Below are 144179 nucleotides of genomic sequence, written 5' to 3' on the forward strand. Positions count from 1 at the left end.
AGCATCCCTTATGTTAGAGTCCCCAGAATTCTCCCTTACATCAGAGTCTGCAGAGTCCCCCCTTAGAGTGAAAGGGAACTCTGTGAGTTCAGATATAAAAGGGGGACTCCGTGGACTCTGACGTAAAGGGGGACTCTTGTTATTAACTTCATATGATTAGAAATATTATTTAATACCAAAATATATCTATAGTTTATACTATAATAAAAATTGGTGTGCACCGATCAAGTGTTTGGGTTTGAGGTGAAGAAAAGGTGACAACCCTAATTGTGATCATGGGAGGAATCGGGCCGCAGCACCTCAGAAATCAGCCAGAAGAGGCGAGACAATGTTATGTGAGCAGCACAGACCTCTCCAATCCCGGGGCGGGAGATCACACTGACAGCACAAAGCTTACACTATATACCTCTATACTGCTCAGTCCCAAACATCCAGACTGCAAAACTACATCAGATGCCTGTTTTTACCGCCCCCCGCCCAACTCACCATCTGAAAGGTCTCTTTCATGAGTAGTTCTTCCCGTTATTACCAGTTCATAATTACAGACCTTCCCAGCTGCTTGCTCTGGGGGGCACCTGAGCAGGGCTCCATCCCAAGTTATTGCTCGGTGTGCCCAGTCACAGAGTGCAGCTCAGCCCCCCCCCCTCCTCTCATTATCTCAGATTGACAGTATACAGAGCCAATGAATGAGAAGAGACCCGGGAGAGCCACTGACCTCCTGCACATTACTGGCTCAGGTAAGTATAAGGAGGGGGCTGCTGCACCCAGGTGCTTTTTCTTTTTACAACCACTTTAACCGCTTCAGCCCCGAAAGATTTTACCCCCCCTCCTGACCAGAGAACTTTTTGCAATTCAGCACTGCGTCGCTTTAACTGACCATTATGCAGTTGGGTGACGTAGCATCCAAAAATAAATAAATAAATAAATGCCCCCCCCCCCCACCACAAATAGAGCTTTCTTTTGGAGGTATTTAATCGCCTCTTCATTTTTTCTTTTTTGCGTTATAAACAAAAAAAGCGACAATTTTGAAAACAAAAAATAAAACAAAGCAATGTTTTTTTTACTTTTTGCTATAATAAATATCCCCCAAAGATATATAAAAAATATTTTTTCCCCAGTTTAGGCCGACACGTATTCTACATATTTTTGTAGAAAAAAAAAAATCAATAAGTGTATATTGATTGGTTTACGCAAAAGGTAAAGCGTCTACAAAATAGGGATAGTTATGGCATATTTATTATTTTATTATTTTTACTAGTAATGCCGGCGACTTGCAACTTTTACCGGGACGGCAACATGGCGGACACGTCGGACAATTTTGACACATTTTTTGGGACTATTGGCATTTATACAGCGATCAATGCTATAAATATGCATCAATTACTGTAAACATGTCACTGGCAGGGAAGGGGTTAACACTAGGGGGCGATCAAGGGGTTAATGCGTCCTCTACTACATGTTCTAACTGAAGGGGGGGAGGGGACTGTGTAGGGGAGATGACAGATGGCTCTTCATACTCTGTGTGAACAGATGATCTGTCTCTTCTCCCCTCAGATAAGAAACACACAGATCGCTGTTCTCCGGGTGATGGCATCGGTTCCATGGACGAGCACGCGCGCCCCTAGTGGCTGAATATGGAAGCAACGTAACATGACGGCGATTCGCAGAGCCGCGTTTCCGCAGTACAACCGCGGCGGCTGGTCGGCAAGCCGTTAACTACTTTCCACCGGCGCTATAGAAAGACTGTTACAGCGCGGCCTTCCGGTGGTGGGAGGGAGACCACAGATGTCCTCCCGTGATGGTGCCACTCACGTGCCCCCTGCGGCGCGCTCTCCAATCATCGAGTTCTTCCCACTCAGCTGATCACAGAACAGGGTAAAGAGCCAATCGCTGCGGCACTTTATCACATGATCAGCTCTCAGCCAACAGCTGATCACAGAAGTAAACAGAAGCCGATTATCTGCTTTTTTATTCTCACAATCAGCGGAAGGAGAAAATAAAGCAGCCAGTAACCAGCTTCTGTTACAGGGACATCGGTCCCAATATGTGCCCATCAGTGCCGCTAGTCTGTGCCCCCTACCCGTGCCTCATCAGTGTCACCTACCAGTGCCACTAAAGTGTGCCCCCTACCCGTGCCTCATCAGTGTCACCTACCAGTGCCACTAAAGTGTGCCCCCTACCCGTGCCTCATCAGTGTCACCTACCAGTGCCACTAAAGTGTGCCCCCTACCCGTGCCTCATCAGTGTCACCTACCAGTGCCGCTAGTCTGTGCCCCCTACCCGTGCCTCATCAGTGTCACCTACCAGTGCCACTAAAGTGTGCCCCCTACCCGTGCCTCATCAGTGTCACCTACCAGTGCCACTAAAGTGTGCCCCCCTACCCGTGCCTCATCAGTGTCACCTACCAGTGCCACTAAAGTATGCCCCCTACCCGTGCCTCATCAGTGTCACCTACCAGTGTCACTAAAGTGTGCCCCCTACCCGTGCCTCATCAGTGTCACCTACCAGTGTCACTAAAGTGTGCCCCCTACCCGTGCCTCATCAGTGTCACCTACCAGTGCCACTAAAGTGTGCCCCCTACCCGTGCCTCATCAGTGTCACCTACCAGTGCCACTAAAGTGTGCCCCCTACCCGTGCCTCATCAGTGTCACCTACCAGTGTCACTAAAGTGTGCCCCCTACCCGTGCCTCATCATTGTCACCTACCAGTGCCACTAAAGTGTAACCCCCTACCCGTGCCTCATCAGTGTCACCTACCAGTGCCACTAAAGTGTGCCCCCTACCAACATCCCATCCCCTAACATCCCATCAATACTCCTCCAGACTACACCCCTCCTCCTCCGAGAAATACACCCCACCTCATCAAAGAGCACCGACACCTGAAGAGCGACAGAGAACCTCCCATCAATACTCCTCATTACACCCCTCCCCCTCCGAGAAATACACCCCCACCTCATCGAAGAGCACCGACACATGAAGAGCGACAGAGAACCTCCCATCAATACTCCTCATCACCTCACCTTACACCCCTCCCCCTCACCTGACACCCCTCCCTCTCACACTGCCCCTCCCCCTCTGTATAGCTGAGTAGAGTTGGGGTCCCTCCTGGGATGATGGGGGATGGTAGTAGAGCTCAGCCTATGATTGGTCCTCTGTGTGTGTTGGGGGAGGGGGACCCTCTATAGTGGACACTCCCCCTCCCCCTCGATACTTCGGGGTCTCACCTGGCGAGAGATGATCATGACTACCAGACACTGTGCGTTTCAATCCCTGCCCCGCCCCTTCCGCTACCGGCCCCACCTTCCTTGCTGGTCACTTGTCCCGCCGCTGATTGGACGCCTCCATATTAGTAAACAGAGAGGAGGAATGAGGGGTGGGGCTGTGTCTCTTATCTCCTCCCCCTGCAGTGTACGGTTACCACGGAGATGAGTGCGAGGAGGGTGGAGCCTGTGTGATAGGGGAGGAGCTGAGAGACAAAGGGTGGAGAGTGAAGATTTCATACAAGAGAATCGGGCGGACTGACCGCTGCAGCGCTGGCTCCGGTGTTCCGTCAGATTCCGCGACCCCTTAGAATTAGTAACGGAAGTGACGATCCGTCGCCGCCATCTTGCTACACCCCGCACTCCTCCACTGTGAGGATAGACCGAGAAGGGGGGGGGAGGCGGACATCTTGTTACACCCGCTGGAGTTTTGCATTTTACACTTTTTATAAAACACAAAATCGGAGGTTATATGGTGAAATCCCACGGACTGAACTCAGAGTTTTCTGTCACATTAGCAAACGTGTGAGGTGGGCAGGTTTGCCGCGGCTTTTAAAATGTAACATCCAAACATTCCGATTTCTAAATACTCTATTTATGCATCAAACTCCGGTGGGTGTAACAAGATGTCCGCCTTCTCAGTGTATGCTTACTATAGAGGAGTGCGGGGTATAGTAAGATGGCTGCGACTGAACGTCACTTCCGTTATCAATTGTGATTGGTTAGTAGAGCGCGGTACGGATCTTCACACGGCGGGCGGCCCCGGGGAGCAGCGTGAGGCTCATCACCCCTCCCCCCCTCATGGAGAAATAATTGGTGTGTAATAATGATAAAATAAAAGAAATGAAAAGATTTGATGTGCGGAGAGGATTTCTAAGGCTCCATTCACAATGTTATCATAAGAATAGAGATCTTTATTTCAGCCATGGGACTGTAAGGGTTAAATCTCATTCACAATAACATGTTCTTCCAGGAGCCGTATATCCCTATTACATCCGTATACTGGCTCCTTTAAGAAAAATCGTCAGTTAATTTTTCAAAAAAAAAAAGTCACATGACTGCACTGTGATTTCATTGGCTGAGCCAAAGTCACTGTGATTGGCTGAGCCAAAGTCACTGTGATTGGCTGAGCCAAAGTCACTGTGATTGGCTGAGCCAAAGTCACTGTGATTGGCTGAGCCAAAGTCACTGTGATTGGCTGAGCCAAAGTCGCTGTGATTTCATTGGCTGAGTCCCCCTATATATTCAGACGCTGGGGCAGAATTCATCAGAAGTTGACTGTCCACTGACAAGTGAGGTTGGCTTTTATCTCTCCTGAGAGATACCTTGTGATATTATTGGATTTGATTTCGGTCAATTCAATTTCATTGCAATATTTGTTGTCATACATTTAAAGCGAGTTTCTTTATTCTTAATAATGAACCGATTTAAATGTAATCAGATTGTTTCTCTGAAAAACATCAAAGAGAAACCCAGCAAAGGAAGGGCCATGGTAGGAGGTGTCAGTGACCAGCCTGCAGATACCCCAACCAAAAAGCCCTCCAAGCTGAAGAGGACCCGAGCGTTTGTGCGCGGCTGTTTCAGAGCCGTCGTTCGATGTTTCGGTTCCGGCTGTAAAGCCAATAGACATCACCGGGATACAGACACTGAGATTGGTAAGTGTTTTTATTCAAAGATTTTTTTTTTTTTTATAAATTTTTTTTTTTTTTTTTCCAAAAAAAATTTTTTTTTCACTTTTTTTTTTCAAAGTATATTATTTTTTTCAATTTTTTTTTTTTTCAAAAAAAAATTTTTTTTCACTTTTTTTTTTTTTTCAAAAAAATGTTTTGGGGTCACATTCCCATAGGTACATAAGGTTTTTTTTCATATTTTTTAAATCAAGTCCTTTTTTATGACATTTTTTAGTTACAATCAACACAAGACATACACCAGGGCTCCACAAACCCCAGGCGCCAGGTCACCAATGCCACCAGAAATCACAACCTGACGCCTAAGCTGCCACCAGCCCACTCACTATCACTATTAACAATGACTGCCCCCCTCCCCCCTCCTCCACACTCTGCGGCTGCGCACTGTGTGTGACACTGACAAGCAAAGGAGAGATTTCAGCTTGATGTCTGTGTGGGAGGGAACCGGCCGGGGTGGGCGGGACCCGGCAGCTATCAAACACCAGCCAATGGAATCTGGGCGGGCCGCTACGTGTATGTGGCCGCGCCTCTTTTCTTAAGCAGCCCAATCGTTGGCCGGTGTTTGATAGCTGCTGAGTCCCGCCCACCCGGCCGGGACCCTCCCACCCCGAGCGGGGCCCGCCCACCTCGACTCAAGCTCAAATCTGACATATCCGCTGTTGTGTCATATTTTGCTCCCCATCATAGAACGCTCCGGAAGGGACGTTGCGGCCGGAAATTTTGCACTGCGCATGCGCGATGTGTTCCAAATGCTTGCACCATGCGTTCCAGAGGATTTCCGACAATGTAGTTCAGTGAAAGCGTCAGATAATGTCACGGGAGTGAGGGGAGGTAATCGTGACATTAACTTTAGACAGAGCGGAGAGCGGCGGAGAGAGAGCGGGTAACTGTGGCTCAGGGAGGGGATTACCTCCCCTCACTTCTCTGACATTATCTGACGGTTTCACTGGTCTGCATTGTCGCAAATCATTTGGAACGCATGGCGCAAGTGTTTGGAACGCATGGCGCATGCGCAGTGCTAAATTTCTGGCCGCAGCGCCACTTCCGGAACATTCTATGATGGGGATCAAAATATGACACTACACCGCCTCTCTGTTACTTGTCAGTTTCACACCCCGGCCGGGTCCCGCCCATTCCGACATTAAAGCGGGAGTCCGCCGTTTTTTTTTTAAAAGCCAGCAGCTACAAATACTGCAGCTGCTGACTTTTAAAATAAGGACACTTACGCGCCCGCGATGTCGGCACCCGAAGCCGATCTCTCGATCGTCTCTCGGGTGCTGCCGCCGCCATCTTGGGTATGGGAATCGGGAAGTGGAGCCTTTCGGCTTCATTTCTCGGTTCCCTACTGCGCATGCGCGAGTCGCGCTGTGCAATAAGGATGGTCCCCGCTGTCTCTGGGATCCGTGTGTTTCCCAGCAGGCAGCGGGGGACCTTCGGAAAGGGGTGTAGCTTCTGCAGGATCTACGCTGGAAGTGGGTGCAGATACCTGTACTGTACACGTACCTGCACCCCCTCCCCCCTGAATGGTGCCAATTGTGGCGCCGGAGGGGGGGAGGGTTCCAATGAGCGGAAGGTCCACTTTAAGGTGGAGCTCCGCTTTAAGCTCAATTCTGACAGCTCCTCTGTTACATTTCAGTAATAGAGAGCTCAGTGTAAAACCTGCCAGCGCCAACCAGTGGCATCTGCCAGTGCCACCGCCAATCAGTGCCAACCAGTGCCACCGCCAATCAGTGCCACCTGCCACCACGAACCAGTGCCACCGCCAATCAATACCACCTGCAACCACCAACCAGTGCCACTGCCAATCAGTACCACCTACCAGTTCCAAACCAGTGTCACCTGCCAATGCCATCTGGCAGTTCCACGTGCCTGCAGTGCCACCTGCCACTACCAATCAGTGCCACTGCCAATCAGTGCCAACTAGTGCCACCGCCAACCAGTGCCACCTGCCAACACCAACCAGTGCCACCATCAATCAGTGCCATCTGCCAGTGACAACTAGTGCCACCGCCAACCAGGGCCACCTGCCATCACCAACCAGGGCCACCTGCCACTTCCAAACCAGTGTCACCTGCCAATCAGTGCCACCGCCAGTACCACCTGCCAGTTCCAAACCAGTGTCACCTGCCAATGCCAACCAGTGTCACCTGCCGGTGCCATCTGGCAGTTCCACGTACCTGCCAGTGCCAGCCAGTTCCATCTCTTGCCAGCCTTACTCTCTTTCTGGTCAGCCCATAACCCTGATGTAACAGCGTTTCAATGGAGTTATTGACTGGGTGCTCCATTGTGAGTTAGGGATAGGGGGTGAAAATGAGTGGCCTTACCCCGGGAGCTGACAATCCATACCACTCTAAAAAAACAAAAACTGGCTCCTAAATTCAAAGCAAATTTGTCAACCCCTGACATACACACAACCCATGTACTTATTGTACAATCCTAATAAACACACATTTATAAGCAAAATTAAAAGTGGTTGTAAACCCACAAAAAGCAAAACAAAGGTGCCAATTGGTTCAGTGCCCCCCAGTGCCCCCCCCATGGGCAGTGCAGACAATGCCACCCCCCATGGGAAGTGCGGACAATGCCGCTCCCCCATGGGCAGTGCGGACAATGCCGCCCCCCCACGGGCAGTGCGGACAATGCCGCCCCCCCACGGGCAGTGCGGACAATGCCGCCCCCCCACGGGCAGTGCGGACAATGCTGCCCCCCATGACCATCCCACATGGGACCTAGATCCCTCCCCCGCTGTCTCTTTGATGGTCTCATTGTGATTGCACCTCTGTAGTCATGTATGTCAATCTTTTGTTTTCATCCCCAACAATCCACGTCTGCACACTACTGGGAGGTCCATACACAGGCAGATGGGCGGTTATAGATCTCTTATTGGCACCGTCTCCCCGGGATTTTGTACTTGTTGAAAACCAGAAGATTACTTAGCAGTGCCCCAAAGAAAACATGAAATAGTCCCTCCTGTTCCCTACTGAATGGACAAAGAATAACGGATTGTATGAACTGCCTTAGGGCTCATTTAAACATGTTGTGCCCTCTGAACAGCAATCCACATTCAGGTCGCTCTTCAGAGGGCATTTGACAGGAGGCAAGAAGGTGTTATATTGCCTCCTCACCACCTGTTTAACCCCCTGACATCCGCGCTGTGGGCAAATGACGGGCACAGAGCGGATGTGAATTCCCGGGAGGCCGTCATATGACATCCCCCTGTGCACGCTCCCTGCGGAGGGCGCCGTGATCACAGAGTCACTGAGACTCGGAAGACCACCGATCCGAGTACGGGGCCGATCCCCACCCCTTACCATGTGATCAGTTATCAGCCAATGACGGCTCATCACATGATGTAAACAAAAGCTCAGTGATCGTTTTTTTTCTCCTCTGCTGACAGGAGAAGAACAAAGCCGATCACCGGCTCATCTTAAAGGGACATCGACCCTGAAAAGGAAGAGGCGATTATGCCTCATTTATAGAGTAACAGTGCCCACCAGTGCCACCTATTGATGCCCACCAGTGCCACCTATCAATGCCCACCAGTGCCACCTATCAATGCCCACCAGTGCCACCTATCAATGCCCACCAGTGCCACCTATCGATGCCCACCAGTGCCACCTATCAATGCCCACCAGTGCCACCTATCGATGCCCACCAGTGCCACCTATCGATGCCCACCAGTGGCGCTAATCATTGACACCTATAAATGCTGCCTATCAGTGTAACTGATCAGTGCCCATCACTGCCACCCATCGGTGCCCATCAGTGCCACCTCATCAGCGTACATCAATGACAGACAAAAATTACCCGTTATAACATTTAACAAAAATGTAAAAAAATATGGTTTTAATTCGGTCTTTTTATATTTAAAAAGATAAAAACCGCTGAGGAGATGAAATACCACCAAAGGAAATCTCTATTTGGGGGAACAAATGATACAAATGTCATTTGGGTACAGTGTTGTATGACCGTGTAATTGTCACTCAAAGTGCGACAGCGCTGAAAGCTGAGGATTGGTGTGGATAGGAGGGGGAGGGGGGTTTAAGTGGCCGGTAAGCAAGGGGTTAAACATGACAGCATTTTCTACACATATGAGATGGCTGTGTGCTGTGCAGGTTTTATGCCCCTTACACTGTTAGGAAAATGTTGTCACCCCCTCATTTCTTCACAGAGCACACCACCTCCTTTTCCTCTGCTGGCTGAATGTGATGTGGGGGGGGCGCAGGCTCAGGCCCTGGCTCTTATAGGTGGTAGAGGGCCCAGTCATGTAAGTTGATTTCTAGCAGCGGTCCTGGGTGTGGGCGAATGGCCCTGAATACAGACAGTGCATGTCATATTAGGAGAAGTGGCTGCGTGCGTGCAGCTGTGCGTTCTACTCATTGTCAATGGACTGCCTGCATGCAGCACCTGGAAGATACAGATGTTGTAGAAACGTCCCGTTCATGTTATATGGGCCTCATCACCCTTGTAAACAAGGCCAGACAGACGGACAAAACCAACACAAACAAAACCGCACTAATTCATTATCCATCAGCATTTTAATATGCACTATGCCTTTACCCCAAGTGCTGTCATTAGAAGTGTCTGCGCTCCTAAAGCCGGCCATAGACACTTCCAATCTCACCCGGCTAAGCAAGGACCAGCCAAGATTCTAACCATGTATGGGCAGGCTGATTACGGGCTGGGTACTACCAGCCCCTCTGACTTTTCATGCCATTATTGCCAGCCAGTGGGTCGGGATGAGTGGCAGGCAACCAGCATTTTTATACAAAGTACAACATTAGTCCTCCTTGTGTCCCTGTCCTGTAGAGTTTATTCATGGTCTCTGGCACCAGCGTTTTCATCTCTTCTCTCCATAATTTGATGTTCTACAAAGAAAAATATATGAAATGTAGGTGAAGGTGCTAAATCTAATTCCTCTCTTTTTTTATTGTAGGTGTACGCGGTATTGACTGCACACCACAGTGCAACCCGGACGTGTCCACTCCACCGGAGTGCGACCAGGACGTGTCCACTCCACCGGAGTGCGACCAGGACCTGTCCACTCCACCGGAGTGCGACCAGGACGTGTCCACTCCACCGGAGTGCGACCAGGACCTGGCCACTCCACCGGAGTGCGACCAGGACGTGTCCACTCCACCGGAGTGCGACCAGGACGTGTCCACTCCACCGGAGTGCGACCAGGACCTGGCCACTCCACCGGAGTGCGACCAGGACGTGTCCACTCCACCGGAGTGCGACCAGGACCTGTCCACTCCACCGGAGTGCGACCAGGACCTGGCCACTCCACTGGAGTGCGACCAGGACGTGTCCGCTCCACCGGAGTGCGCCCCGGACGTGGCCGCTCCACCGGAGTGCGCCCCGGACGTGGCCGCTCCACCGGAGTGCGCCCCGGACGTGGCCGCTCCACCGGAGTGCGCCCCGGACGTGGCCGCTCCACCGGAGTGCGCCCCGGACGTGGCCGCTCCACCTGAGTGCGCCCCGGACGTGGCCGCTCCACCTGAGTGCGCCCCGGACGTGGCCGCTCCACCAGAGTGCGCCCCGGACGTGGCCGCTCCACCAGAGTGCGCCCATGACGTGGCCGCTCCACCAGAGTGCGCCCAAGACGTGGCCGCTCCACCAGAGTGCGCCCAAGACGTGGCCGCTCCACCAGAGTGCGCCCAAGACGTGGCCGCTCCACCAGAGTGCGCCCAAGACGTGGCCGCTCCACCAGAGTGCGCCCAAGACGTGGCCGCTCCACCAGAGTGCGCCCAAGACGTGGCCGCTCCACCAGAGTGCGCCCAAGACGTGGCCGCTCCACCAGAGTGCGACCAATTCGTGTCCACTCCACCAGAGTGCGACCCAGACGTGTCCACTCCACCAGACTTTGACCTACATGTGTCCACTCCACCAGAGTGCGACATTCACATGAAAAATCCACCAGCATGTGACGTTCACACAGAGAATCCACCAAAATGCCAGGGGAACGTCTCCAGTGAACATGGGAGCAATCTTACAAGACAGGATAGGCACATACTAGTGGTAGGGGATTCAATTATTGGAAGGATACAGAAGGCAATCTGTCACCAATCCCCTTATCGCAAAACAGTATGTTGTTTACCGGGCGCCCGGGTTCGGAACATTGTAGATTGCATGGACGGATTATTGAATGGGGCTGGGAGGAACCCCGCTGTCATGATACATATTGGTACGAACGACAAAGTTATAGGAAGATGGGGCGCCTTAAAAAATGATTTCAGGGACTTAGCGGCTATATTGAAGAAAAGGAGAGCCAAGGCAGTATTTTCAGAAATATTGCCTGAACCTCGAGCCACACCAGAGAGGCAGCAGGAGCTTAGAGATCTTAACTACTGGCTGAGAAACTATTGCAGGAAGGAGGGCTTTGGCTTCATGACGAACTGGGTTGACTTTACATTCGGTCACCGTTTTTATAGCAGTGATGGATTGCATTTAAATGGAAGGGGTGCAGCGTTTTTGGGAGTGAAGATGACCAAAGCGCTGGAAGAAATTTTAATCTAGGAGATGAGGATGACTTGCTAGTGAACATGACAGAGAAGATCTTCAAGTCAAGCCATCATCACCGGAGTTCACTACGTCATCACTCTCTTGAAAGATTCTCATCAGCACCTATCTTCAAGAGAGCACCAGGTACGGCTGTACCAACACAGATTTCTACAATGGTGGCGGCTGCCACTCCAGTAACCGGAAGGTCTTCCCATCAGCCCTCTATTTCCCTTTCTGCAGCTTCTGAATCCCCAACTATCAATGTGGCTGGACAAACAAGTCAATTTGCTATTCCCAGAAGAAGACTCAACCAAAAGCTTGAGGAACCCTCCTAGGGACCAGGTACGGCTGTACCAACACAGGTCCCTACACTGGTGGCGGCTGCCTCGTCACCACCAACCGAGGGGCAATGACATTAACAGAGGGCCTCCTCATCACCATCCAAGAAGCAATGACATCAGAGAGCCCCGTCATCAACATTTGAGGGCTGAGCCTCATTGCCATCATCCGAGGGTAGTGAAAAACAGAGAGCCTGATGCCCACCATCCAAGGGCAGAGCTTGGTCCCCACCATCCAAGGGCAGAGCCTCCTCGCTACTATGAGAGGGCAGAGCCTCGTTACCACAATCCGAGGGTATTTGACCTCAAAAGAGAGTTGCCTGCTGTGAGACGGTAACACAAGCAGTACTGAGTGAGATAATTGTGGCACACCGGCAATGATCTCCCTACACCATACATAGAACCATACATAGAATGTATACATAGGGCCATACATACCACCATACTCAGCATGCCCACCTAGTACCAAACATACCACTATACATACCACCATCAGGGCCACCAATAAGGTGGTACCACTGGTTCTCCTGTAGGGGCTGGGCACAGAAAACATGAGGAATCGTTGCGGCGGGCGGATGCACTGATCAGTGGGGGAGGCACTGATCTGTGCGGATGCTCAATGCATATATTCTGAATGATCCCCAAATATGATTGTAAACAAGCATGCAAGTGTGTTTTATTGCATACATACCTGCGTATATAGCACCATGCATACCATCATACACAGCATGTCTACATACCACCACCAGGGCCACCAATAAGGGGGTACCACCAGTCCTCCTGTAGGGGGCTGGGCACAGAAAACATAAGGAATCGGTGCGGCGGGCGGAGGCACTGATCAGTGTGGGGGCGCTGATCTGTGCGGATGCTCAATGCATATATTCTGAATGAGCCCCAAAGATGATTGTGAACAAGCAGGTAGGTGTGTTTTATTGCATACATACCTGCAATACATATGTTCTGTATGGTTCTATGTATGGTTTTTTTCTCTATATGAGATGAACTGGGCACCCTAGACTGGTGATTCAGGGACAATCCGATCGCCTTAGGGGGTCAGGAAGGAATTTTTCCCCCCCTTGGAGCCCATCTGGCCGGGGGGGTTTTCGCCTTCCTCTGAATCATCTTAAGGTTTAGGCTTAGTGTAAAAAGGCCCTGCCTTTGAGGAGTCCTAGGACAACCGTCACTGATCTCCGATGTTCTCCGAAGCCCGACAATCATTTCCATCTATAGATTTATCTCCAATAAAGATTGGTCGTACCTTAATTGTCTTTGTATGTGTTTTTTTTTCTTCTTTTTTCTAAGAAATATAATGAGGAATGGCAGCAGGGTGAGGAATCTTGCCCCATACTTCACCACTAGGGATGAGCTTCGATTTCAAGAGGAAGATCGAACATTATGGTCCGTTGGTGCCAAATTAGAGCGGCGTGTCACCGCCCATAATGCACTGCGTCATAGCAGTGTATTGCTGGCTGATGATTGGCCAAGCATGCACGATGACCCGCATGCTTTGGCCAATCACAGCACCGTCAGCGAAGAGAGCCATAATTGGTCACAGGCCAATTTTTGATGCAATACTTTGCAGCAGGGCTCATTCCTGCGCCCCAACTAGAGGATCTGTAAGGGGTTGCAGTGTTGTGGCACCAGTGCCTAAGGCCCAATTTTTCTGCCCCTGTTCAACAGAGGCATGTAATTACAATTCTTGATCTAATATTTCACAGCAGGGCCCGTTCCTGCGCCCACCCAGAGTAACTGTGAGGGATTACAGTGTTGTGGCAACACCAACACCTAAGGCCCACATTTTTGCGTTTATATTTTGAGTATATAGGGCAGGCCCCGACTTTCAAACATCCAACTTACAAACAACTCCTACTTTCAAACAGAAGGAGACAACAGGAAGTGAGAGGAAATCTACCCCTAGGAAGGGAAATTCTCTCCTGTAAGGCCACGTACACACGCGGGGACTGTTCGCTCAACTTTGTCCGTCAAACAGTTTCAGCAAACAGTCCGCTCAAAATTAGCATGGACGGACTTGCCCACACACGACGAACGAACAGTTTGCTGAAACCGTGCGCGATGACATGAACGGCACGTACGACGGGACGGAAAATACAACGTCCTATACACTGCATTACAACTTTCAGCGTGTAAATCCTTTCTGAGCATGCGCGGAACTTAGTTTGACGAACAAGCCTACACACGAGGGGACTGTTCGCTGAAACCAAGTTTCAGCGGACAGTTTTTTGGAAATTCCGAAAAACCTTGTTCAGCAAACTGTTCGCTGAAACTGTCCGCTGAAAGCCCACACACGGGCGGACTGTCCGCCGAAACACTGTTCAGCGGACAAAGTTGGGCGAACAGTCCCCGCGTGTGTACGCGGCCTAAGAGTTCCTTGTTTCACAAAAAACCCCAAATTTTAACAATCCAATTGTCATTGGGACAGAAAGTGAGGTGAAATCTTCTGAACAGGTGCGCACAGACAGCAAAACAAATTATACAGGGGTGATAACCCTTCCCTATGTTTTACAAAAAGCTTAAAAATAGATTTTTTGGCTGGAGCTACACTTTAAAAATGTACCAGTTAAAAATTACAAACAGATTCTACTTAAAGCGGGAGTCCACCGGGACTCCGCGTTTTTTTTTTTTTTTTTTAAAGCCAGCAGCTACAAATACTGCAGCTGCTGACTTTTAAAATAGTGACACTTACCTGTCCCGCGCGCCCGCGATGTCGGCACCCGAAGCCGATCTCTAGATCGTCTGTAAGGTGCTGCCGCCACCATCTTGGGTATGGGAATCAGGAAATGGAGCCTTTCGGCTTCATTTCCCGGTTCCCTACTGCGCATGCGCGAATCGTGCTGCGCAATAAGGGCGGTCCCCGCTGCCTGTGGGATCTGTGTGTTTCCCAGCAGGCAGTGGGGCACTTGCGGAAAGGGGCGGGCACTTGCGGAAAGGGGCGTAATCTACGCCCCTTTCCGCAGAGAGCTATCCCGGAAGTGGGTGCAGAACACCTGTACTGTACAGGTATCTGCACCCCCCTCCCCCCTGAAAGGTGCCAATTGTGGCGCCGGGGGGGAGGGTTCCGATGAGCGGAGGTCCACTTTAGGGTGGACCTCCGCTTTAATAACAAACCTACACAGTCCCTGTCTTGTTTGGACCGCCTGTATACTGCTGTTCTGAGTATATAGGGCCTGGGGGCCTCAGGCCTTTCCTTTTTATAATTTGGGTGTGCGGTTCTCCTTAATGTCCATACAAGACCCAAAGGGGCTGGTAATGGGCTTGGGGGCGGGGCACCCATGCCTTTGTTCTCAATGATTTTCATCCATATTGCCGGGACCAGACATTACATTAAAGCCGCAAACAGTTTTAAATGACTTTTATTCCTTTAGAAATGTCATTTTGTGCAGGGACAGTTCTAAACACGGGAAACACAGGCCACTTTACAGGCATACTACAGACACCCCCCAGGCATGATATTTAAAGGAATGTTTCACTTTTATTTTTTCACTTTAAGCATCATTAAAATCACTGCTCCTGAAAAAAACAGCAGTTTTTAAAAATTTTGCATTAATACATGTACCCTGGGGCAGGACCCGGGTCCTCAAACCCTTTTTTAGGACAATAACTTGCATATTAGCCTTTAAAATTCACACTTTTGATTTCTCACGTTCGAGTCCCATAGACTGTAACGGGGTTTGAAAGTTTGCGCAAACTATCGGTCCGTTTGCAAGTTCTGGTGCAAACAGAACCGGGGGGTGTTTGGCTCATCCCTATTCACCACCCTTCAGCCATGGAATAGCGATAGGAAACACCCCAAGTCTAGACTCTGTAAATGAGTCATATTATGACAGCAGGTATAATGTTTGCAGGTACAGGCTGTATATATATATATACATGGAGTGTAGTCTGGGGCCTGATTGTCAGGGCTGGTCAGCCCTTCCTTCTCTGAGCTGGCCGCTCAGCTGTCAGATAATTGGCAGCTCTCATCTTTCTCCACAGTTTACCAGCTGTTGTGGATGTGCTCGTCAGTCCCGCCTACTTAACCACTTGCCGCCCGCCCTATAGCAAATGGACGGCGGCAAAGTGGTTTCATAATCCTGACCGGACGTCATATGACGTGATCAGGATTATGAGCCGCTGCGCGCCCCCGGGGGCGCGCATCGTGGCGATCGTTGTTGCGGGGTGTCAGTCTGACACCCAGCAACTACGATCTCGGTAAAGAGTCTCCGTCGGAGACTCTTTACCACGTGATCAGCCGTGTCCAATCACGGCTGATCACAGTGTAAATGGGAAGAGCCGGTGATCTGCTTTTCCTCACTCGCGTCTGTCAGACGCGAGTAGAGGAGAGCCGATCGGCTGCTCCTCTGACGGGGGGGGGGGGTCTGTGCTGATCGATTATCAGCACAGCCCCCCCGAGGATGCCCACACTGGACCACCAGGGACGCCACCAGACCACCAGGGATGCCAAGGACAAGGTATGCCACCCTAGACCACCAGGGATTCTAGTCAGTGCCACAATGGATGCCAATCAGTGCCCATAATGGATGCCAATCAGTGCCCACAATGGGCATCACTGATTGGCATGCATTATTGATTGGCACTGATTGGCATCCATTAGTGCAATATGCTATAATACAATGCCGCCTATCAGTTCCCATCTGTGCCGCCTATCAGTGCTTACCCATGCCCACCTGTGCCGCCTACCCATGCCCACCTGTGCCAATCCATGCCAATTTGTGCCACCTATCAGTGCCCATCCGTGTCGCCCATCAGTGCCACCCATCAGTGCCGCCTATCAGTGCCACATATCGGTGTCCATCAATGCCACCTCATCAGTGCCACTTCATTGGTGCCACCTCATCGGTGCCCATCAGTGCCGCCTTATCATTGCCCATCAGTGTAACCCCATCAGTGCCCATCAGTGAAGGAGAAAACGTACTTATTTGCAAAGTTTTGAAACTGAAACAAAAAAAAACATTATTTTTTTTAAAAAAATTCGGTATTTTTTTATTTGTTTAGCAAAAAATAAAAACCGTAGAGGTGATCATATACCACCAAAAGAAAGCTCTATTTGTGGGAAAAAAATGATACAAATTTCATTTGGGTACAGTGTAGCATGACCGCGCAATTGTCATTCAAAGTGCGACAGCGCTGAAAGCTCAAAATTGGGCAGGAAGGTGTTTAAGTGCCCCCCGGTATTGAAGTGGTTAAAGATCTGCAGGTCTCTTCATTCCTGCCTTCGCCTTGGTCATATCACAAGAAACCATCTCCTGCATTCCTGTTTAACCACTTAACAACCGGCCCATAGCCAAATGACGGCTACAGGGTGGTTGTTTAACTCTGGGAGGCCGTCATATGACGTCCTCCCAGAATTCCGCTCTCGCGTGCGACCCCTAGGGCGCACACCAGAGCTTCCGCGACCGCCGGGTCTGCATCACGGTAAACGGCCACTCATCGCAGCCATTTACCACGTGATCGCTCCGTCAAATGACGGAGTGATCACTTGTAAACAAACCGGCGTCATGTTATGACGCCGGTTCCTCCCTCCCCTCTCTGTACTGATCGGTACAGCGGAGGGGGAAGAGATCGGTGTCAGCAGCACTATGGGCTGCATCTGCAGTGCCCACATCGCTGCTCACCGAAATTTAACCCCTCAATTCCCTGCCATTACTCTGCAATACCAGTGCATACTCTGCAGTACCAGCCAATACTCTGCAGTACCAGCCAATACTCTGCAGTACCAGCCAATACTCTGCAGTACCAGCCAATACTCTGCAACACCCGCCAATACTCTGCAACACCCGCCAATACTCTGCAACACCCGCCAATACTCTGCAACACCCGCTAATACTCTGCAACACCCGCTAATACTCTGCACTACAATTCCAGCCAATACCCTGCCATAAATTGCCATACCCGGAGATGCCCAGCCATACTCGGAGATACCCTGCAATACCCAGCCATAGACATCCCCCCCTCCCGCCGCCCTCCGGTGCTTCTACCGACTCGCCAATACGATCAAAGCCAGAATCTTTTTTTTTTCAGGCTTCCCAGCTTAGAGGTGAGATGCGGGGTCTTATTGACCCCATATCTCACTGTAAAGAGGACCTGTCATGCCATATTCCTATTACAAGGGATGTTTACATTACTTGTAATAGGAGTAAAAGTGATCAAAAATGTCAAACTAAAATAAATAAAGTAAAATGAACAATAAATTATTTTTTTTTTTTTTAAAGTGCCCCTGTCCCCATGTGCTCACATGCAGAAGCGAACGCATACGTAAGTCCCGCCCACATATGAAAACGGTATTCAAACCACACATGCGAGGTATCGCTGCGAACGTAGAGCGAGAGCAATAATTCTAGCCCTAGACCTCCTCTGTAACTCAAAATATATAACTAGAAAAAAAAATTAAAGCGTCGCCTATGGGGATTTTTAAGTAGCGACGTTTGGCGCCATTCCACAAGCGTGTGCAATTTTGAAGAGTGACATGTTAGGTATCTATTTACTCAGCGTAACTTCATCTTTCACATTATGCAAAAATTGGGCTAACTTTACTGTGTTTTTTTTTTAAGCACAAAACTGTTTTATTTCCAAAAAAAAGCATTCGAAAAATTGCTGCGCAAATACCGTGCGAGATAAAAAGTTGCAACGACCACCATTGTATTCTCCAGGGTGTTTGCTAAAAAAACATATATATAATGTTTTGGGATTCTATGTAATTTTCTAGCAAATAAATTATGATTTTTACATGTAGGAGAGAAATGTCAGAATTGTCCTGGGTGCTCCAGAACACCTGATGGCGCTCCCTGCATGTTGGGCCTCTGTATGTGGCCACACTGTGTAAAAGTCTCACACATGTGGTATCGCCGTACTCAGGAGTAATAGCAGAATGTGTTTTGGGGTGTAATTTGTGGTATGCATATGCTGTGTGTGAGAAATAAAAAAAAGTAAAAAAAATCTTGATTTTGCAAAGAATTGTGGGAAAAAAATGACAACTTCAAAAAACTCACCATGCCTCTTACTAAATACCTTGGAATGTCTTCTTTCCAAAAAGGGGTCATTTGGGGGGTATTTGTACTTTTCTGGCATGTTGGGGTCTCAAGAATTGAAATAGGCCGTCAGTACTTCAGGTGTGATCAATTTTCAGATATTGGCACAACAGCTTGTGGACTCTATAACTTTCACAGAGACCAAATAATATCCACCAATTTGTACTTATTTTTACCAAAGATATGTAGTGGTATAAATTGTGGCCAAAATTTATGAAGAAAAAATTACTAATCTGCTAAATTTTATAACAGAAACAAAGAAAAATTCATTTTTTTACAGAATTTTCTGTATTTTTTCTTTTATAGCACAAAAAATAAAAAAACGAGCGGTGATTAAATACCACCAGAAGAAAGCTCTATTTGTGTGAAAAAAGGACAAAAATTTCATATAGGTCCAGTGTTGCATGACTGAGTAATTGTCATTCAAAATGTGAGAGCACCGAAAGCTGAAAATTGGTCTGGTTATTAAGGGTGTTTAAGTGCCCGGTGGTCAAGTGGTTAAAGTCAGGCTTTGCTGACATCCCTTCTGGCTCCTTATCCTGCTTGCTGTCCCTCTACTTGTATCCCTGACTTCTGGCCTGAATGACTACCCAATCCGGTTACTGGACTCTGGCCTGGCTGACTACCCAATCCGGTTACTGGACTCTGGCCTGGCTGACTACCCAATCCGGTTACTGGACTCTGGCCTGGCTGACTACCCAATCCGGTTACTGGACTCTGGCCTGGCTGACTACCCAATCCGGTTACTGGACTCTGGCCTGGCTGACTACCCAATCCGGTTACTGGACTCTGGCCTGGCTGACTACCCAATCCGGTTACTGGACTCTGGCCTGGCTGACTACCCAATCCGGTTACTGGACTCTGGCCTGGCTGACTACCCAATCCGTTTACTGGACTCTGGCCTGGCTGACTACCCAATTCGGTTACTGGACTCTGGCCTGGCTGACTACCCAATCCGGTTACTGGACTCTGGCCTGGCTGACTACCCAATCCGGTTACTGGACTCTGGCCTGGCTGACTACCCAATCCGGTTACTGGACTCTGGCCTGGCTGACTACCCAATCCGGTTACTGGACTCTGGCCTGGCTGACTACCCAATCCGGTTACTGGACTCTGGCCTGGCTGACTACCCAATCCGGTTACTGGACTCTGGCTTGGCTGACTACCCAATCCGGTTACTGGACTCTGGCCTGGCTGACTACCCAATCCGGTTCAAAAATGCTAAACTAGAGCTAAAAGTGGGACTTTATATGAGGGGATATAAGCTATATATATATATATATATATATATATATATATATATATATATATATTGTGGCAGCACGCAGGTAAAATCACCTGGTTGTATTCAGGATGGGAAATATGTGTGTCCTAGATTCAAGCTTTATGCAGACTTTTACAATTAGAGGGGAAGAGTTAATGAGCCCAGCTGTAGTAAGTGGGCTCATTAAGGCCTCTACAAAAAACCCCAGCATGCTTAGGGAGATGCTCCATCCTGGAACCAGTTTTGTGTGTATAGACTGGGGAGTCTGAGATCTGTTCTGTGCGGTGAGTTAACGCCTGTGTGGCAAACCCCTACAATAGAGACAGGGACTGGGGCAGCACAAGGCTGCACCCAGTTGTTAGACAGGGAGTCTACGTGTGTAGTTAGAGGTCAAGCTGACCAGGATTTATTTTCTTGTTTTATTTTGTTTGGCTGTTATATGTATCACTGCATGTAGCCTAAATAAACCGCATCTTTTGTTTTTTTGCACCTACAGCGCTGTCTGCTGTGCCTGACTTTGTGTTGTGAACCCATCCAGGGGGTCACACACACCCGCTACCGAGCGAACCCCCTCACAGTTGGTGGAGAATTTTGGCAGTTTTTTTTTTTTTGTTGTTAAGGCCAGCATGGAGGAGATACTGAGACAGCTGGCTCTAGCAAATGCAAACCAGCAGCAAACAAATGCGGCTTTACAAAAGAGCCTTGCAGCCCAACAACAAGCCCAGCAGCAGGCAAATGCAAATCAGCAGCAGAATTTTCAACAGCAAATAGAGACATTGATACAGCAACGTCCGCAGACCAATGAAGCAAGTGGGTACAATAATACCGCAATCCTTGGTGTGAGCCGTTTACTGACAAAAATGACGGGAGAGGATGATCCGGAGGTGTTTTTGACCACATTTGAAAGGACTGCTGAAAGGGAAAAGTGGCCTAAGGAGCAATGGGCTGGACTGGTGGCCCCTCTGTTAACTGGGGAATCGCAGAAAGCTTATTATGACCTAGAGCCTGACCAAGCAAAAGACTATGTGGTGAAAATAGATGGCGAGTTAGTGAACCCAGATAAGACTTGCCCTTATCCTTACTTCACTATGGAAAGGGACCTGCTATATCGAGTGACTCAAAGGGCAGAAGAAACTATTGAGCAACTTGTAGTGCCCAAACCTTACAGGAAGTTGGTGTTAGAATTGGCCCATGGGCACATTCTGGGAGGTCATCTGGGGAATGAGAAAACCAGAGAGAGGGTACTGCAGAGATTCTATTGGCCTGGGGTCATGAAGGAAATAGAAAAGTATTGTTCCTCCTGCCCTGTGTGTCAGAAGTCGGCACCTATGCCACATTTCCGTAACCCGCTGGTACCTCTTCCTATCACTGAGGTCCCCTTTGAGAGGATAGCAATGGATTTGGTAGGTCCGATAATGAAGTCCGCTAGGGGGCATCAGTACATTTTGGTTATATTGGACTATGCCACCCGTTATCCGGAAGCAATTCCTCTCCGAAATACCTCGGCCAAAACCATAGCCAAAGAGCTATCTCTTGTTTTTAGCCGCGTGGGTATTTGTAAGGAACTGCTTACGGACCAAGGTACACCCTTTATGTCCCGGGTAATGAAAGAACTATGCAAGTTGTACAAAGTGACACAATTGCGTACATCTGTGTATCACCCCCAAACAGATGGGTTGGTTGAAAGATTCAACAAAACCCTAAAACAAATGTTAAAGAAGGTGGTGGATAGAGATGGAAAGAATTGGGACTGTCTAATACCCTATCTGATGTTTGCCATTAGGGAGGTACCCCAATCCTCTACGGGTTTCTCACCCTTCGAGTTGCTCTATGGGAGACACCCAAGAGGGCTGCTGGATATCGCCAAGGAAACTTGGGAAAATGAGAGTTCTCCTCACAGGAGTGTGATTGAGCATGTCGCCCTGATGCAGGATAGAATCGCACAGGTAATGCCAATTGTAAAGGAACATTTGACCCAAGCGCAGTTAGCACAGCAGAGAGTGTACAACCGTGGGGCCAAGACCCGTACTTTTTCCCCGGGGGATAGGGTCTTGGTGCTAGTCCCTACGGTTGAAAGCAAATTTCTGGCCAAATGGCAAGGTCCATACAAAGTAATTGAAAAAATTAGTGAGGTGAACTACAGGGTTAGACAGCCAGGAAGGCGAAAGCCGGAGCAGATCTATCACGTCAATCTGCTGAAAGCCTGGAGGGATAGGGAATCCCTAGTCGCAGAGACTTGGTCACAAGCCCAGCCTGATTGCTTAGTTCCTGAGGATGGAATAGCAGTCACCTTATCGAAACCCCAACAACAGGAGGTTAAAGAGTTTGTACTTTGTAACAAAGAGATTTTCTCTTAGCTGCCAGGACAAACATCTGGCGTAGAGCATGACATTATCACCCCGCCAGGAGAAAGGGTAAAACTAAAACCTTATAGAATACCAGAGGCCCGACGGGAGGCAATACATGGGGAGGTTCAAAGGATGCTGGAATTGGGTGTGATAGAGGAGTCCCAGAGTGACTGGTCCAGTCCTATCGTACTAGTGCCCAAACCTGATAGGAGCTGGCGGTTTTGTTTCGACAATTGAATAAAGTTACAAAATTTGACACCTACCCCATGCCACGTATAGATGAGTTGATTGACCGGCTGGGAACAGCCCGATATATGACAACTCTTGATCTCACCAAAGGGTATTGGCAAATTCCCCTGGCCGAGTCGGCCAAGGAGAAAACTGCGTTTGTAACCCCAGATGGGGCATTCCAATATAAGAGAATGCCGTTTGGGTTACAGAATGCACCGGCAACATTCCAGCGGAAAATGGATAAGATTCTGAGGCCCCATCAGAAATATGCTGCAGCTTACCTGGATGATGTGATTATCCATAGCACAGACTGGGTCTCACATTTGCCAAAAGTACAAGCAGTCCTAGACTCTATCCGGGAAGCTGGGTTTACGGCCAATCCAAAGAAGTGTACCATTGGACAGGAGGAGGCCAAATATCTTGGGTACACTATTGGGAGGGGGGTGATAAAACCCCAAGTCAATAAAGTCGAGGCCATACAGAGTTGGCCACGTCCCAACAGCAAGAAACAGGTACGAGCCTTTCTGGGAATCGCTGGCTATTATCGACGATTCATTCCCCATTTTACTTCTCAGGCTGTGCCCCTCACCAACCTGACAAAAGGGAAAGAGTCGGTCATGGTTAAATGGTCCCCAGAGGCTGAAGAAGCATTTCAGTCCTTAAAAACAGCCTTATGTAGCCAGCCAGTGTTGTACTCACCAGACTTCTCTAAGGACTTTGTGGTACAAACTGATGCATCAGACGTTGGGTTAGGAGCAGTGTTATCCCAGGTCTGGAACGGGGAAGAGCACCCAGTCATTTACCTCAGCAGGAAGTTGAAGTCCCATGAGGTAAATTACTCCACGATTGAGAAGGAATGTTTAGCAGTGAAGTGGGCTCTAGATTCCCTTCGGTACTATCTGCTAGGTAGGCACTTTGACCTGGTGACTGATCACGCTCCTTTAAAGTGGATGGCTCAGAACAAGGAGACCAATAGAAGGGTAAATAGGTGGTTCCTGGTCCTACAGGAATTTAACTTTACAGTTAAGCATCGCCCTGGTGTTAAAATGGGGAATGTGGATGCTTTGTCTCGGATACATGCGTGTCTGGCTGCTTGTGTTACAACCCCAAGGTTGAAACAAGAGGGGGGGGTATGTGGCAGCACGCAGGTAAAATCACCTGGTTGTATTCAGGATGGGAAATATGTGTGTCCTAGATTCAAGCTTTATGCAGACTTTTACAATTAGAGGGGAAGAGTTAATGAGCCCAGCTGTAGTAAGTGGGCTCATTAAGACCTCTACAAAAAACCCCAGCATGCTTAGGGAGATGCTCCATCCTGGAACCAGTTTTGTGTGTATAGACTGGGGAGTCTGAGATCTGTTCTGTGCGGTGAGTTAACGCCTGTGTGGCAAACCCCTACAATAGAGACAGGGACTGGGGCAGCACAAGGCTGCACCCAGTTGTTAGACAGGGAGTCTACGTGTGTAGTTAGAGGTCAAGCTGACCAGGATTTATTTTCTTGTTTTATTTTGTTTGGCTGTTATATGTATCACTGCATGTAGCCTAAATAAACCGCATCTTTTGTTTTTTTGCACCTACAGCGCTGTCTGCTGTGCCTGACTTTGTGTTGTGAACCCATCCAGGGGGTCACACACACCCGCTACCGAGCGAACCCCCTCACAATATATATATATATATATATATATATATATATATATATATATATATATATATATATATATATACACACACACACATATACATACATACATACACCTCCATCCCTGATATTTTGGAAAAAAATAAAAATAAATAAGTGGTACTTTATATGAAGCACATCACTAGACCGAATGAGCCAATCAATATACACATTGTTTATTGTCAAAAGTCATACACATGTATATCACCATAAATAGTAAATTGATTTAACAATAAAATGATGGATCTCAATTGATAAATATAAACATAATATAGTATTACATGATTAGTTCAATATAGAAACATTGTAAAAAAAAAAATCCATAAATGTCAATAAATAAAATCTAAAAACATTTCATGATAATATACAATTAATTCAATATAGTATACACATATAGTAATAGACTTTTAGTATGTAGACCGAGGTATAACTAGTAGTGACATTTGAAACATTAACAATAATGGTAGATTGGTTCATTAAGGTAGGATATAGTCCAGATATGTATACATAAATACTGTGACAACGCATCATAAAAAAGCTCTACGCGTTTCGTGGTTACAATACCACTCATCAGGAGCAGATGCAGGATTTTTGGGGTATCTATAATGAAATAAAATTACCAAGTGAATATAATAATCCAGAATATACCGATATAGAAGGGAGAGGGGAGCCACACAAGTCCCAAGCAATCTCACCTATCTGTAGTATATAGGTACAAATGTTGATGATGGCGTCAGAAGGTAAAAAACATTTTAGATTTTAGAGAAACGTTTCTCCCGGGAGCTGAGAAGGAAAACCCTAAGACACGGCCATAGCACCACTGATCAATGATAGACGTAGAAAGGAAGTGAATAGTTTCCAGCCATGGTGTGTGTACTTAATGGTGAGCATAATTCATCTTATAATTGGTTCCCACACATATCTGTAGGGATCAAGATAGTAAAAAAATTAATAATAAAAAAAAAAAAATGTAATAAAAATAAAAACGAATTCCACAGCTGAAAATTAGAAGAGACTTCCCATAGTAAAAAACGTGCAAAGAGACAGTAAACAGCCAAGTAATAAAGGAAAAATGTTCAGGTGTAATTTAGGTAAAACAAGAATGTTAAATGATAGTAAAAGATAAAACAATGTGTAATGTCACCAAGATACCTTAACAGGCACATAACATTTTTTTGCAAAGCGTGCAGTGGTGACTTGTAGAGAAGGTCAGCTAGTGTGTCAGCATTGAGACCAATGTGGTTTAAATAGTAACCGTGTAAGAAGGACATCCCTCAACGTCACGCGGCGTAATGACGGGGAGGCGGCGTCATCGCCCAGGCAACAATGTGTACCCGGCGTTTGGCGCCTAAACACCCCACGTGTGCAACGCCGATGGACAACCATGCCGGTTAATTACATTTTTTTTTTATTATTATTAATTTTTTTACTATCTTGATCCCTACAGATATGTGTGGGAACCAATTATAAGATGAATTATGCTCACCATTAAGTACACACACCATGGCTGGAAACTATTCACTTCCTTTCTACGTCTCTCATTGATCAGTGGTGCTAAAGCCTGATGAAGGAGCATGCATGCTCCGAAGCGCCGCTTTACCCAGCCCGTCTCCTGAGGACACCGACTCCTTGAACATCGGACCAAAGGCACCACAGCTACCAGCACTACCCTGACTGCTCTGACCATTCCGAGGAAATACATGGAATAGACCAAAACACCAACCATCGGTCAAAAAGTCAGATGCCTGTAACCTTGCCTTACAGCCCTGCGAGTCGCCCCCATGGACATACGGATGAAACATTACATCCCTGATGTGTCTGTACACCACTAATTTAATGTCAGTGTTTTTTAACCATTTTTAATAAATTTGAGCAACTTTATTGCTGCACTTAGAGGGCGCCGTCTCTCTATTCCTAGGCTCTGACTATGCTTACTCTATTTACCTTTTTATTTTTATTAATAAGCAAGTGTGATTTTACTGTACTTCTGTCTCGGTCTGGTTCATGGTTTCTGACACCGATCAGCTGCCTGGTCTGGCCTTTTTATATACCGACATCCTATATCAACCTTTATCGACCCTTTTACACCAGGGGAACCCTTGAAATCATTTTCATAGGAGTCAGTGGGAAGGGTGACTCCTTACATATATGATCATTGGAAAGAATGTCCTTCCTACACTGGTGGTCAGTGGAAAGAATGTCCTTCCTACACTGGTGGTCAGTGCAAAGAATGTCCTTCCTACACTGGTGGTCAGTGGAAAGAATGTCCTTCCTACACTGGTGGTCAGTGGAAAGAATGTCCTTCCTACACTGGTGGTCAGTGGAAAGAATGTCCTTCCTACACTGGTGGTCAGTGGAAAGAAAGTCCTTCCTACACTGGTGGTCAGTGGAAAGAATGTCCTTCCTACACTGGTGGTCAGTGGAAAGAAAGTCCTTCCTACACTGGTGGTCAGTGGAAAGAAAGTCCTTCCTACACTGGTGGTCAGTGGAAAGTCCTTCCTACACTGGTGGTCAGTGGAAAGAAAGTCCTTCCTACACTGGTGGTCAGTGGAAAGAAAGTCCTTCCTACACTGGTGGTCAGTGGAAAGAAAGTCCTTCCTACACTGGTGGTCAGTGGAAAGAAAGTCCTTCCTACACTGGTGGTCAGTGGAAAGTCCTTCCTACACTGGTGGTCAGTGGAAAGAAAGTCCTTCCTACACTGGTGGTCAGTGGAAAGAATGTCCTTCCTACACTGGTGGTCAGTGGAAAGAAAGTCCTTCCTACACTGGTGGTCAGTGGAAAGAATGTCCTTCCTACACTGGTGGTCAGTGGAAAGAAAGTCCTTCCTACACTGGTGGTCAGTGGAAAGAAAGTCCTTCCTACACTGGTGGTCAGTGGAAAGTCCTTCCTACACTGGTGGTCAGTGGAAAGAAAGTCCTTCCTACACTGGTGGTCAGTGGAAAGAAAGTCCTTCCTACACTGGTGGTCAGTGGAAAGAAAGTCCTTCCTACACTGGTGGTCAGTGGAAAGAAAGTCCTTCCTACACTGGTGGTCAGTGGAAAGAAAGTCCTTCCTACACTGGTGGTCAGTGGAAAGTCCTTCCTACACTGGTGGTCAGTGGAAAGAAAGTCCTTCCTACACTGGTGGTCAGTGGAAAGAATGTCCTTCCTACACTGGTGGTCAGTGGAAAGTCCTTCCTACACTGGTGGTCAGTGGAAAGAAAGTCCTTCGTACACTGGTGGTCAGTGGAAAGAAAGTCCTTCCTACACTGGTGGTCAGTGGAAAGAAAGTCCTTCCTACACTGGTGGTCAGTGGAAAGAATGTCCTTCCTACACTGGTGGTCAGTGGAAAGAATGTCCTTCCTACACTGGTGGTCAGTGGAAAGTCCTTCCTACACTGGTGGTCAGTGGAAAGAATGTCCTTCCTACACTGGTGGTCAGTGCAAAGTCCTTCCTACACTGGTGGTCAGTGGAAAGAAAGTCCTTCCTACACTGGTGGTCAGTGGAAAGAAAGTCCTTCCTACACTGGTGGTCAGTGGAAAGTCCTTCGTACACTGGTGGTCAGTGGAAAGAATGTCCTTCCTGCACTGGTGGTCAGTGGAAAGAAAGTCCTTCCTACACTGGTGGTCAGTGGAAAGAATGTCCTTCCTACACTGGTGGTCAGTGTAAAGTCCTTCCTACACTGGTGGTCAGTGGAAAGAAAGTCCTTCCTACACTGGTGGTCAGTGGAAAGAATGTCCTTCCTACACTGGTGGTCAGAATGCCACATTTACAGACCACCTTAAAGATCGTTGGCGTCATGCTGATGGCCGTGTGAAGTGGCACTGGACCCAAAACTATGCAAACACTATCAGATGGGAGGTCAACCAACCACAGCTCAAGAAAGTCCAGGCAACCTCTGGAGCAACCCTAGCTGAGAATAGCTGCTGTATATATTGTATATAGAACAATCAGGCCAAACATGTGTGATGTTAGTACATGAAAAGAGAAAGTTACATTTGTGAAAGACGTTCTACTAATTTGATGTTAGTACAGCAGTGAACAGATGGTGGGGGTGGCACCAAATCCAAAGATGACATCAATGTGAAATGATACCGAAAGCAGAAACCATTTCAAGGGGAAGGACAGACAACCCGCTCTCTGGATTTGGTGCCCTCACCTTCTTCCTCTGACGGGAAATTCTGAGAATTAAAAAGGGAAATGAGTACACAGTGTTCCCAATAAATAAGAACGGTGTACCCCGACTCTACAAACACCCACCAATGGGATGATGTCAGTGAAGGCAGAGGAGGCTCTCTAATTAGGGACAAAAGGCGTTTGCCTAAGGCCTCGCGCTCCCAGGGGCCTCGCGGCCGCCTCATTTGCCTGATTTGTGCGTGGGAGGATGGGAGGGAATGTCCCCGGTCAGTGTCCCCAAGCTGGCAGGGTGAGCGGACCTCCCACCTCCGTACACTCCACACCCCTCTCATGTACATACCTCTCACCTCCGTACACTCCGCACCTCTCTCATGTACATACCTCCCACCTCCATAAACTCCACACCCCTCTCATGTACATACCTCCCACCTCCATAAACTCCACACCCCTCTCATGTACATACCTCCCACCTCCATACACTCCACACCCCTCTCATGTACATACCTCCCACCTCCATAAACTCCACACCCCTCTCATGTACATACCTCCCACCTCCATACACTCCACACCCCTCATGTACATACCTCCCACCTCCATACACTCCACACCCCTCTCATGTACATACCTCCCACCTCCATACACTCCACACCCCTCATGTACATACCTCCCACCGCCATACACTCCACACCCCTCATGTACATACCTCCCACCTCCATACACTCCACACCCCTCATGTACATACCTCCCACCTCCATACACTCCACACCCCTCTCATGTACATACCTCCCACCTCCATACACTCCACACCCCTCATGTACATACCTCCCACCTCCATACACTCCACACACCACTCATGTACATACCTCCCACCTCCATACACTCCACACCCCTCATGTACATACCTCCCACCTCCATACACTCCACACACCACTCATGTACATACCTCCCACCTCCATACACTCCACACCCCTCATGTACATACCTCCCACCTCCATACACTCCACACCCCTCATGTACATACCTCCCACCTCCATACACTTCACACCCCTCATGTACATACCTCCCATCTCCATACACTCCGCACCCCTCATGTACATACCTCCCACCTCCATACACTCCACACCCCTCATGTACATACCTCCCACCTCCATACACTCCACACCCCTCATGTACATACCTCCCACCTCCATACACTCCGCACCCCTCATGTACATATCTCCCACCTCCATACACTCCACACCCCTCTCATGTACATACCTCCCACCTCCATACACTCCACACCCCTCATGTACATACCTCCCACCTCCATACACTCCACACCCCTCATGTACATACCTCCCACCTCCATACACTCCGCACCTCTCATATACATACCTCCCATCTCCATACACTCCACACCCCTCATGTACATACCTCCCACCTCCGTACACTCCACACCCCTCATGTACATACCTCCTACCTCCATACACTCCGCACCCATCTCATGTACATACCTCCCACCTCCATACACTCCACACCCCTCATGTACATACCTCCCACCTCCGTACACTCCACACCCCTCATGTACATACCTCCTACCTCCATACACTCCACACCCCTCTCATGTACATACCTCCCACCTCCATACACTCCACACCCCTCATGTACATACCTCCCACCTCCATACACTCCACACCCCTCATGTACATACCTCCCACCTCCATACACTCCGCACCTCTCATATACATACCTCCCATCTCCATACACTCCACACCCCTCATGTACATACCTCCCACCTCCGTACACTCCACACCCCTCATGTACATACCTCCTACCTCCATACACTCCGCACCCATCTCATGTACATACCTCCCACCTCCATACACTCCGCAACTCTCATGTACATACCTCCCACCTCCATACACTCCACACCCCTCATGTACATACCTCCCATCTCCATACACTCCACACCCCTCTCATGTACATACCTCCCACCTCCATAAACTCCACACCCCTCTCATGTACATACCTCCCACCCCCATACACTCCGCACCCCTCATGTACATACCTCCCATCTCCATACACTCCACAACCCTCATGTACATACCTCCCACCTCCATACACTCCGCACCCCTCATGTACATACCTCCCATCTCCATACACTCCACAACCCTCATGTACATACCTCCCACCTCCGTACACTCCACACCCCTCATGTACATACCTCCCACCTCCATACACTCCGCACCCCTCATGTACATACCTCCCATCTCCATACACTCCACAACCCTCATGTACATACCTCCCACCTCCGTACACTCCACAACCCTCATGTACATACCTCCCACCTCCATACACTCCGCACCCCTCATGTACATACCTCCCATCTCCATACACTCCACAACCCTCATGTACATACCTCCCACCTCCGTACACTCCACACCCCTCATGTACATATCTCCCACCTCCATACACTCCACACCCCTCATGTACATACCTCCCACCTCCATACACTCCGCACCCCTCATGTACATACCTCCCATCTCCATACACTCCACAACCCTCATGTACATACCTCCCACCTCCGTACACTCCACACCCCTCATGTACATACCTCCCACCTCCATACACTCCGCACCCCTCATGTACATACCTTCCATCTCCATACACTCCACACCCCTCATGTACATACCTCCCACCTCCATACACTCCGCACCCCTCATATACATACCTCCCACCTCCATACACTCCACACCCCTCATGTACATACCTTCCACCTCCATACACCCCACACCCCTCATGTACATACCTTCCACCTCCATACACTCCACACCCCTCATGTACATACCTCCCACCTCCATACACTCCACACCCCTCTCATGTACATACCTCCCATCTCCATACACTCCACACCCCTCATGTACATACCTTCCACCTCCATACACTCCACACCCCTCATGTACATACCTCCCACCTCCGTACACTCCACACCCCTCATGTACATACCTCCCACCTCCATACACTCCACACCCCTCATGTACATACCTCCCACCTCCATACACTCCACACCCCTCATGTACATACCTCCCACCTCCATACACTCCACACCCCTCATGTACATACCTCCCATCTCCATACACTCCACACCCCTCATGTACATACCTCCCACCTCCATACACTCCACACCCCTCATGTACATACCTCCCACCTCCATACACTCCGCACCCCTCATGTACATACCTCCCACCTCCATACACTCCACACCCCTCATGTACATACCTCCCACCTCCATACACTCCACACCCCTCATGTACATACCTCCCACCTCCATACACTCCACACCTCTCATGTACATACCTCCCACCTCCATACACTCCACACCTCTCATGTACATACCTCCCACCTCCATACACTCCGCACCCCTCATGTACATACCTCCGACCTCCATACACTCCACACCCCTCTCATGTACATACCTCCCACCTCCATACACTCCACACCCCTCTCATGTACATACCTCCCACCTCCATACACTCCACACCCCTCTCATGTACATACCTCCCACCTCCATACACTCCACACCCCTCATGTACATACCTCCCACCTCCATACACTCCACACACCACTCATGTACATACCTCCCACCTCCATACACTCCACACCCCTCTCATGTACATACCTCCCACCTCCATACACTCCACACCCCTCTCATGTACATACCTCCCACCTCCATACACTCCACACCCCTCTCATGTACATACCTCCCACCTCCATACACTCCACACCCCTCTCATGTACATACCTTCCACCTCCATACACTCCACACCCCTCATGTACATACCTCCCACCTCCATACACTTCACACCCCTCATGTACATACCTCCCATCTCCATACACTCCGCACCCCTCATGTACATACCTCCCACCTCCATACACTCCGCACCCCTCATGTACATACCTCCCACCTCCATACACTCCACACCCCTCATGTACATACCTCCCACCTCCATACACTCCGCACCCCTCATGTACATACCTCCCATCTCCATACACTCCACACCCCTCATGTACATACCTCCCACCCCCATACACGGGGGGGGCGGAGAGATCATACGGGGGGAGGGAGGAGAGAATAATTAGATGGGGGGGGTCGTACCTGTGTGAGGATTGGTTGGTTCCAGGTCAGTGTTACTCTCATCCTCAGACTCCTCCTGTTTGGTGTAGTTGTGGGTGGAGCTCTGGGCTGGCTCCGCCCTCCTCCGGGACATTTCTGGAGATCTATAAAAGAAGTGGAAAGATGAAGGGCGTGTTCCCCGATCACCCCTCCCCCACTCATGTGATTGATGCAAATGTCATCCTGAGAGCCCCGCCCACAATATTTCTGTATGACCCCTTTCATTTATAAGCCCCCCCCCCCAAGATAAGATAGGAAGGATGGGAGGAGTATGATCGCCCATGATCATAATACAGGAGATGATCAGAGACTGCAGACACAGTACAGCAGATGATCAGAGACTGCAGACATGGTACAGGAGATTATCAGAGACTGCAGACATGGTACAGGAGATGATCAGAGACTGCAGACATAATACAGGAGACGATCAGAGACTGCAGACATGATACGGGAGATGATCAGAGACTGCAGACACAGTACGGGAGATGATCAGAGACTGCAGACACAGTACAGGAGATGATCAGAGACTGCAGACATGGTACAGGAGATGATCAGAGACTGCAGACATGGTACAGGAGATGATCAGAGACTGCAGACATGGTACAGGAGATGATCAGAGACTGCAGACATAATACAGGAGACGATCAGAGACTGCAGACATGATACGGGAGATGATCAGAGACTGCAGACACAGTACGGGAGATGATCAGAGACTGCAGACACAGTACAGGAGATGATCAGAGACTGCAGACATGGTACAGGAGATGATCAGAGACTGCAGACATGGTACAGGAGATGATCAGAGACTGCAGACATGGTACAGGAGATGATCAGAGACTGCAGACATAGTACAGGAGATGATCAGAGACTGCAGACATGATACGGGAGATGATCAGAGACTGCAGACATAGTACAGGAGATGATCAGAGACTGCAGACATGATACGGGAGATGATCAGAGACTGCAGACATAGTACAGGAGATGATCAGAGACTGCAGACATGATACGGGAGATGATCAGAGACTGCAGACATAGTACAGGAGATGATCAGAGACTGCAGACATAGTACAGGAGATGATCAGAGACTGCAGACATAGTACAGGAGATGATCAGAGACTGCAGACATAGTACAGGAGATGATCAGAGACTGCAGACATAGTACAGGAGATGATCAGAGACTGCAGACATGGTACAGGAGATGATCAGAGACTGCAGACATAGTACAGGAGATGATCAGAGACTGCAGACATAGTACAGGAGATGATCAGAGACTGCAGACATAATACAGGAGATGGTCAGAGACTGCAGACATAGTACAGGAGATGGTCAGAGACTGCAGACATAGTACAGGAGATGATCAGAGACTGCAGACATGGTACAGGAGATGATCAGAGACTGCAGACACGGTACAGGAGATGATCAGAGACTGCAGACACGGTACAGGAGATGATCAGAGACTGCAGACATAGTACAGGAGATGATCAGAGACTGCGGACATGGTACAGGAGATGATCAGAGACTGCAGACATAGTACAGGAGATGATCAGAGACTGCGGACATGGTACAGGAGATGATCAGAGACTGCAGACATAGTACAGGAGATGATCAGAGACTGCAGACATAGTACAGGAGATGATCAGAGACTGCAGACATAGTACAGGAGATGATCAGAGACTGCAGACATAGTACAGGAGATGATCAGAGACTGCAGACATAGTACAGGAGATGATCAGAGACTGCAGACATGGTACAGGAGATGATCAGAGACTGCAGACACGGTACAGGAGATGATCAGAGACTGCAGACATAGTACAGGAGATGATCAGAGACTGCGGACATGGTACAGGAGATGATCAGAGACTGCAGACATAGTACAGGAGATGATCAGAGACTGCAGACATAGTACAGGAGATGATCAGAGACTGCAGACATAGTACAGGAGATGATCAGAGACTGCAGACATAGTACAGGAGATGATCAGAGACTGCAGACATAATACAGGAGATGATCAGAGACTGCAGACATAGTACAGGAGATGATCAGAGACTGCAGACATAGTACAGGAGATGATCAGAGACTGCAGACATAATACAGGAGATGATCAGAGACTGCAGACATAGTACAGGAGATGATCAGAGACTGCAGACATGGTACAGGAGATGATCAGGGACTGCAGACATGGTACAGGAGATGATCAGAGACTGCAGACATAGTACAGGAGATGATCAGAGACTGCAGACATAGTACAGGAGATGATCAGAGACTGCAGACATGGTACAGGAGATGATCAGGGACTGCAGACATGGTACAGGAGATGATCAGAGACTGCAGACATGGTACAGGAGATGATCAGGGACTGCAGACATGGTACAGGAGATGATCAGAGACTGCGGACATAGTACAGGAGATGATCAGAGACTGCAGACATGGTACAGGAGATGATCAGGGACTGCAGACATGGTACAGGAGATGGTCAGTGTGCTGTTGTCACGTCACATTTTGCTACCCGCTGGACTGTGCATGCGCGACGTTGCCATATGCTTTTCAACACTGTAGCGATCTGCGCTTGTGCAGAATTTTGTGGCCACACCCCTGAGTCCAGGCCCCGCCCCCATCCAGTCTCAGATTATAATTGCGCGGTGTGTAGGGAGGGGCTCTGTGGGAGTCGTCTTATAACACTGTTGGAACGCATATGGCGGCGTTGCGCATGCGCACTCCAGCGGGTAGCCGAATGTGACGTGACGCCGCCTATCACAGGAGGACATTGTCACTACAGCCCGGAATATTCCGCTCTGTGACCGGTGTTCTGGCAGATAGTGTCCGGCCATCATATAGTGTCCTCCCCGTAGTGCGCATGCGCAGTACTGGGCAGAAGAAGCTTCGGAAAATCTCTGAAGCTGAACGGCGCCTGCGCGGTGAGTGGAGGTGGTGCCCCACCATCCAAGTGGACATAGGGCTGCCGATATTAGAGGGCCGTTCGCCGCGCTTCGGGCTCCGCCTCGCTGCACTCGGCTCTTTTATATTCCACTTGGATGGTGGGGGGTGAACCTGGGCTCAGTGCGCAGGCGCCGTTCATCCTCGGATATTTTCTGAATCTGCGTTGCTGTGCACTGCGCATGTGCACTACACAGAGGACACTATCTGATAGGGGGCCATATATGATGGGACACCGGCGAAGATCACAGTGAGGAGAGGGGGGAGGGGAGGATTGGGGCGTGCCAAGGTGACACTCCCCCAACCAGGGGGGGGTAGGAAGGTGGCGGAGGCCATGTTGGTACACCCCGAGGTAGGAAGGTGGCGGAAGCCATGTTGGTACACCCCGAGGTAGGAAGGTGGCGGAGGCCATGTTGGTACACCCCGAGGTAGGAAGGTGGCGGAGGCCATGTTGGTACACCCCGAGGTAGGAAGGTGGCGGAGGCCATGTTGGTACACCCCGAGGTATGAAGGTGGCGGAGGCCATGTTGGTACACCACAAGGTGTAGGAAGGTGGTGGAGGCCATGTTGGTACACCCTGTGCGCAGTGGGGGTGTTTTGGGGGAAGGTCACTTGGGATGTGATGGGGGTCAGTAATCTGACAGAACTCCCCATCCACCAATGGTGGAGAGCGCTGACCTGAGTGTTGGGGGGGAGGGGGGGTTGCTGGACTAACATCGGACTATTAGTAGAGCGGCTGTGACCGGAGAGGTCCGATTCTTCATCACTGAACAATCACCTTGGCCCCTCCCCCCTCCTGTGATTTGTTCCCATCGATCGGCCAACACCCTATCAGAGAAGGCGGATCACAAACAGGAAATCCCAATGATGAGGGGGCGGGGCTCAAGTGACCCCTCCCCCCAAAGATGTGGGCGGAGTTCTGCATGATGATGACGTCACACCCTCTGTCCGAGCCGAACCATCCCCTCCCCCACCCGGGAGCCGCAAAACCGCCTACCGACCTCCTCCGCACCGACACCGCGATCCTCCGCCGACCCCCGGGACTCCGCACTCACTTCCGGGCCTCAGCTCCGCTCCTCCACGTCACTTCCGGTCTCATACCACCGAGAGGAGGGGGATGGGCTCCCTCTACAGATCGGAGGAAGAAGTGCAGCTGGTGAGTTCTCCCTAGAGATTTATATATATATATATATACCCCACCCCCCATCATTGTACCATCCCCCACCCCCCATCATTGTACCATCCCCCACCCCCCATCATTGTACCATCCCCCACCCCCCATCATTGTACCATCCCCCATCCCCCATCATTGTACCATCCCCCACCCCCCATCATTGTACCATCCCCCACCCCCCATCACTGTACCATCCCCCACCCCCCATCATTGTACCATCCCCCACCATTGTACCATCCCCCACCCCCCATCATTGTACCATCCCCACCCCCCATCATTGTACCATCCCCCACCCCCCATCATTGTACCATCCCCCACCCCCATCATTGTACCATCCCCCATCCCCCATCATTGTACCATCCCCCACCATTGTACCATCCCCCACCCCCCATCATTGTACCATCCCCCACCCCCCATCATTGTACCATCCCCCACCCCCCATCATTGTACCATCCCCCACCCCCCATCATTGTACCATCCCCCATCATTGTACCATCCCCCACCCCCATCATTGTACCATCCCCCACCATTGTACCATCCCCCACCATTGTACCATCCCCCACCCCCCATCATTGTACCATCCCCCACCATTGTACCATCCCCCACCCCCCATCATTGTACCATCCCCCACCCCCCATCATTGTACCATCCCCCACCCCCATCATTGTACCATCCCCCACCATTGTACCATCCCCCACCATTGTACCATCCCCCACCCCCCATCATTGTACCATCCCCCACCCCCCATCATTGTACCATCCCCCACCCCCCATCATTGTACCATCCCCCACCCCCATCATTGTACCATCCCCCACCATTGTACCATCCCCCACCCCCCATCATTGTACCATCCCCCACCCCCCATCATTGTACCATCCCCCACCCCCCATCATTGTACCATCCCCCACCCCCATCATTGTACCATCCCCCATCCCCCATCATTGTACCATCCCCCACCCCCCATCATTGTACCATCCCCCATCATTGTACCATCCCCCACCCCCCACCATTGTACCATCCCCCACCCCCATCATTGTACCATCCCCCACCCCCATCATTGTACCATCCCCCATCCCCCATCATTGTACCATCCCCCACCCCCCATCATTGTACCATCCCCCATCATTGTACCATCCCCCACCCCCCACCATTGTACCATCCCCCACCCCCATCATTGTACCATCCCCCACCCCCATCATTGTACCATCCCCCATCCCCCATCATTGTACCACCCCCCATCATTGTACCATCCCCCACCCCCCATCATTGTACCACCCCCCACCCCCCATCATTGTACCATCCCCCACCATTGTACCATCCCCCACCCCCCATCATTGTACCATCCCCCACCCCCCATCATTGTACCATCCCCCACCCCCCATCATTGTACCATCCCCCACCATTGTACCATCCCCCACCCCCCATCATTGTACCATCCCCCACCCCCATCATTGTACCATCCCCCACCCCCCATCATTGTACCATCCCCCACCCCCATCATTGTACCATCCCCCACCCCCCATCATTGTACCATCCCCCACCCCCCATCATTGTACCATCCCCCACCCCCCATCATTGTACCATCCCCCACCATTGTACCATCCCCCACCCCCCATCATTGTACCATCCCCCACCCCCCATCATTGTACCATCCCCCACCCCCCATCATTGTACCATCCCCCACCCCCCATCATTGTACCATCCCCCACCCCCCATCATTGTACCATCCCCCACCCCCATCATTGTACCATCCCCCATCCCCCATCATTGTACCATCCCCCACCATTGTACCATCCCCCACCCCCCATCATTGTACCATCCCCCACCCCCCATCATTGTACCATCCCCCACCCCCCATCATTGTACCATCCCCCACCCCCCATCATTGTACCATCCCCCATCATTGTACCATCCCCCACCCCCATCATTGTACCATCCCCCATCATTGTACCATCCCCCACCATTGTACCATCCCCCACCCCCATCATTGTACCATCCCCCATCCCCCATCATTGTACCATCCCCCACCATTGTACCATCCCCCACCCCCCATCATTGTACCATCCCCCACCCCCCATCATTGTACCATCCCCCACCCCCCATCATTGTACCATCCCCCATCATTGTACCATCCGCCACCCCCCATCATTGTACCATCCGCCACCCCCATCATTGTACCATCCCCCATCCCCCATCATTGTACCATCCCCCACCCCCCATCATTGTACCATCCCCCACCCCCCATCATTGTACCATCCGCCACCCCCATCATTGTACCATCCCCCATCCCCCATCATTGTACCATCCCCCACCCCCCATCATTGTACCATCCCCCACCCCCCATCATTGTACCATCCCCCACCCCCCATCATTGTACCATCCCCCACCCCCATCATTGTACCATCCCCCATCCCCCATCATTGTACCATCCCCCACCCCCCATCATTGTACCATCCCCCACCCCCCATCATTGTACCATCCCCCACCCCCCATCATTGTACCATCCCCCACCCCCCATCATTGTACCATCCCCCACCCCCCATCATTGTACCATCCCCCATCATTGTACCATCCCCCACCCCCCATCATTGTACCACCCCCCACCCCCCATCATTGTACCATCCCCCACCATTGTACCATCCCCCACCCCCCATCATTGTACCATCCCCCACCCCCCATCATTGTACCATCCCCCACCATTGTACCATCCCCCACCCCCCATCATTGTACCATCCCCCACCCCCCATCATTGTACCATCCCCCACCCCCCATCATTGTACCATCCCCCACCCCCCATCATTGTACCATCCCCCATCATTGTACCATCCCCCACCATTGTACCATCCCCCACCCCCCATCATTGTACCATCCCCCACCCCCCATCATTGTACCATCCCCCACCATTGTACCATCCCCCACCCCCCATCATTGTACCATCCCCCACCCCCCATCATTGTACCATCCCCCACCCCCCATCATTGTACCATCCCCCATCATTGTACCATCCCCCACCATTGTACCATCCGCCACCCCCCATCATTGTACCATCCCCCACCCCCATCATTGTACCATCCCCCACCCCCCATCATTGTACCATCCCCCATCCCCCATCATTGTACCATCCCCCATCATTGTACCATCCCCCACCCCCCATCATTGTACCATCCCCCACCCCCCATCATTGTACCATCCCCCACCCCCATCATTGTACCATCCCCCACCCCCATCATTGTACCATCCCCCACCATTGTACCATCCCCCATCATTGTACCATCCCCCATCATTGTACCATCCCCCACCCCCCATCATTGTACCATCCCCCACCCCCATCATTGTACCATCCCCCACCCCCCATCATTGTACCATCCCCCACCCCCCATCATTGTACCATCCCCCACCCCCCATCATTGTACCATCCCCCACCCCCCATCATTGTACCATCCCCCATCATTGTACCATCCCCCACCCCCATCATTGTACCATCCCCCACCCCCATCATTGTACCATCCCCCATCATTGTACCATCCCCCACCCCCCATAATTGTACCATCCCCCACCCCCCATCATTGTACCATCCCCCATCATTGTACCATCCCCCATCATTGTACCATCCCCCACCCCCCATCATTGTACCATCCCCCACCATTGTACCATCCCCCATCATTGTACCATCCCCCATCATTGTACCATCCCCCACCCCCCATCATTGTACCATCCCCCATCATTGTACCATCCAACATCATTGTACCATCCCCCATCATTGTACCATCCAACATCATTGTACCATCCCCCACCTCCCATCATTGTACCATCCCCCACCCCCCATCATTGTACCATCCCCCACCCCCCATCATTGTACCATCCCCCACCCCCCATCATTGTACCATCCCCCACCCCCCATCATTGTACCATCCCCCACCCCCCATCATTGTACCATCCCCCACCATTGTACCATCCCCCATCATTGTACCATCCCCCACCATTGTACCACCCCCCATCATTGTACCATCCCCCACCCCCCATCATTGTACCATCCCCCACCCCCCATCATTGTACCATCCCCCATCATTGTACCATCCCCCACCCCCCATCATTGTACCATCCCCCACCCCCCATCATTGTACCATCCCCCACCCCCCATCATTGTACCATCCCCCACCCCCCATCATTGTACCACCCCCCATCATTGTACCATCCCCCATCATTGTACCATCCCCCACCCCCATCACTGTACCATCCCCCACCATTGTACCATCCCCCACCCCCCATCATTGTACCATCCCCCACCCCCCATCATTGTACCATCCCCCATCATTGTACCATCCCCCACCCCCCACCATTGTACCATCCCCCACCCCCCACCATTGTACCATCCCCCACCCCCATCATTGTACCATCCCCCACCCCCATCATTGTACCACCCCCCATCATTGTACCATCCCCCACCCCCCATCATTGTACCATCCCCCATCATTGTACCATCCCCCACCCCCCATCATTGTACCATCCCCCATCATTGTACCACCCCCCATCATTGTACCATCCCCCACCCCCATCATTGTACCATCCCCCACCATTGTACCACCCCCCATCATTGTACCACCCCCCATCATTGTACCATCCCCCACCCCCATCATTGTACCATCCCCCACCCCCCATCATTGTACCACCCCCCATCATTGTACCATCCCCCATCCCCCATCATTGTACCATCCCCCACCATTGTACCATCCCCCACCCCCCATCATTGTACCACCCCCCATCATTGTACCATCCCCCACCCCCCATCATTGTACCATCCCCCACCCCCCATCATTGTACCATCCCCCACCCCCCATCATTGTACCATCCCCCATCATTGTACCATCCCCCACCCCCCACCATTGTACCATCCCCCACCCCCCATCATTGTACCACCCCCCATCATTGTACCATCCCCCACCCCCCATCATTGTACCATCCCCCACCCCCCATCATTGTACCATCCCCCACCCCCCATCATTGTACCACCCCCCATCATTGTACCATCCCCCATCCCCCATCATTGTACCACCCCCCATCCCCCATCATTGTACCATCCCCCACCATTGTACCATCCCCACCCCCCATCATTGTACCATCCCCCACCCCCCATCATTGTACCACCCCCACCCCCCATCATTGTACCATCCCCCACCCCCATCATTGTACCATCCCCCACCCCCATCATTGTACCACCCCCCATCCCCCATCATTGTACCATCCCCCACCATTGTACCATCCCCCATCATTGTACCACCCCCCATCATTGTACCATCCCCCATCCCCCATCATTGTACCACCCCCCATCCCCCATCATTGTACCATCCCCCACCATTGTACCATCCCCCACCCCCCATCATTGTACCATCCCCCACCCCCCATCATTGTACCATCCCCCACCATTGTACCATCCCCCACCATTGTACCATCCCCCATCATTGTACCATCCCCCACCATTGTACCATCCCCCACCCCCATCATTGTACCATCCCCCACCCCCCATCATTGTACCATCCCCCACCATTGTACCATCCCCCACCCCCATCATTGTACCATCCCCCATCCCCCATCATTGTACCATCCCCCATCATTGTACCATCCCCCACCCCCCATCATTGTACCATCCCCCACCCCCATCATTGTACCATCCCCCACCCCCCATCATTGTACCATCCCCCACCCCCATCATTGTACCATCCCCCACCCCCCATCATTGTACCACCCCCACCCCCCATCATTGTACCACCCCCCATCATTGTACCATCCCCCATCCCCCATCATTGTACCACCCCCCATCCCCCATCATTGTACCATCCCCCACCATTGTACCATCCCCCACCCCCCATCATTGTACCATCCCCCACCCCCCATCATTGTACCATCCCCCACCATTGTACCATCCCCCACCATTGTACCATCCCCCATCATTGTACCATCCCCCACCATTGTACCATCCCCCACCCCCATCATTGTACCATCCCCCACCCCCCATCATTGTACCATCCCCCACCATTGTACCATCCCCCACCCCCATCATTGTACCATCCCCCATCCCCCATCATTGTACCATCCCCCATCATTGTACCATCCCCCACCCCCCATCATTGTACCATCCCCCACCCCCCATCATTGTACCACCCCCACCCCCCATCATTGTACCATCCCCCACCCCCATCATTGTACCATCCCCCATCCCCCATCATTGTACCATCCCCCATCATTGTACCATCCCCCACCCCCCATCATTGTACCATCCCCCACCCCCCATCATTGTACCACCCCCACCCCCCATCATTGTACCATCCCCCACCCCCCATCATTGTACCATCCCCCATCATTGTACCATCCCCCACCCCCATCATTGTACCATCCCCCATCATTGTACCATCCCCCATCCCCCATCATTGTACCATCCCCCAGCCCCCATCATTGTACCATCCCCCATCATTGTACCATCCCCCACCCCCCATCATTGTACCATCCCCCACCCCATCATTGTACCATCCCCCACCTCCCATCATTGTACCATCCCCCACCCCCCATCATTGTACCATCCCCCACCCCCCATCATTGTACCATCCCCCACCCCCATCATTGTACCATCCCCCACCCCCCATCATTGTACCATCCCCCACCCCCCATCATTGTACCATCCCCCACCCCCCATCATTGTACCATCCCCCATCATTGTACCATCCCCCACCCCCCATCATTGTACCATCCCCCACCCCATCATTGTACCATCCCCCACCTCCCATCATTGTACCATCCCCCACCCCCCATCATTGTACCATCCCCCACCCCCCATCATTGTACCATCCCCCACCCCCATCATTGTACCATCCCCCATCCCCATCATTGTACCATCCCCCACCCCCATCATTGTACCATCCCCCACCCCCCATCATTGTACCAGCCCCCATCATTGTACCATCCCCCATCCCCCATCATTGTACCATCCCCCACCCCCCATCATTGTACCACCCCCCATCATTGTACCACCCCCACCCCCCATCATTGTACCATCCCCCACCCCCCATCATTGTACCATCCCCCACCCCCATCATTGTACCATCCCCCACCCCCCATCATTGTACCATCCCCCACCCCCCATCATTGTACCATCCCCCACCCCCCATCATTGTACCATCCCCCACCCCCCATCATTGTACCATCCCCCACCCCCTTCATTGTACCATCCCCCATCATTGTACCATCCCCCACCCCCCATCATTGTACCATCCAACATCATTGTACCATCCCCCACCCCCCATCATTGTACCATCCCCCATCATTGTACCATCCCCCACCCCCCATCATTGTACCATCCCCCATCATTGTACCATCCCCCACCCCCCATCATTGTACCACCCCCCATCATTGTACCATCCCCCACCCCCCATCATTGTACCATCCCCCACCCCCCATCATTGTACCATCCAACATCATTGTACCATCCCCCACCCCCCATCATTGTACCACCCCCCATCATTGTACCATCCCCCACCCCCCATCATTGTACCACCCCCCATCATTGTACCATCCCCACCCCCCATCATTGTACCATCCCCCATCATTGTACAATCCCCCACCCCCCATCATTGTACAATCCCCCACCCCCCATCATTGTACCATCCCCCATCATTGTACCATCCCCCACCCCCCATCGTTGTACCATCCCCACCCCCCATAATTGTACCATCCCCCACCCCCCATCATTGTACCATCCCCCATCGTTGTACAATCCGTTTGGGTTTGGGGGACCTCTGGGGGGGTCCTGGTTTGAGTTGGGGGTGTTCTGGTTTGGTTTGGGGAACCTCTGGGGGGGTCCTGGTTTGGGGGACCTCTGGGGGGGTCCTGGTTTGGGGAACCTCTGGGGGAGTCCTGGTTTGGGGGACCTCGGGGGGTCCTGGTTTGATTTGGGGGTGTTCTGGTTTGGTTTGGGGGGCCTCTGGGGGGTCCTGGTTTGGGTTTGGGGAACCTCTGGGGGGATCCTGGTTTGAGGAACCTCTGGGGGAGTCCTGGTTTGGGTTTGGGGGAGCTCTGGTTTGGGGAACCTCTGGGGAAGTCCTGGTTTGGGTTTGGGGGACCTCTGGGGGGATCCTGGTTGTAGTTGGGGGTGTTCTGGTTTGGTTTGGGGGACCTCTTGGGGGTCCTGGTTTGGGGAACCTCTGGGGGGTCCTGGTTTGGGTTTGGGGGACCTCTGGGGGGATCCTGGTTTGGGGAACCTCTGGGGGAGTCCTGATTTGGGTTTGGGGGAGCTCTGGTTTGGGGAACCTCTGGGGAAGTCCTGGTTTGGGTTTGGGGGACCTCTGGGGGGTCATGGTTTGAGTTGGGGGTGTTCTGGTTTGGTTTGGGGGACCTCTGGGGGGGTCCTGCTTTGGGTTTGGGGAACCTCTGGGGGGGTCCGGTTTGGGGAACCTCTGGGGGAGTCCTGGTTTGGGTTTGGGGGAGCTCTGGTTTGGGGAATCTCTGGGGGAGTCCTGGTTTGGGTTTGGGGGACCTCTGGGGAGTCCTGGTTTGGGGATTCTCTGGGGGAGTCCTGGTTTGGGGGACCTCTGGGGGGTCCTGGTTTGAGTTGGGGGTGTTCTGGTTTGGTTTGGGGACCTCTGGGGGGTCCTGGTTTTAGTTGGGGGAGTTCTGGTTTGGGGAACCTCTGGGGGGGTCCGGTTTGGGTTGGGGGTGTTTTGGTTTGGGGGACCTCTTGGGGGGTCCTGGTTTGGGGAACCTCTGGGGGGTCCTGGTTTGGGTTTGGGGGACCTCTGGGGGGATCCTGGTTTGGGGATCCTCTGGGGGGTCCTGGTTTGGGTTTGGGGGACCTCTGGGGGGTCCTGGTTTGAATTGGGGGTGTTCTGGTTTGGTTTGGGGGACCTCTGGGGGGTCCTGGTTTGAGTTGGGGGTGTTCTGGTTTGGTTTGGGGGACCTCTTGGGGGGCCCTGGTTTGGGGAACCTCTGGGGGGTCCTGGTTTGGGTTTGGGGGACCTCTGGGGGGTCCTGGTTTGAGTTGGGGGTGTTCTGGTTTGGTTTGGGGGACCTCTTGGGGGGTCCTGGTTTGGGGAACCTCTGGGGGGGTCCTGGTTTGGGGGATCTCTCAGGGGATCCTGGTTTGGGGAACCTCTGGGGGGGGTCCTGGTTTGAGTTGGGGGTGTTCTGGTTTGGTTTGGGGGACCTCTTGGGGGGTCCTGGTTTGGGGAACCTCTGGGGGGGGGTCCTGGTTTGGGGGATCTCTCAGGGGATCCTGGTTTGGGGAACCTCTGGGGGGGTCCTGGTTTGAGTTGGGGGTGTTCTGGTTTGGGGGACCTCTGGGGGGATCCTGGTTTGGGGAACCTCTGGGGGAGTCCTGGTTTGGGTTTGGGGAGCTCTGGTTTGAAAAAACCTCTGCGGGAGTCCTGGTTTGGGGGACCTCTGGGGGGTCCTGGTTCGAGTTGGGGGTGTTCTGGTTTGGTTTGGGGGACCTCTGGGGGGTCCTGGTTTGGGGAACCTCTGGGGGAGTCCTGGTTTGGGTTTGGGGGAGCTCTGGTATGGGGAACCTCTGGGGGAGTCCTGGTTTGGGGGACCTCTGGGGGGTCCTGGTTTGAGTTGGGGGTGTTCTGGTTTGGTTTGGGGGACCTCTGGGGGGTCCTGGTTTGGGGGACCTCTGGGGGATCCTGGTTTGAGTTGGGGGTGTTCTGGTTTGGTTTGGGGGGGGTCCTGGTTTGGGTTTGGGGGACCTCTGGGGGAGTCCTGGTTGGGGGGACCTCTGGGGGGATGCTGGTTTGGGTAACCTCTGGGGGAGTCCTGGTTTGGGTTTGGGGGACCTCCTGGGGGGTCCTTGTTTGAGTTGGGGGTGTTCTGGTTTGGTTTGGGGGACCTCTGGGGGGGTCCTGGTTTGGGTTTGGGGAACCTCTGGGGGGAGTCCTGGTTTGGGGGACCTCTGGGGGAGTCCTGGTTTGGGGGACCTCTGGGGGAGTCCTGGTTTGAGTTGGGGGTATTCTGGTTTGGTTGACCTCTGGGAGGGTCCTGGTTTGGGTTGGGGGACCTCTGGTGGGGTCCTGGTTTGGGTTGGGAGGCCTCTGGGGGGGTCCTGGTTTGAGTTTGGGGAACCTCTGGGGGAACCTCTGGGGGGTCCTGGTTTGGATTTGGGGAACCTCTGGGGGGGTCCTGGTTTGGGGAACCTCTGGGGGGTCCTGGTTTGGATTTGGGGAACCTCTGGGGGGGTCCTGGTTTGGGGGATCTCTGAGGGGATCCTGGTTTGGGGAACCTCTGGGGGGGTCCTGGTTTGGGTTTGGGGGACCTCTGGGGGGGTCCTGGTTTGAGTTGGGGGTGTTCTGGTTTGGGGGACCTCTGGGGGGGTCCTGGTTTGGGGAACCTCTGGGGTGGTCCTGGTTTGGGTTTGGGGGACCTCTGGGGGGATCCTGGTTTGGGGAACCTCTGGGGGAGTCCTGGTTTGGGTTTGGGGAGCTCTGGTTTGGGGAACCTCTGGGGGAGTCCTGGTTTGGGGGACCTCTGGGGGGTCCTGGTTCGAGTTGGGGGTGTTCTGGTTTGGTTTGGGGGACCTCTGGGGGGTCCTGGTTTGGGTTTGGGGGACCTCTGGGGGGGTCCTGGTTTGGGGAACCTCTGGGGGAGTCCTGGTTTGGGTTTGGGGGAGCTCTGGTATGGGGAACCTCTGGGGGAGTCCTGGTTTGGGTTTGGGGGACCTCTAGGGGGTCCTGGTTTGAGTTGGGGGTGTTCTGGTTTGGTTTGGGGGACCTCTGGGGGGGTCCTGGTTTGGGGGATCTCTGAGGGGATCCTGGTTTGGGGAACCTCTGGGGGGGTCCTGGTTTGGGTTTGGGGGACCTCTGGGGGGGTCCTGGTTTGAGTTGGGGGTGTTCTGGTTTGGTTTGGGGGACCTCTGGGGGGTCCTGGTTTGAGTTGGGGGTGTTCTGGTTTGGGGGACCTCTTGGGGGGTCCTGGTTTGGGGGACCTCTGGGGGGTCCTGGTTTGAGTTGGGGGTGTTCTGGTTTGGTTTGGGGGACCTCTGGGGGGTCCTGGTTTGGGTTTGGGGGACCTCTGGGGGGGTCCTGGTTTGGGGAACCTCTGGGGGAGTCCTGGTTTGGGTTTGGGGGGGCTCTGGTATGGGGAACCTCTGGGGAGTCCTGGTTTGGGTTTAGGGGACCTCTGGGGGGTCCTGGTTTGAGTTGGGGATGTTCTGGTTTGGTTTGGGGGACCTCTGGGGGGGTCCTGGTTTGGGGGACCTCTGGGGGGATCCTGGTTTGAGTTGGGGGTGTTCTGGTTTGGTTTGGGGATCTCTGGGGGGGTCCTGGTTTGGATTTGGGGGACCTCTGGGGGGGTCCTGGTTTGGGGAACCTCTGGGGGGGTCCTGGTTTGGGGAACCTCTGGGGGAGTCCTGGTTTGGGGAACCTCTGGGGGAGTCCTGGTTTGGGGGACCTCTGGGGGGGTCCTGGTTTGGGGACCTCTGGGGGGTCCTGGTTTGGGGGACCTCTGGGGGAGTCCTGGTTTGGGGAACCTCTGGGGAGGTCCTAGTTTGGGGGACCTCTGGGGGGTCCTGGTTTGAGTTGGGGGTGTTCTGGTTTGGGGGACCTCTGGGGGGGTCCTGGTTTGGGTTTGGGGAACCTCTGGGGGAGTCCTGGTTTGGGTTTGGGGAATCTCTGGGGGAGTCCTGGTTTGAGTTGGGGGTTTTCTGGTTTGGTTTGGGGGACCTCTGGGGGGGTCCTGGTTTGGGGAACCTCTGGGGGGATCCTGAATGAATGAAATACTTGTATAGCGCACAATGCGAACTGAATCGCCTCTAGGCGCTGAACCGCCTGGTTTGGGGAACCTCTAGGGGAGTCCTGGTTTGGGTTTGAGGGACCTCTGGGGGAGTCCTGGTTTGGGTTTGGGGGACCTCTGGGGGGGTCCTGGTTTGAGTTGGGGGTGTTCTGGCTTGGTTTGGGGGACCTCTGGGGGGATCCTGGTTTGGGGAACCTCTGGGTGAGTCCTGGTTTGGGGGAGCTCTGGGGGGATCCTTGTTTGAGTTGGGGGTGTTCTGGTTTGGTTTGGGGGACCTCTGGGGGGTCCTGGTTTGGGGGACCTCTGGGGGGTCCTGGTTTGGGGGCTACACCGAGAACCTCCTAGCACGCCATCTGCAGCAGTGAGGATTTGATCTCGGATTGATCGATTGTATATTGGAGGATTGCACCATTCATGTACACAAGTTGTAGATTCTCCTATATAAGGATCCCTGATGAAGGGCTTGAACCTGAAACGCGTTGGGTAGAGAAGATTTTTCTGGGATACTGGAGAGGATCCCAATATTTCCCAGTTATATGTTTGGAATGAATTTATCATTTAGTGACAACTTTGTGAAAAATAAAGTTTGTAATTTTCCCGCAACTTGTGGCAAAGTATAAAATATTTCATGGACTCAACATGCCTCTCGGCAAATAGCTTGGGGTGTCTACTTTCCAAAATGGGGTCATTTGGGGGGGTTTTGTGCCATCTTGGCATTTTATGGCCTTCAAAACTGTGATAGGTAGTGAGGAGTGAAATGAAAAATTTACGCCCTTAGAAATCCTAAAGGCGGTGCTTGGCTTTCGGGGCCCCGTACGCGGCTAGGCTCCCAAAAAGTCGACCACATGTGGTATCCCTGTACTCAGGAGAAGCTCAGCCGCCATCTTTGGTTGGTCTGATGTAACTACTGACAATAGATCTGTGGACATAAAGGCAAACCATTTACCCTTTTCCCTGCTCCACCTAAAACTAAAACACATTTTGGCTAGAAGAACACTTTAACCACTTAAGGACTGAGCCTCTTTCTGAGTATTGTTTACAACTTAAAAACTGTTTATTTTTTTTATATTTTTTTTGGTAGAAAATTCGTTGGAACCTCCTAACGTTATACATTTTTATTTATTTTTTTGAACACCCTCGAGAATAAAATGCTGGTTGTTGCAATACTTTGTGTCACGCGGTATTTGCGCAGCGGTCTTACAAACGCACACTTCTTTTTTTGGGGAAAAAATACACACACACAAAATAATGTTGCTTCAAAATTGCACCCGCTCGTGGAAAGGCGACGTTTAAAAAAATTAAAATATTCTACAGGTTGCATGTTTTGTGTTACATAGAAGGTCTAGGCCTGGAATTATTGGTCTTCCTCTAACAATCGTGGCGATACCTCACCGTAAAGTTCGCCCAATTTTATTTTTATTTTTTGAAATAATGTGAAAAATAAAGTAAATGGATAGGCAACATGTCACGCTTCAAAATTGCGCCCGCCTGTGGAATGGCGACAAACTTTTACCCTTAATCTCTATAGGCGACGTTTAACCACTTTCAGACCGGACCATTTTGCTGGTCAATGACCAGAGGTCTTTTTACAATTTGGCACTGCGCTGCTTTAACTGGTAATTGCGCGGTCATGCAATGTTGTACCCAAACGAAATGTGCGTCCTTTTCTTCCCACAAATAGAGCTTTCTTTTTATTTTTTTTTATTTTATTTTTTTTTGTTTGAATGCCTGATGCCAATTATTTATTTATTCATTTTATCTTGACAGTTTACAGAGGATTTTATTGATACAAAGGAGCAATATGACCAGTTGCTTAAAGGTACGTATTTGTTACTATTTATCCTGTCCATGCTGATTTCTCAAGCAAGTCTTTGGCTTGGTTGGGCTGTTCTGTACCATGTGCTTGTTAATTTGTGTTTCAATGTTTTTATTGATTATTATTGATAAAACAAATATTGCATGTTACATACACATAGTAAAACATAAATCTGAATATCATTGTAATTATGAAATACAGAATTTGAAAATAAAGCAACAATATGAATTGATATTTGGCATAAGATAGACATGCATAGATCAATAAAAAAAATAAAAAAAATGAAACAAAAAAAAAAAAAATACCACACTTGTAAATATCTATCATATAGATGAAATTACTCCAAGCTGGATAAAATTGATTTAAACAACACATGCGTATATATGGAGTCATATTAGTCGCATACCTACATCTCAGAAGAAACCAAAAAAAGGTGCAACAAACTAGAGTAACAATGAATCTGTGAATTCCATATTATCTCACGCACCCCTAATGGGATCAAACTGTGCGCAAAAATAATTTGAGTCCTAACATCAGACTATATATAAGGTAGTGGTCTGTATGGCTTTAATCTGAGCTACAACCAACATGGTTGTCTACCTTATAAGGGATTAGTATCCAGAATTGAGTACAAGCTGCTATATAAAAGCAGTGAAATGTAATTTACTCTATTATATTATGTTGGGGTCCCCAGGGACAGATATTAGGGTGTTATATGTAGTCGAGCACTTAAAATGTGACCAAAATGACCACGTTTTATAAAATTTAGTATGGGTATCTTTCGCTTGAGAGATCAAGCCCTCCATTTCAGCTATTTTCTCTATTCTGCGGAGCCATTCAGAAATAGTGGGGGGAGGGGAAGAACGCCAATGAACGGGGACGCAAAGCTTTGCTGCATTTATAAGATGTAATGTGAGGGATCTTTTATAAGTGGATTGCGGAATAGATGTATGATGCAGGAGGTATTGAGCTGGCGTGTAGTCTGGGGAATAGGTTGTGATTTTAGTGATGAGCTTATGGACTTCCTTCCAATATGGTTGGATTAAAGGACAATCCCACCATATGTGGAGAAGAGAACCGTGCGCTAGATTACATCTCCAACACGTGGGAGGGATAGTAGAATGGAATTTGTGAATTCGGTCAGGCGTTCTATACCATCTAGAGCAGGGATATGCAATTAGCGGACCTCCAGCTGTTGCAGAACTACAAATCCCATGAGGCACAGCAAGACCCTGACAGCCACAAGCATGACACCCAGAGGCAGAGGCATGATGGGACTTGTAGTTTTGCAACAGCTGGAGGTTTGCTAATTGCATATCCATGATCTAGAGTATAATTTGTATCCATTTTCTTGAGCGGTAACATTTAGGGAGCCTGAATGTATGTGTGTATATATGTTTTGCCAGTCCTCATGTGTTAAATCCAAGGACAGTTCTTTAACCCATTTCTTACATGTGGTGTCATTTGAGAAAGAAGCATCTGGGAAGAAAGAAGCATCTGGGAAGAAAGAAGCATCTGGGAAGAAAGAAGCATCTGGGAGAGCTTTCTTTTAAAGGTATTTGACTGACTCTGTGATTTTTATTTTTTGCGATATAAACGTAAAGAGACCGAAAATTTTGAAAAAAAATGATATTTTCTACTTTTTGTTATTAGAAAAATCCAATAAACTCAATTTTAGTCATACATTTAGGCCAAAATGTATTCAGCCACATGTCTTTGGTAAAAAAAAAAAAAAAGTCAATAACTGTATATTTATTGGTTTGCGCAAAAGTTGTCACGTCTAAACTAAGGTAAATTTTCTGGAATTTACGCAGCTTTTAGTTTACGACTGCCTATCTCATTTCTTGAGGTGCTAAAATGGCAGGGCAGTACAAAACCCCCCCAAATGACCCCATTTTGGAAAGTAGACCCCCTAAGGAAATTGATAAGAGGCATGTTGAGCCCATTGAATATTTTATTTTTTTGCCGCAAGCGATTGAATAATGACAAAAAAAAATGTATTTATTTTTTTTACACAAAGTTGTCACTAAATGATATATTGCTCACACATGCCATACTTATATGTGGAATTGTACCCCAAAATAAATTCTGCTGCTTCTCCTGAGTACGGGGATACCACATGTGGTCAACTTTTTGGAAGCCTAGCCGCGTACGGGGCCCCGAAAGCCAAGCACCGCCTTCAGGATTTCTAAGGGCGTACATATGTCATTTTACTCCTCACTACCTATCACAGTTTTGAAGGCCATAAAATGCCAAGATGGCACAAAACCCCCACAAATGACCCCATTTTAGAAAGTAGACACCCCAAGCTATTTACTGAGAGGCATGTTGAGTCCATGGAATATTTTATATTTTGCCACAAGTTGCGGGAAATTTACAAACTTTTATTTTTTATTTTTATTTTTTTCACAAAGTTGTCACTAAATGATATATTGCTCACACATGCCATGGGCATATGTGAAATGACACCCCAAAATAAATTCTGCTGCTTCTCCTGAGTACGGGGATACCACATGTGTGGGACTTTTTGGGAGCCTAGTCGCGTACGGGGCCCTGAAAACCAAGAACCGCCTTCAGGATTTCTAAGGGTGTAAATTTTTGATTTCACACCTCACTACCTATCGCAGTTTTGAAGGCCATAAAATGCCAAAATAGCACAAAACCCCCACAAATGACCCCATTTTGTAAAGTAGACACCCCAAGTTATTTTCCGAGAGGCATGGTGAGTATTTTGCAGCTCTCATTTGTTTTTGAAAATGAAGAAAAAAAAAAATAATGTATATTTTTTTTCTTTTTTTCAATTTTCAAGACTGACGTGACAAAAATGAAGGTCTGCAAAATACTAACCATACCTCTCGGCAAATAGCTTGGGGTGTCTCCTTTCCAAAATGGGGTCACTTGGGGGGATTTTGTGCTATCTGGGCATTCCATGGCCTCCGAAACTGTGATAGGCAGTGAGGAATGAAATCAAAAATTTACACCCTTAGAAATCCTGAAGGTGGTGCTTGGATTGTGGGGTACCGTGCGCGGCTAGGCTTCCAAAAGGTCTCACACTTGTGGTATCCCCGTACTCAGGAGAAGCAACAGAATGTATTTTGGGGTGTAATTTTACATATAACCATGGCATGTTTGAGCAATATATCATTTAATGACAACTTTGTGCAAAAAAAAAAATAATAATAATAATAATGTCTTTTTTCCACAACTTTTGTCAAAATATAAAATATTCCATGGACTCGACATGCCTCTCAGCAAATAGCTTGGGGTGTCTACTTTCTAAAATGGGGTCATTTGGGGAGGTTTTGAACTGTCCTGGCATTTTATACACAACATTTAGAAGCTTATGTCACACATCACCCACTCTTCTAACCACTTGAAGAAAAAGCCCTTTCTGACACTTTTTGTTTACATGAAAAAAAATTTTTTTTTGCAAGAAAATTACTTTGAACCCCCAAACATGAAGTGTTTTTTTTAAAGCAAAAGCCCTACCGATTAAAATGGTGGGTGTTTCATTTTTTTTTTTTTCACACGGTATTTGCGCAACGATTTTTCAAACGCATTTTTTGGGGAAAAAACGCACTTTTTTTTATTTTAATGCACTAAAAATCACTATATTGCCCAAATGTTTGATGAAATAAAAAATATGATCTTAGGCCGAGTACATGGATACCAAACACGACATGCTTTAAAATTGCGCAGAAATGTGCAGCTGCGACAAACTACGTACATTTTTAAAAGCCTTTAAATGCCTTTACAGGTGACCACTTTAGATTTACGGAGGAGGTCTACTGCTAAAATTAGTACCCTCGATCTGACCTTCGTGGTGATACCTCACATGCATGGTGCAATTGCTGTTTACATATGACAACAGACCAACGCTTGCGTTCGACGTTGCGCCTTAGCAGGGGGGGACAGGGGTGTTTTTTTTTTTTTTATTATTATTTTTTTTTTATTATTGCTTTTTTATTTTATTTTTAAACTGTTCCTTTCATTTATATATATTTTTTTATGATTTTTATTGTTATCTCAGGGAATGTAAATATCCCCTATGATTGCAATAGGTAGTGACAGGTACTCATTTTTGAAAAAATTAGGATCTATCAGACCCTAGATCTCTCCTCTGTCCTCAAATCATCTGACCACACCAAGATCAGTGTGATAAAATGCTTTTCCAATTTCCCAATGGCGCTGTTTACATCCCGCAAAATCTAAGTCATGAAATGCTCGTAGCTTCCGGTGTCTTAAGCCGCGTACACACGGGCGGACTGTATGGCCTACTTAGTCCTACTTAGTCCATCATACAATCCGACGGACAGTCCGTCCTACTTTCGAATGAACGGACTTGACCACACACGGATGAACACACAGTCCGTCGAAAGCTTGCGCGATGACGTGTACGGCACGTACGACGGGACTAGAAATAGGAAGTCCAATACACAGCAATGCAACCTTCGGCTGTGTAAATCCTTTCTGAGCATGCGCCATTCTTAGTCCGTCGAACTAGCCTACTCACGAGCGGACTGTCCGCTGAAACCAAAGTATGACGGACAGAATTACGGAAATTCCGAAATGCTTAGTACGCCAGACTGCACGCTGAAAAAGTCAGCTGAAGCCCACACACGAGCGGACTGTCCGCTGAAATGTGTTTCGGCGGACTAAGTAGGCCATACAGTCTGCCCGTGTATGCGGCCTTAGGCCATAGAGATGATTTGAGCCATTCTGGTCTCTGATCAGCTCTATGGTCAGCTGGCGGAACCACCGGCTGCATTCTCAGGTTCCCTGTTGGGACAGGAGAGCCTGAGAAAACCATGGAAGATGGTGAAGGGGGGGGGGGGGACATTCCCTCCCACTGCTTGTAAAAGTAGTCTAGATGCTAATTAGCCGCTAGGATTGCTTTTACATAAAAGCCGACCGCTGGCTGAAAAGAATGATACCAAGATGATACCTAAACCTGCAGGCATCATTCTGGTATAAGCACTCAAAGTCCAGCAACATACCAGTATGTTGCTGGAACTGGTTGGGCATATATAGTAATTTTTTTTTCATGCAGCCTGTGGGCTGAACGAAAAAAAAATATTGATCGGTGGGTATGCCCACCATTAGAATACCTCCCTTCATCCACCCACTTCTAATGGTGGGCATACATGCACCATTTATATATGCCGAAGCATGGGGGCATCCTCCCGCAAAAGGTAGGAGCAGATCGCTCCTCCACCCCTTATGCCCCCATGCTTCGACATATATGCTCTTTTTTAACTGTGGTGGTGAAATCACCCCCGACAGCGCTGGAGTCGCGGCTTTATGTATCGTGGGAGCAAACGCTGTTGCTGTCAAGATAAATAAATCGGCGCTGCAACTGAATGGCGTACCTGCTAAGCAAATGATGGTTAACAATAAAACAAAGTAACATTACAGTATAACAGTAAGACGTACCATACCTGCAAAGCAAATACAAAAAAAAAATAGCAAAAAATAACACATTTAACACAATCTGTGCCTAAAATATATATATGCAGAAGCATGGGGGCATCCTCCCGCAAAAGGTAGGAGCAGATCGCTCCTCCACCCCTTATGCCCCCATGCTTCGGCATATATGCTCTTTTTTAACTGTGGTGGTGAAATCACCTCCGACAGCGCTGGAGTCACGGCTTTACGTATCGTGGGAGCAAACGCTGTTGCTGTCAAGATAAATAAATCCGCTCTGCAGCTGAATGGCGTACCTGAAAACAAAAAATGGTTATCAATAAAACATTGCAGAATAGAATACAGTACAAAGGAGCAGAACAATAGAGAGAGAATAGAGAGAGAGAGAACAATAAAACGACAACTATTTTTGGTTTTTTTATTTTATATTTTTTTGGTTTTTTACTTTTTTTTTTTTTTTTTAAACACTTTTTTATGTAACTTTAACACTTCTGTTGTAACGGTTCCAGCGGTTTGGGTCTCTCAAAATGCGATGGCATCTTGGGAGACCCTGTGAACGTGTGCCTAGCCTGTTCAATGCTGTACCCTACTCTAAAACTCAACTAGTTCATGGTAGCGTTCAAAACATTCACCAATGCAAAGACCAGGATTGTCAGGACAGCGGGGACAACAATAACGGGTGTCACGCCTATATCTACGCTTTCTGCAGACACGACATTTTCTTTGGGGGGCTCGTTGGGTAGGGGTACTCGGGAGGATATAAGGATAATGCCTCTCATGCAGCCGGCTTACTGCATCTGGTAGGGGAAGGTGAGGTGGAGCACCGCCTGGATACAGAAGGGCTCTGAGGATATCCTCCTGGAATTTAAGGAAGGATCCAGTCCGTCCTGAAGCTTTGTGTAGCACATAAGCATTCAGCATAGCCAATTGGAATAAATAAACAGACACTTTTTTGTACCAGCGTCTGGCCTTACGGGCAACTAGATACGGCGCCAACAACTGGTCGTTGAGGTCCACCCCTCCCATATTAAGGTTATATTGGTGGACACAGAGGGGTTTCTCCACAATACTAGTCGCCGTAGGAATTTGGACCGTCGTGTCTGCATGAAGGGAGGTAAGAACGAAAACATTCTTATTATCCCTCCACTTCATAGCGAGCAAATTATTACACCGATAGCAGGCTCTCTCCCCCAGTCTAAGACGGGACTCTACAAGCCGCTGGGGAAAGCCCCGGCGATTAGGTCGCACGGTGCCACATGCTCCAATCTGCTGATCAAACAAGTGACTAAACAGTGGCACGCTTGTGTAATAATTGTCCACGTACAAGTGGTACCCCTTTCCGAATAAGGGTGACACCATGTCCCACACTATCTTGCCAGCGCTTCCTATGTAGTCAGGGCAGTTCTCCGGCTCTACGTGACTATCTCTTCCCTCGTAAACCATAAAACTATGTGTATAGCCTGTGGCCCTGTCACAGAGCTTATACACCTTGACCCCGTATCTGGAACGCTTGTTGGGGACGTATTGTTTGAATGACAAGCGACCAGAAAACGTAATCAGGGACTCATCAACGCAGACAACTTGATGGGGAGTAAACAAGTCTTCAAAACGTTGGTTGAAGTGGCCGAATTTTGTAGAGCCGATCGTATTCAGGGTCTCCACGAGGACGACAGAGTTCATTGTCGCTGAAGTGCAAGAACCGCAAAATCATCTCGTATCGTGCCCTGGACATGGAAGCAGAGAACACGCACATATGGTGAACTGGGTCAGTGGACCAATATGACCGCAACTCACTCTTTTTGCTTATGCCCATGTTGAGGGAGAGGCCCAGAAAGATTTTAAATTCGGAAACCGTAACTGGTTTCCATTGTCTGGCAAGGGCGGACTGGGGAATAGTGGCGATGTGTTGACCAGCGTACAAATTGGTTTGGTCCACAATAGATCTATAGAGATCTTCGGTGAAAAACAGTGAGTAAAAGTCAAGTGTCGTGAAATCAACTGTTTCCACGTTAATGCCAGGTTGGCCAGTGAATGGGGGAAGTACGGGTTCTGCAGAAGTGGTGGGCACCCAATTAGGATTGGCGAATTCTGCAGGAAGGGCACTATGGGTACGACGGGCCTGTCTTTGTCTTCTTCTTGGTGGCAGCGGGACACTACTTGTGCTTGCCACCTTGCCAGCTTGAACTGCACTTATGGGACTCGCCACGTCACCACGTGTTACTGCAGTGCTGGATGTAGGTCCAGGGTGTACTAGGCCGCTGGTGCTTGCAAGTTCACCAGAAGGATGAGCGGCTCTAGTACGTCTCTGCTCCATACGAGTGGCCTGCGGTTCCTCCACCCGAACAACAGAAAACATTCGGGATCGGGCACACCTGTCCCTAACAGCGGCCTCATCTCCGTCGTCCGAGCTATCTGTCATGGAGCCGCTGTCCTCTACAGGATCGTATTCTGAGCCTGAATCTGACAGATGAGTGACGTCCTCTTCACTATCTGTCATGCTCAGAAACGCGTAGGCCTCTTCACTAGTGTACCTTCGCTTTGCCACTTTGGGCTCTAAATTTAGGGGTACACTAGTGAGACTCACAGGTAAAAAAGCACCTAGCCTGTCAGCGACTGTATCAAAACGCTACAAAAAAAAACTGTTAGCGATCGCAGGGATCAAGCCTGACTCTGCGAACGCTGCAGTTATGTGTGTTGTGTTTTGTAAGTGACAGTGATCGATCGATACTGCACTTGGGTGGGCTGGGCTTGGCGGAGGGGCTAAACGCAGGTGCTAGCAGGTATCTGGGCTGATCCCGCTATCAATGCGTTTTGGGAAACCTAAACTGCTGGCGACGCTAATATAGATCTGATCAGATACTATATTACTAAGGGAGGTGTATGCTTTGCACGTGGGTGTTAGAGGTACTGGCACTAACCTGACGCTGCCTGGGGCGACGCAGACCTTATCTGACCCTCAAACTTATATCACCCGCCGGGTGATCAGGGGGTTAAACCTTTATTAGGTAATAAATGGCGGGTGCCCTGAAACTATAAAAAAATAACTAACCAACCAGCGTCACCTGTAACAGTTATATGGTGATCACTGGTGTTAACTAGGGGGCAATCAGGGGGCTTTATTCGGTAGTATAGGGGCTATAAAAAGCTGCGGCGAACCTAAATACCTACCTGCCTAACTAGCGTCACCTGTGACACTAATACAGCGATCAGAAAAACGATCGCTTATTAGTGACACTGGCGACGGGGGGTGATCACGGGGTTAAACCTTTATTGGGGGGGTTAGGGGGGTACCCTAGAGCTAAAGGGGGCTAACCCTAACAGTTATTGCAGTCACAAATGACACCAATGCAATAATAAAAAAAACTGTGACTGGGGGTGCAGGGGTGATTGGGGGGGTGATTGGGGGGGTGAAGGGGGGGTGAAAGTGTGCCTGGCGTGTTCTACTGTGTAGTGTAGTGTTGGTGCAACTCACCGATCCTCTCTCCTCGGTGCCGGAACGAAAAAGACCGACACGAGGAGAGATTACATCACTTCCTCTGCCTGTGTTTACATTACAGGAGAGGAAGTGATGTCATGCTGCCATTTCATTCGTCAGGAGCGATCGCGAGGGGGTGGCCATGAATGAATGGCCGCCCCCTCATCCCGGATCGCTCCTGCACGGAATCCGACCGCCGCTGGCACCCGATCGGGCCCCCCACCCGCGGGAAGGCATGGACGTACCTGTACGCCAATATGCCTGCCCGTGCCATTCTGTCGACGTACATCGTCGTGCGGCGGTCGGCAACTGGTTAAAGTGATAACTTATTCTGACAATTGGACCTATACGACCACAGTTTTGGAAGTTCTGGGTTTGGGTTCAAACTTTTGCAGCTGGGTTAAAATACTGTACCAGGCCCCTTTCAGCAGAAATTAAACTGGGAGGGAATCTGAGCCCTTTTCCATAGGCCGGGGAACGAGTCATGGCTGCCCCCCTATCCCTGTTCTTGTTTGCACTCCTGATGGAGCCTATAGCCCAAGCCATCCGAGTCTCCACTGATATTAAAGTTATTCGAATCGCGTCGATCATTGAAAAAGTTGCTCTTTATGCCAATGATTTGGTTCTCTTTTTAAATGACCCTGGTCCTGCTCTTAAAACCGCCCTACATTGAATGACATCATTTCATTCGCTCTCAGGTTTAAAAGTTAATTGGGAACAATCCCTTATCCTTCCCACTGATGAAAGCAAAGAGGAAGAAACTGTGCTACGGAGTAAGAATGATATTGGTCGGAAGCTGCAATTCAAATGTTCACCAAAAATACACAAAACAGAAAGAGAAAAAAGAGAACTGCGCTAACCTCAAATGCCCAAAGTGAATGGGGTATGTGTATGTGCTAAACCCACGATATAAGCCTTAGTGTCTTAATGTCTCTAAGGCCACCTCAAAAATATAGTGCATACTGTTATATATACAAATAAGTAAAATTAAATACAAAGATAAGACACAGATACGTGTCAATAATGTGAATTGCCCAAACACAGTACAAATTGTGTAGATCTCTGTGCATATACCCCTAAAAAAATGAAGAATAGAAATTTTCTCAAAACGGAAAAAAAATTTTTTTACATAAAATAAATGATCAAAAAATATTTTGAGACGCTCTATATAATGTCCATATAATTATATACCAAACTATTACTATACAATGTCCATATGGTAAATAAACACCAGTGAAGAAAACTTCGTATGAAGAGCTGAATTGGAAGTGCACAAATGAATAATCTTCTCCAGAAATATAGTGTGCTTTTCCCATCACCGAATGAGTGAATTGGCTCCTTACCAGATCCGAGCGACCCCCCGTTACAGAGGGTCACCCCAGGCAGAAACAATCAAAGGATATCCGGGTGGCGGTTCCCCCTCAGGCGATCCCGAATCTTTCACGCAATAGGGCTATGGCTGTTGCTCCACATATCACTCCCAACTTCTATATTCCCCCCCTTCTGTCGAAGGAAGGGGGAGGAATATAGAAGTTGGGAGTGATATGTGGGAGTGATATGTGGAGCAACAGCCATAGCCCTATTGCGTGAAAGATTCGGGACCGCCTGAGGGGGAACCGCCACCCGGATATCCTTTGATTGTTTCTGCCTGGGGTGACCCTCTGTAACGGGGGGTCGCTTGGATCTGGTAAGGAGCCAATTCATTCATTCGGTGATGGGAAAAGCACACTATATTTCTGGAGAAGATTATTCATTTGTGCACTTCCAATTCAGCTCTTCATACGAAGTTTTCTTCACTGGTGTTTATTTACCATATGGACATTGTATAGTAATAGTTTGGTATATAATTATATGGACATTATATAGATAGGGTGCCCACGTGTCCCGGATTGCCCGGGATTGTCCCGGATTTCACATTTTTGTCCCGTGTCCCGGGCACCTTCATTCCGGGACAATACAGTGTCCCGGAATGAAACAAAACACAATCTGCTCCACGAGTCTCTCTCCCTCTCCCTGTCTGCCGCCGGCCCGCCGCGGCGCCGCCACACACAGTCACAGACTAGTGTCAGAGTCGGACTCACACTACACAGGCAGCGCACAGGAGGAGGATGACTCACACATGCAGTCTGGTTGCTAGGCTAGGGGCCGCCCCGCGTCTAGCAACCAGTGACGTCAGCCTGATGGGCGGGCTGAGACGGAGCTGGTGGCACTGTCTGGCAGTGAGTGTGGGCAATGCACCCCCCCCCGCAGGCCCCGCACAGTACGTACCCCAGACAGAGTGACGCCACTGACGACACAGGGCGCCTCACTTAAATTAAAGTCTCCAGGCCAGTCAGCACTCAGCAGCTTCAGTCTCGTGTCCTCTCACTGCCTGTGCTCTCACTGAGATTCCTCCTCAGATTCCTCCTCCAGAGCCCAGGCTCCTCCCGCCCACGAGGTCCTGCAGTTAAAATACAGACACTGACAAACTTCCAGGAGTCCAGGTTAGTGTACAATTCTGCTGCTGTACCCCTCCCCCTCCATTCTGCTGCTGACTGTCCTCCTCCATTCTTTCTGCTGCTGTCCCCCTCCAGTCTTCCTCTGTGTCCCCCTCTTTTCTGTTGCTGTCCCCCTCCCTTCTTCCTCCGTGCGCCCCTCCGTTCTTCCTCTGTGTCCCCCTCCGTTCTTCCACTGTGTCCCCCTATGTTTTTCCTCTGTGTCCCCCTCTGTTCTTCCTCCATTTTTCCTCCGTGTCCCCCTCTGTTCTTCCTCCGTGTCCCCCTCCGTTCTTCCTCCGTGTCCCCCTCCGTTCTTCCTCCGTGTCCCCCTCCGTTGTTTCTCAGTGTCCCCCTCCGTTGTTTCTCAGTGTCCCCCTCCGTTGTTTCTCAGTGTCCCCCTCCGTTGTTTCTCAGTGTCCCCCTCCATTCTTCCTCCATGTCCCCCACCATTCTTTCTCAGTGTCCCCCTCCGTTCTGCTGCTGTCCCCCACTGTTCTTCCTCCGTCTCCCCCCCCCGATCTTCCTCCATGTCCCCCTCTGTTTTTCCTCCGTGTCCCCCTCTGTTCTGCTGCTGGTCCCCTCTGTTCTGCTGGTGTCCCCCTCCATTCTTCCTCTGTGTCCCCCTCCGTTCTTCCTCTGTGTCCCCCTCCGTTTTTCCTCCGTGTCCCCCTCTGTTCTTCCTCCATTTTTCCCCCGTGTCCCCCTCCGTTGTTTCTCAGTGTCCCCCTCCGTTGTTTCTCAGTGTCCCCCTCCGTTCTTCCTCCATGTCCCCCACCATTCTTTCTCAGTGTCCCCCTCCGTTCTGCTGCTGTCCCCCACCGTTCTTCCTCCGTCTCCCCCCCGATCTTCCTCCATGTCCCCCTCTGTTCTGCTGCTGTTCCCCTCTGTTCTGCTGCTGTCCCCCTCCATTCTTTCTCCGTGTCCCCCTCTGTTCTTCCTCCATGTCCCCCTCTGTTCTTCCTCCGTGTTCCCCTATGTTCTGCTGGTGTCCCCCTCCATTCTTCCTCTGTGTCCCCCTCCGTTCTTCCTCTGTGTCCCCCTCCGTTCTTCCTCTGTGTCCCCCTCCATTCTTCCTCTGTGTCCCCCTCCGTTCTTCCTCTGTGTCCCCCTCCATTCTTCCTCTGTGTCCCCCTCCGTTCTTCCTCTGTGTCCCCCTCCGTTCTTCCTCTGTGTCCCCCTCCGTTCTTCCTCCGTGTCCCCCTCTGTTCTTCCTCCATTTTTCCTCCGTGTCCCCCTCCGTTGTTTCTCAGTGTCCCCCTCCGTTGTTTCTCAGTGTCCCCCTCCGTTGTTTCTCAGTGTCCCCCTCCGTTGTTTCTCAGTGTCCCCCTCCGTTGTTTCTCAGTGTCCCCCTCCGTTCTTCCTCCATGTCCCCCACCATTCTTTCTCAGTGTCCCCCACCGTTCTTCCTCCGTCTCCCCCCCGATCTTCCTCCATGTCCCCCTCTGTTCTGCTGCTGTTCCCCTCTGTTCTGCTGCTGTCCCTCTCCATTCTTTCTCCGTGTCCCCCTCTGTTCTTCCTCCATGTCCCCCTCTGTTCTTCCTCCGTGTTCCCCTATGTTCTGCTGGTGTCCCCCTCCATTCTTCCTCTGTGTCCCCCTCCGTTCTTCCTCTGTGTCCCCCTCCGTTCTTCCTCTGTGTCCCCCTCCGTTCTTCCTCTGTGTCCCCCTCCGTTCTTCCTCTGTGTCCCCCTCCGTTCTTCCTCCGTGTCCCCCTCCGTTCTTCCTCTGTGTCCCCCTCCGTTCTTCCTCTGTGTCCCCCTCCGTTCTTCCTCCGTGTCCCCCTCTGTTCTTCCTTTGTGTCCCCCTCCGTGTACATTGCATACCTGTCTAAACTGGTTACCACTGTTTGCATTTTTTCCCCCAAAAAATTGGCAAAAAAGGTATCAAAAAACATCTTTTTTAGGTGGGTGCGGGGGGGGGGGGGGGTGGGTTGTCCCTGAATGGCAGTTTGGAAATGTGGTCACCCTATATATAGAGCGTCTCAAAATATTTTTTGATCATTTATTTTATGTAAAAAATTTTTTTTTCAGTTTTGAGAAAATTTCTATTCTACATTTTTTTTAGGGGTATATGCACAGAGATCTACACAATTTGTACTGTGTTTGGGCAATTCACATTATTGACACGTATCTGTGTCTTATCTTTGTATTTAATTTTACTTATTTGTATATATAACAGTATGCACTATATTTTTGAGGTGGCCTTAGAGACATTAAGACACTAAGGCCGCGTACACACGGGCGGACTGTCTGACGGACTTGGTCCGCTGAAACGTGTTTCAGCGGACAGTCCGCTCGTGTGTGGGCTTCAGCGGACTTTTTCGCCGGACAGTCTGGCGGACTAAGTCTTTCGGAATTTCCGTAATATTGTCCGTCCAAACTTGGTTTCAGCGGACAGTCCGCTCGTGTGTAGGCAAGTTGGACGGACTAAGTATGGCGCATGCTCAGAAAGGATTTACACTGCGAAAGGTTGCATTGTAGTGTATTGGACGTCGTATTTCTAGTCCCGTCGTACGTGCTGTACACGTCATCGCGCAAGCTTTCAGCGGACTGTCTGTTCATCGTGTGTGGTCAAGTCCGTTCATTCAAAAGTAGGACGGACTGTCCGTCGGATTGTCTGACGGACTTAGTTGGCCGGACAGTCCGCCCGTGTGTACGCGGCCTAAGGCTTATATCGTGGGTTTAGCACATACACATACCCCATTCACTTTGGGCATTTGAGGTTAGCGCAGTTCTCTTTTTTCTCTTCCCACTGATGAGCATGCACAAGTAGCTGCGGACCCTTCTCTGCCCCTTAAATGGACCTCCACTGCAAAATACTTGGGCCTATCGCTATCACCAAAACTTACCAAATATTGTCCCCCTATTACAATCAGCAAAACAAAGACTGAAAACATGGAGTAATCTCCCTCTGTCACTTGTAAGAAAAAACAATCTTATAAAGATGTCCTCCGTCATACCCCAGTATGGTTACCATGGAAATATTGAAAATCATCTGACAGCTTTGCTCTCCTTTCTGTTGGGCTCCTCCCAAAATAAATTTAAATGAAAGAAGCTCCAGAGCTGCGGCACGCGGGCTCCGCCCCCTCTCTCTGGCCACCCCCTCTGTGTATAATGGATAGATTTATCCATTGCCTGAATCTATCTATGGCCACTGCCACCCCCTATTTAGGCATCCGGTCCCATTTTGGGCACGGGGCGCCCGAATTACAGCGGTGGGGGATGTTTTTGAAGCACTTGATTGGAGCCATAGGCTCTAATAGACTTCAAAAAAGGTGAACTTGGAGCGCAGAGCATTGCACTCACAATCCAATCAGGTGTGTTGGAAAAGCAAATGAATATTCACTAACGCTGAACCGCCTCTCCACCAATCAGGTGCTTGGGTCTGTTACCGTCACCTGATTGGCTGAAAGGACAGGCGCTGCGATTCGATGCCTATCTGGAAGATTGAAGGAGATGCATGGAGGACACATCTCGCCTCTGTCTGACCCTCTGCAAGGTCCCAGAGCTTGCTGCCCGCATGCCAGACCCACCACTGAGACAGGGTAAGTGCTGGGCAGATGGCAAGTGGGCAGGGGGGGGGTCACAGTGGCAATATTTGATGGGCACAGTAGATGCATTTGATGGGCACAGTGGAAGCATTTGATGGGCACAGTAGTAGCATGTGATGGGGCACAGTGGCAGCATTTGATGGGGCACAGTGGCAGCATGTGATGGGGCACAGTGGCAGCATTTGATAAGGCACAGTGGCAGCAAGTGATGGGGCACAGTGGCAGCATGTGATGGGGCACAGTGGCAGCATGTGATGGGGCACAGAGGCAGCATTTGATGGGGCACAGTGGCAGCATGTGATGGGGCACAGTGGCAGCATGTGATGGGGCACAGTGGCAGCATGTGATGGGGCACAGTGGCAGCATGTGATAAGGCACAGTGGCAGCAAGTGATGGGGCACAGTGGCAGCATGTGATGGGGCACAGAGGCAGCATTTGATGGGGCACAGTGGCAGCATGTGATGGGGCACAGTGGCAGCATGTGATGGGGCACAGTGGCAGCATGTGATGGGGCACAGTGGCAGCATGTGATAAGGCACAGTGGCAGCATTTGATGGGCACAGTGAAACATTTGATGGAGCTCAGTGGCAGAATTTGATGGGGCACAGTGGCAGCATTTGGTGAGCACAATGGCAGTGTTTTATGGGCACGGTGGCAGCATTTTATGGGCGCAGTGGCACTATTTGATGGCACAGTGGCTGCATTTGATGGGCATAGTGAGGCTGCAATTAATGGGGTTTTTTTCAGAATTTTTCAGTTTGTTTGCCCCCCCCCAAAAAAATTTTTTGAGCACCAGCCGCCACTGATGTGTGCTGTTGAGCAACTTTGGATTTGTGACAATCTGCAAGCAAGGGGGTTGATTTCTGATACCTCCCTCGTCCTTGTACTCTTACAGTGATCTTTTGGCCCCCACATTGTCCTTCCATGTCTGATCACATGGTGGCCACATGGTGGTATTGAGGGACACATGGTGTTTGCAGACATCCCAGCAATTGGAATATTGCCCAAACTGTGATTACTCAGACTGACACTTCCACCGTGTGCCCAATGTACTGCACCCTGAGGTCTGATGACACAGTGTCACTCCTTATTAGGGTGTCACCGTATTGTCACTCCTTATTAGGGTGTCACCGTATTGTCACTCCTTATTAGGGTGTCACCGTATTGTCACTCCTTATTAGGGTGTTGTGTCAGGTCATCTCTTCATTCTGGGAAAATCCTTCTCCTTCACAATACCCGGCCGTGTCACTGGACTCAGGTAAGACCTTCAAGGACCTCTAATACAAGATATAAAGATGTGAGAAGTATAAAGAGTTCACAGAAACCTCCTCCAGATCCAGATGTGTTTCTGCCTGTGTGTGTGTTTGATGCATTTTTTTATGCGTTTCATATCCTTTTTTACTTTTTTTTTCTTTTCCTCGTCATGCTAGTTCACATCACATGTGTTCCAGTTTTTTTTTTTCTGCACCTAGTAAGTAGGTTCCATGGTTTCCAATGACATAGTTCACACCAGTGCTTGCAGTTCCAGAAAAAAGTAGAACGTGCTGCAGTTTTCCTGCACAGAACTGTACTGGAACGTGAAAAACAGGGGAAGAAAGAGGGGAGGACATCCTGGAACGCATCAAAAATGCACTGGAATGCATAAAACACGAATGCAGAAACCCATCCGGAATGGATTTGGAGGATGTTTTATTTAGGTGTGAACCGACCCTTTCTGGGGGTTTTTTCCCTGTACTGGGGTCTGGTGCGTTTTTGATGTGTTTTTCCACGTTCCAGTACAGTTCTGTGCAGGAAAAATGCACCATATTCTATTTTTTTTTTCTTCTTTATGGAATCAGAACACACTGAAACTGCAAGCACTGGTGTGAACTATGCCATTGGAAACCATGGAACCTACTTTCTATGCGTTTCTATGCAGAAAAAAAAAAGCACCGGAAGGCATGTAGCGTGAACTAGTCCTAAGAAATAAACAAATGTCAGGAAGAGAAACTACCCATTCAACTTATAGAAAAGAATCTCCAGGAATGTCAGTAAACACATTTCAGGATATAATTGTCTGTTCCTGAGAGGAAGGGATTCTCCTGCGCACAGCTCGTTTCCTGACAGTAATTTCCCTGTAGCCACCTGCCCTAGCCTGATATGGTGGATCACATAGATAATGCTGAGTGATTGTAAATACAATGTCTAGTGTCCCTCTATGAGGTGGAATGTTAGAAGAATTGCCTGGAGATGGTCAGATCTTGTCACTACACGAGGAGCCTTTCATCTTTGAGGAGATAACACGGTTTTCCTTCTATACAGATCTTCCGTCAGACATGAGAACTTTGTACATCACTCTGATCTTTGGGGTTCTCCTCCCATTTGCCAGCGCCGAGGACTGGGATCTGGAGAAGATGAGACAATGTAAGTCTGAAATGTATAGGACTGAATTGGAGGTACAGATCATCAATACATCTGAATGTAGAACTAATAGTATCATTCTATATCATTTATAACGTCAGCCCAGTCTTAGAGGCATAGATCGGAGGCTTCCATAGACCAGGGAGCCCTATAGACCAGGGGCTTCCATGGTCAGGGTCTTCCATAGACCAGGGAGCCCTATAGACCAGGGTCTTCCATAAACCAGGGAGCCCTATAGACCAGGGACTTCCACGGTCAGGGTCTTCCATAGACCAGGGAGCCCTATAGACCAGGGTCTTCCATAAACCAGGGAGCCCTATAGACCAGGGACTTCCACGGTCAGGGTCTTCCATAGACCAGGGAGCCCTATAGACCAGGGGCTTCCACGGTCAGGGTCTTCCATAGACCAGGGAGCCCTATAGACCAGGGGCTTCCATGGTCAGGGTCTTCCATAGACCAGGGAGCCCTATAGACCAGGGTCTTCCATAAACCAGGGAGCCCTATAGACCAGGGACTTCCACGGTCAGGGTCTTCCATAAACCAGGGAGCCCTATAGACCAGGGACTTCCACGGTCAGGGTCTTCCATAGACCAGGGAGCCCTATAGACCAGGGACTTCCACGGTCAGGGTCTTCCATAGACCAGGGAGCCCTATAGACCAGGGACTTCCATAGACCAGGGAGCCCTATAGACTAGGGTCTTCCATAGACCAGGGAGCCCTATAGACCAGGGTCTTCCATAGACCAGGGACATCCAAAGATTGGGAAAATCTGTAGACCATGACTTCCATAGGTCAGGGGCTTCCATGGATCAGGGACATCCATAGATTAGGGGCCTCCATAGATCAAGGGCTCCTGCAGATCAGGGAGGTCTATACATGAAGGACCCCCATAAATCAGGGGCATCCCTAGGTGACCCTATCCCCATGTTTAATTGAGCGGTTAGGTTCAGGGTTAAGGTTCCTTTTTAGTGGTTAAAGTTTATGTTTGAGGCTTAGATTGAGTGTTTGGGATAGATTCTGGGTTATAGTAAAGGGCTGTGTTAGTGGTTAAAGGTTATGTTTAGGGAAATGAGGGTTGGGGTTAGGTTCAGGATTAACATTAAGGGTTAGGTTGGGGCTAGTAATTACATTTATGCTAAAGTTTGTTTGGGGCTTAGATTAAGGGCTGGGCTTAAGTTCTGGGTTAAGGCTTAGGTTGAGGTTAGTAGGTTATGTTGGGTTAAAGGTTATAATTTAGGGTTAGATTGAGGTTTATAGCTAAGTTTTAGGTTAGGGTTAATTGATTGTTAGACTAGAGGTTATAATTAAAGGTTAGGCTGAGGTTTGGGGTTCGATTCAGGGGTAGAGTTGAGGGTTAGATTTAGGGGTAGAGGTTAAGCTGAGGTTTTGGGTTAGATTCAGGGGTGAGGGTGAAGGGTGGGGTTAGATTCAGGGGTAAAGGTAAGTGTTAGACTGAGGTTTGGGGTTACATTCAGGGGTAAAGGCAAGAGTTAGGCTGAGGTTTGGGGTTAGATTCAGGGGTAGAGGTAGGGGTTAGATTCAGGGGTAAGGGTTAGGCTGAGGTTCGGGGTTAGATTCAGGGGTAAAGGTGAAGGGTTAGGCTGAGGTTTAGGGTTAGATTCAGGGGTAAAGGTGAAGGGTGGGGTTAGATTCAGGGGTAAAGGTAAGGGTTAAGCTGAGGTTTAGGGTTAAATTCAGGGGTAAAGGTGAAGAGTGGGGTTAGATTCAGGGGTAAAGCTAAGGGTTAGGTCGAGGTTGAGGCTTAGGGTTAGATTCAGGGGTAAAGGTGGAGGGTGGGGTTAGATTCAGGGGTAAAGCTAAGGGTTAGCTCAAGGTTGAGGTTTAGGGTTAGATTCAGGGGTAAAGGTGAAGGGTGGGGTTAGATTCAGGGGTAAAGCTAAGGGTTAGGTCGAGGTTGAGGTTTAGGGTTAGATTCAGGGGTAAAGGTGAAGGGTGGGGTTAGATTCAGGGGTAAAGCTAAGGGTTAGGTCGAGGTTGAGGCTTAGGGTTAGATCCGGGGTAAAGGTGGAGGGTGGGGTTAGATTCAGGGGTAAAGCTAAGGGTTAGCTCAAGGTTGAGGTTTAGGGTTAGATTCAGGGGTAAAGGAGAAGGGTGGGGTTAGATTCAGGGGTAAAGCTAAGGGTGAGGTTGAGGCTTAGGGTTAGATTCAGGGGTAAAGGTGAAGGGTGGGGTTAGATTCAGGGGTAAAGCTAAGGGTTAGCTCAAGGTTGAGGTTTAGGGTTAGATTCAGGGGTAAAGGTGAAGGGTGGAGTTAGATTCAGGGGTAAAGCTAAGGGTGAGGTTGAGGCTTAGGGTTAGATTCAGGGGTAAAGGTGAAGGGTGGGGTTAGATTTAGGGGTAAAGCTAAGGGTTAGGTCGAGGTTGAGGTTTAGGGTTAGATTCAGGGGTAAAGGTGGAGGGTGGGGTTAGATTCAGGGGTAAAGCTAAGGGTGAGGTTGAGGCTTAGGGTTAGATTCAGGGGTAAAGGTGGAGGGTGGGGTTAGATTCAGGGGTAAAGCTAAGGGTTAGGTCGAGGTTGAGGTTTAGGGTTAGATTCAGGGGTAAAGGTGGAGGGTGGGGTTAGATTCAGGGGTAAAGCTAAGGGTGAGGTTTAGGGTTAGATTCAGGGGTAAAGGTGAAGGGTGGTGTTATATTCAGGGATAAAGGTAAGGGTTAAGCTGAGGTTTAGGGTTATATTCAGGGGTAAATCTAAGGGTTAGATTGAGGTTTAGGGTTAGGTTAGAAGTTGAGGTCATCTTCATAGCACTACTTTCCAAAGACCAGAAGGCAATCTATCCCCTGCAACCTCCCCCCGTGTAGGTCTCTTGGTGCACATTTGATGTTTCTCAGAGATTGTACAAACCCAAAATGATAAAAAGTTGGGAAACTTCATCTTGTTATTTGATTGGCTCCCGGGGTTTGGAGGTTCCAGATTTGGAACATAACGAGTCGGCCCCTGCTGCAGTTACATTGGAATATAGAGGGGAAGTGGATTTTAGTATTCTTTGTAAGGTGGAAAGGAATAGACTGAGGCATTGAAACAATGAGAGCAGAAGTGGGTGGGGCAGTGAGTGAAATGCCCACCCCTGAGGTTCACACCGGCCTTCTTTTCCTGCAGGTACGTGCTCAATGAATGTAACTAAGGAAATCCCATCAGCCGTGGCCCGAGGTTGCATTACAGACACCCGGGGACAGAGAGTCACGTAAGTTATAGAAATGAGTATTATATTGTTCAATGTATGGGGTGCCCATCATGTGATCTGATTGGATAAGAAGCGGAGCACACCCCCATTCTTTCATCAGGTTATTGGACAGGAAGTCAGCTGTGTGTAGGAGAATATCTTCCCCAGGATCGGAACTTTATTTCAGTGCTATTGAGTTCTGAAACCTGTTGATGGAGCTCTGAGAAGAATTGGCACCAGTACTCACCGAGGTGCACGCCCTCTAGTTGGGAAATCAAGGTTGGGAAGGGTGTTGCCTCGTTTGTTGGGTTCATCTAGCTAATAAATAATTAATGTGGCCTCGCCCTGTACAGGAACACCCATAAAACCAGAACCTGAGCTTCTAAATTTAACGATCAATAAAGAATGCACGTGTCCTGAGGCATTATGGCGTCCATTCCACGAAAACAGTCAAAAAAATCAAAAATAAAGTGAAATTCAAAAAGTTCATTCCATGAAAGGTCCATGTTTTAACCCTTTAAAGGAACTCTTTCTATATAAAGGAATTGGTGAATGTGGTGTGGAGACACTTGACATTAACTTCACAAGCTGCCTGAAATACCGTCCATGTCCCGTCATATGCAAATCTTGACTTTCTCATCATGAGTCAAGATGTGCCCCCCCCCCCCCATTCACATTCACCTCCTTATAGACAATGGGACCACCCATCAAGTGGAAGAACCAATAGGAAGATGCAGAATATGGGAGGAGGCAAACTAGCCCTCATGGGGTTTTTTTTCACAGAAAGTCAATTTTGCATATTGGGGTTCAGGGGTTACTGGGTAGGTTCATAAAAAGATACATGCAGAAACTTGAGGTGCCCATACACCATGTGCCTGTACCCGTCTGTCTCAATTGGAAGGGTATGCCAGGGCAGCACTTATGTCTGTAGTACCCAACCTTCCTCTCCCCTCCATTACCCTCATAGATCTGCTCCAATGGTCATTGGATGATGGTCACGGCCATTGTTGACCCGTTCCAGGAATGATGTTTATGGGGCAAGTTGATGGTACTAGATGGTACTAGACTGGTCACCCCCTGATAAAGTAAACTACAACTGTGTCTGCAGTGCCCCACCCCCACCTCTCCATTATCTTCAGTCATAGATTTGCTCTCTGGTGGTTGGATGATGGTCACAATCATTGTTGACCAGATCCAGTGACAATCTAATGTTTGTGGAGCAAGCTGGAGTCACCTCTTTCAGGGGGGTCACCAGTCTAGTACCATCAACTCGCTCCACAAATGTTAGATTGTCATTGGGTCTGGTCAACAATGGCCGTAACCACCATAGAGCAGATCTATGAAGATAATGGAGAAGTGAGGGATGGGAAAGTTGCAGTACTCAACCTTCCCATCCCCTACCTCTCCATTATAGTAATAGATCTGCTCTATGGTGGTCACAGTCATTGTTGACCAGATTCAGCGACGATCTGAAGTTTGTGGAGAGAGTTGATGGTCTAGACTAGTGATCCCCCTGAAATAGGTGACTCCAACTGTGCCTTCAGTGCCCAACCTTCCCATCACCCACCTCTCCATTACCCTCAGTCATAGATCTGCCCCTACCTTCATTGGATGGTGGTCATGGCCATTGTCGGGCAGTTCCAGCAAGCATGTTTGTGGAGCCAGTTGATGGTCTAGACTAGTGATCCCCCTGAAATAGGTGACTCCAACTGTGTCTTCAGTGCCCAACTTTCCCATCACCCACCTCTCCATTACCCTCAGTCATAGATCTGCCCCTACCTTCATTGGATGGTGGTCATGGCCATTGTCGGCCAGTTCCAGCAACCAGGTTTGTGGAGCGAGTTGATGGTCTAGACCAGTGATTCTCAACCAGGGTTCCTCCAGAGGTTGTAGGGGTTCCTTCAGCATTGGGAAATTTCTGCCTGTCAGATAAGTTCCCACGGACACCATTGATCTTTTTCAGCGACGATCTGAAGTTTGTGGAGCCAGTTGATGGTCTAGACTAGTGATCCCCCTGAAATAGGTGACTCCAACTGTGTCTTCAGTGCCCAACCTTCCCATCACCCACCTCTCCATTACCCTCAGTCATAGATCTGCCCCTACCTTCATTGGATGGTGGTCATGGCCATTGGAGGACAGTTCCAGCAACCAGGTTTGTGGAGCCAGTTGATGGTCTAGACCAGTGATTCTCAACCAGGGTTCCTCCAGAGGTTGTAGGGGTTCCTCCAGAGGTTGTAGGGGTTCCTTCAGCATTGGGAAATTTCTGCCTCTCAGATAAGTTCCCACTCACACCATTGATCTTTTTCAGCGACGATCTGAAGTTTGTGGAGCCAGTTGATGGTCTAGACTAGTGATCCCCCTGAAATAGGTGACTCCAACTGTGTCTTCAGTGCCCAACTTTCCCATCACCCACCTCTCCATTACCCTCAGTCATAGATCTGCCCCTACCTTCATTGGATGGTGGTCATGGCCATTGTCGGGCAGTTCCAGCAACCATGTTTGTGGAGCCAGTTGATGGTTACTAGACTGAAAGAGGTGACTCAACCTTCCCATCCCCCACCTCTCTCCATTCTTACCTTTGGGGCTCCCAATCCCATATCCTGTAACCTCCTCGTGAAACAAGAACAATGAACTCCAGGCAGATATAATGGTGCTCTCTGTTCAGGACAATGGTAATAAATGTTTTTTTAGGACAACCAGGGAAGGTACCTGAATGTGTCCTGGTATCGGCTTCTAGCAGTCCCTGTACAGCAGAGCTCAGACTAGGGGAGGTGGAAACACCTCCCAACTTTCTGAGATGGGAACGAGGGACACCTATTAGCAAAAGCAGGCATAGGACACACCCCCTGCCAAGCCCCCTTAAAGGAGAATTATATGAAAATAAATTATATGAAAAAATGATTAGTTAAAGCAACAGGTAATTCATTTTTCCCACTACTATTCCTTTATTCTGGCTTCTGAAATTTACAGATGCAGCAATTTAGAAATGTGATGAAAGGTTTATCACTGGGAGATGAAAAATAAATTTTATATACAACTATATAGATCAGACCAATGAGGAGGACAGAGGGACATTGTTCCAAATCCAGGACAGTCCCTCAAAATCCGGGACAGTCCCTCAAAATCCGGGACATTGTTCAAAATCCGGGACAGTCCCTCGAAATCCGGGACAGTTGGTCTGCTTGCCCTTTTACTGTCCAATCACAGGCTGGGGGAGGAGCAAGTCCTGTTAAGGGTTTCTTACCTGCAGGAGAGAAACTTCAGTTCTCCTCTCCTGTCAGGCAGAGCTGTGTAAATCTTAGGAGTGGATGTATAGAAATACAAATCTTGTGGCATTAAATGATTTATTACGGGTAATTGTATATCACTGACAATTTACTCAGTGCTTTATATATATATAGTACAGTCACATCAGTTCCTGTCCCAGGAGCTTACAATCAAAGGTCCCTACGTCACATTCATAGACATACTGGGACCAGTGTGAGGGGAAAGCCGCACAGGGAAAAAATGCAAACTCCATGCAGGTGGTGCCGTGGTTGGGATTTGAACCCCAGTGCCGCCAGGCGGAAGTGCTAGCCCCCCAGCCACTGTCATTGTCTTCTCTCTGTTGTAGGATGAGACTGTCACCTTCAGAGCACGATGGCTGCATTGCCTCCATTTTCCATGAAGCGACTCCCGGAGAGATATACATCATTTTGAACTACAACGGAAAACTGGATGACGCCGCAAAGCGGTACGTTTACTATATAAACACGGGAGGAATGTAACGGGAGGGACTGACAAAACATCATGGGCGGAGCCGACATGAGCACATGATGTGTTGAGTATGTAGGAGATGGAATGATCTCCACCCCCAACACCAAAGGACACAGCGATAATAGGCGGGGCTTATTTTTTTCAACGGGAGCGCAGTTCCGGGACACTTCCAGCACTGACTGTATGTAATGGTAGGGGTGCTGGATGGTCTATTGCTGCTGGCTATATAGGGATCTATGGGTTGTTGGGGGGGGGATTTATTGATGCTGGGGGGTCAATTGTTGCTGGGAGAGATCTACTGTTGAGAGAGGAGTCTATTGATAATGGCTGCTGGGGAAGTCTATTGTTGCTGGGAGGGATCTAATGTTGAGAAATGAGTCTGTTGTTGCTCAGGGGGTATGTTTCAGGGGGGGGGGCTATTGTAGTTTGGGGGGTCTATTGTTGTTGGGAGGTATTTTGTTTCAGGGGGTCTATTGTTGCTGGGAGGATCCCTCCACTGCCCTCCATTCAGTGTCCTCCACCCCTCTCCACCAATCCCTCCACTGCCCTCCATTCAGTGTCCTCCACCCCTCTCCACCAATCCCTCCACTGCCCTCCATTCAGTGTCCTCCACCCCTCTCCACCAATCCCTCCACTGCCCTCCATTCAGTGTCCTCCACCCCTCTCTACCAATCCCTCCACTGCCCTCCATTCAGTGTCCTCCACCCCTCTCTACCAATCCCTCCACTGACCTCCATTCAGTGTCCTCCACCCCTCTCCACCAATCCCTCCACTGACCTCCATTCAGTGTCCTCCACCCCTCTCTACCAATCCCTCCACTGACCTCCATTCAGTGTCCTCCACCCCTCTCTACCAATCCCTCCACTGACCTCCATTCAGTGTCCTCCACCCCTCTCTACCAATCCCCCCACTGACCTCCATTCAGTGTCCTCCATCCCTCTCTACCAATCCCTCCACTGACCTCCATTCAGTGTCCTCCACCCCTCTCCACCAATCCCTCCACTGCCCTCCATTCAGTGTCCTCCACCCCTCTCTACCAATCCCTCCACTGGTCTCCATTCAGTGTCCTCCACCCCTCTCTACCAATCCCTCCACTGACCTCCATTCAGTGTCCTCCACCCCTCTCCACCAATCCCTCCACTGCCCTCCATTCAGTGTCCTCCACCCCTCTCCACCAATCCCTCCACTGCCCTCCATTCAGTGTCCTCCACCCCTCTCCACCAATCCCTCCACTGACCTCCATTCAGTGTCCTCCACCCCTCTCCACCAATCCCTCCACTGCCCTCCATTCAGTGTCCTCCACCCCTCTCCACCAATCCCTCCACTGCCCTCCATTCAGTGTCCTCCACCCCTCTCTACCAATCCCTCCACTGCCCTCCATTCAGTGTCCTCCACCCCTCTCCACCAATCCCTCCACGGACTTCCATTCAGTGTCCTCCACCCCTCTCCGCCAATCCCTCCACTGACCTCCGTTCAGTGTCCTCCACCCCTCTCTACCAATCCCTCCACTGACCTCCATTCAGTGTCCTCCACCCCTCTCTACCAATCCCTCCACTGCCCTCCATTCAGTGTCCTCCACCCCCTCTACCAATCCCTCCACTGGTCTCCATTCAGTGTCCTCCACCCCTCTCTACCAATCCCTCCACTGCCCTCCATTCAGTGTCCTCCACCCCTCTCCACCAATCCCTCCACTGACCTCCATTCAGTGTCCTCCACCCCTCTCTACCAATCCCTCCACTGACCTCCATTCAGTGTCCTCCACCCCCTCTACCAATCCCTCCACTGACCTCCATTCAGTGTCCTCCACCCCTCTCTACCAATCCCTCCACTGGTCTCCATTCAGTGTCCTCCACCCCTCTCTACCAATCCCTCCACTGCCCTCCATTCAACGTCCTCCACCCCTCTCTACCAATCCCTCCACTGACCTCCATTCAGTGTCCTCCACCCCTCTCTACCAATCCCTCCACTGACCTCCATTCAGTGTCCTCCACCCCTCTCTACCAATCCCTCCACTGACCTCCATTCAGTGTCCTCCACCCCTCTCTACCAATCCCTCCACTGACCTCCATTCAGTGTCCTCCATCCCTCTCTACCAATCCCTCCACTGACCTCCATTCAGTGTCCTCCACCCCTCTCTACCAATCCCTCCACTGCCCTCCATTCAGTGTCCTCCACCCCTCTCCACCAATCCCTCCACTGACTTCCATTCAGTGTCCTCCACCCCTCTCTGCCAATCCCTCCACTGGTGTCCATTCAGTGTCCTCCACCCCTCTCTACCAATCCCTCCACTGACCTCCATTCAGTGTCCTCCACCCCTCTCTACCAATCCCTCCACTGACCTCCATTCAGTGTCCTCCACCCCTCTCCACCAATCCCTCCACTGACCTCCATTCAGTGTCCTCCACCCCTCTCTACAAATCCCTCCACTGGTCTCCATTCAGTGTCCTCCACCCCCTCTACCAATCCCTCCACTGACCTCCATTCAGTGTCCTCCACCCCTCTCTACCAATCCCTCCACTGGTCTCCATTCAGTGTCCTCCACCCCTCTCCACCAATCCCTCCACTGCCCTCCATTCAGTGTCCTCCACCCCTCTCCACCAATCCCTCCACTGCCCTCCATTCAGTGTCCTCCACCCCTCTCTACCAATCCCTCCACTGACCTCCATTCAGTGTCCTCCACCCCTCTCCACCAATCCCTCCACTGCCCTCCATTCAGTGTCCTCCACCCCTCTCCACCAATCCCTCCACTGCCCTCCATTCAGTGTCCTCCACCCCTCTCCACCAATCCCTCCACTGACCTCCATTCAGTGTCCTCCACCCCTCTCTACCAATCCCTCCACTGCCCTCCATTCAGTGTCCTCCACCCCTCTCCACCAATCCCTCCACTGACTTCCATTCAGTGTCCTCCACCCCTCTCCGCCAATCCCTCCACTGACCTCCGTTCAGTGTCCTCCACCCCTCTCTACCAATCCCTCCACTGACCTCCATTCAGTGTCCTCCACCCCTCTCTACCAATCCCTCCACTGCCCTCCATTCAGTGTCCTCCACCCCCTCTACCAATCCCTCCACTGGTCTCCATTCAGTGTCCTCCACCCCTCTCTACCAATCCCTCCACTGCCCTCCATTCAGTGTCCTCCACCCCTCTCCACCAATCCCTCCACTGACCTCCATTCAGTGTCCTCCACCCCTCTCTACCAATCCCTCCACTGACCTCCATTCAGTGTCCTCCACCCCCTCTACCAATCCCTCCACTGACCTCCATTCAACGTCCTCCACCCCTCTCTACCAATCCCTCCACTGACCTCCATTCAGTGTCCTCCACCCCTCTCTACCAATCCCTCCACTGACCTCCATTCAGTGTCCTCCACCCCTCTCTACCAATCCCTCCACTGACCTCCATTCAGTGTCCTCCACCCCTCTCTACCAATCCCTCCACTGACCTCCATTCAGTGTCCTCCATCCCTCTCTACCAATCCCTCCACTGACCTCCATTCAGTGTCCTCCACCCCTCTCTACCAATCCCTCCACTGCCCTCCATTCAGTGTCCTCCACCCCTCTCCACCAATCCCTCCACTGACTTCCATTCAGTGTCCTCCACCCCTCTCTGCCAATCCCTCCACTGAACTCCGTTCAGTGTCCTCCACCCCTCTCTACAAATCCCTCCACTGAACTCCATTCAGTGTCCTCCACCCCTCTCTACAAATCCCTCCACTGGTCTCCATTCAGTGTCCTCCACCCCCTCTACCAATCCCTCCACTGGTCTCCATTCAGTGTCCTCCACCCCTCTCTACCAATCCCTCCACTGCCCTCCATTCAGTGTCCTCCACCCCTCTCCACCAATCCCTCCACTGACCTCCATTCAGTGTCCTCCACCCCTCTCTACCAATCCCTCCACTGACCTCCATTCAGTGTCCTCCACCCCTCTCTACCAATCCCTCCACTGGTCTCCATTCAGTGTCCTCCACCCCTCTCTACCAATCCCTCCACTGACCTCCATTCAGTGTCCTCCACCCCTCTCTACCAATCCATCCACTGGCCTCCATTCAGTGTCCTCCACCCCTCTCTACCAATCCCTCCACTGGCCTCCATTCAGTGTCCTCCACCCCCTCTACCAATCCCTCCACTGACCTCCATTCAGTGTCCTCCACCCCTCTCTACCAATCCCTCCACTGACCTCCATTCAGTGTCCTCCACCCCTCTCTACCAATCCCTCCACTGGTCTCCATTCAGTGTCCTCCACCCCTCTCTACCAATCCCTCCACTGACCTCCATTCAGTGTCCTCCACCCCTCTCTACCAATCCCTCCACTGACCTCCATTCAGTGTCCTCCACCCCTCTCTACAAATCCCTCAACTGACCTCCATTCAGTGTCCTCCACCCCTCTCTACCAATCCCTCCACTGGTCTCCATTCAGTGTCCTCCACCCCTCTCTACCAATCCCTCCACTGACCTCCATTCAGTGTCCTCCACCCCTCTCTACCAATCCCTCCACTGACCTCCATTCAGTGTCCTCCACCCCTCTCTACCAATCCCTCCACTGACCTCCATTCAGTGTCCTCCACCCCTCTCTACCAATCCCTCCACTGGCCTCCATTCAGTGTCCTCCACCCCCTCTACCAATCCCTCCACTGACCTCCATTCAGTGTCCTCCACCCCTCTCTACCAATCCCTCCACTGACCTCCATTCAGTGTCCTCCACCCCTCTCTACCAATCCCTCAACTGGCCTCCATTCAGTGTCCTCCACCCCTCTCTACCAATCTCTCCACTGGTCTCCATTCAGTGTCCTCCACCCCTCTCTACCAATCCCTCCACTGACCTCCATTCAGTGTCCTCCACCCCTCTCTACCAATCCATCCACTGGTCTCCATTCAGTGTCCTCCACCCCTCTTTACCAATCCCTCCACTGGCCTCCATTCAGTGTCCTCCACCCCTCTCTACCAATCCCTCCACTGACCTCCATTCAGTGTCCTCCACCCCTCTCTACCAATCCATCCACTGGTCTCCATTCAGTGTCCTCCACCCCTCTTTACCAATCCCTCCACTGGTCTCCATTCAGTGTCCTCCACCCCTCTCTACCAATCCCTCCACTGACCTCCATTCAGTGTCCTCCACTCCTCTCTGCCAATCCCTCCACTGGCCTCCATTCAGTGTCCTCCACCCCTCTCTACCAATCCCTCCACTGACCTCCATTCAGTGTCCTCCACTCCTCTCTGCCAATCCCTCCACTGACCTCCATTCAGTGTCCTCCACTCCTCTCTGCCAATCCCTCCACTGGCCTCCATTCAGTGTCCTCCACTCCTCTCTACCAATCCCTCCAATGGTCTCCATTCAGTGTCCTCCACCCCTCTCTACCAATCCCTCCACTGGCCTCCATTCAGTGTCCTCCACCCCTCTCTACCAATCTCTCCACTGGTCTCCATTCAGTGTCCTCCAACCCTCCCTGCCAATCCCTCCACTGGCCTCCATTCAGTGTCCTCCACTCCTCTCCACCAATCCCTCCACTGACCTCCATTCAGTGTCCTCCCCCCCTCTCTACCAATCCCTCCACTGCCCTCCATTCAGTGTCCTCCACCCCTCTCTACCAATCCCTCCACTGACCTCCATTCAGTGTCCTCAACCCCTCTCTACCAATCCCTCCAATGGTCTCCATTCAGTGTTCTCCACCCCTCTCTACCAATCCCTCCACTGGCCTCCATTCAGTGTCCTCCACCCCTCTCTACCAATCCCTCCACTGACCTCCATTCAGTGTCCTCCACTCCTCTCTGCCAATCCCTCCACTGGCCTCCATTCAGTGTCCTCCACCCCTCTCTACCAATCCCTCCACTGGCCTCCATTCAGTGTCCTCCACCCCTCTCTACCAATCTCTCCACTGGCCCCCATTCAGTGTCCTCCACCCCTCTCTGCCAATCCCTCCACTGGCCTCCATTCAGTGTCCTCCACCCCTCTCTGCCAATCCATTCACTGGTCTCCATTCAGTGTCCTCCACCCCTCTTTACCAATCCCTCCACTGGCCTCCATTCAGTGTCCTCCACCCCTCTCTACCAATCCCTCCACTGGCCTCCATTCAGTGTCCTCCACCCCTCTCTACCAATCTCTCCACTGGCCCCCATTCAGTGTCCTCCACCCCTCTCTGCCAATCCCTCCACTGGTCTCCATTCAGTGTCCTCCACCCCTCTCTACCAATCTCTCCACTGGCCTCCATTCAGTGTCCTCCACCCCTCTCTGCCAATCCATCCACTGGTCTCCATTCAGTGTCCTCCACCCCTCTTTACCAATCCCTCCACTGGCCTCCATTCAGTGTCCTCCACCCCTCTCTACCAATCCTTCCAATGGCCTCCATTCAGTGTCCTCCACTGACCTCCATTCAGTGTCCTCCACCCCTCTCTACCAATCCCTCCAATGGCCCCCATTCAGTGTCCTCCACCCCTCTCTGCCAATCCCTCCACTGGTGTCCATTCAGTGTCCTCCACCCCTCTCTACCAATCTCTCCACTGGCCTCCATTCAGTGTCCTCCACCCCTCTTTACCAATCCCTCCACTGGCCTCCAATCAGTGTCCTCCACCCCTCTCTACCAATCCCTCCAATGGCCTCCATTCAGTGTCCTCCACTGACCTCCATTCAGTGTCCTCCACCCCTCTCTACCAATCCCTCCAATAGCCTCCATTCAGTGTCCTCCACCCCTCTCTGCCAATCCCTCCACTGGCCTCCATTCAGTGTCCTCCACCCCTCTCTACCAATCCCACCACTGGTCTGCATTCAGTGTCCTCCACCTCTCTCTACCAATCCCTCCACTGGTCTCCATTCAGTGTCCTCCACTCCTCTCTGCCAATCCCTCTACTGACCTCCATTCAGTGTCCTCCACCCCTCTCTACCAATCCCACCACTGGTCTGCATTCAGTGTCCTCCACCTCTCTCTACCAATCCCTCCACTGGCCTCCATTCAGTGTCCTCCACCCCTCTCTACCAATCCCTCCACTGGCCTCCATTCAGTGTCCTCCACCCCTCTCTACCAATCTCTCCACTGGTCTCCATTCAGTGTCCTCCACCCCTCTCTACCAATCCCTCCACTGACCTCCATTCAGTGTCCTCCACCCCTCTCTACCAATCCCTCCACTGGCCCCCATTCAGTGTCCTCCACCCCTCTCTGCCAATCCCTCCACTGGTCTCCATTCAGTGTCCTCCACCCCTCTCTACCAATCTCTCCACTGGCCTCCATTCAGTGTCCTCCACCCCTCTCTGCCAATCCATCCACTGGTCTCCATTCAGTGTCCTCCACCCCTCTTTACCAATCCCTCCACTGGCCTCCATTCAGTGTCCTCCACCCCTCTCTACCAATCCTTCCAATGGCCTCCATTCAGTGTCCTCCACTGACCTCCATTCAGTGTCCTCCACCCCTCTCTACCAATCCCTCCAATGGCCCCCATTCAGTGTCCTCCACCCCTCTCTGCCAATCCCTCCACTGGTGTCCATTCAGTGTCCTCCACCCCTCTCTACCAATCTCTCCACTGGCCTCCATTCAGTGTCCTCCACCCCTCTCTGCCAATCCATCCACTGGTCTCCATTCAGTGTCCTCCACCCCTCTTTACCAATCCCTCCACTGGCCTCCATTCAGTGTCCTCCACCCCTCTCTGCCAATCCCTCCACTGGTCTCCATTCAGTGTCCTCCACCCCTCTCTACCAATCCCTCCACTGGCCTCCATTCAGTGTCCTCCACCCCTCTCTGCCAATCCATCCACTGGTCTCCATTCAGTGTCCTCCACCCCTCTCTACCAATCCCTCCAATGGCCTCCATTCAGTGTCCTCCACCCCTCTCTACCAATCTCTCCACTGGCCTCCATTCAGTGTCCTCCACCCCTCTCTGCCAATCCCTCCACTGACCTCCATTCAGTGTCCTCCACCCCTCTCTACCAATCCCTCCACTGACCTCCATTCAGTGTCCTCCACCCCTCTCTACCAATCCCTCCACTGGTCTCCATTCAGTGTCCTCCACCCCTCTTTAACAATACCTCCACTGGCTGCCACTCACCCAAAAAATTAAATTCACAATACTAACAATAGTTTGAAAAGGCACCCACAACTCAGCCCCCACCTACATCACTAACCTGGTGTAATAATACCAACATAATCGTTCTCTTCTTCCTCCCAAGTCCTCCTGCTCTCTATCCCCCTAGTCACCCCCTCTCATACTCTTCTCCAGGATTTCTCCAGAACCTCTCCCATCCTTTAGAACTCCCTATCCCAATCTGTCTGGCTATCTCCAACACTGTCCACTTTTAGACAATCCCTGAAAACCCTCCTCTTCAGAGAAGCCTATCCTGCCCCCACCTAACAAGTGTACATGTATTTTCTCCATCAGCCCAACCCCCCACAGCTATTAACTTTTGTATCACTTGCCCCTCCCTCCTAGATTGTAAGCTCTCAGGATCAGGGCCCTCTGATTCCTCCTGCATTGACATGTGTGGTTACTGTACTGTGTGCCCTCATGTTGTAGGAGGAGGACAACTGCTTCACCTATTCCCTGAGAGCTCTGGTAATAGGGGAAGGTTGGTGGTTACATGCAATGAATTTCCAGGTGTAATGGGCAGCACCGAGTACATGAGGGGTGCTTGTGAGGGCTTTGGGGTGTAGAGCTGGTATTAGATTGTTGGCATATTCCTAATGGCTGCTCAGCTCATGGAGGAACCAAATTTGAACTCTTTTTAAATTATTATTATACAGGATTTATATAGCGCCAACAGTTTACGCAGCGCTTTACAACTTGAGGGTAGACAGTACAAATGCAATATACTTTAATACAGGAGGAATCACAGGGCCCTGCTCCTTAGAGCTTGCAATCTAAGAGTGAAGGTCAAGAGATACAAGAGGTAATAACTGTGGGGATGTGCTAATGGAGAAGATAAATGTAGGGTAGTTAGGTGGGGGCCACATAGGCTTCTCTGAAGAGATGAGTTTTCAGGGATCTGAAAGTGGATAAAGTAGGAGAAAATCGGACAGATTGGGGCAGAGAATTCCAGAGGATGGGAGAGGCTCTGGAGAAGTCCTGAAAGCAAGCATGGACAAGACTGGTGACAATGGTTTAAAAGAGCCAATGCATGTCATGTGTTCATACATACCCCATATTCCATGTATTCTCAAGGTGACACCCCATCTTCTATGTCCTCAGGTCACAAGACGTGGATGGCACCAAGACGACGGCACACCAAAGCAATCCAGAGGATGAGATGGAGTTCAGCTTTAAAATAAATGTGGAAGAGGGTAAACTTTACACCTCCGTTCCCCTGAAGAAGTGAGTTCTCCTACTGTAATGACCTCAGATAATTAGGGAGAGCACCTGAAACGCGTAGGCGCCACCCACCTTTCGCTCCATCTGTCACGGGTTTCCTTGGGCAGTCTAAAATTGCTGTGCCAATGAGGGGGGTGCCCTTTTATTGACCTTTGTCCTCTTCCAGTTCAGAAATGTTGGCAGGAAGAGAAATGATGAAGAGATGAGAAGGTTCTCTGACAGTTCAAGAAAAACTTTCAAAAATACCACCCTTCCCCCATAGGCTGTAATATGTAATAAAAAGCCCAAGGTAGCCATAGAGGGTAAAAGTAGCCTCTCCAATGAATGAAAGATTTGCAGAGACTCGTTGGAATCTTCCATTTCTCCATGATTTCCGGGTGACATAAATCACATCCTGGACACAATAACAGGAATCCTCCTCCCGAAGGCGCTCTCCACCGTCCTCCATAAAGACAGTCTATATGTACTAAGAAGTTTTTATTTTTCCTGCCAGGCACGTGATCAGCATAAAGAGAAGAAGACGGGAAATAATGCCCTTCAGCTTCGTGACCTTCAACATAATCATCCGATTGTACGTACATTGAGCACTCCTTGTATACTGAACAATGGATTGTAGAGGGGGAGGGGTTTAACCAATGCATTTTTCACACAGTGGAGTTACCCTTTAAAGTACTTCCAGTGTAATAACATGCTGTTTTGCCCCTCCCACAATGGGGAAATTTCCCTGCACTAGTTTGTTTCTTTGCCCCTCCCACAATGGGGAGATTTCCTGCAGTAGTTTGTGTCTCTGCCCCTCCCACAATGATGACATTTCCCTCCAGTAGTTTGTGTCTCTGCCCCTCCCACAATGGGGAGATTTCCTGCAGTAGTTTGTGTCTCTGCCCCTCCCACAATGGGGAGGTTTCCTGCAGTAGTTTGTATCTCTGCCCCTCCCACAATGGGGAGATTTCCTGCAGTAGTTTGTGTCTCTGCCCCTCCCACAATGGGGAGATTTCCTGCAGTAGTTTGTGTCTCGGCCCCTCCCACAATGGGGAGATTTCCTGCAGTAGTTTGTGTCTCTGCCCCTCCCACAATGAGGAGATTTCCTGCAGTAGTTTGTGTCTCGGCCCCTCCCACAATGGGGAGATTTCCTGCAGTAGTTTGTGTCTCTGCCCCTCCCACAATGGGGAGATTTCCTGAAGTAGTTTGTGTCTCTGCCCCTCCCACAATGGGGAGATTTCCTGCAGTAGTTTGTGTCTCTGCCCCTCCCACAATGGGGAGATTTTCTACAACTATCTCACAGAGGTTTGGAAGACTTATTTTTATATACTGTAAAATGTTGACTTTTATTCTTTTTCTGTGGCAGAGACGGAGAATCCACCTGTGATATGAAGGATCAGACGGAGTCTTTGGTAAATACAAAAATCACAGCGGAGCAAATTCATCACTAGACATCATTTCCTTCACCTTCCTCTTCTCTCCTCTCCTTTCTTTTTTTATTACCTTCCTCTGTTTTCTCCTCCACTCCATTCCTTTCTTCTCCTTACCTTTCCTTTATTCTATTCTTCTCTTTCACCGTCTTTTCTCTGCCTCCAAAACCCTTCTGCCACCCCCTTCCCCTTCCGGGCCTCGTCTTCCCTTTCCAGGCCTCATCTTCCCCTTGTGGACCTCGTCTTCCCTTTCTGGGCCTCGTTCTCTCTTTCCGGGCCTCGTCATCCCCTTCTTGGCCTCGTCCTCTCTTCTGGGCCTCATTCTCTCTTTCCAGGCCTTGTCTTCCCCTTCCGGGCCTCATCTTCCCCTTTACGGGCCTTGTTCTCCCTTTCTGGGCCTCGTCTTCTCTTCCGGGCCTTGTTCTCTCTTTCTGGGCCTCATCTTCCCCTTCCGGGCCTTGTTCTCCCTTTCTGGGTCTCATCTTCCTCATTCCAGGCCTCGTCTTCCCCTTTCCGGGCCTCGTCTTCCTCATTCCGGGTCTTGTCTTCCCTTTGTGGGCCTCATCTTCCTCATTCCGGACCTTGTCTTCCTCTTTCTGGTCCTCATCTTCTCGTTCCAGGCCTTGTCTTCCCTTTCCGGTCTTTGTCTTCCTCTTCCGGGCCTCGTCTTCCCTTTGTGGGCCTCATCTTCCTCATTCCGGGCCTCGTCTTCCTCTTTCTGGTCCTCATCTTCCCGTTCCAGGCCTTGTCTTCCCTTTCCGGTCCTCGTCTTCCTCTTCCAGGCCTCATCTTCCCTTTTGTGGGCCTCATCTTTCTCATTCCGGGCCTCATCTTTCTCTTTCTGGTCCTTATCTTCCCATTTCAGGCCTCGTCTTCCCCTTCCGGGCCTCATATTCCCCTTTACGGGGCTTGTTCTCCCTTTCTGGGCCTCATTCTCTCTTTCCGAGGCTCATCTTCCTCTTCCAGTACTTGTTCTCCCTTTCTGGGCCTCATCTTCCTCATTCCAGGCCTCGTCTTCCCCTTTCCGGGCCTCGTCTTCCTCATTCCGGGCCTTGTCTTCCCCTTTCTGGTCCTCATCTTCTCGTTCCAGGCCTTGTCTTCCCTTTCCGGTCCTTGTCTTCCTCTTCTGGGCCTCGTCTTCCCTTTGTGGGCCTCATCTTCCTCATTCTGGGCCTTGTCTTCCTCTTTCTGGTCCTCATCTTCCCGTTCCAGGCCTTGTGTCAGGAATCCGTCCGTTCCGTACGATCGACTTTCCGTACGCACACGCGCGTTCGTGCCGCGGGTCGTCGTGGGCACGAGCGTCTTCCAACGCGCGCGGGTGCACGTCGATCGTATGTGCGCGCGGTACACGCACGCACGGGCGAGCGTTAGCTCGATTGGCGCCAGTGGCCCTTTTTAAAGGCGCAGTTACAGTGGTTCTGTGCTGTCTCGTCTGCAGCTTGTGCCTGAAGTAACCTGCTTATCTGCCTGCTACCTATCTGATATCTGACCCGGCTCCGTCTGACCTTGCTGACCTCTCCTGCTCCGACCCCGGCTTGTTTGACCCTTCTTGGACTGATTTCCTGTTGCCGAACCTTGCTTGTACCTGATACCTCTGCTGTCTCCTGCCTGTTCCTGTATCTGCTACCTTGCATCCAGAGGATCCATCCATCCTGATCCAGTGGCCTGCAGTCTTCTGCTTCCCTGCTACAGAGAGTTCCTGCTTCAGAGGATCCTCATCTCCTGACACCTGCTGCTGCACCTGGCTGGACTCTCCTACCCCATTGCGCTCCGGTCTCCCTGTTCCCATTCCAGTGAGACCAGAACCAGAGCCGTAAGAGAGGTCCCCTTCCACTAAGTCAGACTCAATACCCGAAGTTCTTAACACCTTGTCTTCCCTTTCCAGTCCTCGTCTTCCTCTTCCGGGCCTCGTCTTTCCCTTCCGGCCCTTATCTTCCCCTTTCCGGGCCTTATCTTCCCCTTCCAGGCCTCGTCTTCCTCTTCCAGGCCTCATCTTCCCTTTTCTGGGCCTCGTTTTCCCTTTTCCAAGCCTCATCTTCCCCTTTCTGGGCCTCATCTTATCCTTCCAGGCCTCGTCTTCCCCTTCTGGGCCTCGTCTTCCCCTTTGTGGACCTTGTCTTGGTCATCTTTTTGGTCAGTTAGGGTCTTATTGTCTCTTATCTGATCATATTATTGATCATTTCCATTTCTGTCTTTTTACAGCTCGTTAAAGGAATTAAGCGTTATTGGCTCCAGATGGCCTTCTGTCTACGTAAGAAACCAAAACAAATACTAAATACTGACATTAATGTTGTACATTAGAGAACAGATCAGGAAGCTTCACCCCAGAAAACAATCCATCCAGCAAGTCCACCCTCAGAGTTCCAACCAATCAATGTAGAATTTATCAGCAATGGATGATGGAAAAGATGCGCCAACATTTTAGTTTAAATAATACTTGTGCGTTCTTCCCCTCTAACCTGACCACTGACATTACTATATTTTACCCATAATGCAGTTCACTGCCCATCTAATCTATGGAGACAATTGGGATCGGTAGGAACCAAAATTCACACTTATTAGTAGATGTTCCCCTCCCTGTTTGTAGCTCCTGTAGCTCTAACAAAGTTGATTTTTGGCCCTTCCTCTTCTTCATATTGGATATCAGTGTTGGGAGTGTGGCCAGACACAGCATGCCTCCCATTCGCTCCATAGCAGATGATTTTGGGTGTGGTTTAGGGGATCTGCTCATTTGCATATTACCAGCCCCCCTTAGCTGCATGTCCTGGACATGTATGGATAATGGGCTGGATGGGCCTCCTCCTGGATGTGTGGGGATTGTGGGCTGGATGGGCCTCGTCCTGGACGTGTATGGATTGTGGGCTGGTTGGGCCTCCTCCTGGATGTGTGGGGATTGTGGGCTGGTTGGGCCTCCTCCTGGATGTGTGGGGATTGTGGGCTGGTTGGGCCTCCTCCTGGATGTGTGGGGATTGTGGGCTGGATGGGCCTCCTCCTGGATGTGTGGGGATTGTGGGCTGGATGGGCCTCCTCCTGGATGTGTGGGGATTGTGGGCAGGATGGGCCTCCTCCTGGATGTGTGGGGATTGTGGCCTGGTTGGGCCTCCTCCTGGATGTGTGGGGATTGTGGGCTGGATGGGCCTCCTCCTGGATGTGTGGGGATTGTGGGCTGGATGGGCCTCCTCCTGGATGTGTGGGGATTGTGGGCTGGATGGGCCTCCTCCTGGATGTGTGGGGATTGTGGGCTGGATGGGCCTCCTCCTGGATGTGTGAGGATTGTGGGCTGGATGGGCCTCCTCCTGGATGTGTGAGGATTGTGGGCTGGATGGGCCTCCTCCTGGACGTGTATGGATTGTGGCCTGGTTGGGCCTCCTTCTGGATGTGTATGGATTGTGGGCTGGATGGGCCTCCTTCTGGATGTGTATGGATTGTGGGCTGGATGGGCCTCACTCTGGATGTGTGGGGATTGTGGGCTGGATGGGCCTCCTCCTGGATGTGTGGGGATTGTGGGCTGGTTGGGCCTCCTCCTGGATGTGTGGGGATTGTGGGCTGGTTGGGCCTCCTCCTGGATGTGTGGGGATTGTGGGCTGGTTGGGCCTCCTCCTGGATGTGTGGGGATTGTGGGCTGGATTGGCCTCCTCCTGGATGTGTGGGGATTGTGGGCTGGTTGGGCCTCCTCCTGGATGTGTGGGGATTGTGGGCTGGTTGGGCCTCCTCCTGGATGTGTGAGGATTGTGGGCTGGATGGGCCTCCTCCTGGATGTGTGGGGATTGTGGCCTGGTTGGGCCTCCTCCTGGACGTGTATGGATTGTGGCCTGGTTGGGCCTCCTCCTGGATGTGTGGGGATTGTGGGCTGGTTGGGCCTCCTCCTGGATGTGTGGGGATTGTGGGCTGGTTGGGCCTCCTCCTGGATGTGTGGGGATTGTGGGCTGGATGGGCCTCCTCCTGGATGTGTGGGGATTGTGGGCTGGATGGGCCTCCTCCTGGACGTGTATGGATTGTGGCCTGGTTGGGCCTCCTCCTGGATGTGTGGGGATTGTGGGCTGGTTGGGCCTCCTCCTGGATGTGTGGGGATTGTGGGCTGGATGGGCCTCCTCCTGGATGTGTGGGGATTGTGGGCTGGATGGGCCTCCTCCTGGATGTGTGGGGATTGTGGGCAGGATGGGCCTCCTCCTGGATGTGTGGGGATTGTGGCCTGGTTGGGCCTCCTCCTGGATGTGTGGGGATTGTGGGCTGGATGGGCCTCCTCCTGGATGTGTGGGGATTGTGGGCTGGATGGGCCTCCTCCTGGATGTGTGGGGATTGTGGGCTGGATGGGCCTCGCTCTGGACGTGTGAGGATTGTGGGCAGGATGGGCCTCCTCCTGGATGTGTGGGGATTGTGGGCTGGATGGGCCTCCTCCTGGATGTGTGGGGATTGTGGGCTGGATGGGCCTCCTCCTGGATGTGTGAGGATTGTGGGCTGGATGGGCCTCCTCCTGGACGTGTATGGATTGTGGGCTGGATGGGCCTCCTCCTGGATGTGTGGGGATTGTGGCCTGGTTGGGCCTCCTCCTGGATGTGTGGGGATTGTGGGCAGGATGGGCCTCCTCCTGGATGTGTGGGGATTGTGGCCTGGTTGGGCCTCCTCCTGGATGTGTGGGGATTGTGGGCAGGATGGGCCTCCTCCTGGATGTGTATGGATTGTGGGCTGGATGGGCCTCCTCCTGGATGTGTGGGGATTGTGGCCTGGTTGGGCCTCCTCCTGGATGTGTGGGGATTGTGGGCAGGATGGGCCTCCTCCTGGATGTGTGAGGATTGTGGGCTGGATGGGCCTCCTCCTGGACGTGTATGGATTGTGGGCTGGATGGGCCTCCTCCTGGATGTGTGGGGATTGTGGCCTGGTTGGGCCTCCTCCTGGATGTGTGGGGATTGTGGGCAGGATGGGCCTCCTCCTGGATGTGTGAGGATTGTGGGCTGGATGGGCCTCCTCCTGGATGTGTGGGGATTGTGGGCAGGTTGGGCCTCCTCCTGGATGTGTGAGGATTGTGGGCTGGATGGGCCTCCTCCTGGATGTGTGGGGATTGTGGGCAGGATGGGCCTCCTCCTGGATGTGTGAGGATTGTGGGCTGGATGGGCCTCCTCCTGGATGTGTGAGGATTGTGGGCTGGATGGGCCTCCTCCTGGATGTGTGGGGATTGTGGGCTGGTTGGGCCTCCTCCTGGATGTGTGGGGATTGTGGGCAGGATGGGCCTCCTCCTGGATGTGTGGGGATTGTGGGCTGGATGGGCCTCCTCCTGGATGTGTGAGGATTGTGGGCTGGATGGGCCTCCTCCTGGATGTGTGAGGATTGTGGGCTGGATGGGCCTCCTCCTGGATGTGTGGGGATTGTGGGCTGGATGGGCCTCGTCCTGGACGTGTATGGATTGTGGCCTGGTTGGGCCTCCTTCTGGATGTGTATGGATTGTGGGCTGGATGGGCCTCCTTCTGGATGTGTATGGATTGTGGGCTGGATGGGCCTCCTCCTGGATGTGTGGGGATTGTGGGCTGGATGGGCCTCCTCCTGGATGTGTGAGAATTGTGGGCTGGATGGGCCTCCTCCTGGATGTGTGAGAATTGTGGGCTGGATGGGCCTCCTCCTGGACGTGTATGGATTGTGGCCTGGTTGGGCCTCCTTCTGGATGTGTATGGATTGTGGGCTGGATGGGCCTCCTTCTGGATGTGTATGGATTGTGGGCTGGATGGGCCTCCTCCTGGACATGTATGGATAATGGGCTGGTTGGGCCTCCTCCTGGATGTGTGGGGATTGTGGGCTGGTTGGGCCTCCTCCTGGATGTGTGGGGATTGTGGGCTGGATGGGCCTCCTCCTGGACGTGTATGGATTGTGGCCTGGTTGGGCCTCCTCCTGGACGTGTATGGATTGTGGCCTGGTTGGGCCTCCTCCTGGATGTGTGGGGATTGTGGGCTGGTTGGGCCTCCTCCTGGATGTGTGGGGATTGTGGGCTGGTTGGGCCTCCTCCTGGACGTGTATGGATTGTGGCCTGGTTGGGCCTCCTCCTGGACGTGTGGGGATTGTGGCCTGGTTGGGCCTCCTCCTGGATGTGTGGGGATTGTGGGCTGGTTGGGCCTCCTCCTGGATGTGTGGGGATTGTGGGCTGGATGGGCCTCCTCCTGGATGTGTGGGGATTGTGGGCAGGATGGGCCTCCTCCTGGATGTGTGAGGATTGTGGGCTGGATGGGCCTCCTCCTGGACGTGTATGGATTGTGGGCTGGATGGGCCTCCTCCTGGATGTGTGGGGATTGTGGCCTGGTTGGGCCTCCTCCTGGATGTGTGGGGATTGTGGGCAGGATGGGCCTCCTCCTGGACGTGTATGGATAATGGGCTGGATGGGCCTCCTCCTGGATGTGTGGGGATTGTGGCCTGGTTGGGCCTCCTCCTGGATGTGTGAGGATTGTGGGCTGGATGGGCCTCCTCCTGGATGTGTGGGGATTGTGGGCTGGATGGGCCTCCTCCTGGATGTGTGGGGATTGTGGGCTGGATGGGCCTCGCTCTGGACGTGTGAGGATTGTGGGCAGGATGGGCCTCCTCCTGGATGTGTGGGGATTGTGGGCTGGATGGGCCTCGTCCTGGACGTGTATGGATTGTGGCCTGGTTGGGCCTCCTTCTGGATGTGTATGGATTGTGGGCTGGATGGGCCTCCTTCTGGATGTGTATGGATTGTGGGCTGGATGGGCCTCACTCTGGATGTGTGGGGATTGTGGGCTGGATGGGCCTCCTCCTGGATGTGTGGGGATTGTGGGCTGGTTGGGCCTCCTCCTGGATGTGTGGGGATTGTGGGCTGGTTGGGCCTCCTCCTGGATGTGTGGGGATTGTGGGCTGGTTGGGCCTCCTCCTGGATGTGTGGGGATTGTGGGCTGGTTGGGCCTCCTCCTGGATGTGTGGGGATTGTGGGCTGGTTGGGCCTCCTCCTGGATGTGTGGGGATTGTGGCCTGGTTGGGCCTCCTCCTGGATGTGTGGGGATTGTGGGCAGGATGGGCCTCCTCCTGGATGTGTGGGGATTGTGGGCTGGATGTTCCTCACTCTGGATGTGTATGGATTGTGGGCTTGATGGACCTCGCTCTGGACGTGTGAGGATTGTGGCCTGCTTGGGCCTCCTTCTGGATGTGTATGGATTGTGGGCTTGATGGACCTCGCTCTGGACGTGTGAGGATTGTGGGCTGGATGGGTCTCACTCTGGATGTGTGGGGATTGTGGGCTTGATGGGCCTTGTCCAGAACGTGGATGGATTGTGGCCTGCTTGGGCCTCCTTCTGGATGTGTGGAGATTGTGGGCTGGATGGGCCTCACTCTGGATGTGTGGGGATTGTGGGCTTGATGGGCCTCGCTCTGGATGTGTGGGGATTGTGGGCTGGATGGGCCTCGCTCTGGATGTGTGGGGATTGTGGGCTGGATGGGTCTCACTCTGGATGTGTGGGGATTGTGGGCTGGATGGGCCTCGTCCTGGACGTGTATGGATTGTGGCCTGCTTGGGCCTCCTTCTGGATGTGTATGGATTGTGGGCTTGATGGACCTCGCTCTGGACGTGTGAGGATTGTGGGCTGGATGGGTCTCACTCTGGATGTGTGAGGATTGTGGGCTTGATGGGCCTTGTCCAGAACGTGGATGGATTGTGGCCTGCTTGGGCCTCCTTCTGGACGTGTGAGGATTGTGGGCTTGATGGGTCTCGCCCTGGACGTGTGAGGATTGTGGGCTGGATGGGTCTCACTCTGGATGTGTGAGGATTGTGGGCTGGATGGGCCTCGTCCTGGACGTGTATGGATTGTGGCCTGCTTGGGCCTCCTTCTGGATGTGTATGGATTGTGGGCTTGATGGACCTCGCTCTGGACGTGTGAGGATTGTGGGCTGGATGGGTCTCACTCTGGATGTGTGGGGATTGTGGGCTTGATGGGCCTTGTCCAGAACGTGGATGGATTGTGGCCTGCTTGGGCCTCCTTCTGGATGTGTGGGGATTGTGGGCTGGATGGGCCTCACTCTGGATGTGTATGGATTGTGGGCTGGATGGGCCTCACTCTGGATGTGTGAGGATTGTGGGCTTGATGGACCTCGCTCTGGACGTGTGAGGATTGTGGGCTTGATGGGCCTCGCTCTGGATGTGTGGGGATTGTGGGCTGGATGGGCCTTGTCCAGAACGTGGATGGATTGTGGCCTGCTTGGGCCTCCTTCTGGATGTGTGGGGATTGTGGGCTGGATGGGCCTCACTCTGGATGTGTATGGATTGTGGGCTTGATGGGCCTCGCTCTGGATGTGTGGGGATTGTGGGCTGGATGGGCCTCGCTCTGGACATGTGAAGATTGTGGGCTGGATGGGCCTCACTCTGGATGTGGATGGATTGTGGGCTGGATGGGCCTCGCTCTGGACATGTGAAGATTGTGGGCTGGATGGGCCTCACTCTGGACATGTGAAGATTGTGGGCTGGATGGGCCTCGCTCTGGATGTGTGGGGATTGTGGGCTGGATGGGCCTCGCTCTGGATGTGTGGGGATTGTGGGCTTGATGGACCTCACTCTGGACGTGTGAGGATTGTGGGCTTGATGGACCTCGCTCTGGACGTGTGAAGATTGTGGGCTGGATGGGCCTCGTCCAGAACGTGTGAAGATTGTGGGCTGGATGGGCCTCGCTCTGGATGTGTGAGGATTGTGGGCTTGATGGACCTCACTCTGGACGTGTGAGGATTGTGGGCTTGATGGGCCTCGCTCTGGATGTGTGGGGATTGTGGGCTGGATGGGCCTTGTCCAGAACGTGGATGGATTGTGGCCTGCTTGGGCCTCCTTCTGGATGTGTGGGGATTGTGGGCTGGATGGGCCTCACTCTGGATGTGTATGGATTGTGGGCTTGATGGGCCTCGCTCTGGATGTGTGGGGATTGTGGGCTGGATGGGCCTCGCTCTGGACATGTGAAGATTGTGGGCTGGATGGGCCTCGCTCTGGACATGTGAAGATTGTGGGCTGGATGGGCCTCGCTCTGGATGTGTGAGGATTGTGGGCTTGATGGACCTCACTCTGGACGTGTGAGGATTGTGGGCTTGATGGACCTCGCTCTGGACGTGTGAAGATTGTGGGCTGGATGGGCCTCGTCCAGAACGTGTATGGATTGTGGGCTGGATGGGTCTCGCCCTGGACGTGTGAAGATTGTGGGCTGGATGGGTCTCGCCCTGGACGTGTGAAGATTGTGGGCTGGATGGGGATTTTCAACCCATTGGCTTTCTTGGGGTTCAAATTTTTATCTCTTTTATCTTTTCTTATCTCTTCTCTTTTTTCACAGTTGACGTCACAGAGTGAGCCTCGCAGTGATGGAACAGCCGCTGGTCACATGATGAGTCTGCTATACTTTAGGTGGAACATTAAATATACCAATAAAATATATAAAATGGACTTTGCTGACTCTTATTTCCGATCGGAGGAATGTCAGATCCTGGAGGGTTCAATGTGACAAAACAAGGAGAGAATTTAAATTGTTAATTATTTTCCATGGAAGGGTTTTGTTTTTTGTTTTCCACCAAAAATTGTAGAACTAATATTTCCATGTGAGCTGGCATTAGAGGGGAAAATTGGATTTGCACCCAGGGCCGTACCCCATTGTGGGGGAGGGGATAATTCACACTTATTAGTAGATGTTCCCCTCCCTATTTGTAGCTCTAGCACAGTTGATTTTTGGCCCTTCCTCTTCTTCATATTGGATATCAGTCTCGGGGGTGTGGCCAGACACAGCATGCCTCCCATTCGCTCCACAGCAGATGATTTTGGGTGTGGTTTAGGGGATCTGCTCATTTGCATATTACCAGCCCCGCCTTAGCTGCAGAAACTGTTAATTGTAGACATTTGGAGATAAGAACATCGGAGTTCGGGTTTATTCTAGACTGTTGCATTGTGGGGTGTGGGCTGTAGTCGCCATCATCCTCTCTCAGGATAGATGTGACCTCTCCCTATAGAGGGAACATACAGCAGATATTCACTGAGCGCATATTATGGGTTTATATTAGTGAAGTGATGATGCGCTCTAGTGTGGAATGCATAGAGGTGAGGCCTGACACAATCACAGGAGCCTTGTACTATCGCTTGCACAGCTGATATGCACCGCGCACATTGCGAGTTTTATACCGGCGTCAGTCAGACCGGTTTCTGCTTCCTCCTGAGCGGATTGTACCTGATTCAATGCTGGACTATGTAGTGCTCTTTTTTAAGCAATAAAACATAAGCAGTATTACACTATATCCTGCCTTCTGCGGCTCTTTGTTGGGGAGATATTTCACAGACATACTTGATGCCAGATGATATATGCAGTGGAGAGATGTTATAAGGTGAAGACATCTACATTTGTAAACCTGCATAGTGGATTGGGATCCGGCTTCCTCCATATCTGACTTCTTGCTTGGAATGGGATGCAGGGCCATCTTTAAGGCAGGGCAAAAGGGTCAGCTGCCCTGGGCCCTGTCATTGTTGTGGGGCCCAAAGCAGCTGCCTCATACTTGCCAACTATCCCAGTTTAAATTTCCTTGTCCCTTGAAGTTTTAGCCCTGTTGTTGTGTACAGATGACTCACCTGCAGACCCTGTGTTTACATGTAAATAACTGGCATTCATATGTAAATAGCAGTGGCATTACTAAGCAAAGATCTGTGGTCATCTGCATTGATATGTAAATAAAGGTGGCATTCATATGTATATCATACTTCCCTGCAGTGAGAAGATGGTGTGCTGTAACCTCTAGCAATCAGTGAGCAGTATTACTGTACAGTGATCTCTAGCAACTAATTAAAGAAGCAGAAATCATTTGCTGTAACCTCTAGCAACTAATCAGTGAGCCATAATGTGTGCTGTAACTTCTAGCAACCAGTCAGTAAGCAGTAATGATATGCTGTAACCTCTGGCAACCAATCACAATTGCTGCCTGATCTGATACACTAAACTGATTTTAAGTCCAGCTTCTATTTATTGTATGTCTCAGAGCAGGTGGAGAGTGAAATTGCATGGGAGGGGGCCCCCAAAAAAAATGTTTTGCCCGGGGTCCAATCAATATTAAAGACGGCCCTGATGGGATGTATAAAGGAGCCTCAGCATTGAATGGAGGAGTCCTTCCCATAGTCATACTTTGAGGTCTCTTTGTGGCGATCTGCTGAGTGCATTTTGTTATCACTTCGGGTGAAGAGCTTTTAGCAAGTTTGCTGAAGCGCATGTGCACTTTATTTTCAGTGTTGGTGCATACACAAGAAGATTTGTTCTCATATGATTATTATGGCCATTTGTATTAATCAGATACATATTGTATATCATTCATTTGATATTTGTATTGTTGCCTTTGCACCCTTTATATATATATATATATATATATATATATATATATATATATAACCATGTGTGTGAAGCGGCTCCTAACCCTAATCACATAACCCTTGTCCAATGCCGTAACCCTACTCCTACCCCTAACCCAAACATTAATCCTACAGCTCTAATCCTTTTCATAACCCGACCTTTCCCCTATACTAACACAAGCCTAGCTATAATTTGACCCCCCTCAATCCAAGTCCTAAACCTGCTGGCACCACCATGCTTTATTACCATTGTTACAAATGAATGCCAAACCCTAAAGACATAAACCTAAACCAACCTACTCCTGACCTTATCCCTACCCCCAACGGGATGCCTATAGCCCCATGCCTAGTCCTTACTCTAGTCTAGGGTTGCCACCTTTTCTTCAAGTCAAACCCGAACACTTTAGTGGCGCACGGCAGTTTTTTTTTTATAGCATAAACTATATATATATTTTGCTATTACATAACATTTCTGATCATATGAAGTTAATAACAAGAGTCCCCCTTTACATCAGAGTCCACAGAGTTCCCCTTTTACATGTGAACTCGCAGAGTTCCCTTTCACTGTAAGGGGGGACTCTGCAGACTCTGATGTAAGGGAGAACTCTGGGGCCTCTAACATAAGGGATCCTCTGGAAACCCCCCATTTAAGTGGGTACACTGAGAAGGCTGATGTACGGAGAGGACTCTGATGTAAGGAGAAACACTGTGGCCTCTGGTGTAAAGGGGAACTCTGATGTAAGGGGTGCTCTGAGAACCCTGATTTACCTTAGTGTACTTACTCAGAGGCAGGAGAGAGAAGGGGGGAGGCTTCAGTCACAGACAGGGATGGATGATGAGCTCACTCACCCCTTGGCACCTCTCATTCAGATGTATCTGAGGCTGCTGGACTTCAATTTCCAGCCCCAACTTTCCCTTTCTGAGGCACAGCGCCGGAGATTGGAGTGTGGGCAGATGCAGAGGGGGAGGGGTGGGGGGGAGGTGCATATCGAGCCCTCTCTCCTCTCCCATGTGTGTTTGTGTGTTTGGGGGAGGGGGGGGGGTGTTGTTAGTGGTGGCTTTGGGCAGTGTGAAAGTGTGTAACAGACACTCTCAGCTTAGACAACTGCAGCCAGCAACCCTGCTGCAAAGCCATAGTCCAGTCTGAACAATGTGTCCAGGCCTCAGACAGTCTGAAACCCGGACACATGATTCCAAACCCGAACTGTCCGGGTGAATCCTGGACAGGTGGCAACCCTACTCTACTCCTAATGGCCCCAGTCCTAGTGCTAATGAGTCTTCTCCATAGCCCTGACCCCAGACCTAAGCTTGTCCTGATTCCAGTTCCAACCTTAGAACCTACCCTTCGTCCCTGTCCTATCCCTACCGACACAGCCGGACCCCAATCCCAGCTCTAGCCTCAACCCTAACATAAAACTACACATAAAATAGAAGGGAGGTGACCCCACTCTGTGGATAACCGGGTCTTATCCATCTCATGGCTGGTGGGTTCTGTCTGACCATGTGGAGCCAGTTCCAGTAGAACATCTCAACGCCCTGCACATTAACTTTTCATACCCAACCAAAACCAAAAAGTTGGTGTTGGACTATACCGGTACTTTATATATAGAAACAAAAGGAGAGTTGGGAATAGTAATAAAATTGAACACATGTTTAATAATTTACAAAAACAACAGAATACAAAATATCATGATTAAAATTCTAATACATCCCAGATTAACATATACAGATACTCATAGTAGAGTTCAATTCTGGTGGCGTAGATGAAGAATTCCTCTACTAGTTTCGCGGATCATCCGCTTCTTCAGGAGGAGGTCTATATAAATAAATGATATGCAGTTCATAAACAATTAACAATTCATATAGATGGAGAAATGAAACATTATTCAGCCAATAATTATATAGAGTGGCAAATAAAGGGTCAAAAATAAGGGGAATGTGGGAAAATTCACTGACCCAGAAATTCAGAGAAAAGGGAGGTAAAAACAAAATTTGGATAGGTGGGCCCCTTCTATGTTCCCCCACCGGCGGACAGGGGGGATGAGATGCGTATGGCACTGATAAAGATAAGAATATCGAAATCATGGAAAAAACGGAAGACTGAGGGGTGAAATATCAAATGTCACCACAAGATGGCAGCAGAGCAGTGGCCATATTTTGTGGATGAAGTTATCAGTTGCGGCCACTAGATGGCAGCAGAGGAAATAGATTCCTTACAGAAGCGTGTGGAGGAAAACCGGAGAGGTCATGTGACCGGAAATGATGGCTTCTTCTAGTGTTTCTAGAGGGGAACATCCTGTCTCCGGGAAGATGGCGGCAGGAAAAGGATTGTGGGAGGGAGAGGGAAGGAGGAGCTGCTGATGGAAGTATTCGGAGTCACTCTACAGATACAGGTATTAATATTACCACCCCTCCCCCACCAAGTATTAACCCCCCCAATTATTCATATTATCACCCCTCCCCCAAGTATTAATATTACCTCCCCTCCTCCCAAGTATTAGCCCCCCAATTCAAGTATTAATATTACCACCCTCCCCCACCAAGTATTAACCCCCCAATTATTAATATTATCACCCCTCCCCCAAGTATTAATATTCCCAACCTCCCCCACCAAGTATTAATATTACCACCCCTCCCCCCAAGTATTAATATTACCACCCCTCCCCCCAAGTATTAATATTACCACCCCCCAAGTATTAGCGCCCCCCCCCCCCCAAGTCAAGTATTAATATTATCACCCCTCCCCCAAGTATTAATATTACCACCCCCCCAAGTATTAGCCCCCCCAGTCAAGTATTAATATTACCACCCCTCCTCCCAAGTATTAGCCCCCCAAATATTAATATTATCACCCCTCCCGCCAGTATTAATATTACGACCCTCCCCCACCAAGAACCGACCACGGCTATGGAACGCTCTACCCACCAACATCCGCATGGAAGAAAACCATCGGGCCTTCAGAAAAAAACTCAAGTCCCGCCTCTTCTAAGAAGCTGGACAACACAGGACAGACCCAGCGCCTTGAGGCGATTCAGTTCGCATTTGCAGCGCTATACAAATCATTTATTGATGTATTAATATCACCACCCCTCCCCCCAAGTATTAGCCCCCCCCCCAAGTCAAGTATTAATAATACCACCCCTCCACCCCACCCCCCTCAAGTATTAATGCTACAACCCTCCCAAGTATTAAAACTACCACCCCCACCCCTCCGCAAGTATTAATCCCCCAAGTATTATTACTACTAACCAGCATCCATCGGGGGTGCAATTATATTATCACCCCTCCCCAAGTATTATTATTAACCATCATCCTCCTGTGCTGGGGGGGAAAGTCTGTTAAGACACCCTCAAATTATTACCTCATCATCTGTGGTGGCCCCTTCCCCCCATACCATTACCCATCTCCCTCTGTGGGGGAGGAGCTTATTACCCCTTCATCATTATCCATCATCCTGCAGGGGGAGGAGCTTAAATTGCCCCCTTAGGGTTACAGTTATTGATGCATATTGATACATTGTGGGGGGTTATTATAAGCTCCCCCCACCACAGTAGAGGGTGATGGGTAATGATATGGGGGGGGCTTACATTACCCCCTCCCCTTTGTATCAATACCCACCCTCCTCCTCTGTAGGGGGAGGAGCTTATATTGCCCCTTGGGGTTATTATGATGGGGGGGGGTAATATAAGCTCCCCCCACCACAGTGGAGGATGATAGAAAAGAATATTTGGGGGGAGCCTATTTTACCCCCAATGTATCAATACCCATCCTCCTCCTCTGTAGGGGGAGGAGCTTATATTGCCCCTTAGGGTTATTTTGATGGTGGGGGTAATACAAGCCCCCCCCCCCCCACCACAGTGGAGGAGGATAGAAAATAATATTGGGGGGGAGCCTATTTTACCCCCAATGTATCAATACCCATCCTCCTCCTCTGTAGGGGGAGGGGCTTATATTACATTGGTTAGTGAGCCCATAGCTCCGCCCCTTTTCTGGTATTTACATACATGGCAGTAATTCAATGTGTTTCCTTTGAGGTGAGAACTGTGACTCGCCACCAATGAGGACAATATGGCCGACATGAAGCCCTCGTCTGCTGGTGTTAAGGGGGGACGCTGCTCATGGGAGGAAGAACGTTCCACCTCAACCACCCAACTCACCGCCGGTATTATGGAGGAACTCCACTCAGATAATACTGGAAATACTGCAACCCAAATTAAAGTGGAACCCACTGAGGATGAAGATCCTCCACAGGGTACTCACTCTCTATTTCTGACCAATCATATTAAAGAAGAGCCATGTGACTATGAGGGAGAGATCCGCCCACCTCCAGATCAGTCTCTGGGTAATGGTTGTGAGGATCCGTTCCCAGGTAGGGGTGGGCCACCTCTAAACTCCACCCCTTACACTCCCTCCTTATGCATTAAAGAGGAGTCAGGTGAGGATGGCCTGGAGGAGGAGCTGGAGTACACCACCGTCTGCATAAAGGAGGAGCCAATCTCCGGTGACGAAGGTGACTTTCCTCCCGCAGATGTTGGGGAGAGGTGTACCTCAGGGGTGTTACCAGATGGCTCCGCCCTGGGTGGAGACGAGGAGTCGGATAGCCTAAGTGACCACACAGAGATTGAATACACTACAGTGCGCATCAAGGGGGAGGAGTCATCCGATGAAGACTACGTGGAGGTGGTCTCTGACATCGAAAACTACGCCACCCGAGATCACACCTACATGGTGACCCGCACGGACGACCGCATGAGGGCGCCCTGCAACATCCGCAAACTCCACAAGACTCTGAACTGCAGCGAATGCGGGAAAGTCTTCTTCGGCAAAGCTGCTTATCGGCTCCACCAGAGACTTCACCGGGGTGAGGCCATCTATGCCTGCGCCACCTGCGGGAAGAAGTTCTCCCGGAAGGGCTCGTGTCTGAAGCACCAAGAAGCCGCCCACAGCCAAGAGAAATCCTTCGAGTGTGCCAACTGCGACCGCTACTTCTCCTCCAAGCTGGGCCTGACGCTCCACCAGCGCGTCCACACCCGGGAGCCCACCTTCACCTGCAAGGACTGCACCAAGTCCTTCACCAGTAACTCCGCTCTTATCCAGCACCAGCGGGTCCACTACACCGACCGGCGCCTGGTGTGTGCCAAATGTGGTGTGACCTTTGACAACAAGTCGGACTTGATCAACCACGAGATCCTCCACCCGGTGCAGCAATCCTTCGTGTGCTCCGAGTGCAGCGAGAAGTTCCAAACCAAGGCGGAGCTCTCCGCCCACTGGAAGGTCCACACTGTCATCAAAGCCTTCTCCTGGCGGAAGATCCACTTCAAGCATAAGGACACTTGTGACCCGGAGGAGACGGTGCCCGGCGCTGCCGAAGGACAGTGATGACAGTACATTCCCCAACTCAGAGTCCTCCTTGGGTTCTCGTTACTGGACAGTCCACCCAAAACTGACCATTCTGGGTAGGAAGCATGCAGGGTCAGGTTAGGTGACCCTGGCTTCACAGATCTCCCAGGAACAGGGCTTTTACAAGGAGGCTTCTTGGAAGGCCACCAGTTGGGTTAATTACCAAACCTCTAACCTTGAGTTCCCAGCTCCACCCATCCAGCACAGACATTGTGATGGAGCCTCTTTTCTATAGGGAGGAATGGAGAAATGAGCCGTGGTTAATATGGAAGGTTAGTGGTTGGGTCACCCCTCCACCTGCAACTGAAGCCTCCATTTTGGATGTAGTTCTTAAAGTGGATATTCGCTGCATCTGAGCACCACAAACATGATTTAATTAAAAGCAAACCCCCATCCATCCATCCCCCCCATCCCCCCATCCATCCATTCATCCTTCCACTCCCCCATCCATCCATCCACCCACTCCCCCCATCCCTCCATGTCTCCATCCATCCCTCCATGTCTCCATCCATCCACCCACTCCCCCATCCCTCCATCCATCCATCCACCCACTCCCCCATCCCTCCATGTCTCCATCCATTCTTCCACTCCCTCATCCATCCATTTCTCCATCCATTCTTCCACTCCCCCATCCTTCCATTCCCCCATCCATCCATCAACTCCCCCATCCACCCATGTCTCCATCCATCCTTCCACTCCCCCATCCCTCCATGTCTCCATCCATCCTTCCACTCCCCCATCCTTCCATTCCCCCATCCTTCCATTCCCCCATCCATCCTTCCATCCACTCCCCCATCCATCCATCCACTCCGCCATCCATCCATGTCTCCATCCATCCTTCCACTCCCCCATCCTTCCATTCCCCCATCCATCCATCCATCCACTCCCCCATCCATCCTTCCACTCCGCCATCCATCCATGTCTCCATCCATCCTTCCATTCCCCCATCCATCCATCCTTCCACTCCCCCATCCATCCATGTCTTTATCCATCCATCCTTCCATACCTCCATCCATCCTTCCATTCCCCCCATCCATCCATCCACTCCTCCATCCATCCTTCCATTCCCCCATCCATCCAAGTCTCCATCCCTCCATGTCTCCATCCATCCTTCCATTCCCCCATCCATCCATCCTTCCATTCCCCCATCCATCCATCCTTCCATTCCACCATCCATTCATCCATCCACTCCCCCATCCATCCATGTCTCCATCCAGCCTTCCATCTCCCCCATCCATCCATGTCTTCATCCATTCTTCTACCCCCCCCCCCATCCATCCATGTCTCCATCCATCCTTCCACTCCGCCATCCATCCATGTCTCCATCCATCCTTCCATCCATGTCTCCATCCATCCTTCCATTCCCCCATCCCTCCATGTCTCCTTCCATTCCCCCATCCCTCCATGTCTCCTTCCATTCCCCCATCCCTCCATGTCTCCTTCCATTCCCCCATCCCTCCGTGTCTCCATCCATCCTTCCATCTCCCCCATCCATCCATGTCTTCATCCATTCTTCCACCCCCCCATCCATCCATGTCTCCATCCATCCTTCTACTCCGCCATCAATCCATGTCGCCATCCATTCTTCCATTCCCCCATCCCTCCATATCTCCATCCATCCTTCCATTCCCCCATCCATCCATCCTTCCATTTCACCGCCCATCCATCCATCCACTCCCCCATCCCTCCATGTCTCCATCCATCCTTCCACTCCCCCATCCCTCCACGTCTCCATCCATCCTTCCATTCCCCCATCCTTCCATGTCTCCATCCATCCTTCCATTCCCCCATCCCTCCATGTCTCCATCCATCCATCCTTACACTCCCCCCATCCTTCCATTTGCCCATCCTTCCATTCCCCCATGCCTCCATGTCTCCATCCATCCTTCTACTTCCCCATCCATCCATGTCTCCATCCATCCATGTCTCCATCCCTCCTTCCATTCCCACATCCCTCCATGTCTCCATCCCTCCTTCCATTCCCACATCCCTCCATGTCTCCATCCATCCTTCTACTTCCCCATCCATCCATGTCTCCATCCATCCTTCCATTCCCGCATCCCTCCATGTCTCCATCCATCCTTCCATTCCCGCATCCCTCCATGTCTCCATCCATAATTCCATTCCCCCATCCCTCCATGTCTTGATCCATCCTTCTATTCCCGCATCCCTCCATGTCTCCATCCATACTTCCATTCCTCCATCCATCCATGTCTCCATCCATCCTTCTACTTCCCCATCCATCCATGTCTCCATCCATCCTTCCATTCCCGCATCCCTCCATGTCTCCATCCATACTTCCATTCCTCCATCCATCCATGTCTCCATCCATACTTCCATTCCTCCATCCATCCATGTCTCCATCCATCCTTCTACTTCCCCATCCATCCATGTCTCCATCCATCCATGTCTCCATCCCTCCTTCCATTCCCGCATCCCTCCATGTCTCCATCCATAATTCCATTCCCCCATCCCTCCATGTCTCCATAATTTGTTTTGCTGAGAAATCACTTGGAAAACCACCCCCCTAGCATTTCTGGCCATGGCCATCTTGAGTGAGGGCAGGTGATTCATGTAGCATTTACTTCCTGAAATCCATCTGTCCTTAGCTCAGGTATGCAGAAAAGTGTAAGAAGAAAAGAGCAGAGGGCGCCTCCATCTGAGTGTAGAGTGTGCAAACCAGCAAATGGTATAAATAAATAAAATAATGCACTCACATGTGGTAGAGGAAGAGTCGGCATGTCACCTAAGGAGGGCTTTTCATCAGTGGCAGAGTTTGGCTAAGGAGTTGATAGGAAAGCGCTGTGGCTTGGAGAGTTGGAACACAAGCATTGCAGTGTATGCAGTGGCTTCTGGGTGTCCTCGGCTGGCTTGGCAGCCTGGGATGGGATTGCTGATGACATCACTCCACAAGGGGGCGTGGTTACATATAAGAAGATGATGTGCTGCCTGCAGTCCAGTTTTCCAAGCCACAGTTCTCCCCTCCGCATCTGCCCGGCAGCTTCCTGGCCCAATTCTGCTTTCACCAGCTGGCTGCCCAGCAAGCCAAGGGCACCCGGAAACTGCCACACACTGCGCTGCCCACGTTCCAACTCTCCAAGCCACAGCACTTTCCTTCCCATCAACTCCCTAGCTTCCTGGCCAAACTCTGCCCGTGATGAAAAGTCTTCCTTAGGTGACATGCTGACTCTTGCTCTACCACATGTGAGTGCATTATATTATTTATTTATACTATTTGCTGGTTGGCACACTCTACACTCAGATGGAGGCGCCCTCTGCTCCTTTCTGCTTTGATGTTTACTAGGTAAACTCGGGACCTTTACAGAGCAGCTGCCTCTTTCCTCTGTGTGTCCATATCCCAGAATGTCCATTCCTGTTTCCCTCACATCCACCCTATTGCATCCCTGGGAGGCTACAGCAGTGCTGTCTAGTTTCTTTTATGAAGGAGGGTACCCCTCCTCCTGAAGACTCCTGGTATGTATGACATTATTTGCCTAGGTAGGAAACCAGGAACAAACTGAAGAAATGTAAAAACAAGTAAATCTGATCTCCTTTCCTATCATTTACTAATGCCGGCAGCATGAGAATTACACATAATTAATGTTGATTGGGAGAGTGGAGTTCCACTTTAATCATCAGGAGAATCTGTCATTTTGCCTATTCAGTAGAACAGCGGAAGCCCCCTTTAGTCTGGGAGTGGATGTCCATAGAAAGTCCCCTGACCCAGCGATGGTACCACATTATAGGCGTGGTCACTGTCCATAGATTGGGGGCGGGGTCTGGAGAGGGTGGAGGCTGTGCGGAAATCTGCATTTTATTTTCTGTTAGATTTCAGTTCCTGTTCTTATTTATAAAGCGATTGGAATATTTTATTGTTATAAAACATTGAGGGGAAAAAATATGACTTGTTCTTTTCTTCACATGATTATTTCTCACCGTATTCTGCCTGCATGTAGAGAAGTCATAGCACACAATGCCTGCATGTAGAGGAACCATAGCACACAATGCCTGCATGTAGAGGAACCATAGCACACAATGCCTGCATGTAGAGAAGCCCTAGCACACAATGCCTGCATGTAGAGGAGCCCTAGCACACAATGCCTGCATGTAGAGGAACCATAGCACACAATGCCTGCATGTAGAGAAGCCATAGCACACAATGCCTGCATGTAGAGAAGCCATAGCACACAATGCCTGCATGTAGAGGAGCCCTAGCACACAATGCCTGCATGTAGAGGAACCATAGCACACAATGCCTGCATGTAGAGAAGCCCTAGCACACAATGCCTGCATGTAGAGAAGCCCTAGCACACAACGCCTGCATGTAGAGGAACCATAGCACACAATGCCTGCATGTACAGGTGTCATAGCACACAATGACTGCATGTAGAGAAGCCATAGCACACAATGCCTGCATGTAGAGGAACCATAGCACACAATGCCTGCATGTAGAGGAACCATAGCACACAATGCCTGCATGTAGAGGAACCATAGCACACAATGCCTGCATGTACAGGTGTCATAGCACACAATGCCTGCATGTAGAGGAGCCATAGCACACAATGCCTGCATGTAGAGGAACCATAGCACACAATGCCTGCATGTAGAGGAACCATAGCACACAATGCCTGCATGTAGAGGAACCATAGCACACAATACCTGCATGTAGAGAAGCCATAGCACACAATGCCTGCATGTAGAGAAGCCATAGCACACAATGACTGCATGTAGAGAAGCCATAGCACACAATGCCTGCATGTAGAGAAGCCATAGCACACAATGACTGCATGTAGAGGAACCATAGCACACAATGCCTGCATGTAGAGGAACCATAGCACACAATGCCTGCATGTACAGGTGCCATAGCACACAATGACTGCATGTAGAGAAGCCATAGCACACAATGCCTGCATGTAGAGAAGCCCTAGCACACAATGCCTGCATGTAGAGGAACCATAGCACACAATGCCTGCATGTAGAGGAACCATAGCACACAATGCCTGCATGTAGAGGAACCATAGCACACAATGCCTGCATGTACAGGTGCCATAGCACACAATGCCTGCATGTAGAGGAGCCCTAGCACACAATGCCTGCATGTAGAGGAACCATAGCACACAATGCCTGCATGTAGAGGAACCATAGCACACAATGCCTGCATGTAGAGGAACCATAGCACACAATGACTGCATGTAGAGAAGCCATAGCACACAATGACTGCATGTAGAGAAGCCATAGCACACAATGCCTGCATGTAGAGGAACCCTAGCACACAATGCCTGCATGTAGAGGAACCATAGCACACAATGCCTGCATGTAGAGGAACCATAGCACACAATGCCTGCATGTAGAGGAACCATAGCACACAATGCCTGCATGTACAGGTGCCATAGCACACAATGCCTGCATGTAGAGGAGCCCTAGCACACAATGCCTGCATGTAGAGGAGCCCTAGCACACAATGCCTGCATGTAGAGGAACCATAGCACACAATGCCTGCATGTAGAGGAACCATAGCACACAATGCCTGCATGTAGAGGAACCATAGCACACAATGCCTGCATGTAGAGAAGCCCTAGCACACAATGCCTGCATGTAGAGAAGCCATAGCACACAATGCCTGCATGTAGAGGAGCCCTAGCACACAATGCCTGCATGTAGAGGAACCATAGCACACAATGCCTGCATGTAGAGGAACCATAGCACACAATGCCTGCATGTAGAGGAACCATAGCACACAATGCCTGCATGTAGAGGAACCATAGCACACAATGCCTGCATGTAGAGAAGCCCTAGCACACAATGCCTGCATGTACAGGTGCCATAGCACACAATGCCTGCATGTAGAGGAGCCCTAGCACACAATGCCTGCATGTACAGGTGCCATAGCACACAATGCCTGCATGTAGAGGAACCATAGCACACAATGCCTGCATGTAGAGGAACCATAGCACACAATGCCTGCATGTAGAGAAGCCCTAGCACACAATGCCTGCATGTAGAGAAGCCATAGCACACAATGCCTGCATGTAGAGGAACCATAGCACACAATGCCTGCATGTAGAGGAACCATAGCACACAATGCCTGCATGTAGAGGAACCATAGCACACAATGCCTGCATGTAGAGGAGCCCTAGCACACAATGCCTGCATGTAGAGGAACCATAGCACACAATGCCTGCATGTAGAGGAACCATAGCACACAATGCCTGCATGTAGAGGAGCCATAGCACACAATGCCTGCATGTAGAGGAGCCATGGCACACAATGCCTGCATGTAGAGAAGCCATAGCACACAATGCCTGCATGTAGAGGAGCCATAGCACACAATGCCTGCATGTAGAGGAGCCATAGCACACAATGCCTGCATGTAGAGGAACCATAGCACACAATGCCTGCATGTAGAGGAGCCATAGCACACAATGTCTGCATGTAGAGGAGCCATAGCACACAATGCCTGCATGTAGAGGAACCATAGCACACAATGCCTGCATGTAGAGGAGCCATGGCACACAATGCCTGCATGTAGAGGAGCCATGGCACACAATGCCTGCATGTAGAGAAGCCATAGCACACAATGCCTGCATGTAGAGGAGCCATAGCACACAATGTCTGCATGTAGAGGAGCCATAGCACACAATGCCTGCATGTAGAGGAGCCATAGCACACAATGCCTGCATGTAGAGGAGCCATAGCACACAATGTCTGCATGTAGAGGAGCCATAGCACACAATGCCTGCATGTAGAGGAACCATAGCACACAATGCCTGCATGTAGAGGAACCATAGCACACAATGCCTGCATGTAGAGGAACCATAGCACACAATGCCTGCATGTAGAGGAGCCATAGCACACAATGTCTGCATGTAGAGGAGCCATAGCACACAATGCCTGCATGTAGAGGAACCATAGCACACAATGCCTGCATGTAGAGGAGCCATGGCACACAATGCCTGCATGTAGAGGAGCCATGGCACACAATGCCTGCATGTAGAGAAGCCATAGCACACAATGCCTGCATGTAGAGGAGCCATAGCACACAATGTCTGCATGTAGAGGAGCCATGGCACACAATGCCTGCATGTAGAGGAGCCATAGCACACAATGCCTGCATGTAGAGGAGCCATAGCACACAATGCCTGCATGTAGAGGAACCATGGCACACAATGCCTGCATGTAGAGGAACCATAGCACACAATGCCTGCATGTAGAGGAGCCATAGCACACAATGTCTGCATGTAGAGGAGCCATGGCACACAATGCCTGCATGTAGAGGAGCCATGGCACACAATGCCTGCATGTAGAGGAGCCATAGCACACAATGCCTGCATGTAGAGAAGCCATAGCACACAATGCCTGCATGTAGAGGAGCCATAGCACACAATGCCTGCATGTAGAGAAGCCATAGCACACAATGCCTGCATGTAGAGGAGCCATGGCACACAATGCGTGATCTAGATATACAGAGCCTTAAAAAAGTATTCATACCCCTTGAAATTCCCACATTTTGCTACAACCAAAAACATAAATGTATTTTATTGGGATTTTATGTGATGGACCAACACAAAGTGTCACATAATTGTGAAGTGGAAGGAAAAGGAAAATTATACAAATAAATATGTGAAAAGTGGGAGGGGGGGGGCATTTTTACTCCGATACCCCTAACTAAAATCTAGAGGAACCAATTGCCCTCAGAAGTCACCTAATTAGTAAATAGAGTCCACCTGTGTGTCATTTAATCTCAGTATAAATACAGCTGTTCTGTGAAGTCCTCAGAGGTTTGTTAGAGAACATTAGTGAACAAACAGCATCATGAAGGCCAAGGAACCCACCGGACAGGTCAGAGATGAAGTTGTGGAGAAGTATAAATCAGGGTTTGGTTATAAAAAGAAATCCGAAGCTTTGAACATCTCACGGAGCTCTGTTCAATTTATCATCGGAAAATGGAAAGAGTATGGCACAACTGCAAACCTACCAAGATATGACCGTCCACCTAAACTGACCGGGCCGGGCAAGGAGAGCATTCATCAGAGAAGAGCCAAGAGGTCCATGGTAACTCTGGAGGAGCTGCAGAGATCCACAGCTCAGGGGGGAGAATCTGTCCACAGGACAACTATTATGAGAGCTTTTCATCGGATTTTCCGACTGTGTATGCCCATCGGTCTTTTCCTGTCAGCATTTCCGACGGTCTTTAGATTGAGAACCTGTTCTTAATTTTTCCGATGGAAAACCTTTCTATCGGATTTTTCGATTGTGTGTATACAATTTCCGTCAAAAATCTGACGCATGCTCAGAAACAATTTGACGCATGCTCGGAAGCATTAAACTTCCCTTTTATAGTGCCGTCGAATGTGTTGTATGTCGCGGTGTTATTGACCGTCGGAATTTGGTGTGACCGTGTGTAGGCAAGACAGTTTGAGCGAAATTCCATGGGAATTCCGACGGGAAAACCATCAGAGACTTTTCAGACAAGAATTCTGATCATGTGTATGCGGCATAAGTCGTGCTCTCCACAAATCTGCCCTTTAAGAGTGACAAGAAGAAACGCGTTGCTGAAAGAAAGTCATAAGAAGTCCTGTTTGTAGTTTGTGAGAAGCCATGTGGGGGAGGGGGCAGCAAACATGTGGAAGAAGGTGATCTGGTCAGAGGAGACCAAAATTCTACTTTATGGCCTAAAAGCAAAACGCTATGTGTGGGGAAAACTAACACTGCCCATCCCCCTGAACACACCATCCCCACTGTGAGACATGGTGGTGGCAGCATCATGTGGTGGGGATGGTTTTCTTCAGCAGGGACAGGGAAGCTGGTCAGAGTTGATGGGAAGATGGATGGAGACAAATACAGGACAATCTTAGAAGAAAACCTGTTAGAGTCGGCAGAAGACTTGAGACCGGGGCGGAGGTTCCCCTTCCAGCAGGACAACGACCCGAAACATCCAGCCAGAGCTACAATGGAATGGTTTACATCAAAGCATATCCATGTGTTAGAATGGCCCAGTCACAGTCCAGACCTAAATCCCATTGAGAATCTGTGGCCAGACCTGAAAATTGCTGATCACAGACGCTCTCCATCCAATCTGACAGAGCTTGAGATATTCTACAAAGAAGAAGAATGGGCAGAAATGTCCTCTCTAGATGGGCAAAGCTGGTAGAGACACCCCCAAAAAGACTTGTAGAGAAAGGGGGTTCTACAAAGTATTGACTCCGGGGGGCGCCATACAAATGCCCCTCCCCCACACTTTTCACATATTTATTTGTATCATTTATCATTTTCCTTTCACTTCACAATTATGTGACACTTTGTGTTGGTCCATCACAGAAAATCCCAATAAAATACATTTATGGTTTTGGTTGTCACAAAATGTGGGGAATTTCAAGGGGTATGAATACTTTTTCAAGGCACTGTAGATAAGCCAAAGCACACGCTGCCTGCTCTAGATGTGGAGGAGTAAAATCAAACTTTCCAAGTCTGCAGTAACACTCGATCAATCTTGATCCCCTCCTCCCTCCACAGCTCTCTGACAACACAGCTAGAAGGAGACGGCTCTCTGACAACACAGCTAGAAAGAGACGGCTCTCTGACAACACAGCTAGAAGGAGGCGGCTCTCTGACAACACAGCTAGAAGGAGGCGGCTCTCTGACAACACAGCTAGAAGGAGACGGCTCTCTGAGAACACAGCTAGAAGGAGGCAGCTCTCTGACAACACAGCTAGAAGGAGGCGGCTCTCTGACAACACAGCTAGAAGGAGACGGCTCTCTGACAACACAGCTAGAAGGAGGCAGCTCTCTGACAACACAGCTAGAAGGAGGCAGCTCTCTGACAACACAGCTAGAAGGAGACGGCTCTCTGACAACACAGCTAGAAGGAGGCGGCTCTCTGACAACACAGCTAGAAGGAGACGGCTCTCTGACAACACAGCTAGAAGGAGACGGCTCTCTGACAACACAGCTAGAAGGAGGCGGCTCTCTGACAACACAGCTAGAAGGAGGCGGCTCTCTGACAACACAGCTAGAAGGAGGCGGCTCTCTGACAACACAGCTAGAAGGTGGCGGCTCTCTGACAACACAGCTAGAAGGAGGCGGCTCTCTGACAACACAGCTAGAAGGAGGCAGCTCTCTGACAACACAGCTCTCTGACAACACAGCTAGAAGGAGACAGCTCTCTGACAGCGCAGCTAGAAGGAGGCGGCTCTCTGACGGCACAGCTAGAAGGAGACGGCTCTCTGACAACACAGCTAGAAGGAGGCGGTTCTCTGACAACACAGCTAGAAGGAGACAGCTCTCTGACAGCACAGCTAGAAGGAGACGGATCACTGACAACACAGCTAGAAGGAGACAGCTCTCTGACAGCACAGCTAGAAGGAGACGGATCACTGACAACACAGCTAGAAGGAGACGGCTCTCTGACAACACAGCTAGAAGGAGACGGCTCTCTGACGGCACAGCTAGAAGGAGACAGCTCTCTGACAGCACAGCTAGAAGGAGACGGCTCTCTGACGGCACAGCTAGAAGGAGGCGGCTCTCTGACGGCACAGCTAGAAGGAGGCGGCTCTCTGATGGCACAGCTAGAAGGAGGCGGCTCTCTGACAACACAGCTAGAAGGAGGCGGCTCTCTGACAGCACAGCTAGAAGGAGGCAGCTCTCTGACAACACAGCTAGAAGGAGACGGCTCTCTGACAACACAGCTAGAAGGAGGCAGCTCTCTGACAACACAGCTAGAAGGAGGCAGCTCTCTGACAACACAGCTCTCTGACAACACAGCTAGAAGGAGACGGCTCTCTGACAACACAGCTAGAAGGAGACGGCTCTCTGACAACACAGCTAGAAGGAGACGGCTCTCTGACAACACAGCTAGAAGGAGGCGGTTCTCTGACAACACAGCTAGGAGACAGCTTTCTGACAGCACAGCTAGAAGGAGACAGCTCTCTGACGGCACAGCTAGAAGGAGACGGCTCTCTGACGGCACAGCTAGAAGGAGACGGCTCTCTGACAACACAGCTAGAAGGAGACAGCTCTCTGACAGCACAGCTAGAAGGAGACGGATCACTGACAACACAGCTAGAAGGAGACGGCTCTCTGACAACACAGCTAGAAGGAGACGGCTCTCTGACGGCACAGCTAGAAGGAGACGGCTCTCTGACGGCACAGCTAGAAGGAGACAGCTCTCTGACAGCACAGCTAGAAGGAGACGGCTCTCTGACAACACAGCTAGAAGGAGGCGGCTCTCTGACAGCACAGTTAGGAGGCGGCTCTCTGATAGCACAGCTAGAAGGAGGTGGCTCTCTGACAACACAGCTGGAAGGAGATGGATCACTGACAACACAGCTAGGAGGAGATGGATCACTGACAACACAGCTAGAAGGAGACGGCTCTCTGACAACACAGCTAGAAGGAGACGGATCACTGACAACACAGCTAGAAGGAGACGGCTCTCTGACAACACAGCTAGAAGGAGGCGGCTCTCTGACAGCACAGCTAGAAGGAGGCAGCTCTCTGACAACACAGCTAGAAGGAGACGGCTCTCTGACAACACAGCTAGAAGGAGGCAGCTCTCTGACAACACAGCTAGAAGGAGGCAGCTCTCTGACAACACAGCTCTCTGACAACACAGCTAGAAGGAGACGGCTCTCTGACAACACAGCTAGAAGGAGACGGCTCTCTGACAACACAGCTAGAAGGAGACGGCTCTCTGACAACACAGCTAGAAGGAGGCGGTTCTCTGACAACACAGCTAGGAGACAGCTTTCTGACAGCACAGCTAGAAGGAGACAGCTCTCTGACGGCACAGCTAGAAGGAGACGGATCACTGACAACACAGCTAGAAGGAGACGGCTCTCTGACAACACAGCTAGAAGGAGACGGCTCTCTGACGGCACAGCTAGAAGGAGACGGCTCTCTGACGGCACAGCTAGAAGGAGACAGCTCTCTGACGGCACAGCTAGAAGGAGACGGCTCTCTGACGGCACAGCTAGAAGGAGACGGCTCTCTGACAACACAGCTAGAAGGAGGCGGCTCTCTGACAGCACAGTTAGGAGGCGGCTCTCTGATAGCACAGCTAGAAGGAGGCGGCTCTCTGACAGCACAGCTAGAAGGAGGTGGCTCTCTGACAACACAGCTGGAAGGAGATGGATCACTGACAACACAGCTAGGAGGAGATGGATCACTGACAACACAGCTAGAAGGAGACGGCTCTCTGACAACACAGCTAGAAGGAGACGGATCACTGACAACACAGCTAGAAGGAGACGGCTCTCTGACAACACAGCTAGAAGGAGACGGCTCTCTGAGAACACAGCTAGAAGGAGACGGATCACTGACAACACAGCTAGAAGGAGATGGCTCTCTGACAACACAGCTCTCTGACAACACAGCTAGAAGGAGACGGCTCTCTGACAACACAACAAGAAGGAGACGGATCACTGACAACACAGCTAGAAGGAGATGGCTCACTGACAACACAGCTAGAAGGAGACGGCTCTCTGTCAACACAGCTAGAAGGAGGTAGCTCTCTGACAACACAGCTCTCTGACAACACAGCTAGGAGACGGCTCTCTGACAACACAGCTATAAGGAGACGGATCACTGACAACACAGCTAGAAGGAGATGGATCACTGACAACACAGCTAGAAGGAGACGGCTCTCTGACAACACAGCTTGAAGGAGATGGCTCACTGACAACACAGCTAGAAGGAGACGGCTCTCTGAGAACACAGCTAGAAGGAGACGGATCACTGACAACACAGCTAGAAGGAGATGGCTCTCTGACAACACAGCTAGAAGGAGACGGCTCTCTGACAACACAACAAGAAGGAGACGGATCACTGACAACACAGCTAGAAGGAGATGGCTCACTGACAACACAGCTAGAAGGAGACGGCTCTCTGACAACACAGCTAGAAGGAGACGGATCACTGACAACACAGCTAGAAGGAGACGGCTCTCTGACAACACAGCTAGAAGGAGACGGCTCTCTGACAACACAACAAGAAGGAGACGGATCACTGACAACACAGCTAGAAGGAGGCAGCTCTCTGATAGCACAGCTAGAAGGAGGTGGCTCTCTGACAACACAGCTGGAAGGAGATGGATCACTGACAACACAGCTAGAAGGAGACGGCTCTCTGACAACACAGCTAGAAGGAGACGGATCACTGACAACACAGCTAGAAGGAGACGGATCACTGACAACACAGCTAGAAGGAGACGGCTCTCTGACAACACAGCTAGAAGGAGACGGATCACTGACAACACAGCTAGAAGGAGACGGCTCTCTGACAACACAGCTTGAAGGAGACGGCTCTCTGAGAACACAGCTAGAAGGAGACGGATCACTGACAACACAGCTAGAAGGAGACGGCTCTCTGACAACACAACAAGAAGGAGACGGATCACTGACAACACAGCTAGAAGGAGACGGCTCTCTGACAACACAGCTAGAAGGAGACGGCTCTCTGACAACACAACAAGAAGGAGACGGATCACTGACAACACAGCTAGAAGGAGACGGCTCTCTGACAACACAGCTTGAAGGAGACGGCTCACTGACAACACAGCTAGAAGGAGACGGCTCTCTGACAACACAGCTAGAAGGAGACGGCTCACTGACAACACAGCTAGAAGGAGACGGCTCTCTGACAACACAACAAGAAGGAGACGGATCACTGACAACACAGCTAGAAGGAGGCAGCTCTCTGACAGCACAGCTAGAAGGAGACAGCTCTCTGACAGCACAGCTAGAAGGAGACAGCTCTCTGACAGCACAGCTAGAAGGAGACGGCTCTCTGACGGCACAGCTAGAAGGAGACAGCTCTCTGACGGCACAGCTAGAAGGAGGCGGCTCTCTGACAGCACAGCTAGAAGGAGGCGGCTCTCTGACAGCACAGCTAGAAGGAGACGGCTCTCTGACAACACAGCTAGAATATGGCTCTCTGACAACACAGCTGGAAGGAGATGGATCACTGACAACACAGCTAGAAGGAGACGGCTCTCTGACAACACAGCTAGAAGGAGATGGATCACTGACAACACAGCTAGAAGGAGACGGCTCACCGACAACACAGCTAGAAGGAGACGGCTCTCTGACAACACAGCTAGAAGGAGACGGATCACTGACAACACAGCTAGAAGGAGACGGCTCTCTGACAACACAGCTTGAAGGAGACGGATCACTGACAACACAGCTAGAAGGAGACGGCTCTCTGACAACACAGCTGGAAGGAGATGGATCACTGACAACACAGCTAGAAGGAGACGGCTCTCTGACAACACAGCTTGAAGGAGATGGCTCACTGACAACACAGCTAGAAGGAGATGGCTCTCTGACAACACAGCTAGAAGGAGACGGATCACTGACAACACAACTAGAAGGAGACGGCTCTCTGACAACACAGCTAGAAGGAGACGGCTCTCTGACAACACAGCTAGAAGGAGGCGGCTCTCTGACAACACAGCTAGAAGGAGACGGCTCTCTGACAACACAACAAGAAGGAGACGGATCACTGACAACACAGCTAGAAGGAGACGGCTCTCTGACAACACAGCTAGAAGGAGACGGATCACTGACAACACAGCTAGAAGGAGACGGCTCTCTGACAACACAGCTAGAAGGAGACGGCTCTCTGACAACACAACAAGAAGGAGACGGATCACTGACAACACAGCTAGAAGGAGACGGATCACTGACAACACAGCTAGAAGGAGACGGATCACTGTCAACACAGCTAGAAGGAGACGGCTCTCTGACAACACAGCTAGAAGGAGACGGATCACTGACAACACAGCTAGAAGGAGACGGATCACTGTCAACACAGCTAGAAGGAGACGGCTCTCTGACAACACAACAAGAAGGAGACGGATCACTGACAACACAGCTAGAAGGAGACGGCTCTCTGACAACACAGCTTGAAGGAGGCGGCTCTCTGACAACACAGCTAGAAGGAGACGGCTCTCTGACAACACAACAAGAAGGAGACGGATCACTGACAACACAGCTAGAAGGAGACGGCTCTCTGACAACACAGCTTGAAGGAGACGGCTCACTGACAACACAGCTAGAAGGAGACGGCTCTCTGACAACACAGCTAGAAGGAGACGGCTCTCTGACAACACAACAAGAAGGAGACGGATCACTGACAACACAGCTAGAAGGAGGCAGCTCTCTGACAGCACAGCTAGAAGGAGACAGCTCTCTGACAGCACAGCTAGAAGGAGACAGCTCTCTGACAGCACAGCTAGAAGGAGACGGCTCTCTGACGGCACAGCTAGAAGGAGACAGCTCTCTGACGGCACAGCTAGAAGGAGGCGGCTCTCTGACAGCACAGCTAGAAGGAGGCGGCTCTCTGACAGCACAGCTAGAAGGAGACGGCTCTCTGACAACACAGCTAGAATATGGCTCTCTGACAACACAGCTGGAAGGAGATGGATCACTGACAACACAGCTAGAAGGAGACGGCTCTCTGACAACACAGCTAGAAGGAGATGGATCACTGACAACACAGCTAGAAGGAGACGGCTCACCGACAACACAGCTAGAAGGAGACGGCTCTCTGACAACACAGCTAGAAGGAGACGGATCACTGACAACACAGCTAGAAGGAGACGGCTCTCTGACAACACAGCTTGAAGGAGACGGATCACTGACAACACAGCTAGAAGGAGACGGCTCTCTGACAACACAGCTGGAAGGAGATGGATCACTGACAACACAGCTAGAAGGAGACGGCTCTCTGACAACACAGCTTGAAGGAGATGGCTCACTGACAACACAGCTAGAAGGAGATGGCTCTCTGACAACACAGCTAGAAGGAGACGGATCACTGACAACACAACTAGAAGGAGACGGCTCTCTGACAACACAGCTAGAAGGAGACGGCTCTCTGACAACACAGCTAGAAGGAGGCGGCTCTCTGACAACACAGCTAGAAGGAGACGGCTCTCTGACAACACAACAAGAAGGAGACGGATCACTGACAACACAGCTAGAAGGAGACGGCTCTCTGACAACACAGCTAGAAGGAGACGGATCACTGACAACACAGCTAGAAGGAGACGGCTCTCTGACAACACAGCTAGAAGGAGACGGCTCTCTGACAACACAACAAGAAGGAGACGGATCACTGACAACACAGCTAGAAGGAGACGGATCACTGACAACACAGCTAGAAGGAGACGGATCACTGTCAACACAGCTAGAAGGAGACGGCTCTCTGACAACACAGCTAGAAGGAGACGGATCACTGACAACACAGCTAGAAGGAGACGGATCACTGTCAACACAGCTAGAAGGAGACGGCTCTCTGACAACACAACAAGAAGGAGACGGATCACTGACAACACAGCTAGAAGGAGACGGCTCTCTGACAACACAGCTTGAAGGAGATGGCTCTCTGACAACACAGCTAGAAGGAGACGGCTCACTGACAACACAGCTAGAAGGAGACGGCTCTCTGACAACACAGCTAGAAGGAGACGGATCACTGACAACACAGCTAGAAGGAGACGGATCACTGACAACACAGCTTGAAGGAGACGGCTCTCTGACAACACAACAAGAAGGAGACGGATCACTGACAACACAGCTGGAAGAAGACGGCTCTCTGACAACACAACAAGAAGGAGATGGCTCACTGACAACACAGCTAGAAGGAGATGGCTCTCTGACAACACAGCTTGAAGGAGATGGCTCTCTGACAACACAGCTAGAAGGAGACGGATCACTGACAGCACAGGTAGAAGGAGACGGTTCTCTGACAACACAGCTAGAAGGAGACGGATCACTGACAACACAGCTAGAAGGAGACGGATCACTGTCAACACAGCTAGAAGGAGACGGCTCTCTGACAACACAACAAGAAGGAGACGGATCACTGACAACACAGCTAGAAGGAGACGGCTCTCTGACAACACAGCTTGAAGGAGATGGCTCTCTGACAACACAGCTAGAAGGAGACGGATCACTGACAACACAGCTAGAAGGAGACGGCTCTCTGACAACACAGCTAGAAGGAGACGGATCACTGACAACACAGCTAGAAGGAGACGGATCACTGACAACACAGCTTGAAGGAGACGGCTCTCTGACAACACAACAAGAAGGAGACGGATCACTGACAACACAGCTAGAAGGAGACGGCTCTCTGACAACACAACAAGAAGGAGATGGCTCACTGACAACACAGCAAGAAGGAGACGGATCACTGACAGCACAGGTAGAAGGAGACGGTTTTCTGAGAACACAGCTAGAAGGAGATGGCTCTCTGACAACACAGCTTGAAGGAGATGGCTCTCTGACAACACAGCTAGAAGGAGACGGATCACTGACAGCACAGGTAGAAGGAGACGGTTCTCTGACAACACAGCTGGAAGGAGACGGTTCTCTGACAACACAGCTGGAAGGAGACGGCTCTCTGACAACACAGCTGGAAGGAGGCGACTGCTTTAAAAGCCAGCACTTTTCGTTGTCTTCAAGCACTTACCCAAGATAGTCTCATCATGAGGAATGCTGGGGGATGCAAGATTGTCAGCTAAAGTGTTCCAGGCAAGCAGGCCAGTGCATGGAGACGGAGAAAAGTTCCATCTAACAAAACAGCTGACTCTTTGCAGGCTGGGTTGTCGGAGCCTTAGGCAGCAGATAGGAAATGGGGCAAAGTACAAGATGTAGCTCATCCGTGGAGGAAGAAAACACATTAATAAGAATGGGAGTGAGACTTCTTCCTTAATGATATATAACGGATCACTCGGGAGGAATGTGACCCATTTACAGCTAGACTCACATTTACAGAAGTTGCTGGTATATTGACTGGACATCTATTTCCTTATAAGCCCTCTGCTAGGAGATCCTCGTACTTCATGGAGATATCTTCCTAGATCATTACATACACTATATGGTCAAACATGGTGGACAACTGACCGTCACAGCTTGAGGAGCTTGTTGGAAAACCCATTTCAAAACCATTACAAGTTGTTCATCCCATCATGGCCATCAATATGGAGGTGCCCCCTTTGTGGCTATAACATCCCCCCCTCTTCTGGGATCTTTCCACAAAATATTAGAGGGTGTCTGTGGGAATTTGTGCCCATTAGTGAGGTCAGGTACTGATGGAGATGATAACCTGACTCTCATGTTGGACCTCACATTGGGCACATAAAACCTGGATCAGTATCAGCATTCCTATTAATCCCAAAGGTGATCAGTAGGGACGAGGTCAGGTGATCAGTAGGGACGAGGTCGGGTGATCAGTAGGGACGAGGTCAGGTGATCAGTAGGGACGAGGTCGGGTGATCGGTAGGGATGAGGTCGGGTGATCGGTAGGGATGAGGTCGGGTGATCGGTAGGGATGAGGTCGGGTGATCGGTAGGGATGAGGTCGGGTGATCGGTAGGGATGAGGTCGGGTGATCTGTAGGGATGAGGTCGGGTGATCGGTAGGGATGAGGTCAGGTGATCGGTAGGGATGAGGTCAGGTGATCGGTAGGGATGAGGTCGGGTGATCGGTAGGGATGAGGTCAGGTGATCAGTAGGGACGAGGTCAGGTGATCAGTAGGGACGAGGTCGGGTGATCAGTAGGGACGAGGTCGGGTGATCGGTAGGGGTGAGGTCAGGTGATCGGTAGGGATGAGGTCAGGTGATCGGTAGTAGGGATGAGGTCGGGGTGATCGGTAGGGATGAGGTCGGGTGATCGGTAGGGATGAGGTCGGGTGATCAGTAGGGACGAGGTCGGGTGATCGGTAGGGATGAGGTCAGGTGATCGGTAGGGATGAGGTCGGGTGATCGGTAGGGATGAGGTCGGGTGATCGGTAGGGATGAGGTCGGGTGATCGGTAGGGTTGAGGTCGGGTGATCGGTAGGGTTGAGGTTGGGTGATCGGTAGGGATGAGGTCAGGTGATCGGTAGTAGGGATGAGGTCGGGTGATCGGTAGGGATGAGGTCAGGTGATCGGTAGTAGGGATGAGGTCGGGTGATCGGTAGGGATGAGGTCGGGTGATCGGTAGGGTTGAGGTTGGGTGATCGGTAGGGTTGAGGTTGGGTGATCGGTAGGGTTGAGGTCGGGTGATCGGTAGGGATGAGGTCAGGTGATCGGTAGGGTTGAGGTCGGGTGATCGGTAGGGATGAGGTCAGGTGATCGGTAGTAGGGATGAGGTCGGGTGATCGGTAGGGATGAGGTCAGGTGATCGGTAGGGATGAGGTCAGGTGATCGGTAGGGGTGAGGTCAGGTGATCGGTAGGGTTGAGGTCGGGTGATCGGTAGGGATGAGGTCGGGTGATCGGTAGGGATGAGGTCAGGTGATCGGTAGGGATGAGGTCTGGTGATCGGTAGGGATGAGGTCGGGTGATTGGTAGGGATGAGGTCGGGTGATCGGTAGGGATGAGGTCGGGTGATCGGTAGGGATGAGGTCGGGTGATTGGTAGGGATGAGGTCGGGTGATCGGTAGGGATGAGGTCGGGTGATCGGTAGGGATGAGGTCGGGTGATCTGTAGGGATGAGGTCGGGTGATTGGTAGGGTTGAGGTTGGGTGATCGGTAGGGTTGAGGTCGGGTGATCGGTAGGGTTGAGGTCGGGTGATCGGTAGGGATGAGGTCGGGTGATCGGTAGGGTTGAGGTTGGGTGATCGGTAGGGATGAGGTCGGGTGATCGGTAGGGATGAGGTCGGGTGATCGGTAGGGTTGAGGTCAGGTGATCGGTAGGGATGAGGTCGGGTGATCAGTAGGGATGAGGTCAGGTGATCGGTAGGGATGAGGTCAGGTGATCGGTAGTAGGGATGAGGTCGGGTGATCGGTAGGGATGAGGTCAGGTGATCGGTAGGGATGAGGTCAGGTGATCGGTAGGGGTGAGGTCAGGTGATCGGTAGGGATGAGGTCAGGTGATCGGTAGGGATGAGGTCAGGTGATCGGTAGTAGGGATGAGGTCGGGTGATCGGTAGGGTTGAGGTCGGGTGATCGGTAGGGATGAGGTCGGGTGATCGGTAGGGTTGAGGTCGGGTGATCGGTAGGGATGAGGTCGGGTGATCGGTAGGGATGAGGTCGGGTGATCGGTAGGGATGAGGTCAGGTGATCGGTAGGGATGAGGTCAGGTGATCGGTAGGGATGAGGTCAGGTGATCGGTAGGGATGAGGTCAGGTGATCGGTAGTAGGGATGAGGTCGGGTGATCGGTAGGGATGAGGTCAGGTGATCGGTAGTAGGGATGAGGTCGGGTGATCGGTAGGGATGAGGTCAGGTGATCGGTAGTAGGGATGAGATCGGGTGATCGGTAGGGTTGAGGTCGGGTGATCGGTAGGGATGAGGTCGGGTGATCGGTAGTAGGGATGAGGTCAGGTGATCGGTAGTAGGGATGAGGTCGGGTGATCGGTAGGGATGAGGTCAGGTGATCGGTAGGGATGAGGTCAGGTGATCGGTAGTAGGGATGAGGTCGGGTGATCGGTAGGGATGAGGTCAGGTGATCGGTAGGGATGAGGTCAGGTGATCGGTAGGGATGAGGTCAGGTGATCGGTAGGGATGAGGTCAGGTGATCGGTAGTAGGGATGAGGTCGGGTGATCGGTAGGGATGAGGTCAGGTGATCGGTAGTAGGGATGAGGTCGGGTGATCGGTAGGGATGAGGTCAGGTGATCGGTAGTAGGGATGAGATCGGGTGATCGGTAGGGTTGAGGTCGGGTGATCGGTAGGGATGAGGTCGGGTGATCGGTAGTAGGGATGAGGTCAGGTGATCGGTAGTAGGGATGAGGTCGGGTGATCGGTAGGGATGAGGTCAGGTGATCGGTAGTAGGGATGAGGTCGGGTGATCGGTAGGGATGAGGTCGGGTGATCTGTAGGGATGAGGTCAGGTGATCGGTAGGGATGAGATCGGGTGATCGGTAGGGATGAGGTCAGGTGATCGGTAGGGATGAGGTCGGGTGATCGGTAGGGATGAGGTCAGGTGATGGGTAGGGATGAGGTCGGGTGATCGGTAGGGATGAGGTCAGGTGATCGGTAGGGATGAGGTCGGGTGATCGGTAGGGATGAGGTCGGGTGATCGGTAGTAGGGATGAGGTCGGGTGATCGGTAGGGATGAGGTCGGGTGATCGGTAGGGATGAGGTCGGGTGATCGGTAGGGATGAGGTCAGGTGATCGGTAGGGATGAGGTCAGGTGATCGGTAGGGATGAGGTCAGGTGATCGGTAGGAGTGAGGTCAGGTGATCGGTAGTAGGGATGAGGTCAGGTGATCGGTAGTAGGGATGAGGTCGGGTGATCGGTAGGGATGAGGTCAGGTGATCGGTAGGGATGAGGTCAGGTGATCGGTAGTAGGGATGAGGTCGGGTGATCGGTAGGGATGAGGTCAGGTGATCGGTAGTAGGGATGAGATCGGGTGATCGGTAGGGTTGAGGTCGGGTGATCGGTAGGGATGAGGTCGGGTGATCGGTAGTAGGGATGAGGTCAGGTGATCGGTAGTAGGGATGAGGTCGGGTGATCGGTAGGGATGAGGTCAGGTGATCGGTAGGGATGAGGTCAGGTGATCGGTAGTAGGGATGAGGTCGGGTGATCGGTAGGGATGAGGTCAGGTGATCGGTAGGGATGAGGTCAGGTGATCGGTAGGGATGAGGTCAGGTGATCGGTAGGGATGAGGTCAGGTGATCGGTAGTAGGGATGAGGTCGGGTGATCGGTAGGGATGAGGTCAGGTGATCGGTAGTAGGGATGAGGTCGGGTGATCGGTAGGGATGAGGTCAGGTGATCGGTAGTAGGGATGAGATCGGGTGATCGGTAGGGTTGAGGTCGGGTGATCGGTAGGGATGAGGTCGGGTGATCGGTAGTAGGGATGAGGTCAGGTGATCGGTAGTAGGGATGAGGTCGGGTGATCGGTAGGGATGAGGTCAGGTGATCGGTAGTAGGGATGAGGTCGGGTGATCGGTAGGGATGAGGTCAGGTGATCGGTAGTAGGGATGAGGTCGGGTGATCGGTAGGGATGAGGTCAGGTGATCGGTAGTAGGGATGAGATCGGGTGATCGGTAGGGTTGAGGTCGGGTGATCGGTAGGGATGAGGTCGGGTGATCGGTAGTAGGGATGAGGTCAGGTGATCGGTAGTAGGGATGAGGTCGGGTGATCGGTAGGGATGAGGTCAGGTGATCGGTAGTAGGGATGAGGTCGGGTGATCGGTAGGGATGAGGTCGGGTGATCTGTAGGGATGAGGTCAGGTGATCGGTAGGGATGAGATCGGGTGATCGGTAGGGATGAGGTCAGGTGATCGGTAGGGATGAGGTCGGGTGATCGGTAGGGATGAGGTCAGGTGATCGGTAGGGATGAGATCGGGTGATCGGTAGGGATGAGGTCAGGTGATCGGTAGGGATGAGGTCAGGTGATCAGTAGGGATGAGGTCGGGTGATCGGTAGGGATGAGGTCAGGTGATCGGTAGGGATGAGATCGGGTGATCGGTAGGGATGAGGTCAGGTGATCGGTAGGGATGAGGTCAGGTGATCAGTAGGGATGAGGTCAGGTGATCAGTAGGGATGAGGTCAGGTGATCGGTAGGGATGAGGTCAGGGCTCTGTACATGACACTGGAGTTCCTTCACACCAAACTGCTCACCCCATGTCTTTATGGAGCATGGCCCCCGTTTTGTGGCTATACCATCCTCCACTCTCCTGGGAAGACTACACAAGATTTTGGAGGGTGTCTGAGCTGAGGGAATTTGTGCCCATTTGTGATTTCAGGTACTGATGTTGGATGAGAAGACCTGGCTCGCATGTCGGACCTCACATTGGGCACCAAAAAAATAAAAAAGACCTGGCTCACAATTGCCATTCCAGTTAATACCAAAGATGTTCAGTAGGGATGAGGTCGGGTGATCGGTAGGGGTGAGGTCAGGTGATCAGTAGGGATGAGGTCAGGTGATCGGTAGGGATGAGGTCAGGTGATCGGTAGGGATGAGGTCAGGTGATCGGTAGGGATGAGGTCAGGTGATCGGTAGGGATGAGGTCAGGTGATCGGTAGGGGTGAGGTCAGGTGATCAGTAGGGATGAGGTCAGGTGATCAGTAGGGATGAGGTCAGGTGATCGGTAGGGATGAGGTCAGGTGATCGGTAGGGATGAGGTCAGGTGATCGGTAGGGATGAGGTCAGGTGATCGGTAGGGATGAGGTCAGGTGATCGGTAGGGGTGAGGTCAGGTGATCAGTAGGGATGAGGTCAGGTGATCAGTAGGGATGAGGTCAGGTGATCGGTAGGGATGAGGTCAGGTGATCGGTAGGGATGAGGTCAGGTGATCGGTAGGGATGAGGTCAGGTGATCGGTAGGGATGAGGTCAGGTGATCGGTAGGGATGAGGTCAGGTGATCGGTAGGGTTGAGGTCAGGTGATCAGTAGGGATGAGGTCAGGTGATCGGTAGGGATGAGGTCGGGTGATCGGTAGGGATGAGGTCAGGTGATCGGTAGGGATGAGGTCAGGTGATCGGTAGGGATGAGGTCAGGTGATCGGTAGGGGTGAGGTCAGGTGATCAGTAGGGATGAGGTCAGGTGATCAGTAGGGATGAGGTCAGGTGATCGGTAGGGATGAGGTCAGGTGATCGGTAGGGGTGAGGTCAGGTGATCAGTAGGGATGAGGTCAAGGCTCTGTACAGGACATTTGAGTTCCTCCACATTAAACTGGTCACCCCATGTGTTTTTGGAGCTGGACATCTCATTTATTGCTGTCCTCCTTGGGGCTATCCTCCACTTTTCTGGGAAGGCTTTCCACAAGATTTTGGTGGGTGTCTGTGGGAATTGGTGTCCATTTTTGAGGTCAGGTACTGATGTTGGATGAGAAGACCTAGCTCACTATCTGGGTTCCAATTCACCCCAAAGGTGGTCAATAGGGATGAGGTCAGGTACTGATGTTGGGTGGAAAGACCTGCCTTACGCATTGGGCACCATCTGGCACTCAAATTCATCCCAAAGGTGCTCAGTAGGGATGAGGTCAGGTGATCAGTAGGGATGAGGTCAGGGCTCTGTACAGGACACTCGAGTTCCTCCACACCACACTGGTCACACCATATCTTTATGGAGCTGGCTTTGTATACGGGGGGGGGGGGGGGTCACAGTCATGTCTTTATGGAGCTGGCTTTGTATACGGGGGGTTGGGGGGGCACAGTCATGTCTTTATGGAGCTGGCTTTGTATACGGGGGGTTGGGGGGGCACAGTCATGTCTTTATGGAGCTGGCTTTGTATACGGGGGGTTGGGGGGGCACAGTCATGTCTTTATGGAACTGGCTTTGTATACGGGGGGTTGGGGGGGCACAGTCATGTCTTTATGGAGCTGGCTTTGTATACGGGGGGTTGGGGGGGCACAGTCATGTCTTTATGGAACTGGCTTTGTATACGGGGGGTTGGAGGGGCACAGTCATGTCTTTATGGAACTGGCTTTGTATACGGGGGGTTGGAGGGGCACAGTCATGTCTTTATGGAGATGGCTTTGTATACGGGGGGGGGGGGGCACAGTCAGGTCTTTATGGAGCTGGCTTTGTATACGGGGGGGGGGGGGGGCACAGTCATGTCTTTATGGAGCTGGCTTTGTATACGGGGGGGGGGGGGGCACAGTCATGTCTTTATGGAGCTGGCTTTGTATAGGGGGGTTGGAGGGGCACAGTCATGTCTTTATGGAGATGGCTTTGTATACGGGGGGGGGGGGGGGGCACAGTCATGTCTTTATGGAGCTGGCTTTGTATACGGGGGGGGGGGGGCACAGTCATGTCTTTATGGAGCTGGCTTTGTATACGGGGGGGGGGGGGGGGGGGCACAGTCATGTCTTTATGGAGCTGGCTTTGTATACGGGGGGGGGGGGCACAGTCATGTCTTTATGGAGCTGGCTTTGTATACGGGGGGGGGGGCACAGTCATGTCTTTATGGAACTGGCTTTGTACAGGGGGGGGGGTACAGTCATGTCTTTATGGAGCTGGCTTTGTACAGGGGGGGGGGGGGGGGTACAGTCATGTCTTTATGGAGCTGGCTTTGTATACGGGGGGTTGGAGGGGCACAGTCATGTCTTTATGGAGCTGGCTTTGTACAGGGGGGGGGGGTACAGTCATGTCTTTATGGAGCTGGCTTTGTACAGGGGGGGGGGGGGGGGGTACAGTCATGTCTTTATGGAGCTGGCTTTGTACAGGGGGGGGGGGTACAGTCATGTCTTTATGGAGCTGGCTTTGTACAGGGGGGGGGGGTACAGTCATGTCTTTATGGAGCTGGCTTTGTACAGGGGGGGGGGTACAGTCATGGTGGAATAGAAAAGGGTCTTCACCAAACTGTTACCACAAGGTTGGAAGAGCCCAATTGTCTCCAATGTCTTTGTATGATGGAGGATTACCGGGACCCCATCATTGGGGGTGTACATCTATCTGGTTGTACAATGTATGTTATATGCGGGTGTCTGCTCCAATATGAGGAATGTCGGCTATTACCAGCGATATAAAAAAGTACAAAAACTTGGATGACATCATACATGAGGAGGTCGTTATTATAACTCCGCCTTCACCCAGACACAACATTGTCCTTCATTACCGGGGGAAGGTGACCTTCACCAGGAGATCAGAACATCGAGGAGACCTCCTATCTTCCCCTCCTCCTCCTGACTGCCCTATGGGAGAGCATTAATACCCCCAGGTGGGGTATTAAGTACAGCTACCCCCCCCCCCCCACCCCCAGTTCTGGCTTTACCACAAAGAGAGGTATGAGGTCCCATAACCTCCCTCTGACAGAGTAATATACCCCCCAGGTGAGGTATCAGGCACAGTTGCCCCCCCCCTTTTTTTTTAAAAGCCTATTGCGTGCAAAACACACCCCAAAAAACTTCCACCCAGTGCCAAAAAAAAGTGCACACACATAAAGAGTGAAACACAAAACCGTGCCACGGGTGTCTGCTGTCCTCCCAAGGAAGGACCTAACCCCGATCCCCCGGGGCGTTACGCTCCAGACGGGGACTGAGGTACCATAATCACGGCCCATCCAGCCGAAGCCGGACGACCGCCTTTCTCCGGAAGGTCTGCCGAAACAGACCCACCCAGGTACTAGGGAAGGGGCTCCCCCGAAGGAAGACCCCCAAAAGAGGGCAAAGCAAGCCAGAAGGCCTATGTCCACCCTCCCACAAGACTTTCAGGATTGGTCCGAGGACCGACACCCTACTCGCCACACGTGCGGTGACAACATAAAACGTGACACACAAAATGTGGGGAAGGGATAGTGGAGAAGGGGAATGAAAAAGGTGGCCATTGTGTAAACACAATGACCAGGCCCTCCGGGGCCAGGAATCAAAAATTCCTCTGGTCCCAGCCAAAAGGCCCGGCCCCAGAGGCAGGTGTGAAAAGTGTGTATACAGGGAAGTGTCCCTGGTGCCAAACTTCAAAGTGATAAATCACTGTGAATGTAAGGCACCCCTGAACTGCCACTTCAGGGGCACATCACCATAGGCTTTTCCAAAGAAGCATCCCCGACCCCCAACCCAGACCACGACAGCCCCCAACCCAGACCACGACAGCCCCCACCCCAGACCACGACAGCCCCCAACCCAGACCACGTCAGCCCCCAACCCAGACCACGACAGCCCCCAACCCAGACCACGACAGCCCCCAACCCAGACCACGACAGCCCCCACCCCAGACCACGACAGCCCCCACCCCAGACCACGACAGCCCCCAACCCAGACCACGTCAGCCCCCAACCCAGACCACGACAGCCCCCAACCCAGACCACGACAGCCCCCAACCCAGACCACGACAGCCCCCACCCCAGACCACGACAGCCCCCACCCCAGACCACGACAGCCCCCACCCCAGACCACGACAGCCCCCAGCCCAGACCACGACAGCCCCCAACCCAGACCACGACAGCCCCCAACCCAGACCACGACAGCCCCCAACCCAGACCACGACAGCCCCCAACCCCAGACCACGACAGCCCCCACCCCAGACCACGACAGCCCCCACCCCAGACCACGACAGCCCCCAACCCAGACCACGACAGCCCCCAACCCAGACCACGACAGCCCCCAACCCAGACCACGACAGCCCCCACCCCAGACCACGACAGCCCCCAACCCAGACCACGACAGCCCCCAACCCAGACCACGACAGCCCCCACCCCAGACCACGACAGCCCCCACCCCAGACCACGACAGCCCCCAACCCAGACCACGACAGCCCCCACCCCAGACCACGACAGCCCCCAGCCCAGACCACGACAGCCCCCAACCCAGACCACGACAGCCCCCAACCCAGACCACGACAGCCCCCAACCCAGACCACGACAGCCCCCACCCCAGACCACGACAGCCCCCAACCCAGACCACGACAGCCCCCACCCCAGACCACGACAGCCCCCACCCCAGACCACGACAGCCCCCAACCCAGACCACGACAGCCCCCAACCCACCCAGACCACGACAGCCCCCAACCCAGACCACGACAGCCCCCACCCCAGACCACGACAGCCCCCAGCCCAGACCACGACAGCCCCCAACCCAGACCACGACAGCCCCCACCCCAGACCACGACAGCCCCCAGCCCAGACCACGACAGCCCCCACCCCAGACCACGACAGCCCCCAACCCAGACCACGACAGCCCCCACCCCAGACCACGACAGCCCCCAACCCAGACCACGACAGCCCCCAGCCAGAAAGGCATGGAGATCCAGGAGCTTAGTGAGACCCTTTGCCATCAGGCCTCACCCTCGCTCCCATCACTCCTACCTAATTACATCCGGGAAGTACAGGCCGCCCCCCTGCCCCTCCTCCATCTCTGGTGGTCTAGGGGAGAGTAATATACCCCCGAGGTGGGGTATGAGGCACAGTTGCCCCTCCTCCATCTCTGATTGCCGTATGGGAGAGTAATATACCCCCCAGATGAGGTAGCAGGCACAGTTGCCCCTTCTCCATCTCTGGTGGCCTATGGGAGAGTAATATACCCCCCAGGTGAGGTATGAGGCACAGTTGCCCCTCCTCCATCTGATTTCCCTATTGGAGAGTAATATACCCCCAGGTGGGGTATGAGGCACAGTTGCCCCTTCATCTCTGGTTGCTCAATGTGAGAGTAATATACCCCCCATGTGGGGTATCAGGCACAGTTGCCCCTCCATCTCTGGTTGCCCTATGGAAGAGTAATATACCCCCCAGGTGGGGTATGAGGCAAAGTTGCCCTTCCTCCATCTCTGGTTGCCCTATGGTAGAGTAATATACCACCCAGGTGGGGTATGAGACACAGTAGCCCCTCCATCTCTGGTTGCCCTATGGTAGAGTAATATACCCTCCAGGTGGGGTATGAGACACAGTTGCCCCTCCTCCCTCTGGTTCAGTTATAATACCCCTATCAGGTAAGAGGAAGGATCCACCCTCACACAGAAGTGGTTATGCTCCATTTCTTAGTCTATTATTGGTATGGTCCTGTCCCCCCTCCCCATGACAGAACATTATAGAAGTCCTTCCCTTCCTCCTCACACTCCCTTCTCTATGATAGAAGAGTCACACCTCCAAAATATTTCTCTGGTTTGTGTCCCCGCAATCGACCGCATCAACTATTCTGGTTTCCCCATAAATATGTCTCCGACACAGCGGCTCAGCTCCTTCGTAGACCGCAGTGAGTTTTGGTCTTCTGAAAGATGGCGGCGGCCATTAAATAGACAGACTGGAAAAGGAGACACATCCCATCCCAGCGGTCAGAAGCATGAAGGGAGAAGAAACTTCCGGTGTGAAGACTGAACTGGGACTGGTAAGAGGAATGAATGTTGTCACCTTGTGTGTGAGTGCTGTGCGGGGACACGGTGTATGTCAGTGTTATATTCAGGGACACGGTGTATGTCAGTGTTATATACAGGGACACGGTCTATGTCAGTGTTATATACAGGGACACGGTCTATGTCAGTGTTATATACAGGGACACGGTCTATGTCAGTGTTATATACAGGGACACGGTCTATGTCAGTGTTATATACAGGGACACGGTCTATGTCAGTGTTATATACAGGGACACGGTCTATGTCAGTGTTATATACAGGGACACGGTCTATGTCAGTGTTATATACAGGGACACGGTCTATGTCAGTGTTATATTATATACAGGGACACGGTCTATGTCAGTGTTATATACAGGGACACGGTCTATGTCAGTGTTATATACAGGGACACGGTCTATGTCAGTGTTATATACAGGGACACGGTCTATGTCAGTGTTATATACAGGGACATGGTGTATGTCAGTGTTATATACAGGGACACGGTCTATGTCAGTGTTATATTATATACAGGGACATGGTCTATGTCAGTGTTATATACAGGGACACGGTCTATGTCAGTGTTATATACAGGGACATGGTCTATAATTATACAGGGACACGGTATATGTCAGTGTTAGACCGTGTCCCTGTATATAATATAACACTGACATAGACCGTGTCCCTGTATATAATATATGTCAGTGTTATATACAGGGACACGGTCTATGTCAGTGTTCTATTATACAGGGACACGGTCTATGTCAGTGTTATATTATACAGGGACACGGTCTATGTCAGTGTTATATACAGGGACACGGTCTATGTCAGTGTTATATACAGGGACACGGTCTATGTCAGTGTTATATACAGGTATACGGTCTGTCAGTGTTATATACAGGGACACGGTCTATGTCAGTGTTATATACAGGGACATGGTCTATGTCAGTGTTATATACAGGGACACGGTCTATGTCAGTGTTATATACAGGGACACGGTCTATGTCAGTGTTATATACAGGGACACGGTCTATGTCAGTGTTATATACAGGGACACGGTCTATGTCAGTGTTATATACAGGGACACGGTCTATGTCAGTGTTATATACAGGGACACGGTCTATGTCAGTGTTATATACAGGGACACGGTCTATGTCAGTGTTATATACAGGGACACGGTCTATGTCAGTGTTATATACAGGTATACGGTCTGTCAGTGTTATATACAGGGACACGGTCTATGTCAGTGTTATATACAGGGACATGGTCTATGTCAGTGTTATATACAGGGACACGGTCTATGTCAGTGTTATATACAGGTATACGGTCTGTCAGTGTTATATACAGGGACACGGTCTATGTCAGTGTTGTATACAGGGACACGGTCTATGTCAGTGTTATATACAGGGACACGGTCTATGTCAGTGTTATATACAGGGACACGGTCTATGTCAGTGTTGTATACAGGGACATGGTCTATGTCAGTGTTATATACAGGGACACGGTCTATGTCAGTGTTATATACAGGGACACGGTCTATGTCAGTGTTGTATACAGTATATATCAGAGGTGTAACTGAACCTTCAGGGCACTGGGGTAATAAACCATGATGGGCCCCCTTCCATCTAAGCCCCGGGCTTCCAGTTGTGGGAGGGTGTCCATGGAGATATCCGTGCTTCCCCCGTGCCCATCCAGCGCCATCACAGCGCCCTTTACCATGTGATCAGCTGATTACATGTAAACAGACCTGCCAGTTATCCGCAGTCCTTTCCTCCCGCGCTGGGTCTGTGTGAGAAAAGGACTGCCCTTATCTGTCAAGAATGTCAGTAAATTGTTTACACTGATAATCAATGCCACCTATCAGTGCCCATCAATGCCAGATATCAGCACCACCTATCAGTGCCCATCAATGCCAGATATCAGCACCACCTATCAGTGCCCATCAATGCCAGATATCAGCACCACCTATCAGTGCTCGTTAATGTCACCTAACAGCATCCATCAGTGCCACCTATCAGTACTCTTCAATTCTGCCTATCAGTGTTCCTCAATACCACCTATCAGTGCACATCAGTGCCACCTATCAGTGCCACCTATCAGTACTCTTCAATTCTGCCTATCAGGTGGTACTGAGGAACACTATCAGTGCACATCGGTGCCTCCTATCAGTGCCTCCTATCAGTGCACATCGGTGCCTCCTATCAGTGCCTCCTATCAGTGCACATCGGTGCCTCCTATCAGTACTCTTCAATTCTGCCTATCAGTGTTCCTCAGTAGCACCTATCGCTGTCCATCGGTGCCTTCTGTCGCTGTCCATCGGCGCCTTCTATCAGTGCCTTCTATCAGTGTCCATTGGTGCCCATCAGTGCCTCCTATCTGTGTCCATCAGTAGCTTCTATCAATGCCTTCTATCAGCTTCTGTCTGTGTCCATCAGTGAATGCTATTAGTGCCCATCAGTGCCATCTGCCCATTTCCCGCAGAGCACACACAAGGGGGAGAGGAGAGGAGTGTCTTCAGAGATGGTATTCTGCATACCTTGGATGTAACGAGGGGTTATTTGAGTTACTTTTGTCTTCCTATCATCTGGAACCAGTCTGCCCATTCTCCTCTGACATCAACAAGGCATTTTCCTCCACACAACTGCCGCTCACTGGATATTTTCTCTTTTTCCCTCCATTCTCTGTAATCCAGAGAGATGGTTGTGTGTGAAAATCCCAGAAATACTCCGACCAGCCCCTCTGCCACCAACAACCATGCCACCTTCAAAGTCACCAGATCCCCTTTCTTCCTCATTCTGATGCAGCAAGTCGTCTTCACCACATCTAGATCCCGAAATGCATTGAGTGGCTGCCATGTGATTGACTGATTAGCAATTTGTGTTACCGAGCAACCGAACAGGTGTACCTAATAAAGTGGCCGGTGAGTGGATATATGGACATGGTATATACCAGTGGTGGAATTAGCAGGGTCGCACTTGCGATGGGGCGCTGGCATTCCGTCACTGTGGGGGGGGGGGGGGCCCAGCGGGGTTAATATTCACACATGGTTCTGAGCGGAGAGCGTGTCTTTCATGGAACAGCAGCACAGAGACACCAACGTTCTATTCAACCCCCCCCGTCCTCTCTGGCACTGGATGACAGAGGACACTCTCCTCTCTTCCTCTACTCCTCTCCCCTCCTCCTCGCTAATCCAGAGAGACATATACATCCCATAATACTTTTAAGGCAGACAGACACAATAGAACAATGGACTACAGCCACACCCCAAACGACCCAACAGAGAGCACACCATAGCATGAGAAAATATATATACATTCCAGTGTGGCTGTACAGGGAGTCCGATTAGTAGAGATCTGACTGGGGTTCTCGGTCCTCCTGTGCCCCTAATAGACACAGGGTCACTTAGACATAGGAGACGCAAGGGTTTCCCAACCACCCCAAGGGATTCTGGGTTCCACGGGCCCGCCGCCCAAAGGGAGTCACTCATCCTGACTTCAGTTGTTGGCTTCCTGTCGCTTATACTTCATAGACAAGAACCTCCTATACAGCCTGTGATTGAGCCCTAATTCCACCGCAGACCCCATAGGGGCCCCACATGACTGGTCATACATGGTGTGTCATTCATTACTGGTTCTGTATCCCGACTCCGACTCTGTATTCTGACTCTGTATGGTTTCTGTCTTTTCAGACGTGATGTACTATTGTATCAATGTGCGCTAAGATGGAGAAGGACAGAAACAAGATGGCCACCAAAATATTAAGTCTCACCCTGGAGATCATCTACCTGCTGACCGGAGAGGTGAGGAGGATTCTGGGAGGTCACATGACATCACTCTTATCTCTATTAATAAAACACAGACCTGACCGGAGAGGAGAGGAGGATTCTGGGAGGTCACATGACATCACTCTTATCGCTATTAATAATACACAGAACTGACCGGAGAGGTGAGGAGGATTCTGGGAGGTCACATGACATCACTCTCATCTCTATTAATAATACACAGAACTGACCGGAGAGGTGAGGAGGATTCTGGGAGGTCACATGACATCACTCTTATCTCTATTAATAAAACACAGACCTGACCGGAGAGGTGAGGAGGATTCTGGGAGGTCACATGACATCACTCTTATCTCTATTAATAAAACACGGACCTGACCGGAGAGGTGAGGAGGATTCTGGGAGGTCACATGACATCACTCTTATCTCTATTAATAAAACACAGACCTGTCCGGAGAGGTGAGGAGGATTCTGGGAGGTCACATGACATCACTCTTATCTCTATTAATAAAACACAGACCTGACCGGAGAGGTGAGGAGGATTCTGGGAGGTCACATGACATCACTCTTATCTCTATTAATAAAACACAGACCTGACCGGAGAGGTGAGGAGGATTCTGGGAGGTCACATGACATCACTCTTATCTCTATTAGTAAAGCACAGACCTGACCGGAGAGGTGAGGAGGATTCTGGGAGGTCACATGACATCACTCTTATCTCTATTAATAAAACACAGACCTGACCGGAGAGGTGAGGAGGATTCTGGGAGGTCACATGACATCACTCTTATCTCTATTAATAAAACACAGAGCTGACCGGAGAGGTGAGGAGGATTCTGGGAGGTCACATGACTTTGTTTCTATCAGTCTGCTCTTTTTAGCAGGCATTGTTTGGCTGAAGTTTGGCTACTTCTTGATTCTGTAGGATTATGTTGTGGTGAAGAAGTCTGGTGAGGACCAGATTTTGGGAGGTCGGAGCAGAACCCAAAGCCCCATCACAGAGCTTCCAATGCCCTCCATGACTCCTGAGAGAGGCAGTGACCAGAAGATCCTGGAACTGACCAATAAGATCACAGAGCTGCTGACAGGAGAGGTGAGGAGGATTCTGGGAATTGTGGGACATTATCCAGTAACAGACAAGGGATGTGTCTGGATGGTGACTGTATCATTGTGTGTGTCAGGTTCCTATAAGGTGTCAGGATGTCACTGTCTATTTCTCCATGGAGGAGTGGGAGTATTTAGAAGGACACAAGGATCTCTACAAGGACGTCATGATGGAGGACCACCACACCCTCCCGGATCCGGGTAAGATGTGTTTTACAGTCATTATATCTTACAGAGTTGGTGCATTTACTGCCCGTGGAACACACTGACCTTTAGGGGGTGTCTGTACTTTAGTTGTTAGCAGCATCCATGGAGCAGAGGGCTCCAGATAACAGTTGAGTCCCTGCTATGGAGGTCATGATTAGTTACATAAACATTGCCAGTCAGCCGTGTTTGCAGGGAATTCTCTTTCAGAATCCATAACTTTTGGCTTTATAACCTCAGATTATCAGATCCATGTCTGAAGTTCAGGATTCCACCAGACTCTTGGGGTTCTGATTGGTCAGAAGTGATTGATTAAATTTATGAGTGGACGGCTCTTAGAAATGCTCAATATATATTCTGTTCTCTTCTTGTTCCCTCTAGAGGAGCCGCCGGCTAAAGATGTCTCTTCCGGAGGATTCCATCCCTGTCTTTCCATACGCTGTTCTAAAAATAAAGAGAAGAAATGTAGGGAAATCCATCGGAGGGGTAATGGCCTGGAATGTGGGAAGCAGAAGATTTGCCAGAGACAGGAGCGGAAGGATAGACCCATGAACAGTGTGACCCATGTGAAGGAGGGAGAGAATCTCACCTACCTTCCCTCCACCCACCATAGTCATGAAGGTCCAACCTCATATGTAGGAGAACAAACACAATATACATCTACCCCGATGAAGGATGGGGATCATTTCACCAACCTTCCATCCACCCACCATAGTCATGAAGGTCCAGCCTCGTTTGGAGATCAGACACAATATATATCTTCCCTAGTGAAGGAGGGAGAGAATCTCACTAACCTTCCCACCACCCACCATAGTCATGAAGGTCCAACCTTGTATGAAGAAGATGAGACACAATATATAGCTTCACCGGTGAAGGAGGGGGATCATTTCATGGACTTTCCTACCCCCCACCATACATCTCATAGTCATGAAGGCCCAGCTTTGCAGGAAGAAGATCCGACACAATATATATCTACCCTGATGAAGGAGAGGGAACATCTCACCGACCTTCCATCAACCCAGCATACACCTCCTCATAGCCATGAAGGTCCAGCCTCGTATGGAGATCTGACACAATACATATCTACCCCGATGAAGAAGGGGGATAATTTCACTGACTTTCCCACCAATCAGCATACATCTCCTCATAGCCATGAAGGTCCAGGCTGGTATGGAGGAGATCTCACAGGTTGTACCCCGTTGAAGGAGGAGCCCTGTCTGTCCATAGAAGCCCCCCCTCCAAATAATGACATTTATAACCATAGAGACACTCCGCAGGGTCTGTGTACTAAAATTAAGGAGGAGCCCCGTTCATGTGAGGGAGTAAACTCCATGGATATCCATCCCCATTCATTTCCTTCTTCTCATATTAAAGAAGAACCCCCCTCTATTGAGGAAGTCGATCTTCCCAAGAGCGGAACGAACTTCCTTGCAAGCAGCACAGCATCTCCTTCTTCTCGTATCAGGGTGGAGCCTTCATCATGTGTGGGAGGAGATTTCCCAGATATTTTCTTCCCCATAGATATGTATGAAGAACCGGAGCTCCCTGCGTACGCACCCACCGACCAGCTGTACGCTGATACTGGAATTCTGGGTTACAACGGCTGGGATGTGGGATCTGATCCCCTCCATAACTCCATGATTGTAAGTTGCACTAAGCGTGCAGAAAACTTCTCCAATAGGATGCCTTCTCAGACCAATCAGAGATCTTGTGTGGCAGATAGACCAGTCCCTTATCCTGATTGGTGGAGGACTTTTGGCGGGGGCCCGACTATGGCGGTGCCTGGGAGGGGGGCCAGCAGCGGAAAGTCTTTATCCCACTATGAACGAGAGAGGCGCTTTTCAAGGCAGCCGCGGTTCCCTGCCAGAGACGCGCCTCGCTTCTTCTGCTTTGAATGCGGTAAGTATTTCTCCAGTAACCCGCACCTCATCCGCCATCAGCGCATCCACACCGGCGAGAAGCCGTTTTCCTGTACCGACTGCGGCAAGAGCTTCAATCAGAAGTCCATTCTGGTGACTCACCAAAGGACTCACACGGGAGAGAAACCATTCGTGTGTTCGCTGTGTGGAAAGTCCTTCATCAAGAGCTCCAACCTGGTCACTCACCAGCGGATCCACGGCGGAGAGAAGCCCTTCTGCTGTCCGGACTGCGGGAAGTCCTTCATGAAAAGTTCCAGTCTCGTAGCTCACCAAAGAACTCACCGAGGAAGGAGGCAGTTTCCTTTCTTCTGAGAAGCCAGGATTGGTGGAGGCATGGGGTTCCTGGCATCTACTGTCATCCTGCTCCTCCGTCTTCCTCCACAATGTGTCGGGTGGAAGTGCCTATCTGGTGGAGCCGAGTGTATGACTCTGCTGATTGTACGGAGCCAAGTTTCCTGTAAGTCTGGATGGACTTGATCTTTTTCCACCCTTCTATATTTATTTCTGGAATTTATAAGAGTTATTAAACATAAAAAACGAAATATTCCGTACGAACCAAGCACTGTGAGCGGGGCCCTTCACTGTTATTCTTGTCTTTGTGTTGGGGCTCTGAAGGGGGTTCTGCTGTTTTCACCACCCAAATACTTTCAGGTTCCAGGTCAACACCAGCCAACGGTTGAAGAATAACTGGGGAGGAAATACAGTGCCTTGAAAAAGTATTCATACCCCTTGAAATTTCCCACATTTTGTCATGTTACAGCCAAAAATGTAAATGTATTTCTCTTTCATTCATTGACAGACACAGCATCTTCATCTTGATCTTAGGGTTATAGCGCCTCTTCAGGAGAGGACTAGACAGAACATGTTAAAAACAGCAACACTTGCACAGTACCGCCCAGGAGGCGCTCCTACTGGCTATAACCCCTCCTATTGCATCCAGCAGCTCAGTTTTTTTGTGCCTAGTGTAGGAGAAGGTCCTGGCTCCTGATGGGACCATTGGTCCTCGGAATTTTTCATTTTTTTTTCTGCATTTTTCATTCCTGTGATCTACAATCAACAGCCAGGCTGGATAATATAGATCCTGGTAGTCTCTAGCTGCGCGCTGGGTCGGCCACGACATGCCCTGCCTGACGGCCGGTGAGCTATATGCTCCGGGGCACACATATGACCCAGCTACTGCTGTCCGTGTCACAGTGTGCCGTGGCCAACAGCCACCCCGTACTGCTCGGGTGATCGGTTTGTCCATGGAATGTGTCCAGCAGTCACTACAGGAGGGGTAAGTATGGTTCCACCTGTCAGCAGGATGGAGCAGCTGGGCATTCCCTGGGAGGTCGACTAGGGGGTCTCTCACTCTCACTTTCTTCTCTCCCTGTCCCTTTCCCTCCTCCCCATGCTATGGGCAGCTGTGTGACTGGGCATAGGGGGTGCGGTGCACTTTCCATGGCTGGGGGGCTCTGAGTCCTGGCAGGGGGCTGCGCTGCTTTGGGGGTCCGCTCGTCCTCTTCCCTGTTTCTGGGCCATGGTGGGGTGTTTTGGTGTGTATGCCATGTGGGGAGGCCGTCGCACGCTCCACGGCCATTTTTCTGTAGCCACAGCTAGTTTTTTTTCCTTTCGGGCATTTTCTGAAAGTCCGGTGGCCATTTTCCCGGTGCCCTCAGACGTTTTTTCCTGAGGCGGCAGGCGGCTATTTTCTAGTAGCCTCAGCCTGTTTTGCCTCTAGTGCTGGGTGCTTATTTCCTTCTAGAACAGCGCACTTTCCACGCAGACACCTTGTGGATGACAGGGGAGAGCGGACGGCCGTAGCAAAGCACCCGGAGACGTTGATGATGAAACGTACTTCGAGGCGGTACTTGGTCACGCTTTCTTTGACGCCATATCCGGTACCTTGGTTGTCGCTCTGATGGCTTGGAACGCACGCCATAGTGGCGGCTCATAGTGGGAATACTCCAGCCGGCGAATCCCAAATTGAAAGGCGAGCCATTTGGCTATGTTTTCATTTCTTTATTTTAAATAAAAACAGTATTACGCTATGGATGTTTCTTGCTCTTTCCATATATCCCGTTTGAGTCTGTGACGAGGGAGAGATTTTTTCCTGTGTACCCATGTCATTATTCATGTGAACGGGCACAAACCTGTACAGGCCTTGTTTGACTTACTTTTTAATGAAAGTGGTCAAACGGATCTGGTAAGAAGACTGCATTTTCTATCACGATTGGGTGTCGTTTGTTGAGATCTCTGGTGGAGGTGGATGCTACTTATTTGGAAGAATTTCTGTCACATCTTGCAAGAGTTTCCATGCTGGTGGATCTTGAATCACTTATTTTATACTTTTTTGTGTTACATGGATGGGACTTTCAAACAATTTTGATCAGTTTGGAATAATTGTTTTGTAGCCACATGATCACAAATGGTATTAATTTGATAGATACACTGTAATCATTAATTTGTGTTATATTGATATTTATTTGTTATTTATTTATTTTTGCTATTACTACGGCTCACTAAGTAGGATTTGAATTAGTTTATATTAATCAACTAGAGCACCCCATAAATCACTATTATCACCTGGGTTTGGGTGGTGAGTCCTGCGGGGTGACCCTCTGGCATCTTGGAGGATGGACATTTTGTGTGACTTGCCTTAGGTCCCTAAGTGGAGACAGGCGAGTGTGGGTCAGCATGGCGTCAGAAGCTGGCGCTTCTTCCCCAGACATCCCTGTTATGGCACCCGGTTCCCCTGCATCGGTGGTGCCTATGGACGCTCTGTCGGCTGTCCTGGAGGCCTTTTCTCCCCCCACGTCTTCTGGGGAAAGCTCTGATTCAGACTCGGGGGGGCCCCCCTGTGACAGACAGCCCCTGTTCTGACATGACGCTTGTAGGAGCACTTATCACAGTGGTGCGGGATACCCTAAAGATGGAGGATACAGTGGGGGCATTTACAGAGGAGGTGTCGATCCCTTTCAGGTCCCACAAGCCGGCCCGCACGACTAAGGTGTTTCCTTACCCAACTTATTTTGATAAGGAGTGGGGAAAACTGCAGTGGGCCTTTTCAGTCCCAAAATGCATGGCGGTGCGTTACCCATTGAAGGATAGTTTCCTGAAAAAATGAACATCTCTTCCGAATGTTGACCCCCCCCCCCCCCCCCCCCAGTATCCAGGTTAAATAAGGTAACCACAATTCTGGTGGAAGGGACTCCTGCTTTCAAGGACCCTGCCGACGGAAGGGACGAGGCGGTTGCCCCGTCCATGTTTACGGTGGTGGGGTCAGCATTGTGGCCAGTGTTAGCCACGGCCCTGGTGTCACAGACGCTTACTGAATGGGCTAAAGTGTTGCACCGCGAGTTGGAGAAGGAACAGGCTTCCCCGTTCTGTGTGGAGCTGGCGGACCAGTTGGTGCAGGGCCTGAAGAATGTCTGTGATGAGGCCTTAGATATGACCCCTTTGCTCTCTAGAGCCTCAGTATCAGCAGTGGTCCTAAGTCGCCTGATTTGGCTGAAATGCTGGTCTGCGGACCAGGCATCTAAGAAAGCACTGGCAGTCTTGCCCTTCGAGGGAAAGAGGCTATTTGGGGCCTCGCTGGATGACATTATTAAGAATGTTACTGGGGGTAAGAGTACTTTGCTCCCACAGTCCAGAAAAGGGAAGGAGCCTCGCTGTAGGCAAGGCCCTCCTTTTCCACTCAGAAGTGGATTTTTCGCCCCGCCCGGATTGTCAGGTAGGCGTTCCCAGTGTGACAAGGTGCCCGCTGAGGGACAAAAGTGTCCCTGGTTTCGCAAGCCGAACAAGCCTGCGAGCAAATCTGTTACCAAATGAAGGTTTTCCCCTACTCGACTCTCCGGTGGGGGGTCGCCTTTGGGAGTTTGCAGCCCAGTGGACCTGCCTACTTTCCGACCAATGGGTGTGTGAACTGGTTTCATCAGGATAGGATAGTTTCTTTCTTGCCTACCAAACAGATTTTTTCCCTCCAACCTTCATCTTCTTCTGGCTCGTTGGGAGGCCCTGTTTGGGGCAGTACAGGACCTTCTGCTGCGCGGCGTGATAGTACCTGTACCGACACCGGAAAAGGTTTCAGGGATTCTACTCCAAAGAAGGAAGGGGTCCATCCGGTCCTGGATCTCAAGGCCCTCAACAGCTTTGTGAAAGTACAAAGGTTCGGGATGGAATCGGTTCGCTCCGTGGTCTCTGTACTTCATCAGGGGGATTTTCTGGCGCATATTTGCATGTCCCCATATGCATCAAGCATTAGAGGTTTCTGTTTTTTGCAGTCGGGGACGAGCACTACCAATTTGCAGCTCTCCTTTTTGGCCTGGTGTCGGCACAGATGGTCTTCACCAAGGTGCCAGCCCCAATTTTTGCTTTGCTAAGGCTGCGAGAGATCTCAATCGTGGATTACCTGTGTGACCTCCTCCTGAGAGCAGCTTCCGCCTCAGAATTAAGGTGTGGCAATCACCATGCAAACTGTTCGGGAGTTTGGTTGGGTACTGAACCTACAGAAGTCGGTGTTGGGGCCGACTCAACGCCTGGAGTACCTGGGCTTGCTTCTGGACTCCTCAGAGGCGAAAGTCTTTCTCCCTTCGGACAAGCTGCAGACTCTTCAAGCTGCGGTGAAGTTGTTGGTGTCCTGCAGGTGGACGTTGCTGCGTTTTTGCATGCAAGTCCTGGGTCTCATGGTAGCCACTTTCGAGGTGGTACCATACGCTCAATTCCACACTCGACTCTTGCAGAAAGACATCCTGTCCAAATGGGACAAATCTCTTTGGTCCCTGAATTGTCAAATTCGGGTGAGCCAGCTAGTCAGGGATTCCCTGCTCTAGTGGCTGAGGTCGCCAGCTCTTCGGTCCGGGAAGTCGTTCCTTCCTCTTCATTGGACGGTGATCACAACGGATGCCAGCCTGACCGGTTGGGGGGGGAGTTTGGGTTGTACAGTCAACCCAGGGTCGGTGGACCCAGGAAGTATCCCGCCTGCCGATCAATGTGCTGGAATTTCGGGCGATCAGACGGTGCCTCTCCACATGGACACAGAGGCTGCAGGGGCATCTGGTCAGGATCCAGTCGGACAACGCCACGGTGGTGGCGTATGTCAACCATCAAGGAGGAACAAGGAGCTCAGCTGCAGCACTGGAGGTTGCTCACATCCTGCGGTGGGCAGAGTGGCGCATGCCGGCTCTGTCGACCGTGTACATTCCGGGCGTAGATAACTGGCAATCGTATTACCTAAGTCGTTAGATGCTGGACCAAGGGGAATGGTCACTACATCCGGATGTATTTCGGCTCCTTTGCCTAAGGTGGGGCACGCCAGATGGGGATCTCCTGGATTCTTGACTCAATCGGAAGGTACAGAGGTTTGTGGCCAGGTCAAAAGATTCCTGGGCGGATGCGGCAGACGCCTTGGTGGCTCCATAGGGGCATTATTGGCTGATTTATGCCCCCCCCCCCCCCACTCAAACTTTCACCACGTCTGCTTCGCAGAGTGGAGGCCGAGGGGATTCCGGTGATTCTGATTGCCCCAGATTGGCCTTGGCGTCTGTGGTACGCCGACGTAGTACGAATGGTGGTGGATGTTCCTTGGCGACTGCCGATGAGAGAGGACCTTCTGTCACAAGGTCCAATACTTCATCTAGCTTTACCGTCACTGGCTTTAATGTTGAAAGCCAGGTGCTAAGTGACCCAGGTCTGTCGGATTCCGTAATATCCACTATGCTGAGGGCACGGAAGTCATCTTCTCAGAAGATTTATCATCGTACGTGGAAGGCCTACATCTCCTCCATGTGTGAGGATATGGGGTGGCGTCCACACACATATTCGATTTCCAGGATCCGGCTGTTTTTGCAGAGAGGAGTGGATCAGAAACTTGCCTTAAGCACCATCAAGGGGCAGAGATCAACTTTTGGCTATCTTTTTTTCAGCGACCCTTGGCGACTCGTTCATTGGTGAGTACGTTTGTTCAGGGGGTTCGACATGTGGCCCCCTCCTGTTCGACCACCGCTACCTCCGTGGCATTTGAATCTGGTGCTCTCGCTGCTTCAGAAACTGATGTTTGAAAACATTACAACAAGGAAGAAGGGGTCCCCTGGGGGTGGACTTTTAAGGCACGTACAAATTATTATAATAGTATACAAATTATTTTATTACATAAAACCAACAAAAGGTAATTGAATATAAAGTATACATTAAAAAGTACACCATGTCATATCATTCATTTGAACAGAAAACACCCTACGCGTTTCGGAGCTTGAAAAAGCATGTCCTTCTTCAGGGGTGTGTAGGTACAACGTTTATGTAGAATAATACTGTTAACATGTATGACAATAGCCGCTGGGCACCATTTGATAAAAGAACAAATAATTATACAGGACCATATAGGTATATTTGACTCCGCCAGTGCTCGAGGTGTGTCCCCCAGTCTGTCTATATTCAATAGAGTGTTGTAGAAATCCTGCAGGAGTAATGTGAAGACAAATCTACAGTCCCTT

At 51.0% G+C, this 144179-nt stretch overlaps 3 protein-coding genes across 8 annotated transcripts; all 3 read left to right on the plus strand.

The window, feature by feature from the left end:
- The first annotated feature begins 36459 nt into the window (after window positions 1-36459).
- On the plus strand, window positions 36460-94678 carry LOC143960017 (uncharacterized). 6 transcript variants are annotated; one of them, XM_077468276.1, is made up of 11 exons: window positions 36460-36714; window positions 50269-50320; window positions 51791-51872; window positions 67543-67644; window positions 70760-70844; window positions 74437-74556; window positions 83744-83866; window positions 84357-84434; window positions 85209-85254; window positions 87475-87523; window positions 94569-94678. In XM_077468276.1, the coding sequence occupies exons 1-11, from the start codon at window positions 36464-36466 to the stop codon at window positions 94583-94585; spliced, it is 1005 nt and encodes a 334-aa protein (XP_077324402.1). In that variant the 5' UTR covers window positions 36460-36463; the 3' UTR covers window positions 94586-94678. The 6 variants fall into 6 exon arrangements, with proteins under 6 accessions (XP_077324402.1, XP_077324403.1, XP_077324405.1 ...); XM_077468277.1 differs by having other exon boundaries at window positions 51794-51872; XM_077468279.1 differs by having other exon boundaries at window positions 51809-51872.
- Window positions 94679-98901: 4223 nt separating this feature from the next.
- LOC143960011 (uncharacterized) lies at window positions 98902-104716 on the plus strand. Its single transcript, XM_077468268.1, has 2 exons — window positions 98902-99006; window positions 100648-104716. Exon 2 carries the CDS (start codon window positions 100682-100684, stop codon window positions 101990-101992), a length of 1311 nt encoding a protein of 436 aa, XP_077324394.1. The 5' UTR covers window positions 98902-99006; window positions 100648-100681; the 3' UTR covers window positions 101993-104716.
- A 25878-nt stretch (window positions 104717-130594) lies between these two features.
- On the plus strand, window positions 130595-138268 carry LOC143959995 (uncharacterized). Its single transcript, XM_077468242.1, has 5 exons — window positions 130595-130703; window positions 134393-134503; window positions 135408-135575; window positions 135664-135787; window positions 136172-138268. The coding sequence occupies exons 2-5, from the start codon at window positions 134414-134416 to the stop codon at window positions 138019-138021; spliced, it is 2232 nt and encodes a 743-aa protein (XP_077324368.1). The 5' UTR covers window positions 130595-130703; window positions 134393-134413; the 3' UTR covers window positions 138022-138268.
- Window positions 138269-144179: the final 5911 nt, after the last annotated feature.

This window comes from Lithobates pipiens, unplaced genomic scaffold (assembly GCF_037356315.1).
Source record: "Lithobates pipiens isolate NorthernLeopardFrog02 unplaced genomic scaffold, aLitPip1_a1.2 Scaffold_79, whole genome shotgun sequence".
In the NCBI taxonomy this organism is placed as follows: Eukaryota; Metazoa; Chordata; class Amphibia; order Anura; family Ranidae; genus Lithobates; species Lithobates pipiens.

Coding starts and splice junctions, on each gene's coding strand:
- LOC143960017 (XM_077468276.1), top strand. CDS start 36,464: ATGTGGGCGGAGTTCTGCATGATGATGACGTCACACCCTCTGTCCGAG. Junction 36,715..50,268: donor CGGAGGAAGAAGTGCAGCTG/GTGAGTTCTCCC, acceptor TTATCTTGACAG/TTTACAGAGGATTTTATTGA. Junction 85,255..87,474: donor AGGATCAGACGGAGTCTTTG/GTAAATACAAAA, acceptor GTCTTTTTACAG/CTCGTTAAAGGAATTAAGCG.
- LOC143959995 (XM_077468242.1), top strand. CDS start 134,414: ATGTGCGCTAAGATGGAGAAGGACAGAAACAAGATGGCCACCAAAATA. Junction 134,504..135,407: donor TCTACCTGCTGACCGGAGAG/GTGAGGAGGATT, acceptor TTGATTCTGTAG/GATTATGTTGTGGTGAAGAA. Junction 135,576..135,663: donor CAGAGCTGCTGACAGGAGAG/GTGAGGAGGATT, acceptor TGTGTGTGTCAG/GTTCCTATAAGGTGTCAGGA.
- LOC143960011 (XM_077468268.1), top strand. CDS start 100,682: ATGGCCGACATGAAGCCCTCGTCTGCTGGTGTTAAGGGGGGACGCTGC.